The following is a 144,179-nucleotide window of genomic DNA, read 5'->3' as shown; positions in this document are numbered from 1 at the left end:
TTGCATCTGACGCTTCAACCAGTCATGATGCCTATCCTGTTTCTGATGAAGAGCCACAAGAAGCTCTTGGTTGTTGAGAACACGAGTGCGCTTCTTGGGTCGTGGAGCAATTGTACTATCAGTGGCTTCAGTGGGAGCAGGATGTGGTGCACGTGTAGTGCCAGCCAAAGGATACACACAAGTGACTGCTTCAACTCCTTCAATGTTTTGAGAGAAACTCTGATGCTCTGCATTCTGAAGACTTAGAGGTTCCTTGGCAGGCTCAGGATAGATGGCTTCCCTAGAGATATCCACATCAGGCAGAAAAATCCGATGATTGCAAGCAGATGGCTGATATGAGATAGCGGAGTGAAGTTTGATTAGCCGCATTACCCATGGGGCATAGAACTTCAAGCCAAACAGATCAGAGCCTGATGCAGCAAGTTGGCAAATGAAGAAGTCCTGTGCATTGAAGCATTTTCCATGAAGAATATAGAAGACCAAAGTCTTCATTGCACCCTCAAGCTTGGCATGTGGAGAGTGCCCTTTGATGGGCCAGAGAGTTCGCCTGATGATGTGATAAATGGTTCTTGGCAGATACTCAAGGTCTTCAACGAAGAACTCCGTGGGATAAGCAGCATCTTGGGGCAATGGCTTCATCATACTGAGCATCTGACTCATATCAGGTTCAGTCTTCTGAAAGATGCTCTCAATAGCTTCACTATGAAGCTGACAGCCATGCTCGTAGAGATCGCCAGGAGTGGGCAAACCAGTGAGCTCAATGATGTCAAAGGCTTTGGCTTCGTGATGAACATTTCCTGTCATCCACTCCAGGACCCAAGTCTTCGGATCTCTGCTATACCCGCGGATGTGAAGTGTGGCATAGAATTGGAGTAGCAACTCTTCATTCCAATGCTCTTGGTCAGTAACGAACGGCAGCAATCCAACTTCCTTGAAGCAATCCAGAGCTTCTTCCAAACAGGGCAGACCAGCTATAGCTTCAATGTCAAGGCTCTTGTGTGGGAAGATGCGACCTTGGTTGTAAAGAACGCGTGAGTAATAGCTTCGCTGCGGATAGCTCCAGAACCGATCAGATGATATCCTTTCCCTTGAGTAGGGGTTCCTGGAGCTATTGAAGAATGTGTTGTCTGCTCTGAAGCCATTGATATTGAAGGAGCCAGGTGCTGATGGAGGACCTGGGAACCTTGGCAATCTTGGGATTGGCTTCTGTACCTGAGGCCTGTGCTCAACATGATAGTCGAACTGGGGACCGACAGCAGACTTAGGAACAGAGGTGGCGGGATCAGTGGCTTCGCTAACTTCTTCTTCCATTGGGGAGGGCTCCACATTAGCTTCAGCCTCCACTTGACGAGCTGGAGGGTCGGTCACAATCACGTTCTCCTTGAGAACTTCTTCTTGGTGGGACAGGGGAGTGGCAACTTGTGGGACTTCTTCTTCCGCGGCTGATGCGGCCAGATTGTCTTCAGCAGAGACTTGAGGCCTTGGACCTTTGCGAAGCCTGCGCAACGCAGGCGACGCCTGTGTAGTTGGAGTTGGCTGGGCCTCAAAGTCTTCTTCCTCTTGTGGGTGATCCGCCCATGAAGCATCCTGTGCAATTGGCGTCAGTGGACGACCAATGCTGATGAGTTCGCTCTTCTCGAGCTGAGGATAGACTGCACCATCTTCTACATGGTCATGTTGACCAATGTCTTCAGCAGCGATGGGATCAGCTGCTGGAAAGTCTTCAGCTTCATGAACCTTTGTGAAAACAGGCTCATGGATTGTCAGTTGGCGTTCAGCGTCAGGACGAACCATAGAAATGGGTTCAACTATCAAAGGCTTTGTGGGAGCAGCCCGATCTTTCTTGGTCTTCCTCTTCTTCTTGGAGGGGCAGCAGGAGAGGCTTCAGGATGTTTCCTCTTCCTGGCTTCAGCCTCAGCAGTCCTCGTCTTCTTGAGCTCTGAAGTAGTTGACCGGCTTTTTGGCTTTGAGCCAGTCATTCTAGTTGGTAAGACAATGGGATCTGCTTCCTGCCTTGGTGCGTCAGGTTCAGCCGTAGTGGGCTTCTTCTGCTTCTTGGCAGCCATCCTGGGGTCGATGCCAGGACGCCCAAGGGCCTTGCGCTTCTTAGCCTCATTGTAGGCTTGCACACATCTGTGAGCCAGAACCTTTATGCGCTCACGCGAACCTTGAGCTTCTCCACTTTTCTTGAGAAAGGCTTCCTTGAGCTCGTGCAGCATAATCTTGAAGTTCTTCACCTCTTGCACGCTGAGCTTGGCCATATGCTTCTTGAACTAAGACTTTTCATAGTCAATCTTTTGCTTCAGTTCAACAATGCGCTGGGCGATAGCTAGCTCTGAAGCAATGGCGCCTTGGAAGGCGACACTGAGGCCAATGGGTAGTTGCAGATCTTCAAAGCTGATGTTTGGCGTGTCAAACCACTCGTCAATGAAGTTTTGGATGATGGTTACATCAAAGAGAGGCAGATCATTGAAGATTTATGCTTCTTCTTTGCTCTTGATCAGTTGCTCAAGAGCGTCATCTGCAAGATCTTCATCACTTGACAGATTAATGGCATCATTGCGCAGAATGGCAGCAGCTGTTAGCTCTTGGCCAGTGTGTGGCAGAGGCATCTTGACCTTCTGGGGCTTGGAGATGCATGACAAATCTTCAGAATGCACACTGTCTTCAGGAGGTGCAGTTGCCAGTGGCTTCGCCCGTGAGATTTTTGGTGAAGAGGCGGGCTTTGAAGCTTTAGGCTTCTTCAACTTCTTTGGCTTCGACGCTGCAGGCGCTACATCTGATTCAGCGTCAGCTGCAGGCTCATTCACTGCAGTCCCTTGAACCAAGATATGGGTGATGAGGCCTTCAAGGTTGTAGAAAGGACCGATGACATTGGGTTCTGCATCTCGTGTGCCATCAGCCCTTGGAGCTGAGGGACCAGGGTTGAAGTCTAGTCCCAATGTCTTCTTGTTTTGCTTCGCTGAGTTCTGGGTAAACTGGAAGTTGCGCTTGAACAGATTGTCGTCACGACACCATAGTAGTGACGATGGGTGTGCATCAGCAGGCTGTGGCCCACGGACCATGAAGGGATAGAAGCCTTGTTCAATGGCTTCATATCTGGACCTGGGTTGAAGATTCTTGTATAGGATGTCTCCCCACGGTCTCTTGATGGCATTTTTCTCAGCATATTCCTGGGTTACAAATCGGTATTTGAACCATTGTTCTGCCCAATATCTCCGAATCCATTGGATTCGGGTCTTGCGCTGATTGTAATCCTCTTCAGGATCTGTCTTGTACAGTTCTGAGAGGTCATCTGGCAGATCTCTAGATGTTTCTCCACAACGCTTTCTGCCACCCTTCCTTGCTGATTTCTCTAAAGCCATGAACTTTAGACTGAAAGGCTTCAACACGTTCAAAGGCTTCAAAGGTTTTCGCTTGCACGACAAACATGATCTGGCTTCGGGAGAATTTATGTGATGCTATAAGAATTCTGCAAATGAATGCAGACTATGAGAACCAATGGATTCTCCCACGTACATGTACCTGTGACAGCATTAAGGTGCGAGGGAAGGGGAAGAGGTCATATGCATTCTCAGAAGATTTTGAAGATAAATCAGTTGAGAAGACATTGACCTCATCGTACAAAGACATTCACTCATAGGTAAGGAGTTGGTTCCAGATTTGTATGAATCCATAGATCAGTACAAGTGAGGAATCTAACTACTTTGTGAAGCATAAGTGAATATACTAGGCATGTTATGAGATGTAGTATGAGAGAGATCTAACTTGTGTGAATAGAAACTGCTTGTGGTAGAAAGTGACAAAGCCATAGGATCAACGGTGCTGTAAAAAGGAAGTTTTATTTACCACACTAAGAACTGCTAGACGGAGTGGAAGATGAGGCCGAGCAGTTCGATCTTCCGTGCCCTAACTTGGCGATGGAGGACACCTACAGCGACGGCGGAGAGGACGATGTCTGCGGTCGGCGTGAAGATGGCGTCGGAGAGGTTGCAGCAGCGAAGCGTTTCGTCGCCGGCATCGTCGAGGGCTAGCGGTGGCGCTAGGGTTCGTGCGAGAGTGGAAGAAGAGATAATGACCATTGTGAAGTGTGTATTTATAGGTACAGGGGTGGCACTACGTTATTACACAGGTGCCCCTGGCGATTCGCGTCTGAGGAACACGTGGCCATTATGCGGAATTTTGGGGTTTGTTCCACGTCCCACGCACGCCTCGATTGTCGGGTGGTCGTTCCTACTTCTCCGGGTTTCATGTGGAGGAATGAGCATTGAAAACGGACTTAATGGTTGTCTCTGTATCTTCTGCTGACAAGGACGCAGAGAAGACATTCGACAGTTTCAATAGAATGCATATGATTTGGAGAGATAGAATTTGAGATAGAAAGCATACAGAGGTTAGGGTCCGATCACATTCACTTAGTTCAAAAGATTCAACAAGAAGACATAGCCATAAGTGAATGTTGTACAGGACAGAACGCTAGTATATATATATATATTTATATAATCAACATCGTGAAGATAATCATGAAGATATGTTGAGATTGAAGCCAAACCAAATGTGAAGACATAGCAAATGTAACGCCATGAGTGAAACACTTCAAACAGAACATTTGGTGGTGGCGTTACCCACCGTATAGGAAGTATTAGACCCAAACACGGCGCACAATTATCGTGGCGCTCCGAAGCCAAATTCCACATTAATGTATTCATACATAGAATGTATGTCTTTATTGATTGAAGATATACTTTACTTCGTGTGTTGCACATCTAAGTCATCAATATGCATAAGGGTTAGGATGTGTGCCTGATCACAGGACATTTGAGGATTCTAGGATATTTAGCTCACACCGTAACTTGCAAAATCTCTTCTCATCCAAGGGCTTGGTGAAGATATCTGCCAATTGCTCTTCAGTGTTGACGTGTATGATATCAATATCTTCCTTCACAACCTGATCTCTGAGAAAGTGATGACGAATTTCAATGTGCTTTGTCTTCGAGTGCTGAACTGGGTTGTTGGCAATCTTGATTGCGCTTTCGTTGTCGCAGTAGAGTGGCACTTGCTTCAGATGAATGCCATAGTCCTTGAGTGTTTGCTTCATCCACAGAAGCTGAGCGCAGCAAGATCCAGCAGCAATGTATTCATATTCAGCAGTCAAGAGAGATACACAGTTCTGCTTCTTTGAAGACCAACATACAAGTGATCGTCCCAGAAAGTGACATGTGCCTGATGTAGACTTGCGATCAACTTTGTCACCAGCATAATCAGCATCTGAGAATCAAACCAGATCAAACTCTGAGCCCTTTGGATACCATAATCCTAGAGTTGGGGTGTGAGCCAAATATCGAAGAATTCGCTTCACAGCTAAGTGATGCGACTCCTTTGGTGCCGCTTGAAATCGAGCATACATGCAAACACTAAGCATAATATCTGGCCTAGATGCACATAGATAAAGTAAAGAACCAATCATGGAGCGGTATACCTTTTGATCAAACTCTTTACCATTGTTGTCAGGACCCAGATGATGCTTGGCTGGCATTGGCGTCGTGAAGCCTTTGCAGTCTTGCATACCGAACTTCTTCAGGCAATCTTTGAGATACTTCTCTTGAGATATGAAGATGCCGTATTTGAAGACCGAGGAAGAACTTCAGCTCTCCCATCATAGACATCTGATATTGCTCTTGCATCATATATCCAAACTCTTCACTGTACTTCTGATTGGTGTAGCCGAAGATAATGTCATCCACATATATTTGGCACACAAATAGTTCACCATCATATGTCTTCGTGAAGAGAGTGGGGTCTAGGGAACCAGGTATGAATCCTTTGCTCTTCAAGAAGTATTTGAGTGTGTCATACCAGTCCCAAGGGGCTTGTTTGAGGCCATACAGTGCCTTGTTGGGCTTGTATACCATGTCAGGATATTTTGGATCTTCAAAGCCAGGCGGTTGTGCAACATACACTTATTCTTCGATCTTGCCATTGAGAAAAGCACTCCTCACATCCATTTGATATAGAAGTATGTTATGATGATTTGCATAGGCCAGCAGTATGCGTATTTCTTCAAGTCTAGCCACAGGAGCGAATGTTTCATCGAAGTCAATGCCTTCCACTTGAGTATATCCTTGAGCAACGAGACGAGCTTTGTTTCTGACAACTTGACCATGCTCATCTTGCTTGTTGCGGTATATCCATTTGGTGCCCATTATATTATGCTTCCGTGGATCTGGACGCTTGACTAGTTCCCATACATTATTCAGCTCAAACTGTTGAAGCTCTTCTTGCATAGCTTGAATCCATTCAGGTTCCATGAAGGCTTCTTCAACTTTCTTGGGTTCTGTTATTGAGACGAATGCGAAGTGCCCACAGAAATTTGCTAGCTGAGTTGCCCTTGAATGAGTGAGTGGACCAAGAGCATTGATGCTATCAATTATTCTTTCAATCTGCACTTCATTGGCAACGCGAGGATGTACAGGGCGAAGATTTTGCTCTTGCTGATCAATGTCGTTGTTAGAAGGAATGTCTTCAGGCTGAGCATTGCCTTCATGTTGATCAGGTGCTGAGATGATAAGTTCTTCTTCAGGATGAGCTTCAGAAGGTATAATTTCTCCAGTTCCCATTAGCTTGATTGATTCACTGGATGGAACTTCATCTAGCACATTTGGCAGTTGCTCTCTTTGTGAACCGTTGGTCTCATCAAACCGCACATCCACTGTTTCAACCACTTTGTAATGAAAGAGATTGAAGACTCTGTAGGAGTGTGAATCCTTTCCATATCCAAGCATAAAACCCTCATGTGCTTTTGGTGCAAACTTTGAGGTGTGATGTGGGTCCTTGATCCAGCACCTTGCGCCAAATACTCTGAAGTAACTGACATTTGGCTTCTTGCCAGTAAGGAGCTCATAAGATGTCTTGTTCAGAAGCTTGTGAAGATAAATACGATTGATTGTATGGCATGCAGTATCAATGGCTTCAGGCCAGAATTTTCTTGGGGTCTTGTATTCATCTAGCATCGTTCTGGCCATCTCAATGAGTGTTCTGTTCTTGCGTTCGACGACGCCATTTTGTTGTGGCGTGTACGGGGCTGAGAATTCATGTGTGATGCCCAAGGTATCAAGATATGTATCAAGGCCAGTGTTCTTGAATTCAGTGCCATTGTCACTTCTGATGTGCTTTATCTTGACGCCATAATTGTTCATAGCTTGATTGGCGAAGCGTCTGAAGACATCCTGCACTTCAGTCTTGTAAAGGATTATGTGCACCCAAGTATATCTAGAATAATCATCAACAATGACAAATCCATAGAGACAAGCAGTAGTAGTAAGAGTTGAGTAATGAGTGGGACCGAAAAGATCCATGTGGAGCAGTTCGAAGGGTCGAGTGGTTGTCATGATTGTCTTCGAGGGATGTTTGGCCCTCGTCATCTTCCCTGCTTCACAGGCACCGCATAAGTGATCTTTCTTGAACTTGACGCCCTCGATGCCTATGACATGCTTCTTCTTTGCAAGGGTGTGGAGGTTCCTCATGCCAGCATGCCCTAGCCTCCGATGCCAGAGCCAGCATTCTGAAGCTTTTGCTAGAAGACATGCGGCAAGCTGTGGTCCTGCTGAGAAATCTACCACGTACAAATCATCTTTTCGATACCCTTCAAATACTAGAGACTTGTTAGATTCCATTAGTACAAGGCAACGATATTTTCCAAATATTACGATCATGTTCAAATCGCAAAGCATTGAGACAGACATTAAGTTGAAGCCAAGGGATTCAACAAGCAAGACTTTATCCATGTGTTGATCCCTTGAGATTGCAACTCTACCTAGACCCAATACCTTACTTTTACCAGTGTTAGCAAATGTGATGTGGCTCTTGTCGGATGGACGTAAGGTTGAGTCCATAAGAAGGCTTCTTTTGCCAGTCATGTGATTTGTACACCCACTATCAATAATCCATTCTGAAGACGCTGGTGTCGTACCCTACAGTGTAGTTAGGGGGATAGGCTTCACCAAGAGCATTGTGAAGCAAAAACATTTGACGAACCAGTGGGTTATGAAAGCTTAGATCCAGATTAGGACTAATAGGGAGAGTAGCAAGAGATTCAGGAATGAAGTACATAGTAAGACCATTCGGGCATTTGATCTTGCATCCTACAAGATGTTTAAGGTCCCCAGCAACAGCATTAGACGATTTTGGTTTTCTGCTGTAGACCTTTCCCTGCAAAAGAGAGTTAAGCTTTCTTAGCCACCCACATCTTCAAGGGTGGCTTAGAAGCAATAAGTCTAAGTGCAGCATCTAAGAATTTTGGCTTTGGAGCCCTAGCAAACACTCTTGCAGGCGGACAATAGTACTCATAAGAATAAGCAGAATAGTTCTTGGTCTTATGAACACGGTGGTTTGACGAACCGCTCTCATATTCATATGCCTGAGTATGGTTTCCCTGCAAAACATTTGCGTTAGTGCGACTCAGGTGAGTCCTCTGTCTGTATGAAGCCTTTGGACCGTATGAAGCCTTTGGTCTGAGGTTTGTCTTCTTTATGTGAGGTGTCATGATGACATTCACAGGAAGATTCTCCAGACACCTTTTCGGAACCCAGATTTTCTTCATAGGTGGTCCATTCCTGCAGTTAGTACCAATGTACCTGGCAAACACTTCACCATTCTGATTCTTAAACAGTTTATAGTTTGCATCAAGGGATTCATCAATGATAATGGGGTTAGCACAAGTGAAGCCAGATAGATTGGATGGATCTGCTGAAGGTTCCTTTGCAGCAACCCATGTGGTTTTGGGGTACTGCTTAGGTTTCCAGTAAGAGCCATCAGCATTCATTTTCCTTACGAACCCAACACCCTCTTTCCTCGGGTTTCGGTTCAGAATCTGCTTTTTGAGGACATCACATAGTGTCTGATGCCCTTTAAGACTTTTGTACATCCCTGTTTCAAGAAATGTCTTCAACCTAGCATTCTCATCAGCAATAGCGGTGGTATCCTCAGCAGAGGGGTTAGTGACCACATCAACAGTTGAAGATATTGCAACATCAGTAGTAGTAGAACATTTAGCAACAGAAGTAGCATTATCACGCTCAATGCATTTAAGACATGGTGGTTCAAATCCTTCCTGAGCGGAACTGATCTGTTTGGCACGAAGTGACTCGCTTTCCATTTGAAGATCTTCATGAGCCGCTCTCAATTTCTCAAGATCTTGCTTCCTTTGAAGATAATCATAGGAAAGCTTTTCATGAGTTGTTGAGAGAGTTTCATGACGACTTTCAAGTTCCTGATACTTAACGTGAAGATTTTTTATGTCTTCAATTAAGGATTTAGATCGAGTCATTTCAGCACCTAACAGATCATCGCTTCTGTCTAACAGTTTTTGAATATGTTCCATAGCTTTCTGTTGTTCAGTTGCAATTTTAGCAAGTGTTTTGTAGCTGGGTTTTGAACCACAATCAGAGTCATCGTCACTAGATGTTTGATAGTGAGTAGTGCGTGGGTTTACCTTGGCACCGCGTGCCATGAAGCAGTAGGTAGAAGCGGAGTAGTCCTTGTCATTTGCATCGGTGTCGGTGATGAAGTCATTGTCTTCAGTGTTGAAGATGGACTTGGCAACGTAAGCTGTAGCCAGACTTGCGACGCCTGAATCGGACTCCTCCTCAGACTCCACCTCCGCCTCCTTAGAAGCGGACTCCTCCTCTGAATCCATTTCCTTGCCAACAAACGCATGTGCCTTGCCAGATGAGCTCTTCTTGTGTGATGAAGACTTTGAGGAAGACTTGGAAGAAGACTTTGAGTATTTCTTCTTCTTCTTGTCGTCAGAGTCATATTCCTTGCTCTTCTTCTTCTTTTTGTTCTCATTGTCCCACTGTGGACACTCAGAGATGAAATGGCCAGGTTTCTTGCACTTGTGACATGTTTTCTTCTTTTAGTCGTGAGCAGAAGCTTCATCATTCCTTGAGCTTGATCAGGAAGACTTTCTGAAACCTTTCTTCTTGGTGAATTTTTGGAACTTCTTCACAAGCATAGCAAGTTCCCTTCCAATGTCTTCAGGATCATCCGAACTGCTGACAGATTCTTCTTCAGATGAGGAGACAGCTTTTGCCTTCAAGGCACGAGTTCGCCCATAGTTTGGACCGTAGATATCTCTTTTCTAAGAAAGCTGAAACTCATGTGTGTTGAGCCTCTCAAGTATGTCAGACGGATCGAGTATCTTGAAATCAGGACGTTCTTGAATCATTAGGGCTAGGGTGTCAAACGAACTATCAAGTGATCTCAGTAGTGTCTTCACGACTTCATGTTTGGTGATCTCAGTAGCGCCGAGGGCTTGAAGCTCATTTGTGATGTCAGTGAGTCGGTCAAATGTGAGCTGGACATTCTCATTGTCATTTCGCTTGAAGCAGTTGAAGAGGTTGCGAAGGACACTGATTCTCTAATCTCTCTGGGTTGAGACGCCTTCATTGACCTTGGAGAGCCAGTCCCAGACCATCTTAGATGTTTTCAAAGCACTCACATGGCCATACTGTCCTTTGGTCAGATCACCACAGATGATATTCTTGGCAGTAGAGTCCAGTTGAACGAACTTCTTGACATCAGCAGCAGTGACACCTTCTCCAGCCTTGGGCATGCCGTTCTCGACGACATACCATAGGTCGACGTCAATGGCTTCAAGATGCATGCGCATCTTATTCTTCCAGTAGGGATATTCAGTTCCATCAAAGACGGGGCACGCAGCGGAGAATTTAATTATCCCTGTAGTCGACATAGCTAAAACTCCAGGTGGTTAAACCGAATCACACAGAACAAGGGAGCACCTTGCTCTGATACCAATTGAAAGTGCGTTATATCGACTAGAGGGGGGTGAATAGGCGATTTTTAAGAAAGTCTTCAAAACATGGAAGTTATGAAGACAAACGATAGAAATAAACCTATTACCCTGCAGCGGAAGGTAGACTACACTAGACAAGCCATAGTCAAGTATTCAATAGAGTGAAAGCACAATGACTAATAGCAGCAATGTAGTAAGGATCAGGTAGGAAGATATTGTGAAGCCACACAGAACATGCAGTCACTCAGTGAAGACAAAAGATAGTGCGAACATACAATGACTTCACAAGGAGTAACAGTAAGTAAAGGGAAGGGAAGATGGAACTAGTGACTCGCTGAAGACAATGATTTGTTGGACCAGTTCCAGTTGTTGTGACAACTGTACGTCTGGTTAGGGCGGCTAGGTATTTAAACCTTAGGACACACAGTCCCGGACACCCAGTCCTGAACACGCAGCTCAGGACACCCAGTCCTCACCGTATTCCCCTTGAGCTAAGGTCACACAGACCTCGCCCAATCACTCTGGTAAGTCTTCAAGGTAGACTCCCAAACCTTCACAGACTTCGTTCACCGGCAATCCACAATGTCTCCTGGATGCTTAGAATGCGACGCCTAACCGTCTGGAGGATGCACAGTCCTCAAGTGTAATAAGTCTTCAGATCACACAGACAAGAAGACTTAGGTGATGCCTAATTCTCTTTGGCTCTGGGTGGTTAGGGCTTTATCCTCGCAAGGAATTCTCTCTCAAAGGCTTCGAGGTGGGTTGCTCTCAAATGACAAAAGCCGTACTCTGAATCTAAGCAGCCAACAGTTTATGGTTGTAGGGGGTGGGCTATTTATAGCCACTTGGCAACCCGACCTGATTTGTGCGAAATGACCCTGGGTCACTAAGGAACTGACACGTGTTCCAACGGTCAAATTTCAAACTCACATGGCAACTTTACTTGGGCTGCAAGCAAAGCTGACTTGTTCGACTCTGGACAAGATTCGCTCTCATAGTCTTCACTCGAAGACATAGGTTTTGGTTAGGCATCACTTCAGTCATTCTGACTAGTTATCTTGGACCCCACTTAACAGTACGGTGGTTCCTATGACTCAACACAAAAGAAAGAGAACTACGAAAGATCTAAGTCTTCGAGCTCCATAGGCTTCATGTGGTGTCTTCTCTTGTCATAGTCTTCAATGTGAATATCTTTATATACCACCTTTGACTTCAATGTCTTCATACATTTTTAGGGGTCATCTCTGGTAGGAAAACCGAATCAATGAGGGACTTCTACCTGTGTTATCCTGCAATTCTCACAAACACATTAGTCCCTCAACTAGGTTTGTCGTCAATACTCCAAAACCAACTAGGGGTGGCACTAGATGCACTTACACTTCTTTACTATATGTTGAAGCTGTCATCTGCGAAGTATCATCACTTCTGGAGCTCTCATATTTTTAGTAGCAGGCCACATTGTATAAATGCACACACAAAATTATAGCATGCATGGCACCTCTTAGAAGAATTGCAGAGATAGCACAAAGGGGTTTACAGGGAGGAAGTATTGGATTAGAATCACTTCTGCATTACAAAGATAATCTCACTTGTTTTTATGTTTTCATGCATGTCAGGTGTTGAACATTATCAAAATGAATATTAGAATGGGCGCACGAGAGGAATATTGCGGAATGATCCACTGGCTAACAAACTTGGCATGGTGGAGGATGGCCTATCTTATTCACCCATGAAGGTGCATGCTCTAACTTGGCAAGGTTGTATTGGTCGCACATATTTTGCTTCTGGCCTCTTGCATTACTTCTACTTTGTTACACCATCTGCTTAGTTTAAGCATCATATATGAGTATATGCCATACCTATCCATTTTCTGTACCTATTCCATGTGTCGTCATACTATGTTTTTCCGGTCAAATGTTGTTCTTTCGCAATAGATGTCCAAAAGGAAGAGGGTGATTGCAGATCCTCAAGGAGTACAAACTAGGTATTTGGAAAAGGTAGTGATACCTGTTAAATCAGATAGATCAGCAGCCACAGAAAACACTGGCCCAACTATAACAGACTTTACCCCTACTCCAGTAGCCAAACCCCTATTAGAACTGCTGACAGCCCAGCGTCAGGTACTGCCTATGATATCAATTCAAAATTTGAACTCCTAAATTTCTGCATGTGCCTTACCTTCTCTATTGTATGAAAACTAATTTCAGATGAATCTCCTTGCTCAAAGGATCATAGGATCTCATGACAATACTGGGCTCTACATTGCTCTTGTCAGTACCTCTTGCCCTTTGTCAGCATACTTACACTCATTGTTGTTTGATTATGTTGCATCACTGTAAATGTTCGCTTCTTTATCCTTCCTTTGCTTGAAATTATAAGATCTATATTTACTCTTAGATAAATGTAGAATTAACACAATGGTTATGAAGTTTTGGATTGCTCATGTAAGTACCTGTTGTCATGTACTCCCTTTGTATCGAATTAATTGTTGATCAATTGGATGTATTTAGAACTTAATAGTGCTAGATACATCCATTTGAGCGACAACTAATAATGGACGGTGGTGGTATTACTGTACATGCATCGCGAGATAGTTGATTGTCTAGCATTATTCTGCATCTTATCTGCCCTGCCCTCCACTTTCTCCAAATTATCATATCTACATTTACTCTTACCAAAATGTTGAATAAAGCCAATGCCACTACACATCTTGATGTCTGCATTCCTCTTGTCAGTACCTTTTTCCTTGTAATGTTGTACTTAATTAATTGCTATTTTATTATGTATCGTCAGTCTGACCTGGGCTTCATTATCCTCTATTTCTGTAATGCCCCGAGATCGTTGCGCTAGGTGTCTTCCAATTATTCGTTGTTGTTGCCTTGTCTTTTGCTTGCGTGTCGCATCTTGCCATGTCATCATCCGCATTGCATCATCATGTTTTCAAAACTTGCATCTATCCCGGCCTCCTCGTTCTCTCCGTTGTCCGTTCTGATCCCAACCACACTTGCACGCGCCCGCGACATGTCCGAAATAGTATTTTATAAGTGGACGGAAAATGTTCTCGGAATGGGATGAGAGTTGATGTGCGGTCTTATTATAGTGTAGATAGACCGCCTGTCAAGTTTCATCGCATTCAGAGTTCGTTTGATAGCCCAACCGTTAAACTATAACGGCATTATAGCCGGTCTAACGTCGGACGTTTTGGGTCTCCGGAAACAGTCGCCGGGCCTCCCTCTCTTCTCTTCTCTCACCTCAAGACCATCTACATAGCCCACTATCTACTGCCAGATCCAACCTAAGCTCTCTCGTCATCCCGCAACCCTCCTCGCGCGCGCGTCCGATAGCTGGCCCAGACCCGGCCCGGACTATCATTACCGTTGTGTCCGGAACATCCCCAAACATCTACAAAATATCACCATTTTCTTATTTAGGCTCCCTAGCCTATTTTTCCCGACCGTCCGATTACATTGGAGGGACAGATTAGCCCCTACCCAACAATCCCCTGATATATATATATATATAGGTCCAACCCTAACTTCTAGGGAGTTTGTCCCATCCATCCCCTGCCCGGTGCCACCTACCTACTTTCTCCCTCGGGATCCTCCCTGATCCAATCCACCAACCAGCGCTCCCCCATGTCCCTCCTCGATCCCCATCACTCGCAGCCACCCAAAAATCCTTCCAGTCATCGGGAAGCTCGTCGGCGCAAGCTCCTCCCGTGCCCTTCCTAAGCTGAGCGCCATGGCCCTGCCATATATCGCCAGAGCAGAAGCCCCTTGCCCAGCGCCGGAGCTGTGCCTCACCACCACCACGGTCAGCTAGGCCACAGAGGACCAGGTCGCCATGCCCCTGCCTTCCCTTCATTTGCTCACCGTGCTCCTATCTCTCAACCTCTCTAATCTCTCTCGCCTCCCCCTTCTCTAGCAGGGACCCGATGCCTTGGACGCTCACGTCCCCGATCTTGCAGCACCGCCGCCTAGAGCTTCTTTGCCGGAGGCCTTCGCCTCGTCCGCGTCATCGGCGTCCATCCCCACCTGAATCCTCGCGTCCTCTCCGAACCTTGTGATTGCTGCTTCGCTTCTGCATCGAACGAGTCTCTGCCTCCTCCGCCCAAGCACCCACACGGGAGATGCCCGGCGCTCCACCACAAGAAGGAACAACGCCCAAGCGCTCCTCCTCCTTGCAACCCGCCGCCCTGGCGAACCTCGCTGCCGGGGACTACCTCCCGCAGGAGCTCCAACCCCTGGCCATGGACACCCATGCTTCCTCGGTGCCTTGCACGTCCACGCCGCCGATGACAACAGCAGCAGCAGGGAAACCCGTCGTCGGATTCGCCTCCATCGGCCTCTGTTCGGCGCGGCACTGCCGGGATCTGCTCGCCACCTCACCGACCTGCCGCTTCCCGCGCCTGCCGGCCCCTCCGCAAGTCCCCAGCGCCGCCTCCCTCTATTCGAGCAAGGGAGACGAGTGATGACTCTTCTGCATCGAGCCGCTCTGACTTGAGCGCTCCCGTTGATCCAGCGCTCGCGTGACCGCGCCCACTCCAAGCCGAGGCCCAGCGTACCAACCGGCCCACCTCACCAGCGGCCGGGCTGAAGCCCATGGTGAGGGCACCCCGCGCCCCTCCTTTTTCTTCTTCTCTTTCCCTCCTGTTGGGCCAGCCTACTTGTGTTTCGGCCCATAGACGTTTTTTTTTGTTCTGCGAATTTATCATTTTTCCTGTGCATGCATAATTACAGAAAATGCCCTTGTTTCAAATTGTTAATAACTAAATAACCGTGCATCGGATTAAAATGAATTATATATATAAAGTGCTTAGAATTTTGTCTAGTTTAATAATATGCAACTTTCATCTATGTTTAAAATGCTGTTTGTTTTAATTTGCTTAAATATCTTGCTAAAACGGTTTAAATCATAACTAAATAACCGTAGCTCCAAACTTAACAACCTTTATATGTAAATGGGGTGGAAAGATGCCTAGTTTAACATGGTGGCATCACTTTGCATGTTTAACAACTCTAAAATTGTGATTAGTGCAGAACTGCACCAAATCTAAGAGATGCATATGGGGATTTTACCGGAATTTGTTGTTCGTTGTTTCCGGCCTCATTTAACCTTGACTAGATAGGTAGTTTTATTTTGCTTCACCCTCTTGCCATGTTTAACAACATTTATTATTGTTGGGTACATAAACGAGATCGAACTAAATAACTTGTTGTGGTGTTTCGTCAATATGCAACTCGTTGCATATTGATCTCCACTTAATCTGTAGGGTTGCTTGTGCACTTTGCCATGCCATGCTTCATTAAACCGGACATGCATCATACTTGTTGTGGATCATGCCATGTTTATGTGGTGGTTGTTTACTATGTTGTTTGCTTCTTTCCGGTGTTGCTTCTTTGGGTCAGTTCCGATAACATCGCGTTTGTGAGGATCTGTTCGACTTCGTCCGTTTGTCTTCTTCATGGACTCGTTCTTCTTCCTTGCGAGATTTCAGGCAAGATGATCATACCCTCGAAATCACTTCTATGTTTGCTTGCTAGTTGCTCGCTCTTTTGTTATGCCTATGCTGCGATACCTACCACTTGCTTATCATGCCTCCTATATTGTTGAACCAAGCCTCTAACCCATCTTATCCTAGCAAACCGTTGTTTGGCTATGTTACCCCTTTGCTCAGCCCCTCTTATAGCGTTGTTAGTTAAAGGTGAAGATTGAAGTTTGTTCCTTGTTGGAACATGGAGATGTTGTTCCTTGTTGGAACATGTTTACTTGTAGGGATATCACAATATCTCTTATTTAATTAATGCATCTATATACTTGGTAAACGGTGGAAGGCTCGGCCTTTTGCCTAGTGTTTTGTTCCACTCTTGCCGCCCTAGTTTCCGTTCCTTATGCGGTTGGGTAATAATGGGAACTCCTTGACAAATCGCCTTGAATAAAACTCTTCTAGCAATGCCCAACCTTGGTTTTACCATTTGCCACCTAGCCTCTTTTTCCCTTGGGTTTCCGGAGCCCACGGGTCATCTTATTTAACCCCCCCCGGGCCAGTGCTCCTCTGAGTGTTGGTCCAAACTAGAGCCATGTGCAGCGCCCCCTCGGGGAAACTCGAGGATTGGTTTTAGTTGTACGGATTGCTCATTTGAGTGTGCCCTGAGAACGAGATATGTGCAGCTCCTATCGGGATTTGTCGGCACATTCAGGCGGTGTTGCTGGATTTGTTTTAACTTGTCAAAGTTGTCTTGTAGAACTGGGATACCGAGTCTGATCGGAATGTCTCGGGAGAAGGTATATCCTTCATTGACCGTGAGAGCTTGTCATGGGCTAAGTTGGGACTCCCCTGCAGGGATTTGAACTTTTGAAAGTCGTGCCCGCGGTTATGGGCAGATGGGAATTTGTTAATGTCCGGTTGTAGATAACTTGAACCTTAACTTAATTAAAATGAATCAATCGCGTGGGTAACCGTGATGGTCTCTTCTCGGTGGAGTCCGGGAAGTGAACACGGTGTTGGAGTAATGTTTGACGTAGGTTGTTCTATAGTTATTCGTTCGTGCTTTGCCTTCTCTTCTCGCTCTCTTTTGCGAACAGGTTAGCCACCATATATGCTAGTCGCTTGCTACAGCTCCACATATTACCTTGCCTTTCCTATAAGCTTAAATAGTCTTGATCGCGAGGGTGCGAGATTGCTGAGTCCCCGTGGCTCACAGATTACATCCAAACCAGATGCAGGGCCTGATGACTCTGTTCCAGATGATGCGCTTGAGCTCAAGTGGGAGTTCAACGAAGACTCACGCCATTACTATGTGTCTTTCCCTGATGATCAGTAGTGGTGCCCAGTTGGGGCGATCGGGACCATGTCGCATGTTGGGGTTCTTCTTTTATTTTGGTTCCGTAGTCGGACCTTGATTGTATTTGGATGATGTAATGCTTTATTCATGTATTGTGTGAAGTGGCGATTGTAAGCCAACTATGTATCTCTTTCCCTTATGTATTACATGGGTTTTGTGAAGATTACCTCACTTGCGACATTGCTTTCAATGCGGTTATGCCTCTAAATCGTGCTTTGACACGTGGGAGATATAGCCGCATCGAGGGCGTTACAAGTTGGTAATCAGAGCCTTCCCCGACCTTAGGAACCCCCATTGCTTGATCGAATTAGCGGACGAGTTGAGTCTAGAAAAATGTTTTGAGTCATTTAGGAATTATATATCGGAGAGTTTAGGAATTATTTTTACTCCCCAGTCCCTTCATCGCTCTGGTAAGGCATCCTGACATAGAGTTTTGACTCTTCTCTTCTCAAATTTGACTAAAGTTTTTTAGGATCATGCGGGTATCTTGGAATCGTTCCGATGGTTTTGTGACGAGAACATTGTTCTTGGTGCCTCCTATCATTTATGGGTTGTGGCAGTGTCCCGGGGAGTTGAGCTCCGAGGTGTTGTCGTCACAATTTTATCGTTGTAGTTCTGGAATACCTGAGTTTAGTTCGCCAACATTGAAAATCTCTTTTATGCAGTTGTTGGTGAGATAACCTCGACGCCACCCAGTACTAGGGCGGGAGTTCGGGAGTATTGCCATAACTCGTATAACAGATGCTTTTCAAAGGTTGAGGTAGATGATTTCTGAAATTTTCTTGGTTGTGTGTTGAAGGATGGATACAACTGGATGTAAGAGTTGCTAGATTTGGGTGAGATATTATGCTTCCCCTGTATCCCCAGCACCCGATTGCATAACCAAAAAATTTCGGGAGTTTATAAGTGGGAATTCAAGTAGCTCTTAGGATATCTTTCCGATAGATGTATGATATGAAATTGGGGTTCCACGTCTAGTGGTCCGCCTATTCACGGTTGGTTTTACAGTGTTCTCGTTGTGTCTTAAAGAGTCCTTGCCTATGCCGACTCAGGGGCGCTTCGGATGTCATGTGCACTCCCTTGTACATGATGGTGTTGTACGATCGAGCCCGTGTAGGCCCCACCACGAAAACTTCGGACGAAATCTCTATCATATGTTTGTTCCGGCCTATTCTTCAAGCCAATCCTTTGTTTTGTTTTGAGTTGTGGTATTCGAGTTGCTTCGAAGTCAAATGTTGATTCCATACCTTTTCCTAAGCGGTGTTCTCATACCTCGATGTGAACACTAATCCTTCTTGATCATTGAGTCTGTCTTGTAAATCCTTTTCAAGCGACGTGTTTTACCTTCAAGTGGATCCGATCATTTCAACATCCGCACGATCAATTCTAAGTTTCTCAACGTTGTTTGTTTCATCCGTCTCCAAGTTTTCTTTGTTTTCCCACCCACCCACCCTTTTTCTTCAAGGACTCAGATTTCTTAATCAAGTATCCTTTGATTCATGTGAAGTCTCTCCATTCTTTTCCTTCATGTTCTTACCCGGTGATTCTCATGAAGATTCTAACGGAGCTTCAAGTTCATCACTCTTCACTAGTTTTCTTCTCCGGTGGGCCAATTCAAGCTTTGTTGATCATATCCTTTCCTCGTTTCAAACGCCTTCTCATACCGGTGCACCTCATAATAATTCACTTCTCGCTCTTCATTTGTTCCGGCATGCTCAAGCTTTCTCAAAAGGCTCGTCTTGTCATTCTAGATCAGTTGAACCTATTTCGAGGTTGTTGTCTCAATCATGTCTTAATTCAACCGGCGCAATCTCTCTTTTTAATCGTTCTATGGTGTTTCTTTTTAGTGAGCCCTAACCCACAGGTCTTTTCCCAGGATCTTACCTGACTCTTCTTATTTTTCCAGAGTTATTCTCAAATTCTTTTCGAAGTTTGACGTAAGAACGAATTTTTCATCAGTCAAATGCTTTTCTCCAAGATCTTTCAAATTATTTTCATCGTTGGTTCAACTTTTCCATTCTACTTTATTTCGGAGTATCTCAACAATTTGGTGGTGTTTCTCGTCGTCATTCTCAGATTTTGAAGACCAAAGAAGAGTCTTTCTTCCATATCTTGCTCCTTTCTCTTCAAGATTCATGGTTCTAGCTTGATGCCATCCTCTCATAATTGTTTTCAATTGAGAGAATTCTTTCCACCTATCCGGAGCAATTCAGGAGTCTTTTCAGTTTGATTCTCCGGAGCCCATGATCTCAGAATTATTCATTCCAGCTTTCAGCTCTCGTCCTTCAATCTTACCGGTGCTTCGTTCAAGTGATCTCTATTCGGCTCGTGATCTCCTCGTTCTCATGTATCTAAATACTCTCAGGCATCTACGTTCATTTTATAATTCTTCCCGGTGTTTCTTTATCTTCTCTTCGTTTATTTTCAATGCTTATAGTGGTTCGTTCAAGATTTTCTTCTTCTTTCTTATCATACCAATTCATTTGTTGTTTCCTAATTCTACCGGTGGTTCATCGAAGACCTTCTTAAGTTTGCGCTATATCCATCTTAATCCTTTCTACGAGAATAAGTAATATGTCAAATCCGTTGATTGTCATCAATTTAATTGATGAAGGATAAGCATAATGTAATTCTTATTCTTGTTTCACCAACTAAATTCAATTCCTCATTCCGGAGCCTCATCAAAATTCTCGGTTTCAATTGTTTCATCTTCTCTTTTTCCCAGAGTTCCAACCTTTTTCAATTATTTCACCATGGAGATTCATTTAAATCGGTACAAGGCTACACCTTGTGTTTTCAACTACCCTTTCTTTTTGTTTGATCATTCTTTTGTTAACAGAGTTCTTCATGGAGGCTCAACATGATGGTTCATAAAGGATTTAATCCCTTCTCGAAGTGTTCATCAAGATTTCTTTTCAAAGGAGCTCAAGTTTTCTTCATCTTGCAATCTGGAGCGCAATTCTTTTCACCTCATCTTGAGATGGTGTTATGTCACTCTTGACAATTTGAGTTCGTGTTTCATGATTCCCATTTTTGTCAAGATTGAGATATTTTAAAACCATCAATCTCTTCATTGGAGTTATCCTGGGTTATATTTCACCTAAACCTTTCCCTGAGGATGGTTGCTATTTATGGTGCTCATAAATGACCCAAGTTCTTCTTTCATCCTTCTGGTGAAATAGTCTCTCGTCTCCGTGTTGATATCATCGAGTCTATCGTTTCCGTTAGTGGCAGATTTTCACCTCTTGGTTTTGAGATGTTTTCCATAAGCCCACTACAAGCTTACTCTTTTCGTTGTTGGTTTTCCAACAACTCCGTTCGACCCTTCTCCTAAGGATGCCTTTTCAAACTTTCTTGTGACAGAAGTTGGCTTTTTCTTCTCCATTCTTTTATTTCAATGATCTATCTTCTATTTCTCTCTTCCGGAGGCATTGTGATGTTGCTCTTTTCTCTCATCATCTTGGATCGTGTTCTTTTCGTGCTTATCCATCTAACCGGAGTGTTGTGCCCTTTTTGCTTGAGTTCTTTCATATTACCAAGCCTTGCATATCTTTCCAACCAGAGTGCTATTCGAATTTGTTCTTCCTTGTTCCTGTTTTCCAACGGAGTGTTTTTCAACTTTGTTCATCTTCGGGACATGCCTCCTTTATTTTGTTCAACCTTTTCAAGGTTCTTTGGTTTCACTCGTTTGTCAAAGAAGCAACTTAGTTTTACCGCTTATCTTCCTCCTTTGTTTTCCCTCCGGTGCCATTCTAGATCTCGGGACGAGATCCTCTCGTAGTGGTGGAGTGTTGTAACGCCCCGAGACCGTTGCGTCAGGTGTCTTCCAATTATTCGCTGTTGTTGCATTGTCTTTTGCTTGCGTGTCGCATCTTGCCATGTCATCATCCGCATTGCATCATCATGTTTTCAAAACATGCATCTGTCCCGGCCTCCTCGTTCTCTCCGTTGTCCGTTCTGAGCCCAACCACACTTGCACGCGCCCGCGGCATGTCCGAAATAGTATTTTATAAGTGGCCGGAAAATGTTCTCGGAATGGGACGAGAGTTGATGTGCGGTCTTATTATAGTGTAGATAGACCGCCTGTCAAGTTTCACCGCATTCGGAGTTCGTTTGATAGTCCAACCGTTAAACTATAGCGGCATTATAGCCGGTCTAACGTCGGACGTTTTCGGTCTCCGGAAACAGTCGCCGGGCCTCCCTCTCTTCTCTTCTCTCAGCTCGAGACCGTCTACACAGCCCACTACCTACCACCAGATCGAAGCTAAGCTCTCTCGTCATCTCGCGACCCTCCTGGCGCGCGCGTCCGATAGCTGTCCCGGACCCGACCCGGACTATCATTACCGTTGTGTCCGGAACATCCCCAAACATCGACAAAATATCACCATTTTCTTATTTAGGCTCCCTAGCCTATTTTTTCCCGACCGTCCGATTACGATCGGAGGGACGGATTAGCCCCTACCCAAAAATCCCCTTATATATATAGGTCCAACCCTAACTTCTAGGGAGTTTGTCCCATCCATCCCATGCCCGCCGCCACCTACCTACTTTCTCCCTCGGGATCCTCCCTGATCCAATCCACCAACCAGCGCTCCCCCATGTCCCTCCTCGATCACCATCACTCGCAGCCACCCAAAAATCCTTCCAGTCACCGGGAAGCTCGTCGGTGCAAGCTCCTCCCGTGCCCTTCCTGAGCCGAGCGCCATGGCCCCGCCGGAGCAGAAGCCCTTTGCCCAGTGCGCCGGAGCTATGCCTCACCACCACCACGGTCAGCTAGCCCATGCCTTCCCTTCATTTGCTCGCCGTGCTCCTGTCTCTCAACCTCTCTAATCTCTCTCACCTCTCCCTTCTCTAGTAGGGACCCGTCGCCTTGGACACTCACGTCCCCGATCTTGCAGCGCCCCCGCCTGGAGCTTCTTCGCCAGAGGCCTTCGCCTCGTCCGCGTCGTCGGCGTCCATCCCCACCTGAATCCTCGCATCCTCTCCGAACCTTGTGACTGCTTCTTCGCTTCTGCATCGAACGAGTCTCTGCCTCCTCCGCTCGAGCACCCACACGGGAGATGCCCGGCGCTTCACCCCAAGAAGGAACATCGCCCAAGCGCTCCTCCTCCTCGCGACCCGCCGCCCTGGCGAACCTCGCTGCCGGCGACTACCTCCCGCAGGAGCTCCAACCCCTGGCCATGGACACCCATGCTTCCATGGTGCCTTGCACGTCCACACCGCCGCCGACAACAGCAGCAGCAGGGAAACCCGTCGTCGGATCCGCCTCCATCGGCCTCTGTTCGGCGCGGCACTGCCAGGATCTGCTCGCCACCTCGCCGACCTGCTGCTTCCCGCGCCTGCCGGCCCCTCCGCAAGTCCCCAGCGCCGCCCCCCTCTGTTAGAGCAAGGGAGACGAGCGATGACTCTTCTGCATCGAGCCGCTCTGACTTGAGCGCTCGCATTGACCCAGCGCTCGCGTGACCGCGCCCACTCCAAGCCGAGGCCCCGCGCACCAACCGGCCCACCTCACCACCGGCCGGGTTGAAGCCCATGGTGAGGGCACCCCGCGCCCCTCCTTTTTTTTCTTCTCTTTCCCTCCTGTTGGGCCAGCCTGCTGTGTTTTGGCCCATAGACGTTTTTTTTGTTCTGCGAATTTATCAGTTTTCCTGTGCATGCATAATTACAAAAAATGCCCTTGTTTCAAATTGTTAATAACTAAATAACCGTGCATCGGATTAAAATGAATTATATATGTAAAGTGCTTAGAATTTTGTCTAGTTTAATAATATGCAACTTTCATCTATGTTTAAAATGTTTAAAATGCTGTTTGTTTTAATTTGCTTAAATATCTTGCTAAAATGGTTTAAATCATAACTAAATAACCGTAGCTCCAAACTTAACAACCTTTATATGTAAATGGGGTAGAAAAATGCCTATTTTAACATGGTGGCATCACTTTGCATGTTTAACAACTCTAAAATTGTGATTAGTGCAGAACAGCACCAAATCTAAGAGATGCATATGGGGATTTACCGGAATTTGTTGTTCGTTGTTTCCGGCCTCATTTAACCTTGACTAGATAGGTAGTTTTATTTTGCTTCACCCTCTTGCCATGTTTAACAACATTTAATATTGTTGGGTACATAAACGAGATCGAACTAAATAACTTGTTGTGGTGTTTCGTCAATATGCAACTCGTTGCATATTGATCTCCACTTAATTTGTAGGGTTGCTTGTGCACTTTGCCATGCCATGCTTCATTAAACCGGACATGCATCATACTTGTTGTGCATCATGCCATGTTTATGTGGTGGTTGTTTACTATGTTGTTTGCTTCTTTCCGGTGTTGCTTCTTCGAGTTAGTTCCGACAACGTTGCGTTTGTGAGGATCCGTTCGACTTCGTCTGTTTGTCTTCTTCATGCACTCGTTCTTCTTCCTAGCGAGAATTCAGGCAAGATGATCATACCCTCGAAATCACTTCTATCTTTGCTTGCTAGTTGCTCACTCTTTTGCTATGCCTATGCTGCGATACCTACCACTTGCTTATCATGCCTCCTATATTGTTGAACCAAGCCTCTAACCCACCTTGTCTTGGCAAACCATTGTTTGGCTATGTTACCGCCTTGCTTAGCCCCTCTTATAGCGTTGTTAGTTAAAGGTGAAGATTGAAGTTTGTTCCTTGTTGGAACATGGAGATGTTGTTCCTTGTTGGAACATGTTTACTTGTTGGGATATCACAATATCTCTTATTTAATTAATGCATCTATATACTTGGTAAAGGGTGGAAGGCTCGGCCTTTTGCCTAGTGTTTTGTTCCACTCTTGCCGCCCTAGTTTCCGTCACATCGGTGTTATGTTCCCGGATTTTGCGTACCTGACGCGGTTGGGTAATAATGGGAACCCCTTGACAAATCGCCTGAATAAAACTCTTCCAGCAATGCCCAACCTTGGTTTTACCATTTGCCACCTAGCCTCTTTTTCCTTTGGGTTTCCGGAGCCCAAGGGTCATCTTATTTAAACCCCCCCGCGCCAGTGCTCCTCTGAGTGTTGGTCCAAACTAGAGCCCTGTGCAGCGCCCCCTCGGGGAAACTCAAGGGTTGGTTTTAGTTGTACGGATTGCTCATCTGAGTGTGCCATGAGAACGAGATATGTGCAGCTCCTATCGGGATTTGTCGGCACATTCGGGCGGTGTTGCTGGATTTGTTTTAACTTGTCGAAGTTGTCTTGTAGAACCAGGATACCGAGTCTGATCGGAATGTCTCGGGAGAAGGTATATCCTTCGTTGACCGTGAGAGCTTGTCATGGGCTATGTTGGGACTCCCCAGCAGGTATTTGAAATTTTGAAAGCCGTGCCCGCGGTTATGGGCAGATGGGAATTTGTTAATGTTCCGTTGTAGATAACTTGAACCTTAACTTAACTAAAATGAATCAATCGCGTGTGTAACCATGATGGTCTCTTCTCGGCGGAGTCCGGGAAGTGAACACGGTGTTGGAGTAATGTTTGCCGTAGGTTGTTCTATAGTTATTCGTTCGTGCTTTGCCTTCTCTTCTTGCTCTCTTTTGCGAACAGGTTAGCCACCATATATGCTAGTCGCTTGCTGCAGCTCCACATATTACCTTGCCTTTCCTATAAGCTTAAATAGTCTTGATCGCGAGGGTGCGAGATTGCTGAGTCCCCGTGGCTCATAGATTACTTCCAAACCAGATGCAGGGCCCGATGACTCCGTTCCAGATGATGCGCTTGAGCTCAAGTGGGAGTTCGACGAAGACTCACGCCGTTACTATGTGTCTTTCCCTGATGATCAGTAGTGGTGCCCAGTTGGTGCGATCGGGACCATGTCACATGTTGGGGTTTTTCTTTTATTTTGGTTCCGTAGTCGGACCATGATTGTATTTGGATGATGTAATGCTTTATTCATGTATTGTGTGAAGTGGCTGTCAGCGTTCTGGGAACGGGGGTCCCCAGACTTGCCTGCCTGCGGCCTGCGGCGTGGGTCAAAGGGGGCCCAGCACGGCCCATCTTCATCAACACAGACCCAAGACCCTCGCGAGGGGCCAAGCCTCGCGGGGCGGACGACACGGAGCTTCCTCAGGCACGGCCTCGTCAGGCTGGCTCGTGAGGAGGCGGAGAGATCAAGCCGGGGTACCTCGCGAGGTGCCCGTGACGCAAGCCATGACAATCAAGGGCGCCAGGCGGGCGCCAGCCCGCATAGTGTCCTCCTTTCCTCTTTGGTGCAAAGGGAGCAAGTGCAGGCGAGAGCATCAAGCAAAGGCACCCATTTCGGTGTAGCAAGACCAAGACCAGCTCAACGGCAGGGAGGAAGTCATTGTGGAGCCCAAGCCAGCATCACCACCAGAGCCTTTGGCAGGCGAGGACCAACTTTAGGCAAGATAAGTGTACCAGATGTTCCCCTTCAAAATGGCCAATTGTTGGCACCCTTCCCGCTCAATATTTGGGAAGAGGCCCAAGGCCTTTGCCTATAAATAGGACTAGCCACCCCCAGGGTAGAGAGGATCGAAGCCCGGCCAATCCAGAAACAAGTTGGGGTCGGATCGAGTAGCATCACACAGAGAGAGAGAAGGGTGATTGAACTCCTCCTAGCAGTTCATCGCCCCAGCCAAGAACAGACCCTCGTGAGGCTGTTCTTCCTCGTATTGTTCATCATCATCAGCCCAAGAGGCAATCCACCACACCACACACTGGAGTAGGGTATTACACCACAACGGTGGCCCGAACCAGTATAAACCCTGTGTCTCCTGTGATGTTCTTTCCATAGCTAAGATCTTAGCGAGGCGGTGGGGTGCAGGTAGGTAGAAGGCGAAATCTCCGCGCGCACCCCAGTGTTCGAACCTCAAGGGTCTGCCGGAACCCGAAATCCGACATTTGGCGCGCCAGGTAGGGGTGCGCCAGAATTCGTCTTCCACCGCCCCGTTCTCCTCCGACCATCGCGCCCATGTATGACGCTCGTCGGGCCCGCGCCGAGCGCCGGGCCGCTCTCGCTTCCCGCGTCACCCAGACGGCTCCTGTCGGCGGGCGTCCTCGCCGTTCCCCGTCACCTGCCATCAACGCCGCCACCGGCCCGGCGGGGGACAAGCCACAAGCATCGTCTCAGCATCCGTCCGTGCGGCAAGACGGCCGCACCGCTACTCCCTCGCTCACCCCAGCTGGTTCTTCGTCCCACGCGCTCCGCGCACCCATGGAGGCTCGAGCTGCGCTCATCGCGGCAAACGAGCTCCTGCGCTACCGTCCCGTCGACGATGTCTACGAAGAATGGCTCGACCGCGTCGCCGAGCTCGTCCGCGCCGCAGGGGGCTCTCCTGCGCCGTCCGCTCCGCTGCACCGCTCCCCGCCCCGCGCGGGCGACGAAGCTCCGGCGGCGCCCCGGCCGCCTCCTCCACAAGAAGGCGCCATGGCTCCAAGGCGCGTGGCCCCTGGGCGGAACCCACTCCGTCAAGTGCCAGCGCAGCAAGAGCAGAGCTGCCAAGAAGTCCCTCGCCCGCAAGAAGCTACCCGGGCGCTCCCTGCTCCAGCACATCGCGACCATGCTCCTGCTCCCACACGTCAAGACCCAGCTAGAGCGCGTGGGGACATGCAAGACCAAGCTCTCCGTCACCCAAGGCCCCCCGTGGCCACAGCAGGCTGCTGTGCCTTCACCACCAAGCTACGCAGCGTTGCGTGGCCCGGCAAGTTTAAGCCAGACATGCCTCCTCGTTACGACGGCATGGCTGACCCTGCGGAGTTCCTCCAGCTCTACGTGCTGGGCATCGAAGCTGCCAACGGAAATGAGAAGGTCATGGCGAACTGGTTTCCCTTGGCGCTCAAGGATGGGGCCCGCACCTGGCTCCTGAACCTAGCTCCAGGCACGATCTCCTCCTGGGACGAGATGCGCACCCGCTTCATCACCAACTTCCAAGGTACTCGCGACCGGCCACCCACCGTGAGCGACATGCGCCGCATCAAGCAACAACCCAGAGAGACCCTGCAGAAGTACATCCAGCACTTCAACAACGCACGCCTCAAGATTCCCAAGGTGATTGGGGAGGCCATCATCTCAGCCTTCTCCGACGGCGTGCGCGACGTCAAGATGAAGGAGGAGCTGGTGATGCATGAAGACCTGTGCACTTCCTTGGAGCTGTTCAACTTGGCGACCAAGTGCGTCAGGGCTGAGGAAGGGCGTCTCTCCCTCCTCGAGCTGCCTGCCGCAGACCCAGAAGAGAAGAAGCCCAAGGCCAAGGATGTGAAGCGCAAGGGGGCTGTCGTGCTCGCGGCAGAACCAGACACCAAGCGGGGCAGAGATCAGCCCCAATCCTCCAAGGGCAGTCGGTACTGTGTGTACCACGACCTCCACACCCATAACACCAACGAATGTCAGGAGCTCCGAGCCGTACGAGAAGGAAGGATCGGCCGTCGTCCCGACCGCGCTGACCGGGGCTACGGTCGAGGAGGAGGAAGAAACGCAGGACGCTGGGAAGACCCCTGCTCGCGCAAAGGGTGGCGCGATCAACCTCACGAGGATCGCTGGCAAGACCTGCCTCGCGAGGGAGACTGGAGGGATCAGCCTCGCGAGGATCGCCCGCAAGGCAACGTGGGCCTCCCTCCACTACCGCCGCAGCGAAGGAGAAATGAGGACCGCCATCAGGACGAGGGGGCTGGGGGCTTCCAGGAGCCGCGCGCGATCGCCTGCATCCTGGGCGGGGCTCAAGCCCCAGCCTCTCAGCGCATCTTCAAGCAGTTCGCCCACGAGGTGAATGCAGTCATTCCCAAGCTCGAAGCCACGCGCCCTCTCAGGTGGTCAGCGTGCGCTATCATGTTCAGCTCAGCGGATCAGCTCAAGTGTGCGGCCACGGCCGGAGTCCTCCCAATGCTTTGTTCCCCAATCATCAGCAACGTTCTGGTCACCAGGACCCTCATCGATGGCGGGGCAGGGCTCAACGTCCTGTCCATGGAAACATTCAACAATCTCCAAGTGCCCTACAACCAGCTTCAGCCAACCAAGCCTTTCTCCGGAGTCACCGACGGCTCCACGGTCCCGATTGGGCAGGTCCGCCTCCCTGTCACCTTCAGGGCACGCAACAACTACCGCACCGAGCTCATCGACTTCGACGTCGCTCACATCCTCCTGCCGTACAACGCCATCCTCGGGTACCCAGCGCTGGCCAAGTTCATGGCCGTGACTCACCACGGCTACAACATCCTCAAGATGCCAGGAAGTGGCGGAGTCATCATGGTGCCCTGTGAAGAGAAGGACGCGGTGTGTTCCCTGGAACGAGCCTTTCAGGCCGCATCACTGGAAGACCCGGATCGCGGAAGCAGGAGGCTTCCCGAAGCCACCCCCAAGAAGAAGAAGACATCATCCGGCCCAGCTCCTCAGGAGGCAGGCCCCTCAGGGCCCGCGCCTGTCCAGGGGGAACCTCCTTCCATCGCATAGGGAAGCGCACCCGGCACCCTCCTCAGGCAGGGCTCGGGGGCTCTCCCCTGGAGGGCCACCGACCTAGCCAGGGTCATGAGGGAGGCGCTTGGGCACCACATGGAGGCGTGTTTCGAAGCACATTTCCCTCAAGAAGGAGTAAGGCAAGGAGGGCCAGACCCTCAGGAGTTCATCAGCAAGGCCATTTAGGAGCTACAGGAGTCAAGAGTCACGAGAGGCGGCCGCCGCCTACTAGCTGTGGCCCCCCATCCAGGCGAGGATGGTGGGCTGCGCGTCTGCATCGACATATCAGGGCTCAATCGAGTCGCCTCTCTAGAGCGCCTCTGGCCCTCGCGAGTGGGGCGCTGCATAGGTCCACCCCGCAGCTATATTTGCATGCCTTACGGCTTGCCGAGCGCGGCTGCCACGTACCAGCGCCTCATGACGGGCATCATGGAGGCTCAAGAGGCCAGGCGCTCCACAGCCCTGGCGGAGATGGAGATGGTCCGCGAGGAGCCACCAGCGCCTCCGGAGCCTCCCGAGGCCCCTGGGCCTGGGGGCTCGTGAGGATCGGCTTCCGCAGCCCACCGAGTCTGCTACACCAACACTGCTTCATCCTCAACGTCATCAGGTGACATCTTTCAAGTTTCATTTCCGGCTGGGAGCGCCCCCCAGGGCTGCATTATTCCCAGGCCGCGTGGGTCCGTCCCTGCGGCATGTATCCCTTTTATTTCATGTTGTTATCTTACTTTGTTGGGGGCGCCCCTCGGGCTGCATCATCCCCAAGTCGCTCGGGCCAGACCCAACGGCACGTATCCCTTTAGCGTTTATTTCCGGCTATGCGTTCGACCCACCATGCTTGATTATTTGATGCCGGTCCACGGCACCTCTTCTTCTCCATGCCGACCACTTGCATGTTAAAGGGGGGTACCTGAGCATCACGACTCAGGGCTCTTACTGGCTCTCCAGCCCTCACCCTCTGGCCTTGTCCACGACATCATGACCTGGCATACCAGCGACGGCTGAGACCAGCTCGAGGGCCGGGACCCGAGGATGTAGAGTGCTGGCATCTAACCAAATTTGCAGGAACACATCACAAGATAAGGCCCAGTGCTAGGCGCAACCTGCCTAGAGGTAGGGACCCCTGAGTCCCGCGCTGGCTCACGGGTGCCCAGATACACCTCGCCAGGCCCTACCGTGCCAGCCATGTGTCAGGGCGGGGCTGTACACTGTGAAGCTGTCGCGTTTTGGAAAAGGCCCAGAGCTTGTGAAGAAGGCGAATGCCTGTGAAGCTGTTGCGTTTTGGAAAAGGCCCGGAGCCTGTGAAGAAGGCGAATGCCTGTGAAGCTGTCACGTTTTGGAAAAGGCCCAGAGCCTGTGAAGAAGGCGAATGCCTGTGAAGCTGTCGCGTTTTGGAAAAGGCCCGGAGCCTGTGAAGAAGGCGAATGCCTGTGAAGCTGTCGCATTTTGGAAAAGGCCCGGAGCCTGTGAAGAAGGCCAACGCTTGTGAAGCTCGCCGCCCGTGACACTCTCACGTAATAATGAGTTGGGGCTATACACGCCCCGGAGTTTCAGGAGCGCCGGCCTCAGGCCCCGGGGCTCCCTCCCACGCCCAGTGGCAGCACTTAGCTCCGCGCTGGTGAGAAGACGTCGAAGACTAGATTAGGTGCCGGACGCGGCTTTTTTCATTTGCTTTCCGCAGTTGGCTTGTTCATTCTCATTCGATGTTTTGTTGAAGTTGTTGCCGTCTTTGACTTGTGGTTCTTCGACTTTTCACTCTCCTGCCTCGATTTCTCTTATGCAAGGCCTCGCGAGGGGGGCAGCCGAGCACCCTCGTGAGTGTTTCTGTCCTAGTCGTTCAAAGGTTTCGCGACTCGGGTCCATTACAGGAGCACCCCTCCAGTCCGTGCCCCATGGGCACCGCGACACGGGCACAGGGCCTGGGTCGGTCGCCCGCCCCCCATGGCCGGGGCCGGGAGCTATCCACGCGCAGGCACGTAGCCAGAAGGCACGATAACGGAAGCAAAGCGATGATTAACAGCAATAACCCAAACACGCCCCCGTGGGGCTCCACGCTACTGTCTTTTTACGCAGGGAAAAGGAAAAGAAAGAGCAAATCAGGCGCAGCTCACCTCACACCGGCCTGCAGGGAAGACTCGGGCTGCCTCCGGGGCTCAGGCAGACTCCCTCTCGTGCTTCACCGAGGCGCGACGGTGGGCAGACGCACTACCACCTTCCAAGCAGGTGCGACGACGTGGAGTCTGACAGCGGCCACCACTAGAAGAGTCGCCGCCTGAAGAAGAACCAGTGAAGCTTGTGGAACCCTGGGCGCTGCCAATCAAGCGAGCGTTGTCCTCTCCATCATCGCCGGGGCTGGGTCCCCGGCTGCGGTCGTCGTCCTCAGGGCAGCACCCACGCGGCGACCATCTTCCCCAAACACCCTCACGTAGAGGGTCGCATCACCCTCAAACTTGCAGTGCAGGGTGCATCGATGGCTCAGGCCACGCGTGCGGGCAATCTGCCAACCGCGGGTCAAGGCCAGGCTCCCGGCTGCAGCAGCCGTCAGCCTGAACCAGTATAAACCCTGTGTCTCTTATGTTGTTCTTTCCATAGCTAAGATCATAGCGAGGCGGTGGGGTGCAGGTAGGTAGAAGGCGAAATCTCCACGCGCACCCTAGTGTTCGAACCTCAAGGGTCTGCCGGAACCCGAAATCCGACAGTGGCGATTGTAAGCCAACTATGTATCTCTATCCCTTATGTATTACATGGGTTGTGTGAAGATTACCTCACTTGTGACATTGCTTTCAATGCGGTTATGACTCTAAGTCGTGCTTCGACACGTGGGAGATATAGCCGCATCGAGGGCGTTACAATTTCTTCCAATATTATTTGATCTATATTTACTCTTTGCAAAATGTAGAATAATGGCAACGCTTATAAAGAATTTTCTTTGGGGAATTTATTGAATTATCTTTCCATCAACATGGAGAAGGGCTTTGTCCATCCCGTGTTAACATGTAATGTAAGTTCATCCTTCTCAAGCCTTCAAACTTTGTTCTAGTATAGATTTGGATAGACATCATTTCCTCCACTGCTGTTTATATCTGATTGGATGTTTGCAACAACTACCAGTTTTAAATTGTAGTTGTAAAAATATGTTCCTTATGCAGAACAGATCCATTTATTTGCTTATATAATTGTGAAACCTGTTATGTGTCTCCTTGTTTCTCTTTCAAAGTCGTATCTCTTATGCCAGGCAGAATTTTAGGAAAGATAGTTAGCCAAACCATCTTGAGGACAGCGAGATGACCCCAAGGTCCTGTCTTGATGAAGACAGTGAGTTGAAGCTAATCACCAGCAGGCGTGAGACAACCTCTATGTAGTCACTGTCTCAATTAGTTCGACTTCTTCAGTCTCAACTTAAAGCGGAAAGGCTTGCTTCAACTCAGCTCCAACTTGAAGTCAAAGATGTAATGAAGATGTCAGGGGACTGCCTTGCGCACTATGGTGCCATACAGCTAGGGATGAAGCATCTATCGTTGAAACAACTGAGGTCTCATCAGCTTGTTCGGCTGCTTGCGGGGCCCGAGCTTGCCAGGTCTATTGCCTTCTGAAGTGCTCTCAGTTTTGTATATTCTTTTATCGGCGTGTTTATATGCACTAGTGGCGACCTTTGATGCCCAGTGTATGTAATCCGCGGTCATGTTGCGCTTTATTATCACCGGGTAGCGAACTTTGATTCCTAATATGTCGTAATTTCTTTGTTGTATAGTCCAGGTTTATTCTTTGGTCGGTATGTTGTAATTTAGGCCAGAAGGTTTAGTGGATCTCAGTGTTGTCGGTCTTCAGGCCGGCTCGTCACTTATATGGGCCAAAACATGGGCCTATAATCATCTTGGGCTATTAGCAGGTCTAAACCTATAGTAGTTTCCCACCTTTAACAGGCCATGGGCTACATATTTACTGTAGTGACACTAGGTTTCCTATGGGCCGTAGAAACAATGGGCCTTCTATGGTCCGTAGAAACAATGGGCCTTCTATGGGCCGTAGAAACAATGGGCCTTCTACGAGCCGTATCATCAATGGGCCTTAGACGGGTCGTATGATCGATTGGCCAAACACGGGCCAAAAACAGACCGCATTATGGTCGTAAACAGGCTAGAGTTGGAGTCGTCCGTTCATGGGCCGACCATAACGGTCGTCGTTCATAGGCCGTATTTGATGATGCTATGAAAATGGCCCAACGTATTAACGGGCCACAAATGGGCCGACTGTAACCACGGGCTGAATTTGGCCCACAAGTAGAAAATGGCAGTACGGGCCGTAAGTAACCGAATGCTAGAAATGAGCCCAAGAATAAATGGGCCTTGAGAAGGCCGAAAGATAACATGGGCCGCAAACGGCCCAATGGATTAATGGGCCGTTAATGGGTATAAAGTGATACACTGTTCATTACGGGCCAGTTTCACCACGGGCCGTTAATGGGCCAAGAGTTACAAAGGGCCTCATCTTGATGAAAGACCTCATGGGCCATACATGGGCCGGAACTTAAAATGGGCTGGAATCATATTGGATGGCCCAGATGATGCTACTGGGCCTAATTCGGATAGGTCGTAACGGGCCCTGGGTTAGCGGGCTGTAACTGGGCTATATGCGAACAGGCCGTTAACAGGCTTTCCGTGGGCTGGCCCGCCGCCTTTTGACCAAGTCAAACGGGCCGGCCTTTTCATAGGAATGGGCCTCTGTTGGGCCGTGACATGTGTCAACGTATCATAGGTGCCTTCTGTCCAATGAGTGGATGACATCTATCCCAACGGTGAGCCGACACGTGTTTCCTCCAGCCAATGATGATTTTACATGTGGAAAATCCCCATTGGTGAGGGCTGTTAGCGGGTTATCGGATCCAAAACTGGACCCGGTAGCTTAACGGCGTTCCGTTATGGTGGATGCCATGTGTCGGTCACCCTTGACGAAAGCACTTCTATGACGTGCAATTTATCGTCATGGAAGTGGACACTTCCGTGATGATAATTTTGGTAATGTCATGGAACACTTCTACGACAGCACAGGTATGACTATCTTGATTCTGTCATAAAATTGTCATGGATGTACATGCATGACAAAAAATGTGACCTACTGTGACAAACACGTATCATCAAGGAAGTGTATTTTTTTGTAGTGCAACAACTTGGCCATGGGTTCGTCCAAGGCTCCACCGTCCTCCACAACTTCTCATTTCTAGCAAACCACAAGAAGATCGTTGGAAAAATAGAAGGAGGACACAACACTGCCAGCAGAAAGAGGTACTCCTCTTCCCTTATTCGTGCAAATCTCACGTCTTTGCTCACATCGTATTCATCCCACGAAAGAAACTAGTTGAGAGCTTTGTAGTGCATCTTCTTCGTGATACTAAATGCACAAGGTTTCCTCCCATTTACTATTTCACCTTTGCTAGAGGTCAGTAGCACGCCTGGATTTCAATTCAGGGTTAGTCGAATTACAATTAAAAGAAGCAGCACCCACTTAGGCGCGCGGAGCACCTAGTCCGCATGTTCGCCGAGGAAGAGGTGTATCGGTGTCTATCATAGGGGTGTCGAGCGCAGGAGCTGCTTGTGCCCGATCTGGAGGTCGGCGGGGCTTGAAGGGATGGCCGGGGGCGGTGCCAAGCACAGCGGTGCGGTGAGGTCGAGGGGAGGGTGGAGGCAGGGGACTGGGCCCGTGGTCGTTGGCGTTTCGAGGAACATCATAACACTGACTGGCTGGAGGTAGATGAAGGCAATATGTCCGTTCTTTGTACACCGGTCGATGTAGAAAAAATGGACTGACCTATTTGTTTTCAGTCGGCTTTTATTTTCATAGGACCACACCTTGTGGTGTGCTGGAAGAGCATCTGCATTTCCCAGCCATCCCTATGCTCATATTTCAAAATCCCAGAATCTAGTAATTTCGTGTGCCGTGCAGGTTGTAGCGCTATAATATGTCTCCCGTCATTTATTTCTCATCGACCTACTATCTGCTACCTTTACACTGTACTACTTGTGCACACACTTCACCCATACTCACACTATTGTTTTTTATGCATGGGTATTTCAGACTCTGACGCAGTGTTGATGAATACAAAAAAGAAAAGACAGAAGTCGCTCTAGTGTAATTCGAAGATAGGCACTAAGCGTCTCAATGCTCTAAAGGGTGCAGTGCCAGCAGATGGAGACAGTAAATGTAGCTCTGCAGTTGATGATCTCAATTTCCACACACAACCATCCCAGGTGTTTGCTTTAACTTCACGCTGTCAAATGTGGTTGCATGTTGCATATGGTGTCTAGCTTGTATTGCTTCCAATTTGGTTAAATTGCATCAGCTTACTTTAAACATTATACCTTTGATAATGACATGTGTCGGTGTCAAAACCAGCGGATCTCGGGTAGGGGGTCCCGAACTGTGCGTCTAAGGCAGATGGTAACAGGAGGCAAGGGACACGATGTTTTACCCAGGTTCGGGCCCTCTTGATGGAGGTAAAACCCTACTTCCTGCTTGATTTATTCTTGATGATATGAGTATTACAAGAGTTGATCTACCACGAGATCGGAGAGGCTAAACCCTAGAAGCTAGCCTATGGTATGATTGTATGTTGTCCTATGGACTAAAACCCTCCGGTTTATATAAACACCGGAGGGGGCTAGGGTTACACAAGGTCGGTTACAAAGGAGGAGATATACATATCTGTATTGCCTAGCTTGCCTTCCACGCCAAGTAGAGTCCCATCCGAACACGAGATGAAGTCTTCAATCTTGTATCTTCATAGTCCAACAGTCTGGTCAAAGGATATAGTCCGGCTATCCGGAGACCCCCTAATCTAGGACTCCCTCAGTAGCCCCTGAACCAGGCTTCAATGACAATGAGTCCGGCGCGCAGTGTTGTCTTCGGCATTGCAAGGCGGGTTCCTCCTCCGGATACACCACAGAAGAGTTCAAATAAAAGGATAGTGTACGACCCTGCAAAATAAGTTCCACATACCACCGCAGAGAGAATAATATTTCCACAAATCTAATCTGCTGACACGTTTTGGCAACATGACATCATGCCATGGCTCGGCGATTATTCGAACCGTTTTCCTTTAACTAGCCCCGCACATAACGCGAGGCAGTTTCTTGACAAGTCTTGTCAAAGCAAAGACCGTGTCCCCCTTATTACGGGATTCTCATCAATACGGTCGTGGGTAACCCAACCGCGGCTAGGACTCCTAGATCTTAGGCAAGTCCCAAACGGCTACGAGGAGGACGCTTGATATTGACCCTCTTTATAAAGGGACAAGGCTTTTACTTTTTCCCTCCCGTGCTCAATCGAATCCTTCCCCCGCCTCAAGTTCTAACACCCAAAGCCCAAGTCAGGTGCTTCAGATCTCCAATCATGTCCGGATCCAGCCTCCAGGGCCGGTGGATGCCTTCCTCCGTCACGGAAGAGGACATCAAGAAGTTGAGGGAGGCAAGATACCTAACCGCCGAAGTTTCGCATCGGCTGCCTGCCCGAGGGCAGGTCGTCCCTACTCCTGAACCCAATGAAGACATTGTTTTCATCTCCCACTTCCTCCGAGGACTAGGCCTCACTTTGGATCCCTTTGTTAGAGATTTGATGTTCTATTACGGGCTTGATTTCCACGATCTAGCCCCGGATTCCTTTCTCCACATCTCGGCATTTATTGTCGTATGTGAGGCATTCCTCCGCATTACCCCTCACTTCGGCCTGTGGCTCAACACCTTTGATGTGAAGCCGAAGACGGTTGAGGGGCAGCATGCAGCGTGCGGAGGGGCATTAATAAGCAAGATCGCTGGAGCTCTGTGGCCAAAGGGTTCCTTTCCAGAGGTGTCCGGATTATGGCAACGGGAGTGGTTCTACGTCACCGCTCCCAGAAGTGCCAAGTGGGTAGCTTCCCCCGCCTTTCGCTCGGACCCTCCACCACAACTGATGTCATGGATCAGTAGGGGGCTGAGCTGGGGTCCAACCAAGGATGTGCCCATACTGCAGAGCCACATCTGAGATCTCTTCAAGGGAGATTTTAGTTTGGTTATGGTAGTGCAAGTCATGCTGGTTCATCGAGTCCATCCTTGCAAACGTCGGCCCCTCCGCTTGTGAGAATTCAACCCAGAATGACCGTGTGCTATTCAGAATTTCCTTGGCCTAATGCACGAGGAGATGTACAAGTCATTCTTCGGACCCCAAATAGAGTGTCCGGACACCTCTGAGGATGTGGTCCTGAGCAGCAACCGTACCGCGGCCCAAGTAAGTAATCCTCTAGTCGAACACACTGTCTTTCATTTATCATGACGTGATTATGAAGAATCGTTTTTTACTAGGACTGGATAACAAAGGCTAAGATGATCCGGTGTTCGGCCCTCCTTCCCGAAGGCTGGGACAATCTGGTGCTGGAAAAGATGCTCGAGCCAGCACCTTGCCCGGTGCCCTCAAAGGAAGATGAAGGGGGGAATAAAGAGGGCGAAAGTGGGCCTCCACCGCTACCTATTCCAACCAAGGGAACGAGCGCCTCCATGAGGGAGGATATCCAAGGGAAGGAATCTGACATTCCCTCACCCCGGGGAGGAAGAGGACTACCATTGATGATACGGAAACCAAGGTTTCCAAATGGGAGAAGAAAACTCCACTAGAGGATCCCTCCTCGGAGGGTGCTCTTGCCGCACAAAGTCAGTGCGGGGATCAGCCCTCTAACGAGCTGTAAGTAATCAAAAAGTACTTAATAGTGAAGATATACTACCTTACTTCTGAGGAAGATAACTGAAGCATTTATCTTGCAGTTCGGATCTGAGCCCTTCTCAGCTGAGCTCTTCTTCGGGGGATCTTCTTCCGGAGATGATGGAGAGCGAAACGCCTCCCCGAATTCCCCGGCTCAAGAAGCGGGTGACCTTGAAGTGTCATCACGGATAGTTTCTCCGGATCCGGCAAGGCTAGAAGGTAATCCCATGGTCACCCAAAGCCCTCAGTATCCGGCTCTTGAAGAGAGCAATCAAAAGAGTCCGACACCATCTAGTATGCGGTCGGACGTACTGAAGGGTCTGCTAGAGCGAGCGACTATCTCAGAAGAGCACCGTACATTAATGTGTACGGTGATTGAAAGGATTTCGTCCGCCGAAAACGGGTTGCATGAAGCCTTTATGAGTCTACTGATGGGCTTTGAGGTACATGAAATGATATACATTTGTGATGGTACCGCACATTTTAGGTGTGCCCTGTGTAGATAGTAGCCCCTGAGACTTTGGTTGTCGTCGAGAACGGCGGCGAACAGAGGATCATAGTCCAAGGTAATAACCAGACCGCCTCTATGTGTAGGTGTCTAAAGCTCCGGTGGCTAGCCAGACTGATGGGGTTGCCGAACTGAAGCGGCGACTGGATGTGGCGGATGCCGACATCGAGCTTGTTAACAAGCGGCTTGACGAGGCGCATGGTAGGTGATGTTTAAAATGAATGTCACATAGTAAGAGCAGCGTGATGCCAGTATCTTTAATATATTGTGACTGCAGATGGAGCTGCCACCGTGGAGGCCCTGTGGGCGGAGCTTGCCCGAGCCAAGGAGCAAGCAAGGAGTAGTAATGCGGCCGCTTTGAAGGCGGCCGAAGAGTTGAGAGCCGAGAAGGCCGTGCATAGCGAGAGCAAAGAGAAAATGGCCAAAATGGTTGTGAAGTTAAAAGACACTGCCGACCGCTGCCAGTTTCTTGAAGAGGAAAACCGGGCGAAGGCTACGGACCTCGAAAAGGCCACCATGGCAACCAAAGACACCCGCTCTGCAATGAGAGCAAAGAAGGAGGAACTGCGTGAAGCCGGGGACATTGTGGCTGGGAAGCCCTTTATGCTACGGAGGAAGTTCGGCGATCCGCGGTATGCCCCTCTGGATCGGCTGTGGAGTTCAGCCGACGCATATCTGGACTTAGCGGCGATCGCTGTCGATGCGGCCGAATACTTCCGAGATCAGACAGATCGTGAAGTGGACAAGCTGTTCTGGTCGCAATTTAACGTTCCAGAGCGTCCGCTTCCATTGACTGATCAGCTTGCCGAATGGGCCGAACTCAATAGATTGTCCGGACTCGCCATGAGGTCTGTCGTGGATCATCTGTGGCCGGAAAGTCCAAAGCCGAACAGCTATTTTAGCTTGGTGCAGCAGTTCCTTGGTGCGGTGCCACGTATTAATGCGATGAAGAGGTCGGCACGCATAGAAGGCTCGCGGATGGCCCTTGCCCATGTAAAAACATACTGGGCGGAGATGGATGCCACCACTGTCGTGGCGCAGGGTTTGGCCATAGGCCGAGTGGCTGCCGAGCACTATTTTGAAGAAGTTCTTGAGGGCGCTCGTTCGATAGAGGCCCAGTGCTCGAAGAATGTTATGTTTGAGTGACATGTATTCCCATTGTAAAAACAAAGTTTTATTGAATTTATCAAGGCTGTATTTATACTTTTTCCCGAAAGTATTGTGATGCCTCCTGTGCGGCCGTTTATGTATACATATATATAACCTGAAAGATTGCAATCGTCGGCTTCAGCCCCCACGCATATAATGCGGGGGTGTTCGTAGAAGACGCGTATGCACACTTAATCCAATGTCTTGGTCATATTAAGGAGGTGATAGCGCATCGAACTAGGCAACCGGACTATAATGCTTTAACACTTTCACTTAGCTAGAGGAGTTTGACAGTGGGGCTACTATATAGCCCCTGGTGGCTCCGCACTCATTCGGATTCGGGGTGCGTTCATGCCTGGCCGGGAAACGGCCCTTCATTAATGTGGAGGAATCCCGAAGATTCCAATAGGTCATCGAGTGGTTGACCAGTCTCACGCTATATCATGACAGTCAGTTTTTGGATTTCTCTACTGAGGTGCTCGTCCGGATGAACCAGGGCACAATCGCAGTAGTTCTACTGGTGTCGCCTTAGCCGATAGAGCGGAATGTAAGGCAGCAAAACACAGGAGCCGGGCAAGCCCAACATTTGACCAAAGACATGATTCGGAGCTGATGCATATAAGGCCAAACTCGCGACGCCGAACACTCCCTAAGGTATTCGGTCTTTATGGTGTAAACCGGGTCTAAACAGTACCCTTTGTAAGAAGCCCCTAGTGTCCAGGTACATGCATTATTCTGGCGTGGCCACATGCCAAGACGTCAACATCCTTCTAGATTATACTGAGAATCCGAGGGATGTAAATCAACAAGAGACAGTAAAAAAGGTTTACGCAGGGTCTTAATCTACAAAGAATCCTTGGAACGGGTCCTTGTTGCACGTCTGCGCCTGTGTCTCCGCTGTGTCGTATCCTGGACGGGTGTAGCACGATGGTCATCTGAAAAAGAGAGGAACTTAATTGAAAAGTTGTCGTGCAAAGGTTAAGTGTACTAAATAAACAATATACATTTCAAAATGAGTAAAGGTGAGCCTTATTGCCACTTTTGCACGCGCGTTGAGCCCCTTGTATTGTAATAGGGATATAGCCATCAAACCTGTATTAATTACGTATAGCTGCGCCGGACCCGTCTAACCGCGTCCATGGTCTTAACGACCTGTCAAATGCATGAGTTGGTGAGGCCGTTTAGTGTGCGGCGGCCAAGGCGGCCGCACCGTCTTCGGCGTGCAAGGGGTGCTCAATATTTCCATTTACTGTAATGATGCCGCGTGGACCGGGCATCTAGAGCTTGAGGGAAGCGTAAGGCGGTGTTGCGTTAAAGCGAGCGAAAGCTTCGCGTCCGAGTAGTGCTTGATAGCCACTTTGGAACGGAGCGACGTGGAAGGTTAACTTTTCGCTGCAGAAGTAATCAGGAAAGCCGAATATAACCTCTAGTAGCAGGGAGCCCGTGCAATGGGCTTCTGGGCCTGGCATTACTCCTTTGAAGGTAGTATTGCTATGGCTTATTTTTGTTGGGTCTATCCCCATTTTGCGGACTGTGTCCTGATATATCAGATTTAAACTGCTGCCGCCGTCCATCAGGACTCGTGTGAAGTGGTATCCGTCAACTATTGGATCTAATACCAAGGCAGCCCATCCTGCACGCCGGATACTTGCCGAGTAATCCCGATGGTCGAAGGTGATCGGTTGGGACGACCAGTGGCGGAGCTTCGCGGTGATAGGCCCTGAGGCATGTTTCTCTAAAGGTGCCGCATTGTTTCTCCCTTTTATGACATGTAACACATTGACTGTTTTGACTTCTGGTGGGAATTTCTTCTGTTCCCTTGTGCTTTGCTTGCGAGGCTCATCCTCGTCTTCACTTGGTGTATCCTGCCCCTTGTGTTCAGCGTTGAGCTTGCCGGACTGCTTGAAGACCCAACATTCTCTGTGGGTATGATTTTCAGGTTTATCAGGGTGCTATGGATCTGACATATTTGGTCTAGAATTTTGTTTAGGCTGGACAGTTCGTCTCTGTTTCCTTTGGAGGGCGGCTTCTGCTGGCCTGGCCGAGAGCTTCTAAATCCGGCGTTTACCGCCGTGCTCTTCGGGTTGTCTTCTTTATTCCGGTGCTTATTCTTGCTGTGTCGTTATTTCTCGTTTCCATCCCTGACTTCGGATGTACTTGGGTCGCTGGTGCTGCATCGGGCTAACCAGTTGTCCTCGCCCATGCAAAAATGGGTCATGAGGCTTGTTAATGCTGCCATTGTTCTCGGCTTTTCTTGACCGAGGTGTCTGGCAAGCCATTCGTCTCGAACGCTATGCTTGAAAGCTGCTAAGGCTTCGGCATCCAGACAGTCGACTATTTGGTTCTTTTTAGTGAGGAACCTTGTCGGTGTCAAAACCGGCGGATCTCGGGTAGGGGGTCCCGAACTGTGTGTCTAGGCCGGATGGTAACAGGAGGCAGGGAACATGATGTTTTTTACCCAGGTTCGGGCCCTCTCGATGGAGGTAAAACCCTACTCTTTCTTGATTAATATTGATGATATGGGTAGTACAAGAGTAGATCTACCACGAGATCAAGGAGGCTAAACCCTAGAAGCTAGCCTTTGGTATGATTGTTGTGTATGGAGTTGATTGCCTACGGACTACAACCCTCTGGTTTATATAGACACCGGATAGGGTTAGGGTTACATGGAGTCGGTTACAATGGTAGGAGATCTTGAATATCCGCATCGCCAAGCTTGCCTTCCACGCCAAGGAAAGTCCCATCCGGACACGGGACGAAGTCTTCAATCTTGTATCTTCATAGTCCAGGAGTCCGGCTGAAGGTATAGTCCGGCTACCCGAAGACCCCCTAATCCAGGACTCCCTCAGTAGCCCCTGAACCAGGCTTCAATGACGACGAGTCCGGCGCGCAAATTGTCTTCGTCATTGCAAGGCGGGTTCCTCCTCCAAATCCTTCATAGAAGATTGTAAACACCAAGAGTAGTTTCCGGTTCTGCAAAATAAGTTTCCACATATTGCCATAGAGAGAATAATATTGACACAAATCAAATCTGCCGATGTATTCCGCAGTGCGTCATCACACTACGGCCAAGTCCTTTATTCGAATCGTTTTTACTTTTCCACCTCGGCATGTTTTGCGAGGCGGTTTCCCTGGCACGTCTTGTCAAAGCAGAAATCGTGTACCCCCTTTACGGGATTCTCATGAATACGGATGTGGGTAATCCAACCGCGCCACTCATCACGGTGCTTGGGAGGCAAGCGAGTTTTACTAGGCAGGTGGGGACGCACAACCGCATCCGCCCATATAAGGATCCACCTTTTTACCTATGCCTTCTTCCTCCTTTGCCTACCCATCTCCTGCGCACTCGAGCTCCAGCGCCCAAGCCCGCACTTCCCACCTCAACCTTCTCCAGCAATGTCCGGAGCGGGAGGCAAGTGGATGGTCTCCTCCGTCACGGAGGGTAAAATCAAGAAGTTAAGGAAGGCCGGATACTTGTCCAAAGACATCGCGCACCGGCTTCCCGAAGTGGGGCAGCTTCTCCCCACCCCAAGGCCCCATGAGAGGGTAGTATTCCTTCCCCACTTCCTCCGCGGACTGGGTTTTCCACTCCACCCATTTGTCCGGGGGCTCATGTTTTACTATGGCCTGGATTTCCACGATCTGGCCCTGAACTTCGTCCTCAACATCTCGGCGTTTATCATCGTGTGCGAGGCTTTCCTCCGCATCCACCCCCATTTCAGCTCTGGTTCAAGACCTTCAACGTCAAGCCCAAGGTGGTGCGCGGCAGCCAGGCGGAGTGCGGAGGCGCCATGGCGGGCAAGATGGCCAACGTCCTATGGCTCGAGGGCTCCTTCATGGAGACCCTGAAGGGGTGGCAATCGTGGTGGTTTTACATCACCGAGCCGCGCGATCCGAACTAGATCGCAGCCCCCGAGTTCCGATCCGGACCCCCCACACGGCTTATGTCCTGGAAAGAGATGGGCCTGTCGTGGGGCGACGAAAAAGAGGTGACCGGATTGCAAACATGCATCCAGTCCCTGGTGAACAAACCAATCCGGCTTGTTAATGTAATCCAGGTAATGCTCGTCCGCCGGATCCTCCCGTGCCAACAACAGGATTTTAATCTATGGGAGTTCGACCCAGCGTAGCACCAAACCCTTAGCAGGCTCTTCGACACGACGTACGAAGATGCCTGGAAGGTGCTATTCAAGGGCGCCGAGGCTCCCGCATCCGCTTCCGAGGACCGCGGATACAGCTCGCAGCGTCACGCTAGCAAGGTAAGCTATCTTCACCTTTTACAGGATGTTAAGCTTTTTTCATAGTTTGACTCTATGTGGGATCTAAACTCCCTTACCTCTGACAGGCTTGGTGAGTGATATCCGGACCGATTAACTGTCCGACTCCGCTGCCCGAAGACCCAGCACCTGCTGTCCTAGTGAAGCTGCTGGTTCTGGTGCCTTATGTGGTGCCGGAGAAGAAGGCCAAGAAGAAGAAGGCCACGGGGACTCGAAAGAGTTCCCGGCATATGGTGGTGTCGGACTCGTCGTCCGACGAGTCCGATACGCACTCCTCCCGTGGAGACGAGGAGGAGGAAGAAGAAACCTCTCCCCCTCCAGCGGGGGGAGGAAAGAAGAGGAAGGCCGCCCCAGTAGGGGGGGCGAAGGGTCGAAGAAGAGGAAAACCCCTCCGTCGGACTACGCCCCCGACGCCAACGAGGACGAAGAGGAGTGGCCGGACAGGGCCAGGCGTCCGGCAAAATCGTAAGTGTTCGGATACCAGAGTAACTCATGATATTCCTTTTGTTGCACAGCTTTCCCTAATGTCGAATATAATCATGCAGCCCACCCCGGGCCGAACTCAACGAGTCGTCGAGCGGCTCCCTGGATTCATCGGACGTGAACTCAGTTCCGCCCACTGTCTCCCCCCGCACTGTGGACGAGGCTGAAGTGGCGTCGCAACGAGCTCCGGGGCAGGAGGAGGTGGTCCTGGAGGAGCCGCAAGGCGACCTCTCGGACTCCAGGAGTAAAGGGAACGAGACCCCCCAGGGCTCCAAGTCCGGCTTTATGCCGGACACCGCGTCGGAATCTTCAACAGTTCCGGACTGCGGTAGGCAAACTCCCTCCAAGAGGAGCAAGTCTTCTGAGCCGGCGGCCTCCGTCCAACCTGAGGTGCCGAACAATCTGCTGGAGGTGCTTGACGGCGCCTCCATCGACAAGGAGCACCGTACTATTATGAGTACGGTGATCCAGAAGGTTCAGTCCGCCAAGAGCGGACTGAGTGAAGCTTGCGCTAGCCTCCTAACATGCTTCGAGGTAAGTAAAAAATATGTAAAAATATTACCGCATAGACAGTAGCCCCTGATGCTCTGTTTGGCATTTGGAAAGAAAAGCCGAATAGAGGATCTATTAAATATCACAGGAGTCTAACAACAAAGAGTCAATATGCGTATGCAGGCTTCGCTGCTAGCCACCGCCACACTGACTGCGGAGGTGGGTGCCCTGAAACAGGGACTTGAGCGGACCGAGCAAGAGCTCGGCCTTGCCAAGCGGCAGCTCGAGGAGAAAGAAGGTAAGAAATACCTTATAGAAAAAAGTGCCTATAGAGAGGCGTGATTGCAAAAAATAACAGGATTGCACTGCTTATTATCGGGGCCATGACTGAGGTGGCGACTCTCAAGCAGGCACTGTCCGGGGCCGAAGAGAAAACGTCCGCAGAGCGCACCAAGCGAGAGAAACTTGGGGCTCAGGTCAGCAAGGTGCAGCAAGAGCTTCAGGCTCTCATGAAGAAACATGAGAGTTTAGAGCTTGAGTCAAAGACCCAAGCGTCCGAGCTCGCGGCGGCCCTTGAGACTGCCAAGTCTGCCAAGGCCGAAGCCCAAAAGGCCCTCCAAGAGTTGGATGAGGTGAAAAAGATAGCAGCGGGTAAGGCATTCTTTATGCAAAGCAGAAATATAAAAGTAAACTACTTGTTACTTACCCGAATCCGGAGTTCTCCAGGGGCATTCGCAGATCTTCCCCGCGGCGTATCCGACGCTGCTGCATTCTACCGAGCTGAAGAGGGCAGCTCGACAGAGAAGGTGTTCTGGTCTCAGTATGCTGAGGCCGGACACCCTGTGCCCTTGAGCGACCAGCTGAAACAGCTGGTCGAGCTCCACAAGGCGGCCGAACAGGCCATGAAGGGCTTCATAGTTCGGCTGTGGCCCGGAGAGGCCCTGCCTGGGAGCTACTTTGGGCTGGTGCGGCGGCTGGTGGAGGCCTGTCCATGGCTCAAGGTCATCAAGCGCTCCGTCTGCATTGAAGGTGCCCGTCGGGCCCTTGCCCGTGCAAAGTTGCACTCGGGTAAGCTGGATGGTGAGAAGCTTTAGAAGGACGGGCTGCCGTCGGGGAAGGAGCATCGCAAGCCCGAGAACTATTACAAGGATGTTCTTGCGGGTGCCCGCCTTGTGGCGGATGAATGTACCAAGGATGTAATTTTTGAATAAACTCGCTCGTTTTTATCCTGTGCGCTGAAAACTTGTTCATAGGCGCTTAAGCAATGCTTGTTGAATTTAAAATATTATTTTCTGTGCGGCCGTTTATCAAAAAATTGAGAGATGGCCAGTCGTCGGCTTCTGCCCCCATGCCACTAGTGCTGGGGTGTTCGGGATAAACCTGAGCGCTCTTTTTCCCATAGTTGGGTCCTTCGAGGGAGGCGCTCAGCACAACGAACCAGGCAATCGGACTATAATGCTTGAACACTCTCACTTAGCCATAGAACTTTATAATTTTAAATTTCGGCGAAGCCCCTAGTTCGGAAGACCGAGTTCGGGGCGCTATCCACGCCTTGGCCGGACAAATCCGGCTCCTCGCTCGAAGCGGCATAAGTCTTTAGGGACTCGAAAAACCTCTCGAACAGCGACCGGTCTCTCGCCTCATCATGACAGTCAGTTTTAGCTTTCTCCACTGAGGTGCTTAACCCAGCTCAACCGGGGCACAATCGCAGTGGTTCTCCTAGTGCTACCTTAGCCGATATAGCGGAACGTAAGGCACCAAAACATAGGAGCCGGGCAAACCCAACTATTGACCCAAATCATGATTCGGAGCCGATGCATATAGTGCTATAAGTTCGGGGTGCCGCACTTGTGAAAGTGTACGGACTTCTCACACCATATTAAAGGGTACTGAAGCCCCTGGCGTACTTGCCGTACCACAGTGTACGGGTGCAACATGTCATTAATGAACATATATAAAAGAGAGTAATGCAAAAAATAGACAAAAGCTATGCATTGTTTATAGAGAGGCTATTTATCAAAGCCGAACGATACAAATAGTGCGGTAAGCAAAAGATATTGGACTATTCAGTATGTCCTGACCAGGGGCAGGCCGCGGAATTGTATTTAAAACAGGTATACCGCTCGTAACAGAGACCACCTGGGAGTTCCATAATGCGGCATGGCTTGTCTGCCTCCCTGGATCTTGCATCGTTTGTGCGGCAGTCGAATTGCCGAACAGGTCGTCCGAAGTATGGAGTCCTGAAAGTAAGAAAAAATTAAAAAAAGAATCCGGCAGCCCCTAGTACGTTTTAAGCCGTATTTTGGGCGTGCCGTTATTGTGCCCCTTCCCCTGTGCCCATGGTATTTCAAGGGCGTAGTTATGTACGCGAGGTACTGGTTTCGCTATGTCGCGAAAGCTGGGGTTGGGGCCGCATTGCTACGCTTGCTCAGAGTGTGCCAGGCGGTCCTGCTGTGGGTTACTCCGGGCGCGCTTGGCAGTGTCTGGCTTTTTAATGGCCGGACTGGAGAATTGCCTGAGAAGGCTACTTTGTACCTCCGCTGCGAGAGCCGCCGTATGCTCCTCCGTACGGAGGGAGCGTTCGGTGTTTCCGTTGACCGTAATTACTCCTCGAGGGCCTGGCATCTTGAGCTTGAGATATGCGTAGTGCGGCACCGCATTGAACTTTGCGAATGCGGTTCGTCCGAGCAGGGCGTGATAGCCACTGCGAAACGGGACTATATCGAAGATTAACTCTTCGCTTCGGAAATTGTCCGGGGATCCGAAGACCACGTCAAGTGTTACTGAGCCTGTACAGTTGGCTTCTACACCTGGTATAACGCCTTTAAAGGTCGTTCTTGTGGGCTTAATCCTTGAGGGATCTATGCCCATTTTCCGCACTGTATCCTGATAAAGCAGGTTCAGGCTACTGCCGCCGTCCATGAGGACTCTTGTGAGATGAAATCCGTCGATGATTGGGTCGAGAACCAATGCGGCGAAGCCGCCATGACGGATGCTAGTGGGATGGTCCCTTCGATCAAAAGTGATCGGGCAGGAGGACCATGGGTTGAACTTTGGGGCGACTGGCTCTATCGCGTATACGTCCCGTAGCGCACGCTTCCGCTCCCGCTTGGGAATGTGGGTTGCGTATATCATGTTCACCGTCCGCACTTGTGGGGGAAAGCCCTTCTGTCCATTGTTGTTCGGCGGCTTGGGCTCCTCGTCGTCGCTGTGCAGCCCCTTGTCTCTGTTTTCGGCCCTTAACTTGCCTGCCTGCTTGAACACCCAACAATCCCTGTTAGTGTGATTGGCTGGCCTTTCGGGGGTGCCATGTATCTGGCACAAGCGATCGAGTATTCGGTCCAAACTGGACGGGCCCTGAGTATTCTTTTTGAATGGCTTTTTCCGCTGACCGGATTTATAGCCTTTGAATCCGGCATTGACTGCCGTGTCTTCATTGCTGTCGCTGTTAACGCGGCGTTTTTGCTTATTCCGACGTGTCCTGCCACTTTTGTCCTTGGTATCCGAATTACCAGGGTTCTTTGATAAGTTGTTACTGCGAGCTAGCCAGCTGTCTTCTCCCGCGCAAAAGCGGGTCATGAGTGTCGTGAGGGCTGCCATGGATTTCGGCTTTTCCTGTCCCAGGTGCCGGGCAAGCCACTCGTCGCGGATGTTATGCTTGAAGGCTGCTAGGGCCTCTGCGTCCGGACAGTCGACTATCTGGTTTTTCTTTGTTAGGAACCGTGTCCAGAATTGTCTGGCCGATTCTTCTGGCTGCTGAATTATGTGGCTTAAGTCGTCGGCATCCGGCGGTCGCACGTAAGTGCCCTGGAAGTTGTCGAGGAATGCGGCTTCCAGGTCCTCCCAAGAACCGATTGAGTCTGCTGGCAAGCTGTTAAGCCAATGCCGGGCCGGTCCTTTAAGTTTGAGCGGGAGGTATTTGATGGCGTGTAGATCATCGCCGCGTGCCATGTGGATGTGAAGGAGATAATCCTCGATCCATACCGCCGGATCTGTTGTGCCATCGTATGATTCGATGTTTACGGGTTTGAAACCCTCTGGGATTTTATGATCCATTACTTCATTCGTGAAGCATAGCGGGTGTGCGGCGCCTCTGTACTGGGCTATATCACGACGCAGCTCGGAAGAGCTATGTCTGTTGTGTTCGGCCCGGCCGGATTTGTTGTATCCGGAGTGAAGATCATTGTCACATGCCGTAGGGCGCCTGCGCGATCCGTAGATCGATCTTGTTTGTCTTGCCTTATCCTCCAGTATGTCTCGCAGGTCGGGCGCATTTTCCCGTGCCTTAGTTGAGCGGCGTCGGGGCATGGCTTGGGTGGAGGGCCGAGAGGCCTCTCTGTCGCGGCCGCGAGGTGGCCGGTCTGCCATGTCATGCGCTGGTGATGTAGGTGCTTCCTCCTCTGATCGGGGTAGCGGCCTGCGCTTCGGGTAACTCTTGGAGGGGCGTTCGAGTTCATACTCTTCGGCCGCAAGGACTTCAGTCCATCTGTCAGCTAGCAAATCTTGGGCAGCTCTAAGCTGTTGCTGCTTTTTCTTGAGGCTGCTTGCCGTGGCTAAAAGCCTGCGTTTAAAACGCTCTTGTTCGGCGGGGTCTGATGGTATGACGAATTCGTCGTCATCGAGGCTTGCCTCGTCTTCGGAGGGAGGCGTATAGTTATCATCCTCGACCTCTCGGTCTGCCGCTCTCTCATGAGGGCTGGCTTCTCCATCTTCCTGTGCCGAATCTTGCTGAGGTGGGTGTTCTTCGGCGCTATCCGGGGTAGTATTATCTCCCGTGCCGGAATCACCGTTTTTGCTTTGGCGGGATTTAGAGCGGCGCCGCTGACGCCGGCGCTTTGGCTGTTTCTTGGGGGCGTCATCCCCCACTGTTCCATCGCCATCTCCATCTTTTGGAGTATCCACCATATATATGTCATATGACGAGGTGGCCTTCCAGCGCCCTACAGGTGCTGGTTCCTGTTCGTCTCCTACATCGTCGTCCATGCCGTCGATGTCTTCGGAGCTGAAGTCAAGCATGTCGGTTAGATCGTCGACAGTGGCTACAAAGTGGGTGGTGGGTGGGCTTTGAATTTCCTTCATCGTCCGTATCCCACCCTCGCTGACCGTAGTCCGGCCAGGGCTCTCCTGATAAAGAGAGAGACTTAAGAGAATTCAGGATGTCGCCAAAAGGCGAATGCTGAAAGATGTCTGCGGCGGTGAACTCCATTATCGGCGCCCAATCGGATTCGATTGGCAGGGGCGCGGGGGGTTCGGAGTTCGGGAGGAGTCCGGCTCCTCGGAGTCACGGGCCATGCGGAGTGCGGGGCTGGAGTTCGGCTCGATCGCCTCTGAGATCGCAGCCCCTGAGGCAGCGTCCAACCGCTGATCCTCGATCGGCGCAGTAGGCTCCGAATCAATGGTCAAAACCGATGCGTGTGCGGCCTCCAAGGCGCTGTTCGGCGGCAGAGCTACATCATGCCCATCGAGACAGTGCGGCACGCTTGGCTGTGGCTCGAATCCGTCGAAGATCAAGTCCCCGTGGATGTTAGCCGTGTAGTTTAGGCTTCCAAACCTGACTTGATGGCCAGGGGCGTAGCTTACGATCTGCTCCAGGTGGCCGAGCGAATTGGCCTGCAGAGCGAAGCCGCTGAAGACGAAGATCTGTCCGGGGAGAAAAGTCTCACCCTGGACCGTATCGTTGTTGATGATCAAAGGAGCCATCGGGCCTAAAGGCAACGACACAGAGGAACTCTCAATGAAAGCACCAATGTCGGTGTCAAAACCGGCGGATCTCTGGTAGGGGGTCCCGAACTGTGCGTCTAGGCCGGATGGTAACAGGAGGCAGGGAACACGATGTTTTTTACCCAGGTTCGGGCCCTCTCGGTGGATGTAAAGCCCTACTCCTGCTTGATTAATATTGATGATATGGGTAGTACAAGAGTAGATCTACCACGAGATCAAGGAGGCTAAACCCTAGAAGCTAGCCTATGGTATGATTGTTGTGTATGGAGTTGATTGCCTACGGACTACAACCCTCCGGTTTATATAGACACCGGATAGGGTTAGGGTTACATGGAGTCGGCTACAATGGTAGGAGATCTTGAATATCCGCATCGCCAAGCTTGCCTTCCACGCCAAGGAAAGTCCCATCCGGACACGGGACGAAGTCTTCAATCTTGTATCTTCATAGTCCAGGAGTCCGGCTGAAGGTATAGTCCGGCTACCTGAACACCCCCTAATCCAGGACTCCCTCAATCCTATTCCAAAGTTTTCGGGCTGACTCACCGGGCGGTTGAGTTATATGACTTAAATCGTTTGCATCCGGTGGTTGGATATATGTCCCTTGAAAATTTGCCCAAAAGGCATCTTCGAGCTCTTCCCAGCTTCCGATGGAGTTTTCGAGGAGGCTTTTAAGCCAGTGCCGAGCTGGCCCTTTGAGCTTGAGGGGTAAGTACTTGATGGCGTGGAGATCATCTCCTCGAGCCATATGGATATGGAGGATGTAGTCCTCAATCCAGACCCCAGGGTCTGTTGTTCCGCCGTACGCCTCTATGTTTATGGGTTTGAATCCCTCTGGAAATTCATGATCCAGCACCTCGTCGGTGAAACATAGAGGGTGTGCGGCACCCCTGTATTTGGGTGTACCGTGGTGTTCGGATGTTTGTTGTGTTGCATTGTATGTTGGAGCACGCTTGAGTGGTCCATAGATGGATCTAGTTGCGCCATCCTTTTGATGCGAGCCCTTACGTGGATCGCGTAGTGGTTTGTGTGCGGCATCGTTTTTCGCTTTATGTTGGCTGTGAGGTCGTCTATCCGACCGGATGGCCTTTTTATTTTTTAATTGTGGAGGATCTAAGGCCTCCTCATCAAACTCAGGTAGCAACTTTCGCTTTGGATAGCTCTTGGTGTGGTGATTACTGTCGTACTTCACTGCAGTGTTGAGTACTTCACTCCATTTGATTTTGAGTGTGTCTTGTGCAACCTTGAGCCTTTGCTTCTGTTTTTTCAGACTCCTCGCCGTGGCCACAAGACTTTGGTGGGCATTATGTTGCTCCTGGTGTCTGTCCTATGTGGTATCATCCAGACTGTTATCTTCGACGGAGTCGGGTTGTTCGGTTTGATTCCCCGTGTGGCCCTGGTCGGGCGATGGTTCACCCTGCTCTATCGCCGGATCTATATGATCGTTATTTCTGCCGAGGCAGGATTTGGAGCGGCGTTTACGCCACTGCTTTGACTGCTTCTCGAGGGAACAACCCTTCACTGCGTCCTTCCGTCCCTCGTTGTTGTTTTCTTTGGGTGTGTCCACCATGTATACGTCATATGATGAGGTGACTGCCCAGTGCCCAGTGTGCAGTGGTTCCTCTTCGCCTCCCGCATTGTCGTCCATACCGTCGATGTCTTCCGAGTCGAAGTCGAGCATGTTGGTTAAGTCATCAACAGTGGCTACTAAGTGGGTGGTGGGTGGGCGGCGAAGATGTTCGTCATCCGCATCCCAATCCTGCCGGGCGTAGTTCGGCCAGGACTCTCCTAACAAGGAGAGAGACCTTAATGAGTTCAGTATGTCGCCAAAGGGCGAGTGCTGAAAAATATCCGCGGAGGTAAACTTTATGATCGGCGCACAATCGGATTCGACAGGAACGGGCACAGGCGGTTCGGAGTCCGTGGCCGGAGAAGGATCCGGCAGTTTGGCAACATGGCTCTCGTGAAGGGTAAGGTCGATATTCATCTCAATCGCCGCTGAGATCCGGCCTCCGTGGCGGGGTCTATCCCCCCGTCCATGGATGGCGCAACTGGCTCCTAATTAAGGGTCGGAGCGGCTGCCGGTGTGATTTCTTGAACACTGTCTGATGTTAGAGCTAAATCGTACTCATCATGACCGCGTGGCGCACAAGGCAGGGGCTCGAATCCGTCGAAGGTCAAATCTCCACGGATATCGGCCGTGTAGTTTAAGCTTCCAAACCTGACCTCGTGGCCAGGGGCGTAACTTTCAATCTGCTCCAGATGGCCAAGCGAGTTGGCCCGTAGTGCGAAGCCGCCGAACACAAAGATCTGTCCGGGGAGAACAGTCTCACCCTGGATGCATCGCTATCGATGATACTAGGAGCCATCAAGCCTAACGGCGACGACACAGAGGAACTCTAAATGAAAGGACCAATGTCGGTGTCAAAACCAGCGGATCTCGGGTAGGGGGTCCGAACTGTGCGTCTAAGACGGATGGTAACAAGAGGCAGGGGACACGATGTTTTACCCAGGTTCGGGCCCTCTTGATGGAGGTAAAACCCTACGTCCTGCTTCATTTATTCTTGATGATATGAGTATTACAAGAGTTGATCTACCACGAGATCGGAGAGGCTAAACCCTAGAAGCTAGCCTATGGTATGATTGTATGTTGTCCTACGGACTAAAACCCTTCGGTTTATATAGACACCGAAGGGGGCTAGGGTTACACAAGGTCAGTTATAAAGGAGGAGATATACATATCCGTATTGCCTAGCTTGCCTTCCATGCCAAGTAGAGTCCCATCCGGACATGAGACGAAGTCTTCAATCTTGTATATTCATAGTCCAACAGTCCGGCCAAAGGATATAGTCTGGCTGTCCGGAGACCCCCTAATCCAGGACTCCCTCAACATGCCTTCCTCTTTTTGATACATACTACATATGTCTATTAACCATGTTCGTTCATCAAACTAATGCTCTTTTGTATCCCTCATCAATCACTTATGACGAGACAGTCACCCCTGTGGGTTACTATGAGATGCGCTACTTGTTTAAAGAGTGCAGTGTCATCCTCCCCACATGATTCTCAAGAAACAGCAAGGCTAAATGAAGATAATCAATGTAGCTCTCTAGTTGATGGCCGCAATTCCCCCACACCACCATCGCAGGTGCTTGCTCTTACTTGGCAGTGTGGTATGTGGTTGCATGTTGCATATGGTGTCTAACTTGTAATGCTTCTAATTAGGGTTCATTGCATCTGCTTGGTTAACACATTATATCTGTGAATATGACACGCGTTCCTGTTTTTGGTACATATTACGTCTTTCTATTAACCATATTCTTAATCAAAATACTTTTCTTCTGCATCCCTCATCAATCACTTCTGACGAGACACCTTCAAGTTGACAATGTAATATTGGTTGCATCTTGCATATCATTTCAAACATATATTGCCTCTAATTTGTTGAAGTGCCACTTATAATGAGACACATCTAACTTGGTAGAGTGATTTTGGTTGGATCTTTCATATGGTGTCTAGATTGCATTGCTTCCAATTTATTGAAATGCCTTCTGCTTAGCATTTTTCGTACATATTCCATCCTCCTACAATGCGGTTGCCATACATAAAAATTGTGTTCGTCAGTATCATGCATCAACGAATTTGGAAGTGCGAATTTCATTCTTTCTTTCTTGTGTGTTTACTTGACAAGGCAAAATCTGAAAGGACGAAGGCACGGAATGATGGTGGTCCTCTGGAGCAACCGAAACAGATGATCTCTGCAGATTCTCCTGCTACTCCTACTGTAGTGCAAGTTCCAAATCTCATCTCCCCTACTCCACAACCCCAGATGGTTGCTCTAAAATGGCAGTGTGATATTTGGTTACATGTTGCATATGGTGTCTAGCTTGTATGGCTCCTAATTTGTTAAATTGCATCTCCTTAGCTTACACATTATACATGTGAATATGACATGCCTTCCTGTTTTTGGTACATACTACATCTGCCTATCACACCATGTTCTTACATCAAACTATTGTTCTTGTGTATCGTGCATCTATCTCTTATGATGAGACAGTCACGCTCGTGGGTTAGTATGAGACGCGCTACTCTTATAAAGATTGAAGTTTCATCCACTCCACATGATTCTCAAGAAACAGCAAGTCTAAATGAAGATATTGAACGTAGCTCTGTACTTGAAGACCGCACTTCCCGTACACCACTATTGCAGGTGCTTGCTCTAACTTCGCAGTGTGATATGTGATTGCATGTTGCATATGGTGTCTAGCTTGTAATGCTTCTAATTAGGGTAAATTGCATCTGCTTAGTTTACACATTATACCTGTGAATATGACATGCCTTCCTATTTTTGCTACACACTACATCTATGTGTTAACCATGTTCTTACATGAAACTACCTCTCTTCTATATCCTGCATCAATCACTTACGATGAGACACCTTTATTCGTTGCATATTGCATATTTATTTCTAGCATGTTTCTATGTATTGCTTCTAATTTGGTCAAATACATTTGTTAGGCCACCCTTTTAATTCGGCAGAGTGATATTGGTTTCATCTTTAATATGGTTTCTAGCTTGCATTGCTTCTAACTAGTTCAAGCACCTTGTGCTTAGTTTACACTTTATACATCATACATGTAATTATGTCATGTCATCCTGTTTTTCATCCATATTCCATCTTACTATCATGCGGCTGTCTTACATGAAAATAGTGTTCGTCAGTATCATGCATCAATGAGTTCTGAAGAGAAAATTTTATTCCTTTTTCTTGTGGGTTTGACTTGAAAAGGCAAAATCAAAAAAGAGGAAGGAAAAGAGTAAGGAACGCGATGATGGTGGTCCTCTGCAGCAACGTAAACGGAGCATCTGTACGAATTCTCCTTATACTGCTAGTGCATTACAAGTTCCAAGTCTCTGCTCCCCTACTCCACCATCCAAGGTGCTTGCTCTAACTTGGCAGTATGATATCTGGTTGCACGTTGCATATGGTGTCTAGCTTGTATTGCTCCTAATTAGTGTAAACTGCATCTGCTTAGCTTACACATGATACATGTGAATATGACACGCTTTCATGTTTTTGGTACATACTATATCTGACTATCACACCATGTTATTACATGAAACTACTCTTCTTGTGTATCCTGCATCAGTCACATATGATGGGACACCTTTAAGTTGGCAGTGTGATATTGGTTTGCGTCTTGAATATTATTTCTAGCATGTAGTGCTTCTAGTTTGATGAACGCCACCTATGACGAGACAGTTTTAACTTGGCAGAGTGATATTGCTTGCACCTTCCATATGGTGTCTAGCTTGCAGTGCTTCTAATTTGTTGAAGTGCCTTATGCTTAGTTACCACATCATAGGTGTGAATATGTCAAGCCGTCCAGTTTTTCGTACATATTCCATCCTCGTATCATGGCTTTGCCTTTCATCAGAGTAGTGTTCGTTAGAATCATGCATGAATTAGTTCTGAAGAGCGAATTTTATTCCTTTTTCGTGTCAGTTTGACCTCATAATGCAAAATCAATAAAGCGGAAGGAAATTGGTAAGGCATTGGATGATGGTGGTCCTTCCAAGCAACTAAAACGGAGGGTCTCTATAGATTCTACTCCACCATCTTCCCAACAAGATTCGCAAGACAACGCAAGGCTAGACAGTCAACGTACTTGTGTAGATGATGAGCACATCTCCCCTACTCCACCATCACAGGTGCTTGCTCTAACTTGGCTCTATTATATGTGGTTGCATGTTGCGTATGATGTCTAGCTTGTATTGCTTCTAACTTTGTTGAATTGCATCTGCTTACTTTACACATAATGCATGTGAATATGAAAAATGTTCCTTTTTCTAGAACATACTTGTAGATGATGAGCACATTTCCCCTACTCCACCATCACAGGTGCTTGCTCTAACATGGAACTGTTATACGTGGTTGCGTGTTCCGTATGATGTCTTGTTTGTCTTGTTTGTATTGCTTCTGATTTTGTTGAACCTATTGCCCTGTTACTATCAAACCCTTGGGAGTTACTTCTATGTATTGCTTATATTGCTATGCTATGCTCGTAGACGTGGTTTGGGTGAGTGAAATCCATAACAGATGTGAGATTGATAATTAATGGTTCAACTTAAGGTGGCAAATTAAACACACATCTGGGTGGATTGAGGCACCTGGAGTACCCAGTGTTGCCTGTATTTTTGGAAATCCCGGAGTACCCGTGTGATCTTCCTATGGACCGCCACCCAGGCTCAAAGGGAACTAAGATTATTCATGCTAGAAACTTCCGTGTGCAGCCACAAGCTATTATGGGCTCTAGCATAGTTGAGTAAGTTACGTGAAGCTCTTGAAGAGGTGGATCAGCAGGTAGTGGGTTTGTAGGTTTGGTATGGTCTGCCCGGAGTAGAGAGTTAATTTTTCTGAAAGACTGTGTCTCGGTCATCCATTTCTCAAACATCCTGTAGTGCGAGAAAACCTACGGAGGAGATCGGGTCTTGTGGGGAAAAGTGTGCAAACCTCTGCAGAGTGTATAAAATAATCATGGTTAGCCGTGTCCCCGGTTATGGACAATCTTGAGTATCTAGTACTTGGAGTATCTTTAGTATCTCATCACTCTTAATTAATATTGTTGGGTTGTTAACTACTTTTAATTGGGATTGAGTTGGAGGAACCTTCTCAATGATGTTTCAACCACCATGATAGTTAAATTAAAATCTATTCCTTTGTTGTAGGGAAAAAATGGCTTTTCGCAAAAACTATAACCATAGAGCTTTCCACCAGCCAAATATGCATGTAGTGATAGAATTATTCTATTCTTGCTCTACTATGTTATATTGCCAGCATATTCCATGTGCTGACCCGTTTTTGGGCTGCAACGTATTATGTTGCAGACTTTTCAGACGAGGAGTAAGGTTCGTTAGGTCATTGCCGTGCAGCTCAGCTATGTCGTTGGAGTTGATGGACTCACTTTATCTTCCAAGCCTTCCGCTGTTATCGTGTTAGATGGCCTTAATCCATATTATTGTAATAAGTTCTGTTTAGAGACATACGATGTAATAAGTGTGTGATTGCTACTCTGTTATAAATCCTCGAGTACTGTGTGTATCAGCATTACCGATCCAGGGATGACATTGAAGCACAGAGACTTGACCGTTTGAGGTCGGGTCGCTACAAGATGGTATCAGAGCACACGCTGAGTGTAGGACACGACCACTAAGCTAAAGCCATAGATCACTATTCTCTCGTCATTTCTGACTCCTCTCCATTTTCTACTCTTTAGGATGGCGGATGCAAGGAACAAGTTTGCACAACTGGATGAAGAAGCACCTTTTGGATGACACTTGAAGGAAGTCACTAGGTACCTGAACATAGGAATACCAAGCTTCACCGGGACCTACAACACCACTTTACCAGAAGAAGAGCGCTAGATGATTCAAGGACCTTCACGCCAGTCACCAAACCCATCGAGTTTTCCTTTGACGCACCAACCTGGAGTTTAGGAAAGAGTATGGCAGCTCACATCACCATGGGACGCATTGGAGAAGTTTACCAAAAGGAGCTTAAGGATACTATTTACCAGATTTGTGGGCGCTGAGATGAACAATGGGAGATGATTAGCACCAGAAAGGATAGATCAATTGCGGATTTCATCCAGGAACTAAACCAGCACATTCGACGCTAGGAGAACCAGATGTGCACATGCATGATAGATCTAAAAAAGGCAATGACTAGGATCGCGGAACTGGAGGAAGAACTCAAGGCTACACGTGAAGATTATGAGGAGGAAATCGGCGTACTAGTGGAGAAGAATGACAACCTGATTAAGAAGATCGGAATATTCATGGGAGACCCCACACCAGTGGAAGAAGACGAAGAACCCAAGTAGATTCGCCTGGAAGACTACATCATCATCGACGACACCGACTCTGACCTGAGCGATGATGACTTTGAAGACGAAGCTGGAGCAGATATCATGGAGTCTGCAACCGAGGAGTATTTTTAGTATACCACCATATCAGTAGTAGTAGTAGTAGTCCACCATGTAAATAGAGTAGTCCGAGCACTTTTGCGATAGTTAGACCGATTGTATGACTTTATTGATTGATTGAGTGAAATGATTGTGTTTGTCTCATGTGCATATGGGTAGTGCTTTCTCATTAGACCTCATTCTATTCTAATCTCTCCCCTCTAGACCCCATCAGATGCCTCTGAGAGGTGACCTCAGTTTTTCTTTCCCATCGGAGCTCTCTCAGTTGATCTAGCAGCAGAATACCCTGATGTAGTTGTTAGTTCAGAACCAAGGCAACAACAACAATCCACCACCACCACCACCAATTGACAACTTAGCCCGATTTCTGAGGTTGCAGACGCTGGTGTTTTCCAGTAGCACCGAGCCTATAGTAGCAGATGATTGGCTCCGCAAGATTGGAAGGGAGTTAACCACTGCAAGATGCACTAATGCTGAGAAGGTGCGTTTTGCCGCACATCAGTTGGATGGACCAGCAGCATCATGGTGGGAGAATTACACTGTCACCTACCCTATAGCCACGGTGACATGGGACCAATTTCAACAAGCTTCCGTACATCCCATGTCTCCACTGGAGCCATGAATTTGAAGAAGCGTGAGTTTCGCAACTTACGCCAGGGGAACCGTACTGTGGCTCAGTACATGGATGAGTTTAGCAAGTTATCTCGCTATGCCCATGATGATCTCACTATGCACCTATTTTCTAACTTGGAACTGGTATACGTGGTTGCGTGTTCTATATGATGTCTAGTTTGTATTGCTTCTAATTTTGTTGAATTGCATCTGCGTAGCTTACAACTTATACCTGCAATGATCACTTACCCATAAGACACATTTCACTTGGGAGTGTGATGTAGGTTTCATGTTGCATATGTTCTCTAGCCCGTATTTCTTCTATTTTGATTAAATTGCACCTGCTGAGTTTATACGTTATACATGTGCATATGACATGCCTTTCTGTGTCTAGAATACACTACATCTATCAATCATACCATGTTCTTACATCAAAGTACTGCTGTTGCGTATCCAGCATCAGTCACTCATGATTGGATGCTTTTAACATGGCAGTTTGATAGTGGTTGCATCTTGCATTGATTTCTACGTTGTACTGCTTCTAATTTTTCGAAATGTCACTTATGACAAGACACTTTTAACTAGGCAGAGTGATATTGGTTGCATCTTTCATATGGTGTCTAGCTTGCATTACTTCTATTTTCTTGAAAATCCTTCTACTTAGTTTACACATCGTAGCTGTGAATATGTCATGTCGTCATGTTTTTCTTACATATTCCATCCTCATACGGTTGTCTTACATGAAAGTATTGCTTGTCTGTATCATGCATCAATGAGTTTTGAAGAGCGATTTTATTCTTTTGTGTTGTGGGTATGCCTTGACATGGCAAATTCAAAAAAGAGCAAGGAAAATAATATTGTAGGGAATGGTGTTACTCGTCGGGTGAAATGGAAAAGGATCTGCCCTCGAGATTCTGCTTGTAGTTATAGTGCAGTAGAAGGTCCAAGTCCACCGCTAAATCTACAAACACAGTATCACCTGCTCCACCAGCTGCAGCATCCGCTTTAACTATACCAGCATCTCAACGAGTTACTCATCCGTTTGCTCCAGAACTGGCCAGTTCCCAAGCTGCATTCACACCTAACACTACTTCCAAAGCACTGCTGACACAACAGGACTTGGCAAGATCAGATGAATCTCATGAGCATCAACACCAAGACGGTACCTGACCGAGTCAAGTTGCAGTTGCATGCTCCTTTATATGTACTCTCACAGTTTTATGTGCACTAAAACTTTCCATATTTGTTGTTGAACTAGAACCACGGTGCAAGCGGAAATAGACATCAGGGATAATGCTTGACAGATTAACAAAATCTAAAGGAGGAAGAATGGAGATCCATTTTGAGGCAGGTTTAAAAAGGCCATGTGATGCTACAGAGTTAGCCAAGTTAGTATCAGAGGCAGCCATTGCCGTTAGGTGTCATGCACGTATCCTCCCAACATGGATCTAGTACAGGAATGAGAAAGACAATACCCAGTTTAACACCTTCCTTGACCATTTATTCGTAAGTAATGTTAGTCATCGCAATTTGTAATATTGTCTTGCTCTATGCCATACTTTCTAGCTTCCTCCTAATAAGACTCACATTCTTTTTTCAACAGATGAGGTTCAAGTTGGATCCGAAAGATGATGCAACTAAACAAGCATGCACTCATGTTTTTCAATCTGCTCTACGATAGTATCGGTACCACCTTAGAAAATCTCACTTTGAAGGCAAGGCTAACAATGAAATCGCCCAAACATCTTGAGTGAAATATATTATAGATGAAGGCTGGACAGCCCTTGTTAAACACTGGTCTGATCCAAAGTATCAGGTAGGGTACATGTATTTGATCAGAACACATATTAAACTTGTATTTATGTATGTGCCTTACAAGTGTATCTTCTTCTAGGCTAACTGTTTGAAGAACAAGACCAACCGTTCTAAAGTGAAATTCCAACAGACAACAGGATCTCGTAGCTATATTGCACACTGTGAGGCTCTTGTAAATAGCTGCTAGGTCCTTCTTTTTTCTGTGCCATATTATCGTATCTATATTGACTTGTTCCAAATACATAGGAAAACCCGTGTAGACCAAAAAGAACCTGAACCGAATGCAGTGCAAATCTTCAAGGATTGCCACACCAGTAAGATGAAGGGCATGAGCACACCAGTTCAGGCCGCTGTTGTAAGTCCTTACTCCTCATGCCTTTGAACTGATTGGTATTGTGGTGTGTTCATTTAATTGCTTGGTTTGCAGCCAATGTCAGTTACTTTGTTCACTTTTATACACAGTTGTCTTAACCTATCATTTCACCTTACATAGTTTAAATGAGATGAAGGATATTCTTTTCGTCTTGATCTGTAATCTAGTTGTGATGTTCACGTGCACACACAATGATACAATAGCTTGTTTGTTTTATATCTGTTTGCCCATGATATGAATGATGTCATACTATGTTCATCCTACTTTAAACCATGTATCTTTATCCTTAGATGTCAAGGAATGTGAGGAAATAGACAATACAGTAGGCATGCTACATGGACATATGTTCCGAAAGTGATTTTATTATGTAGTTGGCACTACAATACATACTAATGTATTATAGTTGTTCACCAAAATAAGTTATGTATAAACATGAAACCTACTTTGTTTGTTTTTGTCTCATTAGTAACTTATATGGTACACTAATCTACAAGTTCAAACTTTCAGCAAGTTATGGAACAAATGATTGAACAGCCACAACCACCTGAAGGTGACGAGGATACCACAGGCACAATGTCACCTCTTGCTGTAGTGCGTCAGTATCTCTCCACTAACAGTGCAAAAAGCACCTTCCTGTGATATTCTGTGTTGGTTGTTAAGGTAACCTCATCCAAATCGCCTATTGAAAAAATCTTCCAGCTAGATAGAGTGATATATCTGTACTCCAGACACAAGTCCAATCCTAATGGACGTTGTGTCGGAAACAAAAATAGTGATTGACAAATGTCACGAAGATAGGGATGGTTTTGAAACCAGACTATCAGACATTTGCTTCGTTGTTCAAGAGCAATGGCGGAAAAAGGGGAAGATCGTGCTGCTCCATCCGATTCTACAGCCTGAACATAAGCACTCAGGTCAACAGGCTTCTATACATATGATGGTGCTTTTATCTGCAAGGACTGTAAACTTTATGCCAACAGGCCTTTTGTTGTATGGTTGGAATTTATTTTGTTATGATACAGCATTTATGATGCTGCCAAAGGCTGCAGTAATTACGACACTATGTTTGTATAGTGTAGGTTTATCTTAGTAATGTATTCGGCTGAAAGCTTCGTAGGATCCCAACATGCCAACATTCGTCGGGCCCATTTCAATTGGGCCAAAAACGATTCTGGGCCGAAATTTGCATGTAGCCCACTAAAAATATCTTGGCCTAAATCAGCATAAGCTTTCATATTTTTCCGGTAGGCATGTGCCCATAGTGGGCCTTTAACAGGCCTAAACATAATTTGGGCCCTCAGTAATAATAGGCCGTTTACATGTGTAAATATCTCGAGCCCATAAAAAACATGGGCCTTTAATAGTCCAAAAGTAAGATTGGGCCCTAATTGTGCCAAATAACCCACTGGTCTTAGCAGGCTGAAATGGTGGCCCATTTACAATGCAGATCATCCACAGGCCAAAATTCAGACGGGCTATAAATGCACCGACCTACTACACGGGCCTTTAACGGGCTGGAAGTTCGGTCAGGCTTGATTAGTGTCATTTTTATATGGGCCGTTAGTAGGCCCGATGTGGCGTTGGGCCACATATGGCCCATGGATTTCGTCCGACGTTAACATGCCGAAAGTCACAACAGGCTGAAATTGGCCCAAATCTATAGTGGGCCTCTAACAGGCCGAATGTTGGACATGGCCGAATATGAACCATATCCTTCATGGTCATTTATGGGTCGAAAAATTCAATGGCCTATAAATGGGCCCAAATGAAGCAGGACCTTTAACAGGCCGGAAACACACCGGGCCGTAATTCGGCCCAAATTCTTAGCGGACTGTTGATAGGCCAAAAGTGACCATGGGCCGCAATGATGACAAGTTTAGGACGGGCCGTTGACGGACGATTTGACACTAGCCATATGGGCCTTAACTAAGAATGTTGGGCCTTTAGCTGGGCGGCCCATTATGGTCTCCAAAATCTTGTGGGCCTTTAGCTGGGCCGGCCCATTATGGCCCGCTAAATCTTGTGGGCCTTTAGTTGGGCCGACCCATTTAATCTTTATGGGCCACATTTGGGCCGGTCCACGTGTCAACGTATCATAGGCGCATCTCACCCATTGGATGAGTGACACCTGTGCCAACGCGGAGCTGACACATGGTTCTGTTAGCCAATGAGAATTTTACACGTGGAAAATCAGCATTGGTCGTGGCTGTTAGCGGGTTACCGGATCCAAAACCGGGCCCGATAGCTTAACGGTGTCCCGTTACGGTGGATGCCACGTGTCGGTCACCCTTGACGAAAGCACTTCTATGATGCGCGATTTATCATCATGGAAGTGGACACTTCCGTGATGATAATTTGGTAATGTCATGGAACACTTCTATGATAACACAGGTATGACTATGTTGATTTTGTCATAAAATTGTCATGGATGTACATGCATGACAGAAAACATGACCTACTATGACAAACACGTATCATCACGGAAGTGTCTTTTTTTGTAGTGTAACCACGGTGATGGGATGACCAAGGAAATATTGCTTGAGCTTTCGACTAGCCATGAAGACACCATATGCCAGTTTATGCCAATGCGGATATCTCTACTTGGATTCAATGAGCACCTCACTGATGTAATAAACCGCCCGCTGAACTGGATATTCCTTGCCTGATTCCTTTTTTTCCACAACAATTGCCACACTGACAGCTCAGCTTTTAGCAGCCACATATAACAACAAGGGCTCTTTATCAATAGGAGCAGCAAGGATCGGCAGCTCAGCCAACTGTTTCTTCAAGGCTTCAAATGCTTGATCAGCAGCATCACTCCAGACAAAGTGATATGTTTTCTTCATCATCTGGTACAGAGGGATAGATTTTTCTCCCAATCGCCTGATGAACCGGCTTAAGGCCGCAATACGACCCGCCAGACGCTGAACATCATTAATGCACGCCGGTTTAGCCAAGGAAGTGATGGCCTTGATTTTCTCCGGGTTAACTTCAATGCCCCATTCCGAAACCAAAAAAACCCAAAAGCTTGCCTGTTGGTACACCAAAGACACACTTGGCCGGGTTAAGCATCATCTTGTAGACCCAGAGATTGTCAATGATCTCTTTCAAATCATCTATCAGGGTCTCCTTCTTCCTGGATTTCACAACAATATCATCCACATAGGCATGAACATTGTGTCCAATGTCATCATGAATGCAATTTTGAAAACACCACTGGTAAGTCGCCTGTGCACTCTTGAGCCCAAAGGGCATAGACACATAGCAGAAGGCTCCAAAAAGAGTGATGAAGGTTGTCTTCTCCTGGTCTTTAACTGCCATCTTGATCTGATGATATCCAAAATAAGCATCCATAAAACTCAAACACTCACAACCTGTTGTAGCATCAATAATCTGATCAATACAGGGAAGAACGAAAGGATCAACCGGGCAGGCTTTATTACGGTAGGTGTAATCCACATACATGTGCCAAGTACCATTTTTCTTAAGCACCAGCACTGGTTTAGCCAACCACTCAGGATGAAAAACTTCAACAATATAACCCAGCTGCCAAGAGTCGGGCCACTTCTTCACCAATGGCCTTACGCCTCTCTTCATTGAAGCGGTGAAGGAATTGTTTGACCGGTTTAAACTTCGGATCAATATTGAGACCGTGCTCAGCGAGTTCCCTTGGTACACCTGGCATGTCCGAAGGCTTCCATGCAAAGATGTCTCGGTTCTCACGGATGAACTCGATGAGAGCACTTTCCTATTTTGGATCCAGATTGGCACTGATACTGAACTGCTTGGATGAATCGCCAGGAACAAAATCAACCAACTTAGTGTCATCTACTGATTTAAACTTCAACATAGGGTCATGCTCTATGGTTGGCTTCTTCAAAGGTGTCATATCCGCCGAGTCAACATTATCTTTGTAAAACTTCAGCTCTTCTGTTGCACAAACAGACTCGGCATAGGCAACATTGCCTTCTTCACATTCCAAAGCTATCTTCCGGTTCCCCTGTACCGTGATGCTGCCAAAGGCTGCAGTAATTACGACACTATGTTTGTATAGTGTAGGTTTATCTTAGTAATGTATTCGGCTGAAAGCTTCGTAGGATCCCAACATGCCAACATTCGTCGGGCCCATTTCAATTGGGCCAAAAACGATTCTGGGCCGAAATTTGCATGTAGCCCACTAAAAATATCTTGGCCTAAATCAGCATAAGCTTTCATATTTTTCCGGTAGGCATGTGCCCATAGTGGGCCTTTAACAGGCCTAAACATAATTTGGGCCCTCAGTAATAATAGGCCGTTTACATGTGTAAATATCTCGAGCCCATAAAAAACATGGGCCTTTAATAGTCCAAAAGTAAGATTGGGCCCTAATTGTGCCAAATAACCCACTGGTCTTAGCAGGCTGAAATGGTGGCCCATTTACAATGCAGATCATCCACAGGCCAAAATTCAGACGGGCTATAAATGCACCGACCTACTACACGGGCCTTTAACGGGCTGGAAGTTCGGTCAGGCTTGATTAGTGTCATTTTTATATGGGCCGTTAGTAGGCCCGATGTGGCGTTGGGCCACATATGGCCCATGGATTTCGTCCGACGTTAACATGCCGAAAGTCACAACAGGCTGAAATTGGCCCAAATCTATAGTGGGCCTCTAACAGGCCGAATGTTGGACATGGCCGAATATGAACCATATCCTTCATGGTCATTTATGGGTCGAAAAATTCAATGGCCTATAAATGGGCCCAAATGAAGCAGGACCTTTAACAGGCCGGAAACACACCGGGCCGTAATTCGGCCCAAATTCTTAGCGGACTGTTGATAGGCCAAAAGTGACCATGGGCCGCAATGATGACAAGTTTAGGACGGGCCGTTGACGGACGATTTGACACTAGCCATATGGGCCTTAACTAAGAATGTTGGGCCTTTAGCTGGGCGGCCCATTATGGTCTCCAAAATCTTGTGGGCCTTTAGCTGGGCCGGCCCATTATGGCCCGCTAAATCTTGTGGGCCTTTAGTTGGGCCGACCCATTTAATCTTTATGGGCCACATTTGGGCCGGTCCACGTGTCAACGTATCATAGGCGCATCTCACCCATTGGATGAGTGACACCTGTGCCAACGCGGAGCTGACACGTGGTTCTGTTAGCCAATGAGAATTTTACACGTGGAAAATCAGCATTGGTCGTGGCTGTTAGCGGGTTACCGGATCCAAAACCGGGCCCGATAGCTTAACGGTGTCCCGTTACGGTGGATGCCACGTGTCGGTCACCCTTGACGAAAGCACTTCTATGATGCGCGATTTATCATCATGGAAGTGGACACTTCCGTGATGATAATTTTGGTAATGTCATGGAACACTTCTATGATAACACAGGTATGACTATGTTGATTTTGTCATAAAATTGTCATGGATGTACATGCATGACAGAAAACATGACCTACTATGACAAACACGTATCATCACGGAAGTGTCTTTTTTTGTAGTGTAACCACGGTGATGGGATGACCAAGGAAATATTGCTTGAGCTTTCGACTAGCCATGAAGACACCATATGCCAGTTTATGCCAATGCGGATATCTCTACTTGGATTCAATGAGCACCTCACTGATGTAATAAACCGCCCGCTGAACTGGATATTCCTTGCCTGATTCCTTTTTTTCCACAACAATTGCCACACTGACAGCTCAGCTTTTAGCAGCCACATATAACAACAAGGGCTCTTTATCAATAGGAGCAGCAAGGATCGGCAGCTCAGCCAACTGTTTCTTCAAGGCTTCAAATGCTTGATCAGCAGCATCACTCCAGACAAAGTGATATGTTTTCTTCATCATCTGGTACAGAGGGATAGATTTTTCTCCCAATCGCCTGATGAACCGGCTTAAGGCCGCAATACGACCCGCCAGACGCTGAACATCATTAATGCACGCCGGTTTAGCCAAGGAAGTGATGGCCTTGATTTTCTCCGGGTTAACTTCAATGCCCCATTCCGAAACCAAAAAAACCCAAAAGCTTGCCTGTTGGTACACCAAAGACACACTTGGCCGGGTTAAGCATCATCTTGTAGACCCAGAGATTGTCAATGATCTCTTTCAAATCATCTATCAGGGTCTCCTTCTTCCTGGATTTCACAACAATATCATCCACATAGGCATGAACATTGTGTCCAATGTCATCATGAATGCAATTTTGAAAACACCACTGGTAAGTCACCTGTGCACTCTTGAGCCCAAAGGGCATAGACACATAGCAGAAGGCTCCAAAAAGAGTGATGAAGGTTGTCTTCTCCTGGTCTTTAACTGCCATCTTGATCTGATGATATCCAAAATAAGCATCCATAAAACTCAAACACTCACAACCTGTTGTAGCATCAATAATCTGATCAATACGGGGAAGAACGAAAGGATCAACCGGGCAGGCTTTATTACGGTAGGTGTAATCCACATACATGTGCCAAGTACCATTTTTCTTAAGCACCAGCACTGGTTTAGCCAACCACTCAGGATGAAAAACTTCAACAATATAACCCAGCTGCCAAGAGTCGGGCCACTTCTTCACCAATGGCCTTACGCCTCTCTTCATTGAAGCGGTGAAGGAATTGTTTGACCGGTTTAAACTTCGGATCAATATTGAGACCGTGCTCAGCGAGTTCCCTTGGTACACCTGGCATGTCCGAAGGCTTCCATGCAAAGATGTCTCGGTTCTCACGGATGAACTCGATGAGATCACTTTCCTATTTTGGATCCAGATTGGCACTGATACTGAACTGCTTGGATGAATCGCCAGGAACAAAATCAACCAACTTAGTGTCATCTACTGATTTAAACTTCAACATAGGGTCATGCTCTATGGTTGGCTTCTTCAAAGGTGTCATATCCGCCGAGTCAACATTATCTTTGTAAAACTTCAGCTCTTCTGTTGCACAAACAGACTCGGCATAGGCAACATTGCCTTCTTCACATTCCAAAGCTATCTTCCGGTTCCCCTGTACCGTGATGGTGCCTTTATAACCTGGCATCTTAAGCTGCAAACATAACAAGGCCTTGCCATGAACTTAGCATAAGCCGGCAGCCCAAATAAAGTGTGATAAGGGCTCTTAATCTTAACCACCTCAAAGGTTAATGTCTCAACCCTGGAATCATGATCATCACAAAAGGCCACTTTGATACGTTTCCAATGTATCTACAATTTTTGATTGCTCCATGCTATATTATCTACTGTTTTGGACAATATTGGGCTCTATTATCCACTTTTATATTATTTTTGGGACTAACCTATTAACCGGAGGCCCAGCCTAGAATTGTTGTTTTTTGCCTATTTCAGTGTTTCAAAGAAAATGAATATCAAACGGAGTCGAACCGGAATGAAACCAACTGGAGAAGTTATTTTTGGAAGGAAAGCTACCGGAAAAACTTGGAGTGCATGTCAGGAAAGGAACGAGGGACCCACGAGGCAGGGGGCATGCCCTCCACCCTCGTGGGCCCCTCATGGCTCCCCTGACGTATCTCTTTCACCCATATATACCCACGTACCCTAAAACTATCGGAGAGCACAATATATCAGGAGTTCTGCCGCCAGAAGCCTCCGTAGACACCAAAAGCCAATCTAGACCCGTTCCGGCACCCTGCCGGAGGGGGTAATCCCTCTCCGGTGGCCATCTTCATCATCCCGGTGCTCTCCATGACGAGGAGGGAGTAGTTCTCCCTCGGGGTTGAGGGTATGTACTAGTAGCTATGTGTTTGATCTCTCTCTCTCTCGTGTTCTTGAGGTGATACGATCTTGATGTATCGCGAGCTTTGCTATTATATTTGGATCCTATGATGTTTCTTCCCCCCTCTACTCTCCTATAATGGATTGAGTTTCCCCTTTGAAGTTATCTTATCGAATTGAGTCTTTAAAGATTTGAGAACACTTGATGTATGTCTTGCTGTGCGTATCTGTGGTGACAATGGGATACCACGTGATTCACTTGATGTATGGTTTGGTGATCAACTTGCGGGTTCCGCCCATGAACCTATGCATAGGGGTTGGCACATGTTTTCGTCGTGATTCTCCGGTAGAACTTTGGGGCACTCTTTGAGGTTCTATGTGTTTGTTGAATAGATGAATCTGAGATTGTGTGACACATATCGTATAATCATACCCACGGATAATTGAGGTGACATTGGAGTATCTAGGTGACATTAGGGTTTTGGTTAATTTGTGTCTTAAGGTGTTATTCTAGTACGAACTCTAGGGATATTTGTGACACTTATAGGAATAGCCCAACGGATTGATTGGAAAGAATAAATTTGAGGTGGTTTCGTACCCTACCATAATCTCTTCGTTTGTTCTCCGCTATAGTGACTTTAGAGTGACTCTTTGTTGCATGTTGAGGGATAGTTATGTGATCCAATTATGTTAGTATTGTTGAGGGAACTTGCACTAGTGAAAGTATGAACCTTAGGCCTTATTTCCTATCATTGCAATACCGTTTATGCTCACTTTTATCACTTGCTACCTTGCTGTTTTTATATTTTCAGATTACAAATACATTTATCTACTATCCATATACCACTTGTATCACCATCTCTTCGCCGAACTAGTGCACCTATACAATTTACCATTGTATTGGGTGTGTTTGGGACACAAGAGACTCTTTGTTATTTGGTTGCAGGGTTGCTTGAGAGAGACCATCTTCATTCTACGCCTCCTACGGATTGATAAACCTTAGGTCATCCACTTGAGGGAAATTTTCTACTGTCCTACAAACCTCCACACTTGGAGGCCCAACAACGTCTACAAGAAGAAGGTTGTTGTCGGATTTCGGGTTCCGGCAGACCCTTGAGGTTCGAACACTGGGGTGCGCGCGGAGATTTCACCTCCTACCTACCTGCACCCTTCCGCCTCGCTAAGATCTAAGCAATGGAAAGAACAACACGAATGACACAGGGTTTATACTGGTTCGGGCCACCGTAGTGGTGTAATACCCTATTCCAGTGTGTGGTGTGGTGGATTGCCTCTTGGGATGGTGATGATGAACAATACAAGGAAGAACAGCCTCGCGAGGGTCTGCTCTTGGCTGGGGCGATGAACTGCTAGGAGGAGTTCAGTCACCCTCCTCTCTCTCTCTCCTTTTCGCCCCCTTGTTCTGTGGGTGGCTGGTCCTATTTATAGAGGCCCTGGTCCTCTTTCCAAATATCAAGCGGGAAGGGAGCCAACAATGGCGGCCTAATTTGAAGGGGGACATCTAGTACTAGCTATCCTGACAAAAGCAGTCTTCGCCTGCACAAAGCTCTGGTGGTGACGCCGTCTTGGGCTCCACAATGACCTCCGTCTTGCAGTCCTCCTGGTCTTGGTCTTGTTGCACCGAAATGGCAACCTTTTCCTGATGCCTCGGTACTCCGCGGCTGCGCTTGGTCCCTTTGCACCAAAGAGGAAAGGAGGACGCTGCGCGGGCTGGCACCCGCCTGGCGCTTTTGGTCGTCATGGCTTGCGTCACGGGCACCTCGTGAGGTACCCCGCCTTGATCTCTCCGCCTCCTCGCGAGCCAACCTAATGAGGTCGTGCCTGAGGAAGCTCCGCGTCGTCCGCCCCGCGAGGCTTGGCCCCTCGCGAGGGTCTTGGGTCTGTGTTGGTGAAGATGGGCCATGCTGGGGCCCCCTTTGAGCCACGCCGCAGGCCGCAGGCAGGCAAGTCTGGGGACCCCCGTTCTCAGAACACCGACAGTAGCCCCCGGGCCCAAGGCGCGCCTAGACTTGGCCGTGCAGGGAGGCGGAAGGGCAAGAGCGAAGCGCCGCGGGCCCTAACAGCCTTTGGCCTTGGGCGCCGCGTGGCGGTTGATTGGACGTGGGCGTCTCCACTTCCCCATGGCGCCTCGGCAATTGCATGGATTGGACAAGTCCCTGCATGCAAAGGGGGTCATGATTACCTGCGATCATGGAGGTCGGCGGTTGGCCTTTGCCGGCTACAAGTACGGAACGGCGTGCGCCCTTCCAGTTCATCCCCCCTTGCTTCTCCTTCTTCTTCATGGCCCCGTCGAGGAGGTTCTCGGCCACAGAGAAGGGGAAGGCTCACCAGGTTGAGCCTGCCTCTTCCCCGCCCAAGCGCAGCTGAGGGCGCCCTCGCAAACATCCTGTGGCCACCACGGCAGCTCCCCGCGACCGTGGAGACGATTTCCAGCGCGGCGACGGGCGGATCGCTGCGGCCGGGGGGCGCGCTCCGGTCGCGCGTCCCCCTAGGCCGCGCTTTTGCGCTACAGAGGTGCTGCAGGAGTTCGTCGTGTGGTCGGCGGAGCCGACTAGCACCCGGCTTCCGCTTCCTTGCTTCCTCCTCGGCGAGCTCCCGGCCGGTGCTCCGGGCGGCCTCTGGCTTCAGGCTGACGGCTGTTGCAGCCGGGCCTCATGGGCTTCACTGGAGGTCTCCGCAACCGGGAGCCTGGCCCTGGCCCACGGTTGGCAGACGTTTGCCCGCGCGTGTTGCCTGAGCCGTTGTTGCACCCTGCACTTCAAGTTTGACGGTGATGCCACCCTCTACGTGAGGGTGTTTGGGGAAGATGGTCGCCGCGTAGGGTGCTGCCCCGAGGACGACGACCGCGGCCGGGAACCCAGCTCCAGCGACGATGGAGAAGACAGCGCTCGCGTGATTGGCGGCGCTCGGGGCTCCCCAAGCTTCTCCGGTTCTTCTTCAGGCGGCGACTCTTCCAGCGGTGGCCGCGGTCAGCCTCCACGCCGTCGCATCTGCTTGGCGGGTGGTAGCATGTCCCGCTGCCGTCGCGCCCTGGTGAAGCGCGAGAGGGAGTCTGCCTGAGCCCCGGAGGCAGCTCGAGTCTTCCCTGCAGGCCGGTGTGAGGCGAGCTGCGCCTGATCTGTTCTTTCTTTTCCTTTTTTCCTGCATAAAAAAAAGACAGTAGTGTGGAGCCCCGCGGGGGCGTTTTTGGGTTATTGTTGTTAATTATCGTTTTGCTTCCGTTATCGTGCCTTCCGGCTACATGCCCGTGTGTGGATAGTTCCCGGCCCCAGCCGTGGGGGGGCGACCGACCTAGGCCCTGTGTTTGTGTCGCGATGCGCGTGGGGCACGGACTAGAGGGGTGCTCCTGTAATGGACCCAGGTCGCGAACCCTTTGAACAACTAGGACAGGAACACTCGCAAGGGCGCTCGGCAGTCCCCCCTCGCGAGGCCTTGCATAAGAGAAATCGAGGCAGGAGAGTGAAAAGTCAAAGGACCACAAGCCAAAGATGACAACAACTTCAATAAAACTTCAAATGAGAAGGAACAAGCCAACTAAGGAAAGCAAATGAAAAGCCGCGTCCGGCACCTAATCTAGTCTTCGACGTCTTCTCACCAGCGCGGAGCTAAGTGCCGCCACTGGGCGTGGGAGGGAGCCCCAGGGCCTGAGGCCGGCGCTCCTGAGACTCAGGGGCGTGTACAGCCCCAACTCATTATTACGTGAGAGTGTCACGGGCGGCGAGCTTCACATGCGTTCGCCTTCTTCACATGCTCTGGGCCTTTTCCAAAACGCGACAGCTTCATAGGCATTCGCCTTCTTCACAGGCTCTGGGCCTTTTCCAAAACGCGACAGCTTCACAGGCATTCGCCTTCTTCACACGCTCTGGGCCTTTTCCAAAATGCGACAGCTTCACAGGCATTCGCCTTCTTCACAGGCTCTAGGCCTTTTCCAAAACGCGACAGCTTCACAGGCATTCCCCTTCTTCACAGGCTCTGGGCCTTTTCCAAAACGCGACATCTTTACAGGCATTCGCCTTCTTCACAGGCTCTGGGCCTTTTCCAAAATGCGACAGCTTCACAGGCATTCGCCTTCTTCACAGGCTCTGGGCCTTTTCCAAAACGCGACAGCTTCACAGGCATTCGCCTTCTTCACAGGCTCTGGGCCTTTTCCAAAACGCGACAGCTTCACAGGCATTCGCCTTCTTCACAGGCTCTGGGCCTTTTCCAAAACGCGACAGCTTCCCAGGCATTCGCCTTCTTCACAGGCTCTGGGCCTTTTCCAAAACGCGACAGCTTCACAGGCATTCGCCTTCTTCACAGGCTCTGGGCCTTTTCCAAAACACGATAGCTTCACAGGCATTCGCCTTCTTCACAGGCTCTGGGCCTTTTCCAAAACGCGACAGCTTCACAGGCATTCGCCTTCTTCATAGGCTCTGGACCGACACCCCCTCTTGAGTCTCCAAGCGCGCGGAGCCGGGCCTGGAAACATGAAAAACCTTGAACGGGCCCTCCCACATGGGAGAGAGCTTGTGCAGTCCCTCCCTGGAGAGAACCCACCTGAGCACGAGGTCTCCTACCTCGAGAGTTCTGGGGCGGATGTTGCGGCAGTGGTATCGTCGCAGTGCTTGCTGGTACCTCGCCGCTCGCAGCACGGCTTCTCGGCGACGTTCCTCCCCCAGCACGAGGTCCATCCCCCGCATGGCGTCCTGCTGCGCCTCGTCGAACGCCAGGACCCGTGCGGAGCGACGTCTGACCTCGTGAGGGAGGACCGCTTCGGCTCCGTAGACATGGAAGAACGAGGTCTCTCTAGTCGGCTTGGTCGCGGTTGTGCGGATGGACCACAGGACGGACTGAAGCTCATCGTACCAACCTCTGCCGCAGGCCTCCAGCTTCTTCTTGAACGTCCTGGTCTTAAGGCCCCTCAAGACCTCTGTGTTGGCTCACTCGGCCTAGCCGTTGCTTCGGGGGTGCGCCACCGAAGCGTAGCATATCTGCGTTCCAAGGTTAGCACAGTATGTTTTGAAGAGGTTACTGGTGAATTGCGAACCGTTGTCTGTGATGATGCGGTTCGGCACCCCGAACCGGCTCACGATGCCCCTGATGAACTTGACCGCGGAACCCGCGGGGATGGTGCGGACGGCTTCTACTTCAGCCCACTTCGTGAACTTGTCCACGACGACATAGAGGTAGTGGTAGCCCCCTGGCGCCCGAGGAAACGGGCCCAGGATGTCCAGCCCACAGACTGCGAACGGCCACGAAAGGGGTATAGTCTGCAAGCCTCCTGCCGGCCGATATATCTGCTTGGCATGGAACTAGCAGGCCTCACAAGCCTTCACCAGTTCGACGGCGTCATTGAGTGCGGTGGGCCAATAAAACCCACTACGGAACGCCTTGCCGACGAGGGTCCGTGATGATGAATGATGTCCATAGTCTCCGCCGTGTATGTCTTCCAGCAGCTCCTTTCCTTGCTCCCTGGAGATGCAGCACAGGGATACATCATTTGGTCGCTTCCGGTAAAGCTCTCCATCCTTGATGCAATACGCAGTGGCCTGCCGTGCCACACGCTCCGCCTCCTCCTCCTTCTCCGGCAGGGTCCCTTGTGTTAAGTAACTCCGGAGTTCCGTGATCCAGTCCCCCTCCTAAGGATCCATCGTCAGGAGCAGGCGTGCTCCTGAGGCCGAGCCACAGACCGGGGCTCCTGAGGCAGGTGGCTGGGGGAGCTCCTCCCGTGGCTAAGCCGTGTTTGACAATGACGGTAGGGCTGAGGGCTTGAAGAGCCGCTCCTCGAAAATGCCAGGCTCCTGAGGTAACCGCCTGGACGCCCGTTTGGCGATGTCGTCGGCCTCCTGATTGGTGCCACGGGGCACATGCTACAACTCCAACCCCCAGAACTGCTTCTCCATCCTGCGGACCTCCGCAAGGTAGGCTTCCATGTGCTCATCTTTCGGCTCGTACACCTTGTTGGAGAAATTGACAAGGAGCTGCGAATCGCCCTTGATGGTGAGGCGTTTCACCCCCAAGGCAGCCGCGGCCTTCAAGCCCGCTATTAAAACTTCATACTCCGCTATGTTGTTGGAGACCTTTTCACCTTGCTGGAAACAGAGCTGCACAGCATAGTAGAGCTTGTCCTGAGTGGGCGATATAAGCACCGCACCAGCCCCTGCGCCATGCCTAGAGAAGGCCCCATCGAAATACATGACCCAGCCTTCTGGCGCCTCGCTTCCTGAGGAGAGGGACCGATCCTCGCCGGCCTTGAGGCCTGGTGCCTCCGTCCATTCTGCCACAAAATCCGCCAACGCTGCTCCCTTGATGACTCTGGTCGTGCTGAATTCGAGCTGAAACGCTTGCAGTTCTATGTTCCACTCAGCGACCCTTCCAGCTAAGTTAGGGCTCCTGAGCACTCTCTCCAGGGGGTATGACGAGACGACCTTGATGGGGTGACCCTGAAAATAGTGCAGCAGCTTGCGCGAGGCCACCAGTAGCGCGAGGAGGAGTTTCTGAGGCATGGGGCACTGCGCCCTCGCATCCCGCAACACCGTGCTGACGAAGTACACCGGGTGCTCAACGAGGTTGGGTGCATCAGTGCTGGCGGCTCCCTTCGGAGACCGTGGCGCCTCTTGAGGCGATGAGGCCTCCTGAGGCTGGCCATCTGAGAGTGGGGCCTCTTCCGCCTCCGGCGCACTCCTCTGCGGCGGCTGATCCTCCTCAGCCGCGGTGGCGGTTCTTGTGGGCCTTCCTTGTTCCTGTTTTGCCTTGTCCCGGGCCGCTGCTGCGGTTCTGATTCGACGCTCCTCTCTAACCGCCACCAGGGCCGCGCTGGCGGAGTAGGTAGTGGCGGCGAGGTAAAGCACCAGGGGCTCTTGAGGGCGCGGAGCCACCATGACCGGAGGGCTGGTCAGGTATCTCTTGAGATCTTGGAAAGCCTTGTCGGCCTCTTCAGTCCATTCAAAGGGCCCCTTTTTCATCATTAGCTGGAAGAAGGGCAGCGCTCGCTCCCCCAACTTGGAGATGAATCGCCCTAGTGCGGTCACGCGCCCAGTGAGCTTCTACATTTCTTTGAGGGTCTTTGGCGGGCTCATGTCCTCGACCGCCTTGACCTTTTCCGGGTTAGCCTCGATGCCTCGGTGGGACATGAGGAAACCCAAGAGCTTGCCAGAGGGGACTCCGAACACACACTTCTCTGGGTTGAGCCACAGGTTCACTGCGTTGAGGCTCGCGAAGGTTTCCTCCAGGTCTTGTATCAGGGTCCTGGCCTCCCGAGACTTCACCACAATGTCATTTACGTAAGCCTCAACATTCTTCCCGAGCTGCGGGCCCAAGGTAATGTGCATCAGCCACTGAAAGGTCACCCCGGTGTTACGCAGCCCAAATGGCATGCATGTGTAGCAGTACACCCCACACGGGGTTAGGAAGGCTGTCTTTTCGTCATCTTCTATTGCCATCTTGATCTGGTGATACCCAGAGAAGGCATCCAGGAAGCATAGCAGGTCGCATTCTGCGGTGGAATCAACGATCTGGTCGATGCGGGGGAGCGGGAACGGATCTTGCGGGCATGCCTTGTTGAGGTTGGTGAAGTCGACACACATGCGCTCCTTCCCTCCCTTCTTTGGCACAACGACAGGGTTGTCCAACCAATCCGGGTATCGGACCTCGCGAATGACCCCAGCTGCTTCTAGTTTGCGGGTCTCTCGAACGATGAAGGCCTGCTTTTCTGTGGACTGCCGCCTTGCCTTCTTCTTCATAGGGCGCACGTTGGGGCACACGTTGAGGTGATGCTCGATTATGCTCCTAGGGATCCCTGCCAACTGGTCAGGCTCCCAAGCGAATACCTTCTTGTTCATGCGCAGGAACTTGACCAGGGTCTCCTCCTGCTCGGGCTCGAGGTTGGCGCCTATGGTGAAAGTGGCATTGGTGCACCCGTCCGCGTCGACGGGTATCTGCTTGGTTTCTGCCTTGTCTTGGGTGAACAACTGTTTCTTCTTGGCGGGTGCAGCCCCCTTGGGCTCGGGGGTCTCCAAGACGGCGGGCTGTGCCGACGCCGCCGTCTTGAAGGTGAGCTTGAGTACCCGCAGCGTGTCTCCGGTGTCCCCGTGCACGGTGAGGACACCGCTACTCCCGGGCATCTTCATGAGGTTGTACGCCGGGTGCGTCGCGGCCATGAACTGGGCCAGCGCTGGTTAGCCGAGGATGGCGTTGTAGGGGAGGCCGATGGGGGCGATGTCGAAGTCGACCAGCTCCGTGCGGAAGTTGTGGTAGGTGCCGAAGGTTACTGGGAGCCGGATCTGTCCCAAGGAGCTGGATGATCCGCCCCCAACGCCTGAGAAGGGTCGGCTGGGTTGCAGCCATTCCAGGGGTATGCATAGGAGGTTGAAGGCCTCGACCGAGAGCATGCTGAGGCCCGCACCGCCATCGATGAGAGTTTTGGTGACGGCCACCTGGCAGATGGTGGGGGTGCACAGCATGGGGAGCGCACCCGAGCAGGCCGAGTTGGAGGGGTGGTCCTCCGAGCTGAAGGTCAGGCCGGCCTTGGATGCCGCCTGGTCCGGGAGAGCCCCCTGCCACGTGGAAGCGGTGCTGATCCGGCTGATGAATGACTTGACGTGGTTACTTGTAGGCGGCGCCTGCGAGCCACCCAGGAGGGCCGCGATGACCGGGGGTGTTGGTGTAGCGCGATGGGCGGGGAAGAGGCTGCGGGGCTCTTCCCAAGAGGCCACGGAGGTTGCGGGCAGGTGGAGCAGCCATGGGCACGGAGCGCCGACGAGGGCCATGGGGAGCCAGTTGGCCATGACCCTATCGTCACCTCCAGCTTCGAGGGGGGCCTCCTCGCTCGCCGGCAAGAAGGCCAGCGGATCTGTCGCGCCGCCGTAACGCGGCGGCGTCGTTGGCCTGAACTTGTCCGGCCACCGTACCCGCTGCAGGGCTGCGGCCAGGGCTTAGAGCCCCCTAGCCCCCGTGTTGGCGCCGGCGGCCGGAGCGGGCGACGCGCTACTCATCGCGAGGCAGGTCGTGGTGGTGGCGGAAGGGGAAACTCCGGTGCACCCCTACCTGGCGCACCAAATGTCGGATTTCAGGTTCCGGCAGACCCTTGAGGTTCGAACACTGGGGTGCGCGCGGAGATTTCGCCTCCTACCTACCTGCACCCTTCCGCCTTGCTAAGATCTAAGCAATGGAAAGAACAACACGAATGACACAGGGTTTATACTGGTTCGGGCCACCGTAGTGGTGTAATACCCTACTCCAGTGTGTGGTGTGGTGGATTGCCTCTTGGGCTGGTGATGATGAACAATACAAGGAAGAACAACCTCGCGAGGGTCTGCTCTTGGCTGGGGCGATGAACTGCTAGGAGGAGTTCAGTCACCCTCCTCTCTCTCTCTCTCTCCTTTTCGCCCCCTTGTTCTGTGGGTGGCTGGTCCTATTTATAGAGGCCCTGGTCCTCTTTCCAAATATCGAGCGGGAAGGGAGCCAACAATGGCGGGCTAATTTGAAAGGGGACATCTAGTACTAGCTATCCTGACAAAAGCAGTCTTCGCCTGCACAAAGCTCTGGTGGTGACGCCGTCTTGGGCTCCACAATGACCTCCATCTTGCAGTCCTCCTGGTCTTGGTCTTGTTGCACCGAAATGGCAACCTTTGCCTGATGCCTCGGTACTCCGTGGCTGCGCTTGCTCCCTTTGCACCCAAGAGGAAAGGAGGACGCTGCACGGGCTGGCACCCGCCTGGCGCCTTTGGTCGTCATGGCTTGCATCACGCGCACCTCGTGAGGTACCCCGCATTGATCTCTCCGCCTCCTCGCGAGCCAGCCTGATGAGGCCGTGCCTGAGGAAGCTCCGCGTCATCCGCCCCGCGAGGCTTGGCCCCTCGCGAGGGTCTTGGGTCTGTGTTGGTGAAGATGGGCCGTGCTGGGGCCCCCTTTGAGCCACGCCGCAGGCCACAGGCAGGCAAGTCTAGGGACCCCCGTTCCCAGAACGCCGACAGTTGTGTAGTAGACATCAAGCTCTTTTCTGGCGCCGTTGCCGGGGAGGTGAGTGCTTGAAGGTATATCTTTAGATCTTGCAATCGAGTGTTTTAGTTTTTTTGTTTTATCACTAGTTTAGTTTATAAAATAAAACTATAAAAAATGGAATTGAGTTTGTCTCATACGCTTCACCTTTTTAATATCTTTCGTGAGTATGGTGGAAAGGATAATTTTGCTCAAGTGATAGAAGAAGAAATCTATAAAATGTTTAGCACAAAATATGTGAATGATGAGCATGATTGCAATGTTGTTAGTATGAACTCCTTGAATATCCATGTTACTAATGATGATTGCACTAGTTATGATGAAAATGTCTCCTATAAACATGTCAATTTTTGTGGAGTACATTGGGTTTGTAAGTACACACCAAATAGGGAAGATAGATATTGCAAGATGCATAAGTACTTAGAAACTAAATTGTTGCAAGAAAGGCTAGATGAATGTGCTGAAAATTTAAATTATCTTGGCCATACTTGTGAGCTTTGCAATGAACATGATCATTTCAATACCCAATGCAAATTGTTTCATGATCGTATCGTGTCCAAAAATTGTGATGACTTGATTTCCCTTGCACATCATAATGAACTTAGTTTGCTCTTGGGTTATGAAGAAATGAAACGTATAACTAAGGATATTCTAAAATTTGCCCTTGATAGAGTTCTTCATTTTGATCTAGAGGAAATTTATATGTATTGTGCGGTGAATTGTATTGAAAATCCTTATATTGCCAACTACATAAAGAAAAGAAAACAAATAGAAGATGAAGAGAATACTAATGAAAGGGAAGAGACTTCCCAATACCCTTCTATTATTTCTTATGATGAATCAGGTAACGAGGAGGAGCCTCCTATTCAACCAATCTCATTAATAAGGAGCTCCAAAAAGAGGATTGAACCCACACATGATGTGGTGAAGAAGAACAAAAGAAAATGGAAGAGAGGTAAAAAGATATCTCCCCTAAATAGTGTTGCTCCTATTACTATTGTGCCTCATGAAAATATAATTGTGGAAGATAATGATACTTCTTATGATCTTGAAAATCTTTTTGGCACTTGCTTGGAAGAATATGATAATTGCTATACTATTGGTGCTATCCATACTATTAATGATGAGAGTGATTATGCTTATGATATGAAAAGGCCCAAGCTTGGGGATGCTATGTTTGATGAACATGATGTTTTTGAGAATATATTTGCTGCAATTAATGTTTGTCCTAAGCTTGGGGATGCTACGTTTAATGAAGATGATATTTTTAGTCTCCCAAGTTTTGATATGCAAATTTATAATGATGATAGCATGCCTCCTACCTATGATGATTATTGTGATGATACTTATGCTATAAAAAGTAGTGATTATATTAATAAAACTTGTCATGATTATGAGTGCCCTTTTTCTGAACATTACTCTTTTAATGTGGAAACAATTTATAGTATTCGAGTCTCTTATGATACTCCCACTATTCCGAATGAGAAGAATCTTGCTTATGTGGAGAGTAATAAAATTTCTATGCAAGTAGATCATGAAAAGAATGCTTTAGGTGCTGGTTATATTGTTGAATTCATTCATGATGCTACCGAAAATTATTATGAGGGAGGAATATATGCTTGTAGGAGTAGCAATAATATCAAGTTCCCTCTCTATGTGCTTAAAGTTTTAAAGTTATGCTTGTTTTGCCTTCCTATGCTAGTTGATTATTGTTACCACAAGTTGTTTTCTCACAAAATCCCTATGCATAGGAAGTGAGTTAGACTTAAATGTGCTATTCATATTCTTCATGATGCTCACTTTATGTTACAATTCTTATCTTTTATGTGAGCATCATTGGAATCATCATGCCTAGCTAGGGGCGTTAAACGATAGCGCTTGTTGGGAGGCAACCCAACTTTATTTTTGTTCCTTGATTTTTGCTCCTGTTTAGTAATAGATAATTCATTTAGCCTCTGTTTGGATGTGGTTTTATGCTTTTAATTAGTGTTTGTGCCAAGTAGAACCTTTGGGACGACTCGGGGAAAGTCTTTGCGATCATGCTGTAAAAAACAGAAACTTTAGCGCTCACGAGAATTGCTGCCATTTTTATTTGGAGAGTGATATTTAGTTAATTCTTTTTGAATAAGGTTAATAGATAAATTCCTCAGGTCCAGCAATTTATTTGAGAATTTTATGAGTTCCATAAGTATACGTTTGATCCAGATTACTACAGACTGTTCTGTTTTTGACAGATTCTGTTTTTCGTGTGTTGTTTGCTTATTTTAATGAATCTATGGCTAGTAAAAGAGTTTATAAACCATAGAGAAGTTAGAATACAGTAGGTTTAACACCAATATAAATAAAGAATGATTTCATTACAGTACCTTGAAGTGGTGTTTTGTTTTTTTTCGCTAACGGAGCTTACGAGTTTTCTGTTAAGTTTTGTGTTGTGAAGTTTTTGTCGGCGTTCTAGGAACGGGGGTACCCAGACTTGCCTGCCTGCGGCCTGCGGATGGCTCAAAAGGGGGCCCAGCGCGGCCCATCTTCACCAACACAAACCCAATACCCTCGCGAGGGGCCAAGCCTCGCGGGGCGGACGACGCGGAGCTTCCTCAGGCAAGGCCTCGTCAGGCTGGCTCACGAGGAGGCGGAGAGATCAAGGCGGGGTACCTCACGGGGTGCCCATGATGCAAGCCATGACGACCAAGGGCGCCAGGCGGTTGCCAGCCCGCGCAGTGTCCTCCTTTCCTCTTTGGTGCAAAGGGGGCAAGCGCAGCCGCGGAGTACCGAGGCATCAGGCAAAGGTTGCCATTTCGGTGGAACGAGACCAAGACCAGGAGGACTACGAGACGGAGGTCACCATGGAGCCCAAGACGGCGTCACCACCAGAGATTTGTGCAGGCGAAGACTACTTTTGTCATGATAGCTAGTACTAGTTGTCCCCCTTCAAATTAGCCCGCCATAGTTGGCTCCCTTCCCGCTCGATATTTGGGAAGAGGACCAGGGCCTCTATAAATAGGACCAACCACCCACAGAACAAGGGGGACAAGGAACGAGGAAAAGAGAAGGAAAGAGAGAGAGAGAGAAGAGTGACTAAACTCCTCCCAGCAGTTCATCGCCCCAGCCAAGAGCAGACCCTCGCGAGGCTGTTCTTCCTTGTATTTTTCATCATCATCAGCCCAAGAGGCAATCCACCACGCCACACACTGGAGTAGGGTATTACACCACAACGGTGGCCCGAACCAGTATAAACCCTGTGTCATTCGTGTTGTTCTTTCCATTTCTTAGATCTTAGCAAGGCGGAGGGGCGCAGGTAGGTAGGAGGCGAAATCTCCGCGCGCACCCCAGTGTTCGAACCTCAAGGGTCTACCGGAACCCGAAATCCGACATTTGGCGCGCCAGGTAGGGGTGCGCCGGAATTCGTCTTCCACCGCCCCATTCTCCTCAGACCATCGCGCCCCATGTCTGACGCTCGTCGGGCCCGCGCCGAGCGCCGGGCCGCTCTCGCTTCCCTCGTCGCCTAGACGGCTCCTGTCGGCGGGCGTCCTCGCCGTTCCCCGTCACCTGCCGTCAACGCCGCCGCCAGCCCAGCGGGGGACAAGCAGCAAGCATCGTCTCAGAATCCGTCCGTGCGGCAAGACGGCCGCACCGCTACTCCCTCGCTCACCCCAGCTGGTTCTTTCGTCCCGCGCGCTCCGCGCACCCATTGAGGCTCAAGCTGCGCTCATCGCGGTAAACGAGCTCCTGCGCTATCGTCCCGTCGACGACGTCTACGAAGAATGGCTCGACCGCGTCACCGAGCTCGTCCGCGCCGCAGGGGGCTCTCCTGCGCCGTCCGCTCCACTGCACCGCACCCCGCCCCACACGGGCGACGAAGCTCCGGTGGCGCCCTGACCGCCTCCTCCACAAGAAGCCGCCCTGGCTCCAAGGCGCGCGGCCCCTGGGCGGAACCCGCTCCGTCAGGTGGTAGCGCAGCAAGAGCAGAGCTGCCAAGAAGTCCCTCGCCCGCAAGAAGCTGCCCGGGCGCTCCCTGCTCCAGCACGTCGCGACCATGCTCCTGCTCCCGCACGTCAAAGACCCCTGCTGCAGCGTGTGGGGATATGCAAGACCAAGCTCTCCGTCACCCAAGGCATCCCGTGGCCACGGCAGGCTGCCGTGCCTTCACCACCGAGCTACGCAGCGTCGCGTGGCCCGGCAAGTTCAAGCCGGACCTGCCTCCGCATTACGACGGCACGGCTGACCCTGCGGAGTTCCTCCAGCTCTATGAGCTGGGCATCGAAGTTGCCAACGGAGACGAGAAGGTCATGGCGAACTGGTTTCCCATGGCACTCAAGGATGGGGCCCACACCTGGCTCCTGAACCTGGCTCCAGGCACGATCTCCTCCTGGGACGAGATGCGAACCCACTTCATCGCCAACTTCCAAGGTACTCGCGACCAGCCACCCGCCGTGAGCAACATGCGCCGCATCAAGCAACAACCCGGGGAGACCCTGCAGAAGTACATCCAGCGCTTCAACAACGCACGCCTCAAGATTCCCAAGGTGACTGAGGAGGCCATCATCTCAGCCTTCTCCGATGGCGTGCGCGACGTCAAGATGAAGGAGGAGTTGGCTATGCATGAAGACCTGTGCACTTCCTTGGAGCTGTTCAACTTGGCGACCTAGTGCACCAGGGCTGAGGAAGGGTGTCTCTCCCTCCTCGAGCTGCCTGCCGCAGACCCAGAAGTGAAGAAGCCCAAGGCCAAGGACGTGAAGCGCAAGGGGGTTGTCGTGCTCGCGGCAGAACCGGACACTAAGCGGGGAAGAGATCATCCTGAACCTTCCAAGGGCAGACGGTACTGTGTGTACCACGACCTCCACACCCACAACACCAACGAATGTCAAGAGCTCCGAGCCGTGCAAGAAGGAAGGATCGGCCGTCGCCCCGACCGCGGTGACCGGGGCTACGGTCGAGGAGGAGGAAGGAACGCAGGACACTGGGAAGACCGTGGCCCGCGCCAAGGGTGGCGCGATCAACCTCGCGAGGATCGCTGGCAAGACCCGCCTCGCGAGGGAGACTGGAGGGATTAGCCTCGCGAGGATCACCCGCATGGCAACGCAGGCCTCCCTCCACTGCTGCCGCAGCCAAGGAGAAACGAGGACCGCCACCAAGACGAGGGGGCTGGGGGCTTCCAGGAGCCGCGCGCTATCGCCCGCATCCTGGGCGGGGTCAGGCCCCAGCCTCTCAATGCATCTTCAAGCAGTTCGCTCGTGAAGTGAATGCAGTACTCCCCAGGCTTGAAGCCACGCACCCTCTCAGGTGGTCGGCGTGCGCCATTATGTTCAGCTCGGCAGATCAGCTCAAGTGTGCGGCTACAGCTGGAGTCCTCCCGATGCTTTGTTCCCCAATTATCAGCAACGTGTTGGTCACCAAGACCCTCATCAATGGCGGGGCAGGGCTCAACGTCCTGTCCGTGGAAACGTTCAACAACCTCCAAGTGCCCTACAGCAAACTTCAGCCAACCAAGCCTTTCTCCGGTATCACCAACGGCTCCACGGTCCCGATTGGGCAGGTCCGCCTCCCTGTCACCTTTGGGGCACGCGACAACTACCGCACTGAGCTCATCGACTTCGACGTCGCTCACATTCGCCTGCCGTACAACGCCATCCTTAGGTACCCAGCGCTGGCCAAGTTCATGGCCGTAACTCACCACGGCTACAACGTCCTCAAGATGCCAGGAAGTGGCGGAGTCATCACGGTGCCCTATGAAGAGAAGGACGCGGTGTGTTCCCTGGAACGAGCCTTTCAAGCCGCGTCACCGGAAGACCCGAATCGCAGAAGCAGGAGACCTCCCGAGACCGCCCCTAAGAAGAAGAAGACATCGCCCGGCCTGACCACTCAGGAGGCAGGCCCCTCTGGGCCCGTGCCTGCCAAGGGGGAATCTCCTTCCGTTGCATAGGAAAGCGCGTCCGGTGCCCTCCTCAGGCAGGGCTCAGGGGCTCTCCCCTGGAGGGCCACCGACCTGGCTAGGGTCACGAGGGAGGCGCTTGGGCACCACATGGAGGCGTGCTTCGAAGCACGTTTCCCTCAAGAAGGAGCAAGGCAAGGAGATCCAGACCCTCAGGAGTTCATCAGCAAGGCCATTCAGGAGCTACAGGAGTCAAGAGTCATGAAAGGCGGCCGCCGCCTACCAGCAGTGGCTCCCCATCCAAGCGAGGATGGTGGGCTGCACATCTGCATCGACATAATAGGGCTCAACCGAGTCGCCTCTCTGGAGCGCCTCTGGCCCTCGCGAGTGGGGCGCTGCGGAGGCCCACCCCACAGCTACGTTCGCATGCCTTACGGCCTGCCAAGCGCGGCTGACGCGTACCAGCGCCTCATGAGGGGCATCACGGAGGCACGAGAGGCCAGGCATTCTGCTACCCTGGCAGGGATGGAGATGGCCCGGGAGGAGCCGCCAGTGCCTCCGGAGCCTCCCGAGGCCCCTGGGCCTGGGGGCTCGTGAGGATCGGCTCCCGCAGCCCACCGAGCCTGCTACATCAACGCTCCTTCGTCCTCAACATCATCAGGTGACACCTTTCTAGTTCTACTTCCAGCTGGGAGCGCCCCCCCAGGGCTGCATTATTCCCAGGCCGCGTGGGTCCGTCCCTGCGGCGTGTATCCCTTTTTTATTCCATGTTGTTAGCTTACCTTGTCGGGGGCGCCCCTCAGGCTGCATGATCCCCAAGTCGCTCGGGCCTGATCCAGTGATGTCCGCATTCCCAGCATCTATTTGAACGAATCCACTCCTTCGCGGCTAATGTGTTTTACCTAGTTGCCTGCTCAGCTGACGCCAACTAACAGAGCTGCTCCCAAACGGCATGACGCTTGCGCATGGGTCCGTCCCTGCAACACCGAAAAACCTGGATGGCTGAGCTCTGGCCACGGCAGCCCCGCACAGCGTCACCTCGTCAAGCCTTCAGTGCCTCACTACCCCTCGGAAGCAACCAACGGCTGACTGTCAATTGTCATGGCTACCCCTTGTTTTTTCTATGGTGGACCTGCAGGACCCCCTGAAGGAGCTGCGTCAGGCAAGGCCCTTGCGGTGTCTATTTCTCTCTCGTCTGCGCGAACCGCTTGCATGTTAAAGGGGGGTGCCTGAGCATCGCGACTCCGGGCTCCTACTGGCTCTCCAGCCCTCACCCTCTGGCCTTGACCACGGCATCGCGACCTGGCATACCAGCGACGGCTGAGACCCGCTCGAGGGCCGGGACCCGAGGACGTAGAGCAGAAAGGGGAACAAAGGCGAGAGGGGAGAGACACGCGAGGACCTCGCCGAGCAACTTCGCACCTGCCGAAGCACGGACCCGGCGACACACCAGAGAGTGGCCCCTGATCCTCGAGATAAGTCATCACCCAGAAGTGCCAGCTACCATGGCACCATCCCCGCACCTAATGCCATCCCGTGTTAGCGACGCCACTCTCCTTTCTCACCAAACGACGGCTGCTTGGGCACCAAAGGGAACCTCCTGAGCATCGCAACTCAGGGGCTCTTACCGGACTCCGGGTCACTCACCTCCTGGCCTTGACCACGGCATCGCGACCTGGCATACCAGCGACGGCTGAAGCCGCCTTGGGACTGGGACCTGTCGGCGCAGAGCACCAATCCCTCGTGAGGTTCGAAAGGGAGGACTGAGCTAAGACGGAATGAGAAACTCGCACAATTCTACGACAAGGGTTATATTAACAAAACAGGATCACATGCACCTTACAAGCCCCCACGGGATGCGTTTTTGATTCCTCGCAGGGAACAGATCCTAAAGGGACACAAACTACACGTGTCCCAAGAAAAGACGCCATCATCAACAGTGGGCCGTCAAGCACCGACGCCAACCCCATCCAGATCAGGGTCGGCGGCAGCCTGACGAGCCCGCCCTGCTCTAGGAGCGGCGCCGGCTCGGGGGCTCGTAGCTGTCGTCGCTCGTCTTCGGAGTCGCGAAGTGCTCACCGGAGTCGCTGGAACCTCCGACGCCTCCACCGCCTGAGGAGCCGCCAAGGGAGCGGTCGGCGGGCCCAGAACTCACCGCAGCAGGGTCCCGGCCACCTCTCCTGGGACAGCACTCTAGTCGGCGCCCGTTCGCATTGAATACCTTGAAGAACATCACCGAAGCACCATCGTACTCCAATTGGATCGCGAAGGCGCCTCTTGTCCTGCAAAACCCCGGGCGATTTCGCTCCAGCCTCGAGTCATGAAGACCTCGCCGGGGCAACGACCGCGACCTCTGCCTCGGTCGCGAGGGTGCTGCAGCCGGCGTGCTGCAGCCAAAGCTCCAGGGGCTCCCCCTGCGGGACAATGGAGGCGAAGAAGGGAGGAAGGTGAATCCAAGACTGAGGGGCATGGCGACGTGGAGCACGAGCTCTCGGGAGGAAGCCCTCGGTGTGGACCCAGGGGGGACGACCCACACCTTCGTGACCCGTCGGCGCCGACGGCGGCGCCGCCCGTGGCGATCAGCATCAGCTCCTTCAGGGCCCTTGATGTGGGCACACAAGGGAAGGGGAACCCCGGCGGTGCCCGCTCGCACCAACGGCCTCGGCACCACATGATGGCCCCCCTTGTCCGGGCCACGGGGGACGAGCCGTTTCTTCGGCGGGAGCGGGTCAGGCTCCTCTCGGGGAGCCTTTCCATCTCTGCCATCGAGAACCGACCGATCGGAGCCATCGCAGCAAGACGGAGCAAGGACCGGGAAGAAGGAGAAGCAAGGGGGGATGAACTCGAAGGGCGCGTGTCGTTCCGTAACTTATGGCTGGCGAAGGCTAATCGTCGACCTCCACGATCGCAGGTAATCATGACCGCTTTGCATGTAGGGACTTGTTCCAATCCGTGCACTTGCCGAGGCGCCATGGGGAAGCGGAGGCGCCCACGTCCAATATACCGCCACGCGGCACCCAAGGTCGCAGGCTATTAGGGCCAGTGGCGCTTCACTCTTGCCCTTCCGCCTCCCTGCATGGCCAAGTCCGGGTGCACCTTGGGCCCGGGGGCTACTGTCGGCGTTCTGGGAACGGGGGTCCCCAGACTTGCCTGCCTGCGGCCTGCGGCGTGGCTCAAATGGGGGCCCAGCACGACCCGTCTTCACCAACACAGACCCAAGACCCTCGCGAGGGGCCAAGCCTCACGGGGCGGACGACGCGGAGCTTCCTCAGGCACGGCCTCATCAGGCTGGCTCGCGAGGAGGCGGAGAGATCAAGGTGGGGTACCTCACGAGGTGCCTGTGACGCAAGCCATGACGACCGAAGGCGCCAGGCGGGTGCCAGCTCGTGCAGCGTCCTCGTTTCCTCTTTGGTGCAAAGGGAGCAAGCGCAGCCGGGGAGTACCGAGGCATCAGGCAAAGGTTGCCATTTCGGTGCAACGAGACCAAGACCAGGAGGACTACGAGATGGAGGTCACCGTGGAGCCCAAGACGGCGTCATCACCAGAGCTTTGCGCAGGAGAAGACTACTTTTGTCAGGATAGCTAGTACTAGCTGCCCCCCTTCAAATTAGCCCGCCATTGTTGGCTCCCTTCCCGCTCGATATTTGGGAAGAGGACCAGGGCCCCTATAAATAGGACCGGCCACCTGCTAGACAAAAGAAAGAGAGAGGACCGAGGACAAAAAGAATGAGAGAGGACCGAGGACAAAAAGAAAGGGAGAGGACCGAGGACAAAAAGAAAGAGAGAGAGGGGGGGGCGACTGAGCTCCTCCCAGCAGTTCATTGCCCCAGCCAAGAACAGACCCTCGCGAGGCTGTTCTTCCTTGTATAGTTCATCATCATGAGCCCAAGAGGCAATCCACCACACCACACACTGGAGTAGGGTATTACACCACAACGGTGGCCCGAACCAGTATAAACCCTGTGTCTCCTGTGTTGTTCTTTCCTTAGTTTAGATCCTAGCAAGGCGGAGGGGTGCAGGTAGGTAGGAGACGAAAGCTCCGTGCGCACCCCAGTGGTCGAACCTCAAGGGTCTGCCGGAACCCGAAATCCGACAGTTTTCAAGTTTTGGGTAAAGATTCGATGGACTATGGAATAAGGAGTGGAAAGAGCCTAAGCTTGGGGATTCCCAAGGCAACCCAAGGTAATATTCAAGGACAACCAAGAGCCTAAGCTTGGGGATGCGCCGAAAGGCATCCCCTCTTTCATCTTAGTTCATCGGTAACTTTACTTGGAGCTATATTTTTATTCGCCACATGATATGTGTTTTGCTTGGAGCGTCATTTTATTTTCTTTTGTTTTGCTTGCTGTTTGAATAAAAATATCAAGATATTAAATTATTAAATGTTAGAGAGTCTTCACATAGTTTCATAATTATTCGACTACTCATTGATCTTCACTTATATCCTTCAGAGTAGTTTGTTGTTGTTCTAGTGCTTCACTTATATCTTTTAGAGCACGATGGTGGTTTTACTTTGAAGAAATAGATGAACTCTCATGCATAACTTATATTATTTTGAGAGTCTTTAATAGCATGGTAATTTTCTTAAATAATCCTAATATTCTAGGCGTCCAAGAATAGTAAAATCTTTCATATAGAGTATTGAATACTAAGAGAAGTTTGATGCTTGATGATTGTTTTGAGATATGGAGGTAATCATATCAAAGTCGTGCTAGTTGAGTAGTTGTGAATTTGAGAAGTGCTTGTGTTGAGGTTTGCAAGTCCTGTAGCATGCACGTATGGTAAACATTGTGTACAAAATTTGAAACATGAGGTGTTATTTGATTGTCTTCCTTATGAGTGGTGGTCGGGGACGAGCGATGGTCTTTTCCTACCAATCTATCCCCCTAGGAGCATGCGCGTAGTGCCGAGGTTTTTGATGACTTGTAGATTTTTGCAATAAGTATGTGAGTTCTTTATGACTAATGTTGAGTCCATGGATTATACGCACTCTCACCCTTCCATCCTTGCTAGCCTCTTCGGTATCGTGCATTGCCCTTTCTCACATTGAGAGTTGGTGCAAACTTCGCCAGTGCATCCAAACCCCGTGATATGATACGCTCTTTCACACATAAACCTCCTTATATCTTCCTCAAAACAGCCACCATACCTACCTGTTATGGTGTTTCCATAGCCATTACGAGATATATTTCCATGCAACTTTCCACCGTTCCGTTTATTATGACACGCATCATCATTGCCATATTGCTTAGCACGATCATGTAGTTGACATAGTATTTGTGTCAAAGCCACCATTCATAATTCTTTCATACATGTCACTCTTGGTTCATTGCATATCCCGGTACACCGCTGGAGGCATTCATATAGAGTCATACTTTGTTTAGTATCGAGTTGTAATCATTGAGTTGTAAATAAATATAAGTGTGAAGATCATCATTTTCTAGAGCATTGTCCCAAGTGAATAATAAAAAAAGGACATAAAAAAGAGAGAAGGCCCAAAAAAAGAGAAAGGCCATAAAAAGAGAAAGTCCAAATAAAAATGAGATAAAAAGAGAGAAGGGACAATGCTGCTATCCTTTTCCACACTTGTGCTTCAAAGTAGCACCATGATCTTTATTATAGAGAGTCTCTTGTTTTGTCACTTTCATATACTAGCGGAAATTTTTCATTATAGAACTTGGCTTGTATATTCCAACAATGGGCCTCCTCAAGTGCCCTAGGTCTTCGTGAGCAAGCAAGTTGGATGCACACCCACTTAGTTTCTTTTGTTGAGCTTTCATACATTTATAGCTCTAGTGCATCCGTTGCATGGCAATCCCTACTCCTTGCATTAACATCAATCGATGGGCATCTCCATAGCCCATTGATTAGCCTTGTTGATGTGAGACTTTCTCCTTTTTGTCTTCTCCACATAACCCCCTCATTATTCTATTCCACCCATGCTGCTATATCCATGGCTCGCGCTCATGTATTGCGTGAAAGTTTATAGGTTTGAGATTACTAAAGTATGAAACAATTGCTTGGCTTGTCATCGGCATTGTGCATGATGAGAGCATTCTTATGTGACAAAAATGGAGCATGACTAAATTATATGATTTTGTAGGGATGAACTTTCTTTGGCCATGTTATTTTGAGAAGACATAATTGCTTAGTTAGTATGCTTGAACTATTATTATTTTTATGTCAATATGAACTTTTGTCTTGAATCTTTCGGATCTGAAAATTCATACCACAATTAAGAAGAATTACATTGAAATTATGCCAAGTAGCACTCCACATCAAAAATTCTGTTTTTATCATTTACCTACTCGAGGACGAGCAGGAATTAAGCTTAGGGATGCTTGATACGTCTCCAACGTATATATAATTTTTGATTTCTCCATGCTATATTATCTACTGTTTTGGACATTATTGGGCTTTATTATCCACTTTTATATTATTTTGGGGACTAACCTATTAACCGGAGGCCCAGCCCAGAATTGATGTTTTTTTCCTATTTCAGTGTTTCGAAGAAAAGGAATATCAAACGGAGTCGAAACGGAATGAAACCAACTGGAGAAGTTATTTTTGGAAGGAAAGCTACCAGAAAAACTTGGAGTGCATGTTAGGAAAGGAATGAGGGAGCCACGAGGCAGGGGGGCACACCCACCCCCCCTAGGGCGCGCCCTCCACCCTCGTGGGACCCTCGTGGCTCCCCTGACATATCTCTTCCACCCATATATACCCACGTACCCTAAAACTATCGGAGAGCACAATAGATCTGGAGTTCCGCCGCCAGAAGCCTCCATAGCCACCGAAAGCCAATCTAGACTCGTTCCGGCACCCTGTCGGAGGGGGCAATCCCTCTCCGGTGGCCATCTTCATCATCCCGGTGGTCTCCATGACGAGGAGGGAGTAGTTCTCCCTCGGGGCTGAGGGTATGTACCAGTAGCTATGTGTTTGATCTCTCTCTCTCTATCATGTTCTTGAGGTGATACGATCTTGATGTATCGCGAGATTTGCTATTATATTTGGATCCTATGATGTTTCTTCCCCCCTCTACTCTCTTGTAATGGATTGAGTTTCCCCTTTGAAGTTATCTTATCGAATTGAGTCTTTGAAGATTTGAGAACACTTGATGTATGTCTTGCCGTGCGTATCTATGGTGACAATGGGATACCACGTGATTCACTTGATGTATGTTCTGGTGATCAACTTGCAGGTTCCGCCATGAACCAATGCATAGGGGTTGGCACATGTTTTCTTCGTGATTCTCCGGTAGAACTTTGGGGCACTCTTTGAGGTTCTATGTGTTGGTTGAATAGATGAATCTGAGATTGTGTGACGCATATCGTATAATCATACCCACGGACACTTGAGGTGACATTGGAGTATCTAGGTGACATTAGGGTTTTGGTTGATTTGTGTCTTAAGGTGTTATTTTAGTACGAACTCTAGGGCTGTTTGTGACACTTATAGGAATAGCCCAACGGATTGATTGGAAAGAATAACTTTGAGGTGGTTTCGTACCCTACCATAATCTCTTCGTTTGTTCTCTGCTATTAGTGACTTTGGAGTGACTCTTTGTTGCATGTTGAGGGATAGTTATGTGATCCAATTATGTTAGTATGGTTGAGGGAACTTGCACTAGTGAAAGTATGAACCCTAGGCCTTATTTCCTATCATTGCAATACCGTTTATGCTCACTTTTATCACTTGCTACCTTTCTGTTTTTATATTTTCAGATTACAAATACCTTTATCTACTATCCATATACCACTTGTATCACCATCTCTTTGCCGAACTAGTGCACCTATAAAATTTACCATTGTATTGGGTGTGTTGGGGAAACAATAGACTCTTTGTTATTTGGTTGCAGGGTTGCTTGAGAGAGACCATCTTCATCCTACGCCTCCTACGGATTGATAAACCTTAGGTCATCCACTTGAGGGAAATTTGCTACTGTCCTACAAACCTCTGCACTTGGAGGCCCAATAACGTCTACAAGAAGAAGGTTGTGTAGTAGACATCACACTTCCAAAGATATCTTGCCTACTGGATAAGCCGACTTACCAGGCACCACACCATGAAAATAGTGTTAGACGGCTTAAGATCCTTGTCAGTCAAACTCATACGACGAAAAGTTTTGTAGTAAAGGATATTGATACTACTGCCTCCATCCATTAGCACCTTAGTGAATTTGTAACCTCCAACCTGATTCGCAACCACCAAAGCTAAATGACCCATATTGTCAACCCGGGGCGGGTGATCCTCACGGCTCCAAAGGATGGGATGTTCAGACCATCACAAGTAACGGGGAATCGCTGGCTCAACTGCGTTCACCGCCCTTTTATGAATCTTCTGGTCTCGTTTACACAAACTCGTAGTGAACACATGATATTATCCACTATTCAACTGCTTTGGATTACTCTGATAACCAGATTGATTTTGCTGATTCCCTTGACTAGACTACTAATTAAAACCAACTTGATTGCCTTGGCCTTAGAAACCAGAGTTTGAGCCGCCACCACCAAAGCCAGGCCCATGAGAGCCAGATCCTGAACCGCCATTCGGTCCATGATTATTATGGAAAAAATTGGAATTCCTATACTCCTCATAATAAAGCAATCCTTCCACAAATGATTCGCCGACTTCTCTTGCATGTCATGCTTTGGGCAAGGCTGGTTCATCATTGCTTCAAGGTTAAACTTTGGTCATCCAAACCGAGGCGGCTTCCCCTTGCGACTGAGGGAGTCCTGGATTAGGGGGTCTCTGGACAGTTGGACTATATCCTTTGGCCGGGCTATTGGACTATGAAGATACAAGATTGAAGACTTCGTCTCGTGTCCGGATGGGACTCTCCTTGGCGTGGAAGGCAAGCTTGGCAATACGGATATGTAGATCTCCTCCCTTGTAACCGACTCTGTGTAACCCTAGCCCCCTCCGGTGTCTATATAAACCGGAGGGTTTTAGTCCGTAGGACAACAACAATCATACCATAGGCTAGCTTCTAGGGTTTAGCCTCTACGATCTCGTGGTAGATCAACTCTTGTAATACTCATATCATCAAGATCAATCAAGAAGGAAGTAGGGTATTACCTCCATCGAGAGGGCCCGAACCTGGGTAAACATCATGTCCCCCACCTCCTATTACCATCCGCCTTAGGCGCATAGTTCGGGACCCCCTACCCGAGATCCGCCGGTTTTGACACCAACATTGGTGCTTTCATTGAGAGTTTCACTGTGTCGTCATCATAAGGAGGGATGGCTCGTCTCGTTGTCAAGAACAACATAACCTCTGGGGGAGCCCTGGCTGTAGGCCAAACTATCCGACTAGGCGGCTTCGTCATGACCGCCCGCTCGGCCGCTGTGCCGACGATGACTTCTCGGGTCATCGAAAATAGCCTCCACATCGGATCGAAATTCACCGAGCAGATGGATCCGATGGAGCTCTCCTGTTTGAAAGAGCTCTTGGATCGCATCGCCGCTCTGGGAGTCACTACGGACTATGATCGGATTGGGATTAAAGCCAACCAAAGGGAGATTAACTCTCCGCCAGTCACCCATCAGATAGCGGTGGTGGAGGAGCAATGTGGCGATTCTTCTTCTATCCTGAGGACGAACTATGTCTGGATTCCTGAGCTCTCCGAGCCGGATACCTGTTCATGGGAGGACATCGCCCTAACCCTGAACCTAGAATCAGGCAGCATGCCGAACCTGCGGGGCAACATCCCGGAGCCCGAACTTCCAAGATCGGAAACTCCCCCGCCCCCAGGTCTCATATTGGGTCAAGGTCTGGAATTAAATCCACCCACCCACCTAGATATAAACGATCTTTCCCACATTAGGCAAGAGCCCCAAGAGACAGTACATCACTATTGGGCAAGATTACTCCTTGTAATGAACAAGGTCAAGGACGGTCGCGAGGAAGATGCAATTTCGTTCTTTTGCAACAATTGCACGGACAGGGGAATCCTCAACGCCATAAGTCGCCGTGACATAGCACACTTCGCTGACTTGGCGGACATAGTACGGAAGTATTGTGCGATGGAAAGCGCCTGGAAAAACCAAACAAAATTTTGGGATAATCTGGCTCTGACAAGACCCCTAGTCCGAACTAAAATGGTGCACTCTCATAAGTCGCCCGACTCAATTACAAAGAAGCAAAAGCCCACTACAGGGCGTGGAACCGTATTGGAGGGATGGCTTAACGGGCCCTGCAAAATTCATAGTACAACGGATACCATACCAACACATAGCCTTAGAGCATGTTGGGTACTCCGGCAGGTGGCCAAGAGAGGTGAGGATCTCCTCATTCAAAACACCGCAGAGCACCATCCCGTGGATAACAATACAGTATTGACAGTCTTCGAGACCTTCGCCTCAAATAATAGGCGTAAGCGAGCACTCCGCAGCCTTGCCAAAGTCTTCCACATGGCAGCAATAAATCCATGGAGTGGCACGGCTATCACCTTTAATGCTAGTGACGAACCTAAATTCCGAACAGCCTGAGCACCAGCCGCCTTGGTCCTCGGTCCAATTGTGGACGGCTTTCGGCTTACTAAAGTGCTCATGGACGGCGGCAGTGGATTAGACCTCATTTATGAGGAGACTCTTCAAAAAATGGAAATAGATAGAAACTGTATTGAGCAAAGCAGCACGACCTTCCGAGGAATCATCCCCAGTCGGGAGGCACGTTGCGCTGGGAAAATCACACTAAATCGGCACTCCGGAGAATTACATGTCCGAAGAAATTACATTCCAAGTGGCCTCGTTCAGTAGCGGATCCAACGCCCTTCTAGGGCGGGAGGCATTCACGATTTTCCAAGCCATACCCCATTACGGGTACATGAAGCTCAAAATGCCCGGGCCCAATGGAATCATCATTCTAGCTAGTGGTCCGCACCCCCTCGAGGCATTATCTGAAGCCCTTGTGGCGGAGGAATTAACTGCGCTGCGCTCCATAGTGGACAGGGACGATGTGATACTCGACAAGAGATCCAAGTCCACCTCTTTTAAACTAGCGGATGAAATAGTCCCAAGTCCATCCAACGGACCCCAAAAAAATAGCATCCATCGGGCCATAGTTAAACCCCGATGTAGACGCTGCACTACGGGAGTTCCTGGATGAGAATTGGGACATATTCGCCTGGCATCCTTCAGACATGCCAGGAATCACACGCAGGCTGGCCGAGCATAGCCTTAACATTCTAAAAGGATTCAAGCCGGTCAAGCAGACTCTTTGGCATTTCTCTGAACCTAAGCGATAAGCCATGGGAGAGGAGCTAGCCAAGTTACTGGAGGCCGGATTCATTAGAGAAATAAAACATATGGACTGGCTAGCAAACCTGGTGATGGTACCAAAGAAGGACAAATCCTGGCGCCAATGCGTCGACTCCAAGGACCTTAATAAGGCTTGCCCAAAGGATCCCTTCCCCCTCCCTTGCATCGATCAAATTATCGACGCCACCGCAGGACATGGCTCATTGTGCTTCCTCGACGCATACTCCGGTTACCACCAAATTAAGATGGCGGAGTCCGATCAAGCCACAACGGCATTTATCACTCCATATGGCCCCTTCTGTTTTAACACAATGCCCTTCGGGCTCAAAAACGCCGGTGCAACGTATCAATGCATGATTCAGACATGTCTAGAAAAGCAGATATGTCGTGGTTTTGTCACGACAGATGTCCTAGAGAAAGGACTTAGTCGTGGAGCCATCGCGACGGGTTAGCTTGAAGGGGTTAAAGCGGACACAGGGATGCAAGAGAGTTTATACTAGTTCAGCCCCTTCGATGAAGGTAAAAGCCTACGTCTAGTTGTGATGGAATTGATGGGGTTTCGATGACTAGGGAGCAAACAAGCTTTGCCTATGTCTCGAGTTGTTGTTGTTGAACCACCGCCGGGTCGTCCCCTTATATACATGGGTGACGCCCGTCGGTTTACAGAGTCCCGATACCGGCTCATAGATGTGTCCAGTTCGGTCTCCACTATTCCTAACTTATAACACAAGTTACATACCGACGCCGGTTTATAGCTATAGGCCTTAAACCGATTATGGGCCTTTAGCCCTCATCTGCCCTCATGGGCTTTTAACATACTCAACTACTGATGAAGTTAACTCGGCCTGTCCTGGCCGGTTTACGCCCAGTAGTAATATCCCCAACATTAGGCCCCAAATTGATTTGAATAGGTTCATGTCAATCCTTAGCAAAAATCTTCATTTTCGACATCTTCTTGTATTTTGTTGAACCGCCGTGATGTCATCTTCTCTGCTCGCGGTAGACCGGTGTGACGTCACCGGTTATGAAGAACCTTATCTTGTTAACAAGCCTGCGACAATTAAGTCCGCAGCTTCGTTTCCAAACTCACGGCTCCTTGATTCTCGCGCCTGACATATCCCTTTCTTTATAAATAGGACCGAAGGGTCATTTCCTTTCTCTTTCCCTCCGACCCCTTCTGCTTCATCTTCCTCGCGTCGCCCAGCTTCGGAACTCCGCCACCACCATCGACCTCTGCATCAACCTTGGCCGCTGCATCAGCCTGAGCACACCAGAGCATCGCGGCGACCTTCCGCTTCTTCCTCAGCTCTGGTAAATCTTCTATCCTTTCCCCCGCAGATCTGTTCTAGGGTTTCCTCGTTCGTCGAAGTTCATCGAGACTCTGGCGTTGTTCTTCCTTTGTTTCTTCTTTAGCCCATGAATAAAAACTTCACACCTGATGTATTCCCCTTAATGGCTTATCTTCTGTTACCAAAGCAAACCTTTATGCGCATAAAACACTGATCTGGTCCCTTGTGAATTGCTTTGAGATCAACCTTTTAGGTCTAAATCCTTTTATTTTCCTGTCTTACGGTAGATCCTAAATTTCACTGCGACATTATGAAATCTATTTTTACCTTACTTAGTCATTCTTGCCTTGGATCTGTATCCTCTTTACCACATAGGCGGTTCACCTTTGTAAAAGCAATCTATCATATATCATTAGTCCCCTTGTTGAACCGCCAGATGCTATTGCTTCATAAAACTCCGGTTTAGATAGATCTGCTTCCGGTTTAACATTGCACATATCAATGTACCTTGTAGATTTCATCATGGCCAAGCAAGTATATGAGTGCAACTGGGTTCCTTCTCGCGTCACAGAGGCTCAGCTGGACGACTTAGTCCTGATCAGTGCTTTAGGTAGCAAAGGTACCATCCATTGGAGGGCTCCTGGCAAAGAATGTCCTCCCACACCTCAAGAAGGAGAGGTTGTTGTTTTCGTAGATCACTTAGCTCGGGGCTTTACGCCGCCCGGTTCTAAATTTTACCGGGATGTTTTGGCCGATTTCCAACTTCATCCACAAGATACTGGCCCCAATTCTGTTACAAATATGTGTCACTTCCAAGTGCTCTGTGAGGCGTTCTTTCAAGAGGAGCCCACAGTGGAGTTGTTCAGAGACCTTTTCCATCTAAACCGCCGTACTGAGTTTACTAATGGCTCCAATACGGAGTTAGGTGGCGTGGTGATCCGGAAAAGGAAAGAAGTCACATACCCTCACGCCAAACTGCACAGCCACCCCAAAGAATGGAATCGGACATGGTTCTATTGCAAAGAAACCTCCCCTGCTGGTGAGAATCCCTTGCCTGGCTTTCATCGGAGCGGCTCAGCAATACACACCCTTTTCCGCAGAGATTGATCGCCCAGGAGAGAAGCAAATATGCTCCTCAACTGTTGAAGCTTAGAGCCTTCATGGCGAACGGTTTAACAGGGGTTGATCTTTCTCGCTATTGGATATCATGGAGCATACTGCCCCTTAGTCGGCGCTCTGGTTTAATGTGCGAGTACACCGGCAGTGTTGATGACCCACTGCGACATTCCAAAATCCAGCTCATCGATGAAGAAATCACAGAGGCTATGAATAAGATGCTGAATTAACCGGAACATATCTGTGCTACAAACGGCCTGCTTCCCTTTTGTGCCACCAACAAACCGCCAGCGGTAAGACCTTTATTTTTCCTTTTGCTGAATCTGTTATTGATGTATCTAGTCATTGTTCAATATCAGTGTCTGTGTAATCAGGGCGATGATCCATTTTGGAGCAAGAAATTGCCGCAGGAGAAACCGGAAAGAGCAACCCGGCAGAAGACTAAAGCTGTAAAAAAGACTGCCCACAGGAAAAGAACTACTGCATCTTCTAATCCAGCCCCTGATGATGATGCGGATAATCTGGACCTTGAGGTAGAGCTTGACTCACTTGGCTTATTTTTCGTGCGTCTTATTGATGATGATATTTGTCAGGATGATGCCGAAGCTAGCCACGCTGATGCTGCAGAGGTAATTATTCTCTCTTCCGATTCAGAACCCTTGCCTTCACTAAAAATCCGTCAGGCAAACTGGAAAGTTAAATTTTCTCATTCTCTTGCTTATTTGGATCCCAAATTTCTTATGAAGACCAAACAGCACGAAGCTCGTCGCACAACCCGGCACAGCGGCCAGGTAGTTGCCTCCGCTAGTTTACTGAATAGTCCGGTTCGGAAACGCCGTTCAGAGGTCTCTAATTTTCTTGTCAGTGATTGTCCTAAAGCGGGCTGCTTTCGTCAACCTCTTGATCCATCTGACTCCGATTACTAGGTTACTTGCCACTCATCTTCTGGCGAGTCGTCGGCTACTCAGCTGCCACCGCTCGAAATGGTGCTTGGGTAAGCTATACTTATTATGATATTTGCAGCACCTCGCTTTAGAACATATGCTGTATTTAATTTTGTTATTCTTTTCAAGGCCAAACCTAGGCCCAGCAAGAAGGCTCGCCTGGACAAAGTGGCCGAAGAAGATGTCGTCCTTGAACCGAGCAAAACACCAGATGTTGAGGCGGCTATGCCTGAGGATATACCCAATGATCCACCGCAGCAAGATGACTATCTTATTGCTGAAGAGAGGCCTACTGATGCCTCGGGTCCTGTCAATCAGCCCACAAGCTCCATCCGGATTGAGGAATCCACCGGTCCAGTCAAGCCTACTAACAAGCCAACAGCCCCAGTGCAAACCGGCGATTCCAAGGACGATGAGGTTGTCATTACTGGAACTGGCCATACCAAGCCAAGCAATCATATCGCCTTGTCAAAACATTCTGCCAAGGAAGACTTTGCTGCCTTTGGCAAAGGCAAGTGGAATGTTGATCTGGCGACTTACGCTGTTCTGAACGCCCAAGACATCCATTCCGGCTACCTGAACCGGTTGTATACCAATCGTGACTATGAAGCCGGTCTGGTTAATATAATGAAAGATAAATATGAGGTAACTTCCATATGCTCTTTCCTGCTTGTATGCTTCAATTTGTGTTGACTCTCCTAGCCCCCAAGGGCCGGTTTGTAATCTTCTTTCAAACCGGGACTTAGTAATATAAATCTTAATGCTTTGAAATTTGCTGATGTAGCCCCCAAGGGCCGGTTCAACTTAACGTAGTTAAACTGGTACTTTAAGTAACCGAGATTGCCGCATCAGAATATATACGAGCAAATAGCCATTAGCCCCCAAGTGCCAAGTTGAATACTTGTACTAAGCTTGGGACTTTATAATCAAGTGAAATATGAAGATCAAATAGCCATTAGCCCCCAAGTGCCAAGTGCATAACTTTTTATGTGGTTGGTACTTCAATCCTTACACCGTTTTGTTGAAGCCTATAACTGTCTGCATGCAGGCTGAGCTAAAGACGAATCAAAGCCAAGTCGCCGATCTCCAAGAAAACCTGAAAACCCAACAAGCTGAAACCTCCAAAGCGAAAGAGGAATTAGCCAGCGCTTTAAGCGCCATGGAAGAGCTTAAGGAGAGCTTCAAGAAGAAGCAGGCGGATTGGGCCACTGAAAAGTCCGCTTTAATCAAACGAGCAGAGGATGCCGAGGCCGCACTAAAACCGGTGGCGGATGAACTGACCAGCATAAAGCGGCACGTGCATGCCATGACCACTACTACCTTTGGTAAGCCAGTTCGACTTCTGAATTGACTCGGCCTTCTCACAGAGCTGCCGGTTTAACCGTTTACCATATTTCAGGGACACGCATTGGTCACTTGGGGTCAGATGTACGGAAGAAATTGAAAGCCGCCTATACGTTGGTCGAACAACTATACACTGGCGCACAGCGGATCATCTGTACCGCATCCCATAACAAACCGGCACCAACTTTGATTCAAGACACTCTGATGAAACTATCGGTGCTTCCTGCCCGGGTTGAAGAGCTGAAGAAATCTGATGCTTGGACTGGTGCGATCAATGCCTTAATCCGGGCCAAAGCCTGGGTGCCGAATTTTGATCCTATTGAAGCAGCTTAGGGCTATCCCAGCTTGAAGGAAGACGGGTCAAAGTTTGGCAAAGCGGATCTGCGAGCGATAAACCGGGAGGTGCGTCCGCTAGCTTGTCAATTGGCTGAAGAAGCAGACTTGTCTCACTATCAAGCCCAATATGACACTCAGAACAAGCGAATAGCTGCACCAATTCATGAATCGGAAAATCTTATCCCTCCAATCCGTAAGCATACTTACGCTCCCGATATTGACCCATCATTGTTGATCCATGATGAAGCTGTTTTTCAAGCATTAATGGGAATCGACTGGACAACTGTTGATTTCTAGCCGCTAGGTAGAGAATCTGAGGCTGAAGCGGCGCAGGATGACCCACAACCATCAAGCCAAGCTGGTGACCAGGCTTGAACCGGAAGCCGGTTTAAAACTGCTTCTCCTTTGCAAAAAACAATGATCTTATTATGGGCACCGTGTTGCCTTGTAATAGGCTAGCTGATACTTTTGACATGGATATGCCTTCGTGCATAATTTGCTCTTCCTTTGGGTGATGAACTTGCCAAAGTACTTTCTGCAATAAAAAATCTTTAAGTGCCACCGCGGTTGTACCGTCGGGCGGAATATGATGTCTGCATACATAAAATCAAAACATCCGAAAATTTTAAGTATATGACCAAACTTTTGAGATACATAATACCTGCCATCATTGAACATGAAGTTGGCTCAGCCAATCTTGAAGCGGAGTTTTATAAGCCCACACTGTTGAAGGAGATAACAACTCCTTTATATATATGATGCTGGTTTACCATGTAAACCGTGCCGGGTTATAATAAACATCGTGTTACTCCATAAGAGGATGTTAACAAGGATCAAACCGGGTAAATAGTCTCCGGATTGACGTGAACTGTGTTCCTTCAATTGATTGGTTGAAAACTTTGTCGGTTTAAAAAGAAAACGCAATAAAAAGGAAAGGGTACTTTGCAAGGAAAAATGCAAAACAAAAATAAAGACAAAATCGTTTGCAAAAAGGGTTTATTTGATCAAATGGCATTACCATGGCCGAACACGACCAAGCTCCCGTTAGGTGTAACTATGGTTCTAGTCAGCTGGGTCCCCAAATGAAACCGTGTCATTTATGCCGACCAAGTGGCATGGCAATGGTTCGGGTTCGACCAAGCCCCCAAGTGATTCTGTGGCCTTAGGCCGATCAAGAGGCATGACTGGTTCAGACGTGACCAAGTCCCCAAGTGATCTGATGGCTCTCGCCTATCAAGAGGTATGGTATTGGTTCAGACACGACCAATCCTCCAAGTGATATAACTCAAGGGGTAAACCGGAGGCCGCTTTAGAACAACTCCGTGTAACCACACATGATGTAAAAGAATAGATACCCCGTTTTAGTTGAGGTCCCAGTTTATTATATTTAATCATAATATATACATCGTTGTAATATGTACATAAGTAGAACCAATGGCTCAGGTATAATAAGGCCGAAGATGAGCTATGTTCCACGGCCTTTTGGTCTCTTCCTCTGATGTACGTGAGTCCTTATGCTCTCGAATATCGATTAGATAGTATGACCCGTTGTGCAGATTCTTGCTGACCATGAAAGGCCCCTCCCAAGGTGGGGATAACTTATGCGTATCAGTCTGATCTTAGATGAGCCGAAGCACCAAATCTCCTTCATGGAAGGTTCTGGTTCTGACTCGGCGACTGTGATAACGACGAAGATCCTGTTGGTAATCGCCGATCGGGCGGCTGCTATGTCACGCTCTTCATCCAACCGGTCCAAAGCATCTTGCCGCGCTGTCTCGTTGCCCACTTCAATATAAGCCGTCACACGAGGTGAATCATGACGGATATCACTACGGAGAACCGCCTCCGCTCCATAAACCATGAAGAACGGTGTGTATCCTGTTGATCTGTTGGGTGTTGTATTGATGCTCCATAACACAGATGGTAATTCTTGTACCCAACAACCCGGTGTTCGCTGCAAAGGAACCATGAGTCGGGGCTTGATGCCTCTCAAGATCTCTTGATTAGCTCTTTCTGCTTGACCATTGGACTGTGGGTGTGCCATTGATGAAACGTCGAGCCGGATGTGCTCCCATTCGCAGAACTCCTTCATGGCACCTTTGGACAAATTGGTACCATTATCTGTGATGATATTGTGTGGAAAGCCAAACCGGAAAATCACTTTTTTGATGAACTGAACCGACGTGGCTGCATCACACTTACTAACAGGTTCTGCCTCCACCCACTTTCTAAACTTGTCAACCGCCACCAGGAGGTGGGTCTTCTTATCTTTGGACCTTTTGAAAGGCCCCACCATATCCAGCCCCCAATTCACAAATGGCCAAGTAATTGGAATCATTCTCAATTCTTGAGCCGGTACATGAGCACATCTTGAAAACCTTTGCCAACCATCACATCGTCTGACCAGATCCTCCGCATCAGCATGAGCAGTTAACCAATAGAAGCCATGTCGAAATGCTTTAGCCACCAGAGACTTTGAACCGGTGTGGTGACCACAATCTCCTTCGTGGATCTCACGCAAAATTTCACGGCCTTCTTCAGGAGACACACAGCATTGAAATGCTCCTGACTCATCCTCTGGTAACTCGCCCCGGTTCTTGTACGCCAGGTAAGGAAGTGTCCAATCCGGAATAACATGAAGAGTTGCCACCAATTGAGCCTCCGGATCAGGAATAGCCAAATCCGCTTCACGAGGGATCTTGACCGACGGGTTGTGCAACACATCCAGAAAAACATTGGGCGGGACCGGTTTGCGCTGAGCGCCCAGCCGGCTTAAGGCATCCGCCGCTTCATTTTTCCGTTGGTCCACATGGTCCACCTGATAGCCTTTAAAATGACCTGCAACAATATCCACCTCACGACGATATGCTGCCATAAGTGGGTCCTTGGAGTCCCACGTGCCGGACACTTGCTGAGCCACGAGCTCTGAGTCGCCGAAACACTTAACTCGACTTAGATTCATCTCCTTAGCCATCTGGAGACCATGGAGCAAGGCTTCATACTCAGCTGCATTGTTAGTACAAGGGAACATTAAATGGAGAACGTAACAAAACTTATCACCTCGTGGGGAAGCTAATACGACTCCAGCTCCCGAGCCTTCCAATTGCCTGGATTCGTCAAAATGGATGGTCCAATATGTGCGATCTGGCTTTTCTTCAGGTGCTCGCATTTCCGTCCAATCATTGATAAAATCAACGAGTGCTTGAGACTTAACCGCCGTCCGAGGCACATACTTCAAATCGTGCAGCCCAAGCTCTATAGCCCACTTGGCAATCCGGCCAGTTGCTTCCCGGTTTTGGATGATATCCCCCAAAGGAGCAGAACTGACCACCGTGATTGGATGCCCTTGGAAGTATTGTTTAAGCTTCCGGCTTGCCATAAAACTCCATACACCAGCTTCTGCCAATGTGGATACCTTTGCTTGGACTCAATGAGTACCTTGCTGATATAATAGACCGGATGTTGAACCGGATGCTCCTTACCTGCCTCCTTTCGCTCCACCACAATAGCCACGCTGACTCGCCGAGCATTAGCAGCAACATATAGCAGTAACGGCTCCTTGTCACTAGGAGCGGCGAGCACAAACGGATTGGCCAATTGCCGCTTTAAGCCCTCAAACGCTTCATCAGCAGCAGAACTCCAAACAAACTGATCCATCTTCTTCAACATCTGATACAAAGGGATTGCCTTCTCACCAAGACGACTGATAAACCGGCTCAACGCGGCAATCCGGCCTGCCAGGCGTTGAACATCATTGATACACTTCGGTTTAGCCAGGGAAGTGATGGTTGTGATCTTCTCCGGATTAGCCTCAATTCCTCTATTAGACACCAGAAAACCCAATAACTTGCCCGCCGGTACACCAAAGACGCACTTGTCCGAGTTAAGCATCATCTTGTATGTCCTCAGGTTATCAAAGGCTTCCTTCAAATCACCAATCAGAGTCTCCTTCTCCCTGGATTTAACCACGATATCATCCATGTAAGCATGTACATTACGGCCAATCTGTTTGCGTAGACAATTTTGCACACAACGTTGATAAGTTGCCTGGGCACTCTTGAGTCCGAAGGGCATAGACACATAGCAGAAGGCTCCAAAGGGAGTTATGAATGCCGTCTTCTCCTGGTCCTTAACTGCCATTTTGATCTGATGATAGCCAGAATATGCGTCCAAAAAACTTAAACGCTCACAACCCGCCGTAGCATCGATAATTTGATCAATACGGGGGAGGGCAAAAGGATCTGCTGGACAAGCTTTATTAAGATTTGTGTAATCCACACACATGCGCCAGGTACCGTTTTTCTTAAGGACTAGCACCGGATTGGCAAGCCACTCAGGGTGAAAAACTTCAATAATAAAGCCAGCTGCTAAGAGCCTGGCTACCTCTTCTCCAATTGCCTTGCGTCTTTCTTCGTTAAACCGGCGGAGGAACTATTTCACCGGTTTATATTTAGAATCCACATTGAGGGTGTGCTCAGCGAGTTGCCTCGGTACACCTGGCATGTCAGAGGGCTTCCATGCAAAAATGTCCCGATTCTCACGGATGAACTCAATGAGCGCGCTTTCCTATTTCGGATCCAAATTTGCACTGATGCTGAACTGCTTGGACGAATCGCCAGGCACAAAGTCAACAAGCTTAGTTCTTGCTGCCGATTTGAACTTCAGGGCCGGATCATGCTCCGTAGTTGGCTTCTTTAACGGAGTCATGTCCGCCGGATCAACATTGTCCTTATAATACTTCAGCTCCTCGGTGGCACAAACCGACTCTGCATAGGCCGCATCTCCTTCCTCGCATTCCAAAGCAATTTTGCGGCTTTTGTGAACCGTTATTATCCCCTTGTGACCCGGCATCTTGAGCTACAAATACACATAACAGGGCCGTGCCATAAACTTGGCGTAGGCCGGTCACCCAAATAGGGCATGATATGGACTTTGGATTTTCACCACCTCAAACATCAATGTCTCCGACCTGGAATCATGCTCATCCCCAAAGGCCACTTCCAGAGCTATCTTACCAACAAGATATGCTGATCTGCTAGGTACTACACCGTGGAACACCGTATTAGACGGTTTAAGATTTTTATCCGTCAGCCCCATACGACGGAAGGTTTCATAGTATAAGATGTTAATGCTGCTACCTCCATCCGTGAGCACCTTGGTGAACTTGTAACCACCCACCTAAGGCGCCACCACCAGAGCCAACTGACCCGGATTATCGACCTGGGGAGGGTGATCCTCTCTGCTCCATATGATTGGCTATTCAGACCAACGCAGATAACGGGGGATGGCCGGTTCAACAGAATTGACCGCTCGCCTCTGAACCTTCCGGTCTCACTTGTCCTAGTGAAGACATGATACTGCCACTACTCAACTACTTTGGGTTGCTCTGGTAACCTGACTGTTGCTGCTGTTGGTTGTAATCACCCTGGTTGTTCTGGCTATTCTGACCATTACGTCCGCCCGGATTACCATTAAATCCTGAACCGGAATTTCCTCCACCGTAACCCGGCCCGGATCCTGAGCCACCCCCAGATTCATGGTCATACCAGAAATTATTAGAATTCTTGAACTCCTGCATAATGAAGCAATCCTTCCAAAGGTGGTTTGCTGGTGCCTCCTTCGTCCCATGTCTTGGATAGGGCTGGCTCAGCAGATAGTTTAGGCGGTCCGGGTTAGGGTTAGGTGCCCCATTGCGATTTTTCGGTTTACCCCTACGTCGCTGGCCATTGCCCTGTGTGTTGGTATTAGCCGCAAAGTCCATATTACCATCCGCTTTACGCTTGCTTCCACCTCCATTGTCTTCCCAGTGATGCTGCTGACCTTTGGAGTTGTTGTTCCTCTTTCCCTTCCTTGTCTTGTCATCATCGGATTCGGGATCCTTGGTATTATCAGAATAAGCATATTTCACCAAAGCGGCCATGAGGGTCCCCATGTCAGTGCAATGACGCTTCATCCATCCCAACTTCAGCTTTAGGGGCCCAAGCCGGCAGTTTCCTTCTAGGGTTAATACTGCGGTGTCAGCGTTGATGCGGTCTAATGAGTGCAACACTTGGGAAACCTGGTGCCCAATGAGTCGTTGACTCTCCTTCCTCCTGGACGCAGGCAGCTAAGTCCACTATCGACATAGGTTGTTTACATGTATCCTTGAAATTGTTGATAAATCGGGCTCGTAATTGGGCCCATGAACTGATAGAATTAGCCGGCAAGCTTTTTAATCAAGTACGGGCCGTTCCTTCAAGCATCATGGTGAAGTATTTCGCACACGCCGCGTCATCCACATCAAGCATCTCCATGACCATCTCATAGCTCTCCACCCATGTCTCTGGAGGTTGATCCGCCGTGTAATTTGGTACCTTGCGCGGGCCTTTGAAATCCTTGGGCAGGCGCACATTGCGTAAAGCGGGGGTAAGGCAAGGTACCCCTAAAGAACTAGAAGTACACCCGGTTCGATCGAGATAGTTGGATGAACGGCGTGAGCTGCCGAGCCTGATGCTGTGCGGCTAACTCGGCCTCCCTGCGGGCTCGGGCCCGGTCCACCACTTCCTGAGCGTTATCAGCACCGCCCGCCGGGTTGTTCCCATGGGGTGCTCCACGTCGTTCATTACTTGACACTGTCGGTTCATCCATATGTCTGCTATAACTCCGGCTTGGATGGGGGTCGAGTGGATCCGGTCGCGGCTGTACGAGTATGCTTCCTATTGGACTAAAGCTGTCCTCAGAAGCTCCTTGACCCGTCACGTCTCTACTGCCTGCGGTGAGTCACCTTCAATTGGAATGGCCTCCAGCCGTGCAGCAGCGGCAACGAGATTGTCCATCGGGTTGGAGTAGTGACCCGGAGGTGTTAAAACAGCCTGAGGTATAATGGTGCTTTGACGAGGTGGGTCCATCTGACGAGGCTGAACCGGTGCACCGGTCCCAGGAGCTTCCGCCCGGTTTCCCTCCAGCGGATTGCCGGTTCCTACTCCTGGAGTGTTGAAAAGGTCTCTGGCCTCAAAAACTGGGGGCAAATGGGATCGGTACTTCCTCCTCATGACTTCCTGCGATGCACTCTGATCCAACATGAGCCTATAGGCTTGTGCGTCTAAAGCGGCCCGCTCTGCGGCCATCCTGGTGTCCTCAGCTGCCAGATCTGCCTTGGCCTGGGTGATCTGTTCCTTCACTTTTGCAATCTTGGCGTTGTGAACGCCCTGATCCACCGGATTAGCCTCCACCATAAGCACAGCCAATGCATCAAATAGCTCTGATAGAACTTGAGCCGGCGGGCGCACAGGGCTTCCTGCCCCGGCAGCCGTCGCCGCTGCTGAACCGGAGGTTGTTGCCGCAACGGTCGAAGAATGAAACGTTGTTTGTGTGCCAGTCATGAATATTCCAACCCGGTTGGGCAGATCAGAGGGGTCCGGAATACTGTCGCCATCGGAACAGCCCCCAATCCGGCCGTCTTGTAGCTGATAAAGAGATTCGGTTTCTCCGGTCGATGACTCGTCATCAGAACAAACGACAGTCTGGCCGCGAGATTCTGATTCATCCTCATAACTTCCTCCATGGATGACCCCCATGAGGGCACGCTTAAAGGCCGGTTTAACCTGGGCGGATCGCGCACGCTGAGCCGTCTCGATGAGGTCGGTGCAGACGTCCGGCTCAGGGCCCGGTTCACCAATCTTGCCAATGAAAATGTGAATGCCACCAAAGGGGACCCGGTACCCGTACTCAACTGAGCCAGCCTCGGGGCCCCAGCCTGCGTCGTCAATGTAGAGCTTGCCGCGATGACTCTTAGTCATCCGGCCTACAGCGTAGCCCTCGAGTCCTTTAAAGCGGCCCTCCAAGAACCTGAAACCATCGTGCGATAGCCCCACGGTGGGCGCCAACTGTCGTGGTTTTGTCACGGCAGATGTCCTAGAGAAAGGACTTAGTCGTGGAGCCATCGCGACGGGTTAGCTTGAAGGGGTTAAAGCGGACACAGGGACGCAAGAGAGTTTATACTAGTTCGGCCCCTTCGATGAAGGTAAAAGCCTACGTCTAGTTGTGATGGAATTGATGGGGTTTCGATGACTAGGGAGCAAACAAGCTTCGCCTATGTCTCGAGTTGTCTGTCCTTGAACCGCCGCCGGGTCGTCCCCTTATATACATGGGTGACGCCCGTCGGTTTACAGAGTCCCGATACCGGCTCATAGATGCGGCCGGTTCGGTCTCCACTATTCCCAACTTATAACACAAGTTACATACCGACGCCGGTTTATAGCTATAGGCCTTAAACCGATTATGGGCCTTTAGCCCTCATCTGCCCTCATGGGCTTTTAACATACTCAACTACTGATGAAGTTAACTCGGCCTGTCCTGGCCGGTTTACGCCCAGTAGTAATATCCCCAACAAGATCGGCAAAACAGCAGAGGCATACATAGACGATGTGGTCGTTAAAACCAGACACGTCGACTCCTTAATAGACGACTTGAGGCTCACGTTCGACAATCTTCGAACATACGACATTAAGCTCAATCCGGAAAAATGTGTTTTCGGCGTGCCCGCCGGAAAGCTCCTGGGCTTCATCGTCTCCAGTAGAGGAATTGAAGCAAATCCGGCTAAAATCCGAGCTCTATCGCAGTTGGTTATCCCAACTGACCTCAAGAAAATCCAGAAGTTAACTAGATGTGTGGCGGCCTTAAGCCGCTTTATCTCCCGATTAGGAGAAAAGGCACTCCCCCTTTATCGCCTTCTTTGGCGCACCAAGCACTTTGAGTGGACAGACGCAGCCACGGCCGGATTGGAAGAAATAAAAGCCATCCTGGCCACCAACCCAATCTTGGCCGCGCCAAATGTCGGCGAACCAATGCTGTTATATATAGCGGCAACTCACCAAGTTGTAAGCGCAGTGCTCATCATTAAACAAGAGACGAACGGACATAAATTCCCACTTCAAAAGCTGGTATATTATGTATCCACTGTCCTCACTCCATGCAAATCATGGTACCCACATTATCAAAAGATAGCATATGCGGTATTCATGGCATCCCGGAAATTACGACGCTACTTTCAAGAGTGTTCAATTACGGTGGCCTCAGAAGTACCACTCAATGACATAATAAAGAACCGCGATGCCACGGGCCGGATTGCCAAATGGGCTATCGAGCTCCTCCCGTTCGACATAACATATAGACCACGGCGAGCCATTAAGTCGCAAGTACTGGCCGATTTCGTCGCCGAGTGGACAGAAGCCGAACTCCCTAAAGAGTACAGCACGTACTCCAATTGGATCATGCACTTTGACGGCTCTAAAATGCTGGCTGGTCTGGGGGATGGCGTTGTCCTGACGTCCCCCACCAGAGATACAGTCCAATACATACTCCAAATACTATACACAGACTGCAACAACGTAGCCGAATACGAGGCCCTATTACATGGTCTCCGAATGGCAGTTTCCATGGGCATTCAACGCCTGGAGGTGCGTGGGGACTCGAACCTCGCAATATCTCAAATAAATGGAGACTTCGATGCCAAGGATCCGAAAATGGCGGCATATCGCAACGTCGTCCTCAAAATGTCAGCTCGGTTCGAGGGGCTTGAATTCCACCATGTGGCTCGGGAAAACAATCAGGCAGCGGATATCCTTGCCCGTATCGGCGCTAAGCGCGACCCTGTGCCACCTAACATCTTCTTGGAAAGGTTGTTTAAGCCATCCGTGGTATGGGAAGGGGACACCGGTAACAATAGTCTGGACCCGGCAACAACACCAGATACCGAACACTCTGACACAATCGGAGGCTCTGCCAACGAAATAACACCTTTAGCCCACATTATAATGGTCGTCATCGCCCCGTGGACAGAACCATTCCTGGCCTACCTAACCAGGCAAGAACTACCCGAGGACCAAAATGAGGCATGCTACATAGTGCGGTGATCTAAAGCCTACAAGGTCCACGAGGGAGAGCTTTATAAGAAAAGCACTACCGGAGTCCTTCAAAGGTGCATCTCTGAAGAGGAAGGGCGGAAGCTTTTGGCAGAAATCCATGCTGGACTTGGCGGCCACCACACCGCAGCCCGGGCCCTTGTAAGGAAGGCCTTCCGTACAGGTTGCTATTGGCCGATGGCCCGAGCAGATGCACAGGATCTGGTCCAACGTTGCGTCGGTTGCCAGCTTTTTGCAAATCAAAGCCATATGCCACCTACCGCTCTCCAAACAATCCCCATTACTTGACCCTTTGTGGTCTGGGGGCTTGATATGGTCAGACCCCTCAAAGGGGGAACCCATAAGAAAATATACTTATTGGTCATGGTGGATAAATTCACCAAATGGATAGAAGCCAAACCAGTTAAAACGGCCGAATCCGGACCGGTGATAGACTTCATATATGGGGTTTGTACACCATTATGGCATCCCCCACAACATCATCACTGACAACGGCACAAACTTTACAGCCGACGAGGTAAAACTTTGGTGCAGCAACATGGGCATCAAGCTCGATTATGCTTCTGTCTATCACCCGCAAACTAACGGTCAAGTCGAGCGAGCAAATGGTCTTATCATGAGCATCATCAAACCCATATTAGTGCGGTCCTTAAAGGAATCAAACACACACTGGGTAGAGGAGCTTGACTCTGTACTATGGGGGCTGCAGACCATGCTGAATCGCACTACCGGGTACACACTGTTTTTTATGGTGTACGTCGCAGAGGCGGTTCTGCCTTGCGACATAATTCATGACTCACCTCGAGTGCGCATGTACGAAGAAAAAGAGGCCGAGCTCGATCGGCAGGACAGTTTGGACGCACTAGAGGAGGAGCATGACATGGCAAAAGCTCATTCCGCATTCTATCAGCAACAGGCTCAAAGATATCAAAGCAGAGAAGTACAGGCCAAAACCTATTACATTGGCGAACTAGTTCTACGCCTACCGGAGAAGAAAAAGAACAATCTCAAGCCCAAATGGGAAGGTCCCTTCATTATTGACCAGGTTCTGATCGGTGGAGCATACCGTCTGCGGGGTGCATCGGACAAGTGACTCGAGCCAAATCCATGGAACGTAGCCAGACTCCGAAGATTCTACGCCTAGTGCCCGACTCTATGTTCGTCTCCTTACCCCCGTCAATTCTTTGCATATCCGTTATCTTTCTTTTCTCTCTTTCTCTCTCTTTTTTCTTCTCCTCAAGGCCTTCAAAGGCTAACTTGGGTCTTGACTACACAATCTTGACGCACTAACCGCGCTCATTATACCTGGGGGCTTCTTATACAGAAGCTTAATATAACTATTTTTCTGGGCTTTATGCCCCACACATGTGTTATTCTTCCACATGTACCTTTTTCGCCATTATATGCATCGATATGACTTAAGTTTTGGCCAAGCTGTGTTGCCTGGCTCTTGTATTTATGCCCTATGTTCCCATTAATTCGGCTAGGGCATAAGGGGAGCACCTCTGCGATTGTTACTGCCGGGTCAGCCGGATGTGTACCTCAGACTGGGTGAAGCCGAAAGCTAGCATTCTTAAGGGAATATTTGGTTGGTGAACAAAAGATGACTTTTATTTATTTTGATACATGCCCCAGATGTTTATAGCATGCGTATCTTTTCGCAGTTCGGACATGCACATTAGGGTATGTGTACCCAGGGAAAGGAACCCTTAACGGAACTATTCTCCCTGGAAGATGTTTCTTACTATCCATGTAATATAACATAGCTAGTTGGGTACTTGTCTTTTCAAGCACTTATGACCCCTACGCCTAGTTTCCACACATACTCCGGTTTTTACATAACCGAGCGAGTATTCGGATACACTCCGGACTATCGGTTCCAGAGGTCGAAGCAAAAAGGTCCGCCATGACAAATGATTTACAATACGACTAGGGACATTATATATGTCACTTAAAGTACACAGTCACTAAGACTGACTAAATTCTTCTTCTATACCATCCAACAGGATGTCTAGCCTACAATCCTGTTGGGAATACTATGCGGCTAATTCTACTTGGTCATACACCAAACTGACGGGGATCTCTTTCCCATCGGGCCCCATAGGTCCGACCTCGGCCATGTGTTTTGGGTCAGCTTTGGTATATCGCGTCTTCACCATGGCATGTATATCCTTTACATACTAGTTCGTGGCTCTGGCAGGACCGTTTTGAGCATCACAGATGTACGCGTCTCCTGAGTTAAAGGCATCGAACGCCTCTTGGGAGAAACAAGCATCACGGAGTACGGCCCGGCGACGCCTGTGATTCATGGCACTCTCCACTTCGGAATTTGTAGCAGATAGTCTATCTGCATCCTCTGTAGGAGAAGCATCCGGCGTTCGCCCCGTGTTAGCTTCCGCCTCTATGTCCGGCCCTCGAGCCCGACTGGTGGAGGCGTGATCGGCAACCTCTTTGGATATAGTCCGGCGAGCGTTTTTCCTACTAGGAAACATGGACGTCATTATATTTTAAGAAAGATGACAACCACGGAGCGAGGTTCTGTATCATACCTCTGCGCCGGCGTCTCAGTCCTGACCGCCTTCCTTTTTAGCCTACCCGGCTTCGGTGTCCCTTGTTGGCGAGTCACTGCGGGTTCGGCATGGCGTCCCGAGGGCCTTCCCTATAAGACACCATATGTGTACGGTAGGTGAAGTGCATAAAAGGGGATCCTTTTTCAGAAGTTGGGACTCCGGTTTTTCTTCCATGCGATGCAGGGAGTATCCCGGGATAGTCGGCTATGATGGCCACCATGGCATCATTGCAGCTCAATTGATAGAATGTCCTGTCAATGAGCTCCACAAATATGTCCAGATCCTCTTTGAGTCCGGGATCGAGGGCCCGGTCAGGGTCCTCCGGTTATGGAGGTGGGTTGTTGACCTCCCTTACAGCTTTTCGCAGTTCTTGCCATGAAACGGCAAGGTGAGTATTTATGACGAAGAATGCGGGAACGTTGGGAGTAAAACGTGATAGCTCACCCTGCTTGGGGGGGGGGGGGTTCTACATGGAGAATCCATCCCGTGGCTTAATACAGATGAACTCCTCTTCCTCTCCCTTGAAAAAATCGGACAGATTTTTTGCTAGAGCAGCAACTGAGTCCGGTCCCTTATGCCCGCAGCGGGTGGCATCATCTTCCCCGTTAAAGCGCCACATGGGGTGCCCTCGATATTGGAGTGGCTGCACCCCCCCGCATTATACATATTGACATGTAACATCCCAAATTTCCAATTTGGAATGTTTTACAATTTTTAGCTAAGCATCTATGCATTTTGTTTGAATTGAGTGACATTTGGAAATTTTTAGAGGATTTTGAGTTTTGGTTGAATTTGGATTCAACTTGGCATTTGAAAATCTACCTTAATATCCCTGACAAATGCTTGAGAAAAAATATGAGAGGAGCTAACATGACACCAAAAAAATTTCAGAAGAAAATATTGCCAAAAGGTTTGAATTCAAATTTGAATTTTAATTGGAGTTTGCAGAAAATGTTTTTTTAGTTTCTGTTTTGCCTCTATAAAAATGTCCATGCTATAGGATTAATTCCCCTGAGAATTTTGATATATATATGTCCTATATAAAGATATTGTAGATTTCTCTTATTTTATTTTCTCTCTCTCTCTACCTTAATTCAAAAAAAAGGAAAAGGCCCAGGCGCGAGCCAGGCCAACCGGCCAGCCGACGCCCAGGCCAACCGGCCCAGCAGCGCCGAGCTGCAGCCCACAAGCACCCGAGCCGGCCCAGCCGACAGCAGGCCAGCGCGCCGCGCCCGAACCCCTCTCCCCTCGGTCGCCCGCTCGCCCCCTTCTCTCTCCCTCTCACTGACCCGCGGGCCCCGCCCTATCCCTAACCCCTCACCCACGACACGCCGCGCCAGAGCACGTGTAGAGCGCGCCCGACACCGCGATCCTCTCGGGATCGTGATCCCGAGTCGCCCCCTGCTCCACGAAGGTGCCCTATAAATACCCCTCGGCCTCCTCTGTCGATCCCCCTAAAACCCTACTCCAAAACCCACCACAGCCACCGCCGTCGCCAAACGCATCTCGCCGCCGCCGCCTCGGTTCGCTGCCACACCCAACGCCGGTGAGCCCTCTCTGCCCCTCCCAGAACCTTCACCCGAACCTTCACTACCTCCCGCACCTCTTTGACACCTTTTCATCGCCCAGGAACCGCCGAAGCCGTCGCCCCCGAGCTTGACCGCCGCTCGCCGGAGCTGCAGCTCACCAGGGAGCAGTCGACATCGCCCCGACCACCTCCGTCGTCCCCGAGCTCCCCTGACTCCATCCTCGACCTCCACTCGAGCTGCCGCACCCGCCCGACGACTCCGCTGCCGCCCCGAACCACCGGAGCACCCCCGCCACCGTCGCCCGAGCCGCCGTCGTCCCTCGTCGCTGCTGTAAGCCACCGGACTCCCTCCACCGTTCGATCTGCACTGCATGGCTTAGATTAGACTAGCGAAGGGGTACAGATTATTTTCAATAGATCGGTTAGTTTACGGTTTATTTCCGGTTTAGTGCGGTTTAATGTAGACCGGCCCGATCGGTTGTTTTATTATTAACCGTACGTGTGTTAGCCTATTCAACACATGAGCGCGGTTTAGTTTTAGAACGCCCACTGTTTTGGCCCATTAGCGCGTTAGTTTTTTGTTTAGTTTTATTTTAGTTTCTGTTTTTTTAAATCTATATCTTTGAAGTTATTTAATATTTTTAGTTGATTCCTTTTGCTCTAGTTTGCAAATTTCCTATAGTTGCTGTAGAAATTAGATTCGGCCATGTTTAGGTTTTTAAAAATTGTTTTATATTAGTTTTAGTCAGATTAGTTTTTCTGCTATAAATTGAGTTAGAATTATTTTTTTAGTGATTCTTTTTGTCACTGCCTTGTTTTGACTTGTCTAGCAGTAGGAATTTATTTGGGAATTTATAGTCTTTATTAAAAATAGATTTTATGCGAAAACAAGCTTTTCTAGTTTATTTAGCTTGCTGTTGTTTTCTGCTGTTCTAGTTAGTTTTAAATTTTATTTTTCCTATGTTATAATTTATTGTAGATTAGTTTCTGTAGTTACAGAGAGTGAACATTTATTTACAGCAAAATAAAAAGTTTTATTTTATTTTCTTATTAGTTTTGTTTTAGGTATAACAGGAGTTCTATAATAGATATTGGTTTGATTCTTTTTGCACCTAGTTTGTATGCTGTTTTCCTTTATGTTAGTTAGGAAAACCATTGTTGTGGATGTGTAAAGGAAAGTGTTAGTAGGTTAAAACTATTTCTTTGTTGTTGCTTGATGTGATGGAAACCTTGATTTTGTTTTCGTCGAGTTTTCTTTGATTTTGGTATGAGTGCTTGTGTGTTTTCCTTTAGTTTGCTGATATGTCATTAGTGAAATGCTTATTTGTGCTATTGTTTGACTCAATAGAATTTCCGGAGTGCGAAGCTTGCTATCTCGAGTCACTAGCATTTGAAGACCGTCAGCCAGGCAAGTTATTTGATCATGTTTTACAATACCTATGATTTTGTTGCATTAGAATTGTTCCTCCCCACCATGCATGCAGTAGGAAAAATTTTTAAGTTATGTTCTTGAGTAGTATCATGAGGTAGGATGAACCCAATTCCCCTCGTTACCATTGCTCGAGACGATGTAGTTTATTTTGCTATGCTCGTAGACGGGGTTGGTTGAGTGATTCATAAGGGAGATGTGAGAGTCAAGATGATGACAACCCCATGACTTCAAGCTCAAGATGGACTTAAAATTCCCTACTGGGTGGAGGACGGTTGACGGGTACCCTGGAGAAACCAGCGGATGGCCGGGATGCATGGAGAAGCGCCATGACATCTTGCGGAAAGCTTCACCCAGCCACGAAGCGCCATGACCGGAAGCTTACCTGTGCAGCCGCAAGCCATTATGGGCTCTGGCTGGGTTGACCCTAGGCGTGACTCTGGACGGATGGTGCCAGCAGATGTAGAAGAACGGTACGACATGGATGGGCACCGGCAGTGCCCAGAGAAACTCTACGGAAGACCCTGTTTCGTTCATCCCGTCTTCAAACACCATGAAGTGCGAGGACATAAAGGAGGGAACGATTCTTGCGGGTAAAGTGCACAAGACTCTGCAGAGTAACAACCTAATCGATTAGCCGTGTCCCCGGTTACGGACAAATGAGCCTCTGGAAATTGGAGTATTTCAGAAGTCTCAACACCGAACTAATAAATTAATTGAGGGGTTTTTTAATAATTGGGAATGAGACATTGGTTGGCGGAACCATCTCAATAACAACCAACATTTTGTAGTAATTGCAAGCAAGACCTTTGTTATAGGGAAAAATTGGCTTTTTCGCAAAAACATAAAACCTAGAGCCCCACAGCCAAATTGCATATAGTGTTAGAAATTTTATTGTTGTTCTCTCTATGACTTGCCGGCATATTCCAAATGCTGACCTACACGGCTACAACGTCTTATGTTGCAGAGGAGTTTTCCGACCAGGAGTGAGGCTACGATCTACGCTTGGTGATTGCCCTATGGAGTCGGATGGACTCGCTAATCGTCTATGCTTCCGAAGCTTTATTTAGTTTATTTCTCATGAGTTGGCCTTCGGCCGAATTTATTCTATTGTAATAAAGACTCGATATGAGAATCGTGTAATAAATTCAGGTGTGATTGAACTTTGAATCTTTTCATCAATGTACTATGTGTGCCAGCATGATCTTGGGATGGTACAGCTACACAGAGACTTGACCGATTTTGGGTCGGGTCGCTACATGACATAACCTAGATTATTGTCAGTTCTGATTGAGCCAGCATTTTTATCCGGCCCATCAGGTAAATGACTTCTCTGTTATCTTCCTCCTGAGGGCTCCGTGGGCGCCAGCTTCTGTGTTTCTTCAAAGGGGCATTGTCGAACTCGGGAAGACCCATCTGAATAGGATCTGGAAGGGGGATGGCCTCCATGTAAAACCACTCTGAAAAGACCAGTCTTCGGACGTCTTCTTCGGGGTACCGGACAAGTATCCGGTCCCGACGATGTGCCATATTTCGGCTCCGCCCACTTGATATATTGACCCCTTCTGTGTACAGGGCACAAGGCAGAATAGCCTCTTCCACAGTTCGAAATGAGCTTCGCAGCCCAGAAACAGCTCACAAAGGGCAACATAACCAGCGATGTGTAATATGGAAGCGGGGTGAAATTATGCAACTGGAGGCCATAGAACCCCAGGAGCCCGCGGAGGAACAGATGGATTGGAAATCCAAGTCCCCTTAGTAAATAAGGGACAAGGTATACCCGCTCCCCCTTGGAGGGATTGGGGAAGCTCTCCACTTGCTCCCCGCCATTATAGGTGGCGAGCCCGGCTCGAACGGGGACCATATACACTGGAGGGAGAAATCCCTAGGTCTGTAACTCTACTAATTGGCTGTGCGGGACGGAACACTTCTCCCAATCACCGGGCTTAAGGCTACGGGAGCGAGAGGAGGAGCTGCGATGGCCGGCCATGTTGTAATGGATTTTTCCGAGCGCGCTCTGATGGATACTCGCCGTGGGAGGACGGTGTGGTCTGGATCTAAGAATCCCCGTCTCTTTAATAGACAGTTTACTTACATGGCTAGGGTGGCAAATCTAAAAATGCATGGCTCCTTGCATTCGCTCAACACATGGAAGATAGCCCTTATTGGGCGCGGAAGCCAAGAAGTTCAACATTTATGGGGAGCCGGACACTACTCAGCAGATATTCAGAATTTGGAGAAGAACCCGCCTTGCAATGCCAAAGACAATCTGCACGCCCTCATTGTCATTGAAGCCTGGTTCGGGGGCTACTGAGGGAGTCCTGGGTTAGGGGGTCTCCGGACAGCCTGACTATATCCTTTGGCCGGACTGTTGGACTATGAAGATACAAGATTGAAGACTTCGTCTCGTGTCCGGATGGGACTCTCCTTGGCGTGGAAGGCAAGCTTGGCAATATGGATATGTAGATCTCCTCCCTTGTAACTGACTCTGTGTAACCCTAGCCCCCTCCGGTGTCTATATAAACTGGAGGGTTTTAGTCCGTAGGACAACAACAATCATACCATAGGCTAGCTTCTAGGGTTTAGCCTCTACGATCTCGTGGTAGATCAACTCTTGTAATACTCATATCATCAAGATCAATCAAGCAGGAAGTAGGGTATTACCTCCATCGAGAGGGCCTGAACCTGGGTAAATATCGTGTCCCCCGCCTCCTGTTACCATCCGCCTTAGACACACAGTTCGGGACCCCCTACCCGAGATACGCTGGTTTTGACACCAACAGCGACCCTAATTATTATTCTATGTATTGGCGCTGACCACAAAGTCTAAGCCACTCTCTGCCTTACGCTTACCGTTGCCACCATGACCCACTGTATTATGTTGTTGTCCCTTTGCACTACCACTCTTCTTTCCCTTACCCGCCTTTTCTTCATTAGAGTCAGGGTCCTTGGTACTATCAGAATTGGCATATTTGATGAGACCTGCCATGAGCTCCCTTGTGTCATTGCAATGGCGCTTAAGCCGCCCCAATTTCTGCTTAAGGGGGAGGAAACGGCAATTCTTCTCCAACATCGGGACTGCTGAACTGGCATTGATACTATTCGATGAGTGTATAACAGCTGATATCCAGCGCACCCAATTGGTTGTTGACTCGCCCTCACCTTGGACACAAGAATCCAAATCCAGGATTGACAGGGGCTGCTTGCACGTGTCTTTAAAATTTTGGATGAAACGGGCTTTCAACTCTGCCCATGATCTTATGGAGTTAGCGGGCAACACTTTCAACCAAGTACGAGCCGGCCCGTCCAACATCATGGTGAACTATTTAGCACATGCAGCATCACTGACATCCAGCATCTCCATGGCCATCTCATCACTTTCAATCCAAGACTCGGGGGGATGATCCGCCATGTAATTAGGCACCTTACGAGGGCCCTTGAAATCCTTAGGCAAACGCTCGTTGCGTAGAGCCGGCGCTAAACATTGACACCCAATGTTCTAGATGTCACTCCTGCCTCCACAGATGTTGACGGATAAACTGGAGGCTGCTGTTGAGCCGCTAGCTGAGCCGCCAGCTCCGCCTCCCGATGTGTCCTGCCCTGATCCACCAAAGTCTGAGCATCAACACCATCGCTTGTCGGGTCATGCCCACGAGGCTGGTTACGGTGATGTTCACTGCTTGAAACTGCCAGTGAGTCAATGTGCCTGCTATAACTCCAGCTTGGACAAGGGGTTGAGTGAATCTGTTCACGGCTATACGAATAAGCCGCCTATTGAGCCACGGCCGTCTGAAGAAGTTCTTTGGCCCTCCGCATCTCTATCGCAGCTGGAGACTCGCCTTTAACTAGAAGAGCCGCCAATCGTGATGCCACATCGATCATGTTATCCAAAGGGTTAGAATAAAAACCCGGAGGTGCCGGAACACGCTGGGGTAGAGTCACATCCAAACGAGGCGGATCCATAGTATGCGACTGAACTGGTGCTCCAATCATGAGCAACTCAACCGCCCAGTTCACCACGGGCGGGTCACTGGTCCCTACCCCTGGCATGTTGAAAAGGTTTCTCGCATCGTACTCCAGAGGTAAGAGACTCTGGTGTCTCCTTCTCATGACTTCATTTGAAGCATTTTGATCCAAGGTGAGCCGGAAATAGTCTGCCTGAATCCATTGTGTCTCGGCGTCCAAAGCAGCTCGCTTCGTGGCCATCCTAGCGTTCTCAGCCGCTAGTTGTTCCTTGGCTTTAGTTATCTCATCTCGTAACCTTGCAACATCCACCTTATGTTGTTCCTGAGTGTCCAGGGTCACTTCCACCCCCATCAAAGTCACCAAACCCTCCAACAACTCCGTCAGAACCTAAGCCGGCGGGCTGAAAGAACAAGTGCTCCCTAGGTGGTTTTGGTAATTAATGTCAACATATCTCTTGTTGGACTAACATTTTTATCTAATATGTTTCAGATAAGTTCAACAGTGAAGTGGCATGGACTAGACGATGTGAAACCCCTTCAAAATGCTAAGGACAAAGGATTGGCTCAAGCTCAAAGCTCAAGACTCTACATTTTCCATTTTAGTGATCCAAGATCACATTGAGTCTATAGGAAAAGCCAATACTATCAAGGAGTGACGAGATGTTGCTTAATGAGGTTCTTGCTCAAATGCTTAGTGATATGCTCCAAAGCCCTCAACTACTTTCTCACATCCACATATGACCTAAACCAAAAGTCAAACTCGGCCCCACCGATTCTTCCTATCTAGCGCCACCGAGTTCCAAATGTCATAGCCACTGCCACAAACCCTAGGCAAATCGGTCTCATCAATAGGGATCTCGGTCTCACCGAGATGGGATTGCAAACTCTCTGTTGCCTATTGCAATACTTTCGGTCTCACCGAAACTCGTGATTGGTCCCACTGAGATTCCAATGTAAACTCTCTATTTTCCCTTCGTAACATTTCGGTCTCACCGAAACGAGCGATCGGTCCCACCGAGTTTACCTGACCAACTCTCTGGTTAGCTTATTACCAAAATCGGTCCCACCAAGTTTCTGTAATCGGTCTCACCGAGATTACATTATGCCCTAACCCTAATCATATCGGTCCTACCGAGTTGCATGTCGGTCCCACCGAAAACCCTAACGGTCACTAGCTTTGTTGAATCGGTCCGACCGAGTTTAACCATTCGGTCCCACCGAGTTTGGGAAGTTGTGTGTAACGGTTAGATTTTGTGTGGAGGAAATATATACCCCTCCACCACCTCTTCATTCGTGGAGAGAGCCATCAAAACAAACCTACACTTCCAACTTACTTTTTCTGAGAGAGAACCACCTACACTTGTGTTGAGACCAAGATATTCCATTCCTACCATATGAATCTTGATCTCCAGCCTTCCCCAAGTTGCTTTCCACTCAAATCTTCTTTCCACCAAATCCAAATCCTGTGAGGGAGAGTTGAGTGTTGGGGAGACTATCATTTGAAGCACAAGAGCAAGTAGTTCATCATCAACAAACCATTTGTTACTTCTTGGGGAGTGGTGTCTCCTAGATTGGCTAGGTGTCACTTGGGAGCCTCCGACAAGATTATGGAGTTGAACCAAGGAGTTTGTAAGGGCAAGGAGATCGCCTACTTCGTGAAAATCTACCGTTAGTGAGGCAATCCTTCGTGGGCGATGGCCATGGTGGGATAGACAAGGTTGCTTCTTCGTGGACACTTCGTGGGTGGAGTCCTCTTTGGACTCACGCAACCGTTAGCCTTCGTGGGTTGAAGTCTCCATCAACGTGGATGTACGATAGCACCACCTATCGAAACCACGACAAAAACATCTGTGTCTCCAATTGTGTTTGAATCTTCCAATCCCATCTCTTTACATTCTTGCAAGTTGCATGCTTTACTTTTCGTTGCTCATATACTCTTTGCATGCTTGCTTGATATGTACTGTGTTTGTTAAACTTGTGCCTAAACTCCATTTCAACTTAAGAAAATTAAAAACTGCAACTTTTAGCACTTAGTGTCTAATCACCCCCCCTCTAGACACCTCTTCTCGATCCTTTCAATTGGTATCAGAGCTTTGGTCTCCATTGCCTTGGTTTAAACACCATTGGAGGAAGATGGATGAGTCTACTTTGGGGAGTCTTAGACGTAGAGTGCCTATTCTTGATGGAGAATATTTTCATGAGTGGAAAAATGAAATGCTTGAGAATTTCAATGAATATCATTTGAGCAAGTATATCGCTAGCCCTTGTGCACCTCATGTTGATCCCATGCATCCTACCCTTGATGAGTCAATTGACATGATTCGCATTCTTAGAACTGTTAATCTTATCACTAGAGGCTTGCCTAGAAACTTGATTGGATGTTTGCCTACTCTTAAGTGTGCCTACACCATATGGAAATTTCTTGAGGAACTCTTTCCAAATTATTCCTTGAAAGATCTAGATGAAATTCTCCATAAATCCATTGCCTTGATTAAGATGAATTCCAATGATCCCAAATTTGGTGACTGCTTATTTGAGCTCACTAATCTTAGGAGTGCCAAAGGAGATGTTGGAATCATTAGCAATATCATTTCCAGAGCTCTTAGAATTCATAAAGATAAATATAGAAATGATCATTTATCTAATGAATTACCCTCTCTAGGAATTGATCAATCACAAGATGATGTTGAACATGGATACTTTGATGAGGATGATGATGACAGTGACTATGATCCTAATGATGCAATGAGACACTTTGGCCTTATGGCAAATCTTCGCGTTTACATGGCTGGAGGAAAGGAATGGGTCCTTGATAGTGGATGTACTGATCATATGACCGGAGATAAAGATATATTTCGTGACCTTGCTGAAAACGACGGCCCTCGAAAATATGTCACCTTTGGTGATAACTCAAAGGGTAAGGTGGTTGGCCTCAGTAAGGTGGCCATCTCACATGATAGCTCCATACAAAATGTCATGCTCGTTGAATCTCTTGGCTACAATTTACTTTCAGTATCTATACTTGCTAATTTTGGTTTCAATGTTCTATTCACTGAAGTAGATTGCCAAGTGTTTCGAAGAGATAATCATAAAATAGTCTTTACTGGTATACGCAGAGGTGATCTTTACATTGTTGATTTCACTACAAAGGCTCAACCTAGAACTTGCTTAATTATGGCAGAGACGATTAGGTCATGTTGGTATGCGAAACCTTGACAAGCTTATTAAAGAAAATCATATCCTTGGCGTTAACGATGTCATATTTGATAGGGATAGACTTTCCAGTGCTTGTCAAGCAGGTAAACAGGTTGGAGGAAGGCATCCCGTGAAGAACATCATGACCACAAGGAGACCACTCGAGCTACTTCAAATGGATCTTTTTGGTCCTAACACTTACAAAAGTCTCGGTGGAAATTCTTTTGGTCTAGTTATAGTTGATGATTTTCAAGATTTACGTGGGTGTTCTTTCTTGATGACAAATCGCAGGTCCAAAAGATCTTCAAAAACTTCGCTAGGAAGGCCCAAAATCAATTTGAAGTGAAAATCAAGAAGGTTCGCAGTGACAACGGAACGGAGTTCAAGAACGCAAATGTGGACACCTTTCTTGACGAAGAAGGGATTTCACATGAGTTCTCAGCTACGTACACACCTCAACAAAATGGAGTTGTTGAGAGGAAGAACCGGACACTCATCGAAATGGCAAGAACGATGCTTGATGAGTACAAGACGCCAAAGCACTTTTGGGCGGAAGCGGTTGAGACAGCTTGTCATGCAACAAATCGCTTGTATCTTCACAAGCTACTCGGCAAGATGGCATACGAGCTCCTCGCTGGTAACAAACCACAGGTTGGATACTTTCAAGTATTCAGCTCAAAGTGCTACATTCTTGACAAACATCGTCGTTCTAAATTTGCTCCTAAGTCTCATGAAGGTTTTCTACTTGGTTATGGCTCAAACTCTCACACATACCGTGTCCACAACAATTTCACCCGAAAGGTTGAAGAGACGGTAGATGTGAAGTTTGATGAATCTAATGGCACACAAGTAGAGCAATTTCCAGTTGATGTAGGAGACAAAGACCCTTCAGAAGCAATCCAAGACTTGTCTATTGGCAAGATTCGTCCAATGGAGGTGAAGGAGAGTACCTTGTCCATCCAAGTGGAAGCTTATACCTCACGACAAGGTGAACCAAGAGTTGATATGGAAGCATCCACAAGTGGGACACATCAAGGTGAAGAAAACGAGGAAGTGCATCAAGATGAACGCCAACAACCTCCTTCTCCACCACAATAAGAGAATGACAACATCAACAACGAAGAAGGCCAAGAAGAAGAACAAGATGAAGAAGATGTTCAACCAAGATCCAACAATAAGCTTTCACGAGTTCAAGCAAGAATTACTAAAGATCATCCCGTCGAGCAAATCTACAATGATATCCAAACCGGGAGAATCACTCGCTCAAAAACTCGTTTAGCTAACTTTTGTTAACACTATTCATTCATCTCTAGCATTGAACCTATGAAGTTTGAAGAAGCATTGGAAGATCCGGATTGGATAAATGCCATGCATGAAGAGCTACACAACTTTGAGAGAAATCAAGTTTGGACATTAGTTGAGAAGCCCGACAAGAACCACAACATCATCGGTACCAAATGGGTGTTTCGCAACAAGCAAGACGAAGATGGTCCAGTCGTCCGCAACAAAGCACGCCTAGTCGCCCAAGGCTACACTCAAGTTGAAGGTATGGACTATGGTGAGACATATGCCCTTGTTGCTAGACTTGAGTCCATTCGCATCTAACTTGCCTATGCTAATCATCATGATATCACCTTGTACCAAATGGACGTTAAAAGTGCTTTTCTGAATGGTGAAATAGAGGAGGAAGTTTATCTTAAGCAACCTCCCGGATTTGTCAATCCTAAGAAACCTAATCATGTTTACAAACTTCACAAAGCTCTTTATGGTCTTAAACAAGCTCCTAGAGCATGGTATAAATGCTTGACCAAGTTTCTTATTGAAAAAGGCTTTGAAATTGGAAAAATAGATTCTACTCTTTTTACTAAAAGAGTTAATGGAGAACTATTTGTGTGCCAAATTTATGTCGATGATATTATATTTGGATCAACTAACCCTCATTTTAGTGAAAAGTTTGGAAAGCTAATGTCGGAGAAGTTTGAGATGTCGATGATGGGTGAACTCAAATTCTTTCTTGGTTTGCAAATCAAGCAAACTAAGGAGGGTACTTTTGTCTCTCAAACGAAGTACACCAAGGACTTATTCAAGAAGTTCAATATGTAAGAATGCAAAGGTATGACTACACCCATGCCTTCTAGTGGACATCTTGATTTAACCAAAGATGGTGAACCGGTTGATCAAAAGGTTTATCGCTCTATGATTGGTTCATTGTTACATCTATGTGCTTCACGTCCCGATATTATGCTAAGTGTGATCTATGCACGATATCAACCCGCTCCTAAAGAATGTCATATTAAGGTCGTGAAAAGGATAGTGAGATACTTAATCCATACACCAAATTTTGGCATTTGGTATCCAAAAAGGGCTTCCTTTTATCTTGTTGGCTACTCCGATTCGGACTATGCCCGTGACAAGGTTCATAGAAAGTCCACTTCGGGTACTTGTCAATTTCTTGGTAGATCTCTTGTGTCTTGGTCTTCTAAGAAACAAAACTCAGTATCCTTATCCACCGCCGAAGCAGAATACATTGCCGCTAGATCATGTTGTGCTCCATTACTTAGGATGACCCAAACTCTTAAAGATTATGGGATATATGTGAAACATGTTCCATTACTTTGTGACAATGAAAGTGCCATTAAGATTGCTCACAATCCCATGCAACATTCTCAGACTAAGCATATTGAAGTTCGTGATCATTTCATTCGAGATCATGTTTCCAAAGGGGACATTAATCTTAAGCATGTTCGCACCGATATGCAATTGGCGGATATATTTACCAAACCACTTGATGAGAAAGTGTTTTGCAGGTTAAGAGGTGAATTGAACATCATTGATGCTTCAAACATGGAGTAGGAACTCCATTAAATCCATGCAAGGAATGAGCCTATGACTAATCCTTGATATTTCTCTTATTGTCAGGACCCCGACTCAATGCCACATCGATCTAGCATGTAACACCTCATATCGCCTTGCGGCCTCACGCACGGTATCCCCACGGGTGTCGCCTTACCTTTGCCCGGGACCATTTGCGCATTTTGGCACACGTATATGATGGTGTCGCTAGCATCCATATGATAAAGAGCCCGGGCTGACATGGCTAGTCGTAAACCCAAAGTGGCACTAACTTACAGGGACAGGCATTCATGATCCAGCATCGAACGTGTCGGTCATCAGCGAGTGAATCCAGGCTGTAGCACTGGGCTAACAGGACTCCGGTATTCATCGCGTGACATTTCCCCGAAGGGACAGACACATGATCGAAGAAGGACACATGCCGGCCTGCCTAAGTGTTCCGGAGCAGTAGCAAGCTACCAGGGCTCAGTGGAAGCACTAGGAGACATTTCCCGGTAAGAGAGGCTACTAAGAATAAACAACTAGATAGTCAGATCCCACACATAGCAATACACATTACACGTATGCATAACATGCAAGTATGTGCTGTACAACATGGCATCACAGCATAACTCAACAATCATATAGATAAAGGCTCAGAAGAGCCATCATAGCATTTATTGCAAACAGGGGTCACAAGACCCATCATACAGAGCATATAAGCAACAAGCGGAAGCATTACATGTCTGGGTACAGACATCTACAAATGAAAAAGGCTGAAGAGCCTGACTATCTACAATATCCGATCAAGATCGTAGCTGAGGTACTAGCTACTAGTCGAAGTCCACGAGAACACTAGTAAGACCGAAGTCTCCGCTGCAAAAACATAAATGAAGCAACATGAGTACAAAGGTACTCAGCAAGACTTACATCAGATCCTAGCATACATGCATTTGTGTCAAGGGGGTAATGTGGAGTTTAGTTGCAGCAAGCCAGCTTTGACTCTGTGGCTATCCTGTTCTACGACTACCTGAAACTCTTGAGGTGAGACGACGTACACGAGTCCACCAATCACCATTCAATACACTACTATGGATTCATCCCCGTCTCCCTACGAGAAGGCCATCCATAGCACTCACACTTGTCTTGAGCATTTTAGAGTATCCACTTCAAGTTGTCTATGTACCATGTAAGCATCCAAGAAGTCCATAACCGCGGACCCGGCTATTCGAATAGATCATGTTAACCCTGGAGGGGTGTACTTCTTCACACACGCTCTCGCCACTTACCGCCATGTACACGTCATGTATCTCGGCAACCTTCAAGCGGAAGCCTGGCGAGGGTGTCGGCCACGACCTGACTAACCACACAAGACTCTAGTCCAGGTTTATCGCCTATTCGGGTTCCATCCGCAAGGAGATCCGGCCGGGGTGTCGCTCACGGCCCCAAACGATGTGTACAGGGTTCCCGAGCCCACCATCCGGGTGCCACTCGGTACACCATGCCACGTGTGCCTAGTCTGTCCCAAGCCCACCCTGCCGGGTGCCACTTGGTAGAAAAATAGCACTACCTACAAACACCAGAAACTAGTTGCGACTCCTGGACAGAGACCAAGTTGGTTAATAAGTCGAGAGGGGTCGAGTTACCGGAACCCAATGTGTGGTAGTATCGAGTCATTGGACAACATACATAGAACTCAGTGCTTAAGGACGGTTCCAGTGAGACAACCCACCATGTACTCCTACATGGCCTCTCACCGCTACCTTTACCAAATCGTGTTCACACACTTCACTCTCAGCATCAGAACATATCGTAACACTCCAATTCATTCCCAATGAACCAGACCCGACACAACTCTAAGCAATAGCAGGCATAGCATGGTAGGAACACAACAATGGCTTCAATCAACTCCTACACATGCTAGTGGGTTTCAACTATTTACTGTGGCAATGACAGGTCATGCAGAGGAATGGGTTCAACTACCGCAGCACAAAGTAGCAGATGAATCGTTGTTGTCCTAATGCAATAACTGAGAGCAGGAGCGAGAGAGTAGGGTTTTATCGAAATGAACAAGGGGGTTTGCTTGCCTGGTAGATCAGCAAGGAAGGCACTGCTTCATAGATAGGCACTCTGGAACAGACTCCGGAGCAGGACCTATCGAGAAGGAACAGTGTCGGCAATCAAAACACAATCATATGCAACAATATGATGCATGAACATGGCATGTAGATGTGATGCTGTTTGAGCTAATGCAACTAGTAATCATTTGGTTTGAAGTCCATTTGAACCAAAGGTTCAAATGCATCTCCAAATTAAGCTCCTATATATGCCATAATGTGTTTTCTCATCTTCAGCATGTATAAGTTGGTTTGTCATGCATGAAACTAGTACAGATGGAAAGATTGCATTTTTTTGATAATTTTTCATATATAATTTATTTTAATCTGAGCTACGGTTGAATTGATATGAATTTTTGAAGTTTAAAACAATTTCTGGAATTTTCTGATTTAATTTAAATCCAGAAATCATATTATTGCGCCAGCATGACATCAGCACGACGTCAGCGGTCAACTGGGCTGGTCTGGGTCAAACCTGACGTGTGGGGTCCACACGTCAGTGACAGGGGGGTTAAACAGGGGTTAATTTAGTTCTAATTAAAAGTTAGTGGCGCTGGGGCCCACTGTCAGTGTCAGGGGGGGTTAGTTAACGGTGATTAGCACTAAGCTAATCACCTGCCGACGGGGCCCACTCGTCAGGCCGGCGAGGTCGTCGGCGGCGACCTCTGGACGCGGCGGCGTCCGCGAAACAGACCACGGGGGCGGCGTCGGAGAGCACCGGGGCGTAGCCCGGGCTCTCGCGCATCTGGTAGGGCAGGTGGAAGTAGCGGGGGAGGCCGGAGCTCGCCGGAGCAAAGCTCGCGGCGGCGGCCGGAGCTCGGCTTTGAGCGGGAACGGGCTGCGGGGCACGGGGAGGCCACCTGAGGGGCTCGGCGGCACCCTCGTGGCACTGGGAGCGCAATGGAAGGCTCGGTTTGGGCGGAGGCGGGCCGAGACGGCGACGGCGACATGGACGGTGGCGAGAGGCTTCGGCCGTGGTGGGGAACGGTGCTACGGCGCGCGGGCAGTTAAACGGAGAGGGGGAAGCGGTGGCGGAGCTCACCGCGGTTGCAGCGGCAGTCGAAGTGGGCTCGGGGACGCACTGAAGCGGCCGGAGCATCGATGGGGATCCACGGCGGCCGGCGATGGAAAAGACGACGGCGGCGGCTCCACGGGGCGTCCGGAGGGGCACGGCTTGACGGAGAGGTGGTGGACGACGTGGCGGGGCTACCGGACTCGAAGCGAGGGAGAGGGGGAGGTGGTGGCCACGGCAACAGCGAGCGGTGGCGTCGGTGGCATTCGGCCATGAGAGAGAGAGAGAGACAGAGGAGAGGACGAGGGCGAGGGAGAGTGCGAGGGGGTCGGGGTGGCTGCGTGGCGTCGTCCGGGGCATCCAGACAAGGAGAAGAGAGGCAGGCAGGCAGGGAGGGAGGTGGCGTGGCGCGGTGGCGCGCGCGCGCGCCGGGCACGCTCCCCTCCCTCTGTCGAGGACGAAGACGACAGAGGAGGAGGCGGGCTGGGCCGCCTGCTGGCTGGGCCGGCCTGCTGCTGCTGGGCTGCACAGGGGGGGAGCCCCAGGTAAGCTTCTCCTTCTTTTATTTTTGTTTTCTATTTTTTTCTGACATTTGTTTTGATTTAATTAAAATATTAAATCATTTAATTACCTTATGCCAATTTTTGCAAGAGCTAGATATAATATTCCAGAGCTCCTGTATAAATGGCATAATTTTTGGACCATATTAAAATATATAACTAATATATTTCCAATGCAAATATTTATCGAATTAATCCAAATGGCCAAAATAAATATCCATGAGCTCCTAAAAATATTGTTTTGATTTTTATCTCTGTCCAATATTTTCAGAGAGCAACATGAGCATTTTCTTGGACCCTTTTGGAGAAATTTTTATTTGGGTCATTTTCAAAAATGATTCTGAGGGTTCCACCAATCCTCATTTCAAATTTAAATGAAATTTAAACATGATGCACAAATGACTAGCTAGTCTAGGTCATACCAGACTAGGGATGTGACAACTCGCCCCCACTTGAAAAAATCTCGTCCCGAGATTCAAGGGTTGACGGAAAGAAAGTGGGGTACTCCAGTCGAAGACGATCTTCTCGCTCCCAAGTAGCTTCTCTCTCGGAATGATGAGACCACTGAACTTTGAGAAACTTGATGTTCTGGCGCCGAGTGACACGCTCTGCTTGATCAAGAATGCGAACCGGGTACTCTCAGTATGTGAGGTTATCTTGGAGATCAAGCATTTCGTGGTCCACTCCGTGGATGGGATCCAAGAAGCAACGCCTGAGTTGAGAGACGTGGAAGACATCATGAACTCGAGAAAGATATGGGGGTAGTTCCAACTGGTAGGCAACCTCTCCTCGTTTAGCGAGAATGCGAAAAGGACCAAGGTAACGAGGAGCCAACTTGCCCTTGATACCGAAACGATGGGTACCCTTCAAGGGAGTAACCCGAAGGTAGGCCTTTTCGCCAACTTCATCAGTCATATCCTTATGATGACGATCATACTGACTCTTTTGACGAGACTGGGCTGTTTTCAAATTCTCACGAATGATGCGAACTTGCTCTTCTGCCTCCTGGATCATGTCCGGTCCAAAGAATTGTCTTTCACCGGTTTCTGACCAGTTCAAAGGTGTTCGACACCTTCGTCCATAGAGAACCTCAAAAGGAGCTTTCTTGAGGCTGGATTGGTAGCTATTGTTATAAGCAAACTCGGCGAAAGGAAGACATTTCTCCCAATCCATACCGAATGAGATAACGCAAGCTCTGAGCATGTCTTCGAGAATTTGATTGACCCGTTCCACCTGACCACTCGACTGGGGTGGAAAGCGGTGCTGAAGGAAAGATGGGTTCCCATGGCAGTTTGGAAACTCTCCCAGAAATGAGAAGTGAAAAGACTGCCACGGTCTGAATTGATCTCTAGTGGAACACCATGAAGTGACACTATTCGAGAAATATATAAGTCAGCAAGCTGACTAGCAGTGATATTTTCTCGAACAGGAAGGAAGTGAGCCACTTTGGAAAGACGATCAACGACTACGAAGATAGCGTTATTCCCTTTCTTGGTCCTGGGAAAGCCGGTGATGAAGTCCATACCAACTTTATCCCACTTCCATTCAGGAATAGCTAAGGGCTGAAGGGTGCCAGCAGGTCTTTGATGCTCTTCCTTAACGCGACGGCAAACGTCACAGTTAGCAATAAACTGAGCGATTTCTCTCTTCATCCTAGTCCACCAGAACCTCTGGCGTAGGTCCTGATACATCTTAGTGCTACCGTGATGAATCATGAGAGGAGATTCATGCGCCTCCTTAAGAATCAACTGCCGAAGATGTTGCTTCTTGGGAACCACCAAGCGATTCTCAAAGAAAACAACACCACGATCATCCATAGAGAAACCTCCACCAACTCCCTTCTTAATGTTTCTCTTGATCCGGGTAATCCCCGTATCATGCTTCTGGGCTTCTATGATAAGATCCACAAGGGTAGGTTTCGCCACCAAGGTAGAAAGGAATCCGTGAGGAGCAATGTGAAGGTTAAGCTTACAGAATTCCTCATGGAGAAGTGGTTGGCCTTGCTGCAACATGAGATTGTTGCAATAGGATTTACGGCTTAGCGCATCAGCCATGACATTGGCTTTGCCTGGGGTGTAGGTAATTCCTAGATCATAATCTGTGATCAACTCCAGCCAACGTCTTTGCCTAAGGTTCAGATCCGGTTGGGTGAAGATATACTTGAGACTCTGGTGATCAGTGTAGATCTCGCAACGTTTACCAAGGAGGTAATGTCGCCAGGTCTTGAGTGCATAGACTACGGCTGCAAGCTCTAGATCATGTGTAGGATAATTCTCCTCATGTGGATGCAACTGTCGAGATGCATAGGCAATCACATGACGATCCTGCATAAGAATGCAACCTAGTCCCTGTCGTGAGGCGTCGCAGTAGATAATAAAGTCTTTAGTGAAATCCGGTGGCACAAGTATGGGAGCAGAAGTCAGGCGTCTTTTCAGCTCCTGAAAACTGTACTCACACTGTGGGGACCACTCGAACTTTTTATCTTTCTTGAGAAGTTCCGTGAGTGGTTTGGCTACTTTGGAGAAATTTTCAACAAAGCGGCGACAATAGCTGGCTAGACCAAGGAAACTCCTAACTTGTTTAACGGTCTCAGGTGGGGTCCAATCGAGAATGACTTGAACTCTCTCGGGATTGACAGCAATGCCCTTACCAGAGATTACGTGGCCTAAGTAGGTCACTTCTGGCAACCAAAATTCACACTTGGAGAACTTGGCATAAAGGCGGTGCTCTCTGAGTTTTTCTAACACAAGTCTAAGATGTTCGGCATGCTCTTCCTCGTTCTTCGAGTAAATAAGAATGTCATCGAGGTAAACCACGACGAACTTATCTAAGTACTCCATGAAGATCGAGTTCATCAGGCGGGAGAATGTAGCTGGAGCGTTAGTTAGACCAAAGGACATGACGGTGTACTCGTACTGGCCATAACGAGTGACAAAAGGTGTCTTGGGAATGTCCCCGTTTTTGATTTTGATTTGGTGGTATCCTAACCTCAAATCCATCTTGGAGAAGACTGAGGATCCAGCGAGCTGATCATACAGGTCGTTGATCCTGGGGAGCGGATACTTGTTCTTTATCGTGACCAAATTAACGGGACGATAATCTACAACCATCCGGTCCGTACCGTCTTTCTTCTTAACAAAGAGGACGGGGCAAGCCCAAGGAGAAGAACTAGGACGGATGAAACCCTTTTGCAAGGACTCATCAAGTTGTTTCTTAAGCTCGGCTAGTTCTAAGGGTGCCATCTTGTAAGGTCTCCGGGAGATTGGAGCTGTTCCTGGGATAAGATCTATGACAAACTCTACATCTCTGTCAGGTGGAACACCTGGCAGTTCCTCTGGAAAGACATCCTGAAAGTCACGGACTACCGGGATATCTTCAAGGTCTGGAAGAGGGCTGGCATTAAGAGAATAGAGCTGACGCTTTGCAACTCTAGTGGAGACGGTGACTATCTTGCCAGATGGGTGTGTAAGCTGAACAAATCTTGTGTAACAATCAATCTTGGCATGATGAGCTGTCATCCAGTCCATACCCAAGATGATGTTAATATCTGAGGACTTGAGGGCTACAAGTGATGCAAGGAATACAAGTCTATCAACAAGGATTTCGTTACCATGGCTGATTCTGGTGGTCTGCCATCTAGACCCTGGGGTTTGGATTTCAAGCGGAGTTGGCATATCGCAAAATGACATGTCGTGCAAACGAGCATAGCCTTCAGAAATGAAAGAGTGAGATGCTCCAGTATCGAATAGAACTGATGCTGGGTGACAATTGACAAGGAGTGTACCAAGAACGACATCCGGATCATCATGAGCGTCTTTAGCTGAGACGTGATGCACAAGTCCACGTCCAGTGGGAACTGACTTGACACTGATCATCTTGCGTGATGGCTTGATACAGCCAACAGTCTTCTCGGGCTGGGGTGGAGCATAACTAGTCTGAGAGAAATCACGTGCAAAGTGTCCTGGCTTCCCGCATGTGAAGCAAGTCCCTGAGGTTGGACGTGGACCCGCGCTGACAAGCGGTCTACCAGTAGGCAAGGGTGGAACATACGACTGAGCTGGGGAAGGCACCACATAGGATGGCCTCGGTGTATATCCGGAAGGAAGAGCGGAGTTTGGAACCCAAATCCGGCGCTTCTGGGAACTAGGGCCAGGGGAAGATCCCAAATTACGGGTGTGCTTACGAGACTCCTCGTAAGTGAGCTGAGCTGTCTCTGCATTAATGGCCTTGTTCACAAGGGCTTGGAATGTATCGCAATGATGCAGATGGAGATCATGACGCAACTTGGGGTTGAGACCCTTCCGGAACCTAGCCTGCTTCTTAGCGTCCGTGGACACTTCTTCTGTGGCATAGCGGGCGAGGTTCTCAAACTCTCGGCTGTAAGCATCAACAGCCATCTTATTCTGGGTGAGACTACAGAACTCTTCTCTCTTGCGATCAATGAGGGCCTGGGGTATGTGATGCTCGCGAAAAGCCTCAGTGAAATCCTTCCAGGTAGGAATCTGGCCAGCTGGAAGCAAAGCCTCATAGTTCTGCCACCAAAGACTAGCAGGACCTTCCAGGTGGTATGTGGCATAAGTGACCTTGTCATCTTCAGCTACACTCGCGGAGAGCAGCTTATGAGTGATGCTACGGAGCTAGTCATCTGCATCGAGTGGCTCGATGGAATGATGAAAGGTAGGTGGGTGCAAGCGAATGAAGTCACGAATGGTCGCAGACTTATTGAACTGATGTGCGGTGTTCTCCTCGATACGTGCCAACAAAAGGTTAGACTCACGCTTGTTCCTCTCCATCTTTAGCATGAACTCTGTCAACGAAGGTTGGTCGGGAGGATCCTCATCCCTACCATCTCCGTGGTTCTGGCTACGAGCAATAGAACTTGATGACATCCTGAGAAACGAAACCCATGGATGAAATCAACATTAACTATAGACTGTAGAATGTAGGACAAGGAGTTAGTATCTCTCGAACTCCTAGGGAAATTCCGGCAGCATAACGGCAGTAAAATGCTCAGAATGAGACAACCTACTAGAAATGGGGTGGTAACATACTCATCATCATCACTCAAGGTTCTGAGATAGTACTAAACAGACTACACCGGAAGTACTCGAAAACTGGGGTATGGCTCTGATCAACCAATCCTATGGGACTACGGAGTAGTAACACGTGATCCTGATAGACGGAAGAGAAGCCTAGTTCCTTAATCCCGTCGGAAGATCGGACGACTCAGATCAGAAGGTCATGAGGTTTAAGGAGTAAAAAGAGCCTTACGTTCCAATCCACAATCAATTCCCTTACATAACTAAAGATTTTCTAGACTCAACTTCGACCAGTTTGGCTTGCTAATCCTACAGGCAGTCAAGCTCTGATACCAGCGCTGTCAGGACCCCGACTCAATGCCACATCGATCTAGCATGTAACACCTCATATCGCCTTGCGGCCTCACACACCGTATCCCCACGGGTGTCGCCTTACCTTTGCCCGGGACCGTTTGCGCATTTTGGCACACGTATATGATGGTGTCGCTAGCATCCATATGATAAAGAGCCCGAGCTGACATGGCTAGTCGTAAACCCAAAGTGGCACTAACTTACAGGGACAGGCATTCATGACCCAGCATCGAACGTGTCGGTCATCAGCGAGTGAATCCAGGCTGTAGCACTGGGCTAACAGGACTCCGGTATTCATCGCGTGACATTTCCCCGAAGGGACAGATACAGGATCGAAGAAGGACACATGCCAGCCTGCCTAAGTGTTCCGGAGCAGTAGCAAGCTACCAGGGCTCAGTGGAAGCACTAGGAGACATTTCCCGGTAAGAGAGGCTACTAAGAATAAACAACTAGATAGTCAGATCCCACACATAGCAATACACATTACACGTACGCATAACATGCAAGTATGTGCTGTACAACATGGCATCACAGCATAACTCAACAATCATATAGATAAAGGCTCAGAAGAGCCATCATAGCATTTATTGCAAACAGGGGTCACAAGACCCATCATACAGAGCATACAAGCAACAAGCGGAAGCATTACATGTCTGGGTACAGACATCTACAAATGAAAAAGGCTGAAGAGCCTGACTATCTACAATATCCGATCAAGATCATAGCTGAGGTACTAGCTACTAGTCGAAGTCCACGAGAACACTAGTAAGACCGAAGTCTCTGCTGCAAAAACATAAATGAAGCAACATGAGTACAAAGGTACTCAGCAAGACTTACATCAGATCCTAGCATACATGCATTTGTGTCAAGGGGGTAATGTGGAGTTTAGTTGCAGCAAGCCAGCTTTGACTCTGTGGCTATCCTGTTCTACGACTACCAGAAACTCTTGAGGTGAGACAACGTACACGAGTCCACCAATCACCATTCAATACACTACTATGGATTCATCCCCGTCTCCCTACGAGAAGGCCATCCATAGCACTCACACTTGTCTTGAGCATTTTAGAGTATCCACTTCAAGTTGTCTATGTACCATGTAAGCATCCAAGAAGTCCATAACCGCGGACCCGGCTATTCGAATAGATCATGTTAACCCTGCAGGGGTGTACTTCTTCACACACGCTCTCGCCACTTACCGCCATGTACACGTCATGTATCTCGGCAACCTTCAAGCGGAAGCCTGGCGAGGGTGTCGGCCACGACCTGACTAACCACACAAGACTCTAGTCCAGGTTTATCGCCTATTCGGGTTCCATCCGCAAGGAGATCCGGCCGGGGTGTCGCTCACGGCCCCAAACAATGTGTACAGGGTTCCCGAGCCCACCATCCGGGTGCCACTCGGTACACCAGGCCACGTGTGCCTAGTCTGTCCCAAGCCCACCCTGCCGGGTGCCACTTGGTAGAAAGATAGCACTACCTACAAACACCAGAAACTAGTTGCGACTCCTGGACAGAGACCAAGTTGGTTAATAAGTCGAGAGGGGTCGAGTTACCGGAACCCAATGTGTGGTAGTATCGAGTCATTGGACAACATACATAGAACTCAGTGCTTAAGGACGGTTCCAGTGAGACAACCCACCATGTACTCCTACATGGCCTCTCATCGCTATCTTTACCAAATCGTGTTCACACACTTCACTCTCAGCATCAGAACATATCGTAACACTCCAATTCATTCCCAATGAACCAGACCTGACACAACTCTAAGCAATAGCAGGCATAGCATGGTAGGAACACAACAATGGCTTCAATCAACTCCTACACATGCTAGTGGGTTTCAACTATTTACTGTGGCAATGACAGGTCATGCAGAGGAATGGGTTCAACTACCGCAGCACAAAGTAGCAGATGAATCGTTGTTGTCCTAATGCAATAACTGAGAGCAGGAGCGAGAGAGTAGGGTTTTATCGAAATGAACAAGGGGGTTTGCTTGCCTGGTAGATCAGCAAGGAAGGCACTGCTTCATAGATAGGCACTCTGGAACAGACTCCGGAGCAGGACCTATCGAGAAGGAACAGTGTCGGCAATCAAAACACAATCATATGCAACAATATGATGCATGAACATGGCATGTAGATGTGATGTTGTTTGAGCTAATGCAACTAGTAATCATTTGGTTGGAAGTCCATTTGAACCAAAGGTTCAAATGCATCTCCAAATTAAGCTCCTATATATGCCATAATGTGTTTTCTCATCTTCAGCATGTATAAGTTGGTTTGTCATGCATGAAACTAGTACATATGGAAAGATTGCATTTTTCTGATAATTTTTCATATATAATTTATTTTAATCTGAGCTACGGTTGAATTGATATGAATTTTTGAAGTTTAAAACAATTTCTGGAATTTTCTGATTTAATTTAAATCCAAAAATCATATTATTGCGCCAGCATGATGTTAGCACGACGTCAGCGGTCAACTGGGCTGGTCCGGGTCAAACCTGACGTGTGGGGTCCACACGTCAGTGACAGGGGGGTTAAACAGGGGTTAATTTAGTTCTAATTAAAAGTTAGTGGCGCTGGGGCCCACTGTCAGTGTCAGGGGGGGTTAGTTAACGGTGATTAGCACTAAGCTAATCACCTGCCGACGGGGCCCACTCGTCAGGCCGGCGAGGTCGTCGGCGGCGACCTCTGGACGCGGCGGCGTCCGCGAAACAGACCACGGGGGCGGCGTCGGAGAGCACCGGGGCGTAGCCCGGGCTCTCGCTCATCTGGTAGGGCAGGTGGAAGTAGCGGGGGAGGCCGGAGCTCGCCGGAGCAAAGCTCGCGGCGGCGGCCAGAGCTCGGCTTCGAGCGGGAACGGGCTGCGGGGCACGGGGAGGCCACCTGAGGGGCTCGGCGGCACCCTCGTGGCACTGGGAGCGCAATGGAAGGCTCGGTTTGGGCGGAGGCGGGCCGAGACGGCGACGGCGACATGGACGGCGGCGAGAGGCTTCGGCCGTGGTGGGGAACGGTGCTACGGCGCGCGGGCAGTTAAACGGAGAGGGGGAAGCGGTGGCGGAGCTCACCGCGGTTGCAGCGGCAGTCGAAGTGGGCTCGGGGACGCACTGAAGCGGCCGGAGCATCGATGGGGATCCACGGCGGCCGGCGATGGAAAAGACGGCGGCGGCGGCTCCACGGGGCGTCCGGAGGGGCACGGCTTGACGGAGAGGTGGTGGACGACGTGGCGGGGCTACCGGACTCGAAACGAGGGAGAGGGGGAGGTGGTGGCCGCGGCAACGGCGAGCGGTGGCGTCGGTGGCGTTCGGCCATGAGAGAGAGAGAGAGACAGAGGAGAGGACGAGGGCGAGGGAGAGTGCGAGGGGGTCGGGGTGGCTGCGTGGCGTCGTCCGGGGCATCCAGACAAGGAGAGGAGAGGCAGGCAGGCAGGGAGGGAGGTGGCGTGGCGCGGTGGCGCGCGCGCGCGCCGGGCACGCTCCCCTCCCTCTGTCGAGGACGAAGACGACAGAGGAGGAGGCGGGCTGGGCCGCCTGCTGGTTGGGCCGGCCTGCTACTGCTGGGCTGCATAGGGGGGGAGCCCCAGGTAAGCTTCTCCTTCTTTTATTTTTGTTTTCTATTTTTTTCTGACATTTGTTTTGATTTAATTAAAATATTAAATCATTTAATTACCTTATGCCAATTTTTGCAGGAGCTAGATATAATATTCCAGAGCTCCTGTATAAATGGCATAATTTTTGGACCATATTAAAATATATAACTAATATATTTCCAATGCAAATATTTATCGAATTAATCCAAATGGCCAAAATAAATATCCATGAGCTCCTAAAAATATTGTTTTGATTTTTATCTCTGTCCAATATTTTCAGAGAGCAACATGAGCATTTTCTTGGACCCTTTTGGAGAAATTTTTATTTGGGTCATTTTCAAAAATGATTCTGAGGGTTCCACCAATCCTCATTTCAAATTTAAATGAAATTTAAACATGATGCACAAATGACTAGCTAGTCTAGGTCATACCAGACTAGGGATGTGATAGTTGACTATCTTATGTCTTGGATATATTTGCACCTTGCATGCTATCTAACCCGTGTAGGTACTTGGATGAATCAAAATCTATGAGATTGCAACTCACTCACATCTTGAGCAATTTCTATATCCCCAAGTCGCTACACAATGGTGGATGAAGGCAAGGAAGCACGCAACCATTCAAACATATCCTTTGACAAATTCTATCATGATTGTCATTTTGGATACACAAGTGCTCTTCCTTGCAAAAACTAACCCATGTAGGTAGAATAACTCAAACTTCAAGTGATGCTCCCAACTCTTGATGAGCTACATCAACCTTGAGCAACCCACACAAGTTCGACTACATGATCATGATCAACACCACCACCCAAGGTATGTTATTCCATCTTAGAGAAGCTTTACTCCAAGTCATGGGATAAAGCAACTCAATAAGATGTGAATACATCAAGATGCTTTAACGAAAAATGGTAACCCCGTTTTGAGCTTAAACGATGAGTATGACCAAAGATCAAGTGATCTCACTTGACTCCTAAGTCAATATACTCTAACATAGGTTACTTTGTCACTGCCCAATTCTAGATGAAGTTCTCTTGGGTTCTTTTCTGTGCTCTTGCATTTGTCTCATGCATATTTGTTTCCCTCTTCAAAAACAACTTCATCTAGATTCCTTTTAGTTTCTTCTCTTTTATTTTCTGTTCTGCCTTCCTTGCATCCAATTCATTGCAAATCTTTCAGTTAAATTCCTTGAAAATCCTTGTGAGATCTTACTTGTCTAGTGAGCTGAGGTGACAAGTGTTTTCTCTGCGATGAACTTGGTCACACCGGGCTGTTTACTTCGGTCCAACCGAACCCTTTCGGTGCCATCGAAGCACCAAACTCGGTGCTACCGATTTCACTGCAGGAAAAACATCTTTCCACTTATTTCTGAATTCTTTTTGATCCAGATTCACTCAATGAATCTTGTCCTCGACCAACATCCTACTCAAATTGCTGCTTTGTTCTGTGACTCAAGGATCAAACCCATCACGACCAAAAAATCCAGAAGAACCCTTCTTGGAAATTGATGTCAAAGGGGGAGAGAGAGATTATCACATCAAAGCTTAATCATATCTATAGGGGGTGAGAATACTCTAGGGAACAAAGAGATCCCAGATTCTTGGTGTTCAAGAGGACAAAAGTCACATGTCTTCAAAAGGGGAAAGACATGTTCATATTTGCTCGATTGCATTAGCTCTATTTATTTCCTTTGAGCTCTGATTTTGCTCTGATTTGTTGTTCCCTATCTTCTCCCAATATCCCATGTTAGATTCAGGGGGAGCAAGACATCTAAGGGAAGGAAATCCTTGAATTTATTGCATATCTTTTGCTTTGGGGACATGTCTTTATCCAATGTGGTACTTCGTACTCACTCTACATGTCATCCCAGTCTTGGTACTCTTGTGGTTTCTCTTGTTTGCTCTGGCCAGCAGGTGTATATGTGTTATCTAACGTTGTTTACGCAGGTTCATCCCATCCTAAGCCAACTCAAGACCACAAGGTAAGTATATGCATCACAGTCATGTGAATGAGAATTTCTTGCTGATGTACATACAGTTTGCAAGAAGGACTCATGAGCATGAAGGTACATTTCTCATATTTTCATCATTTGCTCTGATGCATATAGCCAAGATACATGTAACACATTGCTTACTCTATCATGTTTATGCATTCACATGCTCCTATATTCCATATTCACATGATTGCATACATGTAGGGGGAGCCTATGCAAGTTACATGTCTTTCCAAAGCTTTACTTACTACTCTTAATATCTTGATCTAAAGCTTTGATGTATGTTGTCATCAATAACCAAAAAGGGGGAGATTGAAAGCACAAGTGCTCCCTAGGTGGTTTTGGTAATTAATGTCAACATATCTTTGTTGGACTAACATTTTTATCTAGTATGTTTCAGATAAGTTCAACAGTGAAGTGGCATGGACTAGAGGATGTGAAACCCCTTCAAAATGCTAAGGACAAAGGATTGGCTCAAGCTCAAAGCTCAAGACTCTACATTTTTCATTTTAGTGATCCAAGATCACATTGAGTCTATAGGAAAAGCCAATACTATCAAGGAGGGATGAGGTGTTGCTTAATGAGGTTCTTGCTCAAATGCTTAGTAATATGCTACAAAGGCCTCAACTACTTTCTCACATCCACATATGACCTAAACCAAAAGTCAAACTCGGCCCCACCGATTCTTCCTATCTAGCGCCACCGAGTTTCAAATGTCATAGCCACTGCCACAAACCCTAGGCAAATCGGTCTCACCGATAGGGATCTCGGTCTCACCGAGATGGGATTGCAAACTCTCTGTTTCCTATTGCAATACTTTCGGTCTCACAGAAACTCGTGATCGGTCCCACCGAGATTGCAATGTAAACTCTCTGTTTTCCCTTCATAATGTTTCGTTCTCTCCGAAATGAGCGATCGGTCCCACCGAGTTTACCTGACCAACTCTCTGGTTAGCTTATTACCAAAATCGGTCCCACTGAGTTTGTGTAATCGGTCTCGCCAAGATTACGTTATGCCCTAACCCTAATCATATCGGTCCTACTGAGTTGCATGTCGGTCCCACCGAAAACCCTAACGGTCACTAGCTTTGTTGAATCGGTCCGACCGTGTTTAACCATTGGGTCCCACCGAGTTTGGGAAGTTGTGTGTAATGGTTAGATTTTGTGTGGAGGCTATATATACCCCTCCACCACCTCTTCATTCGTGGAGAGAGCCATCAGAACGAACCTACACTTCCAACTCACTTTTTTTGAGAGAGAACCACCTACACTTGTGTTGAGACCAAGATATCCTATTCCTACCATATGAATCTTGATCTCTAGCCTTCCCCAAGTTGCTTTCCACTAAAATCCTTTTTCCACCAAATCCAAATCCTGTGAGAGAGAGTTGAGTGTTGGGGAGACTATCATTTGAAGCACAAGAGCAAGGAGTTCATCATCAACACACCATTTGTTACTTCTTGGAGAGTGGTGTCTCCTAGATTGGCTAGGTGTCGTCACTTGGGAGCCTCCGACAAGATTGTGGAGTTGAACCAAGGAGTTTGTAAGGGCAAGGAGATCGCCTACTTCGTGAAGATCTGCCGCTAGTGAGGCAAGTCCTTCATGGGCGAAGGCCATGGAGTGATAGACAAGGTTGCTTCTTCATGGACCCTGCGTGGGTGGAGGCCTCCGTGGACTCGCGCAATCGTTACCCTTCGTGGGTTGAAGTCTCCATCAACGTGGATGTATGATAGCACCACCTATCGGAACCACGACAAAAACATTCGTGTCTCCAATTGCGTTTGAATCTTCCAATCCCATCTATTTACATTCTTGCAAGTTGCATGCTTTACTTTCCACTGCTCATATACTCTTTGCATGCTTGCTTGATATGTACTGTGATTGTTAAACTTGTGCCTAAACTCCACTTCAACTTAAGAAAATAAAAAACTGCAACTTTTAGCACTTAGTGTCTAATCACCCCCCCCTCTAGACACCTCTTCTCGATCCTTTCACGGGCGCGCAGAGCCGCTAGTACCATCCGTCGCCACAGCCATTGACCTGGAGGTCATAGCCACGGCGGTCGTTGAGCCGAGCGTTGGCTGTGTACTGGCCATGAAGATCGCAACCCTGTTCGGTGGCTCATAGGGGTCCGGAATACTGTTGGCATCGGAACAGCCCCCAAGCCGGCCTTCTTGCACTTGATACATTGAATTGGTCTCGCCTGTGGATGATTCACCATCAGAGTAGATGGTCGTCTCACCACCAAACACAGATCCTTCCTCAAATTCCGCCCCATGGATGAAACCAACAAATGCGTGCTTCACGGCGGGTTGAACCTGGGCGGGTCGTGGATGCTGAGCCATCTTGATGATGTTGATGCAGGTGTCCGGCTCAGGGCCCGGTTCACCAATCTTGCCGATGAAGATGTGGATTCCACCGAAGGGGACCCGGTACCCATACTCAATTGAGCCGGCCTCGGGGCCCCAGCCTGCGCCGTCGATGTAGAGCATTCCACGATGACTCTTGGTAATCCGGCCCACAGCATATCCCTTGATCCCTTTGAAGCTGCCCTTCAAGAACTCGAAACCACCATGCGCTGGCCCCACAGTGGGCGCCAACTGTCGTGGACTTGACACGGCAGATGTCCTAGTGGAAGGACTTAGTCGTGGAGCCATCGCAACTAGGTTAGATTAAAGGGGTTAATCGGGACAAAGGACATAGAGAGTTTATACTGGTTCGGCCCCTCGCGGTGGAGGTAAAGGCCTACTCCAGTTTGGGGTTGTATTGCTTGGGTTTCAATTACCAGGGAGCGAATATGCTTGACCTAGTTCTCGATCTATTGTTTCTTGTCCTTAACCCGCCGCCGGGTCGTCCCTTTATATACATAGGTTGATGCCCGACGGCTTACAGAGTCCTGGTCGGCTCATACACAACGTGTCCGGCTCGGTGACTAACTTATCTTGCCTTACAATACAAGTTATACATGTAGCGGTTCATCCCCTTGGGCTTCAAGTCGCCTCTGGGTCTTGGGTCGGCAATGGGCTTGCTATGA

The sequence above is a fragment of the Triticum aestivum genome, chromosome 4A (genome assembly GCF_018294505.1).
Source record: "Triticum aestivum cultivar Chinese Spring chromosome 4A, IWGSC CS RefSeq v2.1, whole genome shotgun sequence".
NCBI classification, from domain to species: Eukaryota; Viridiplantae; Streptophyta; class Magnoliopsida; order Poales; family Poaceae; genus Triticum; species Triticum aestivum.
The sequence above is the reverse complement of the archived record's forward strand: the minus strand, read 5'-3'. Positions refer to the sequence as shown.